The sequence below is a fragment of the Dermacentor silvarum genome, chromosome 1 (genome assembly GCF_013339745.2).
Source record: "Dermacentor silvarum isolate Dsil-2018 chromosome 1, BIME_Dsil_1.4, whole genome shotgun sequence".
In the NCBI taxonomy this organism is placed as follows: Eukaryota; Metazoa; Arthropoda; class Arachnida; order Ixodida; family Ixodidae; genus Dermacentor; species Dermacentor silvarum.
Window position 1 is genome coordinate 146,495,944 of NC_051154.1, and position 144,179 is coordinate 146,640,122.

A 144,179-nucleotide genomic window follows, 5' to 3' on the forward strand; every position below is an offset into this window, starting at 1 on the left:
GCAGCGAGCGAATTGACCTTCGTGCTGCCTCTCGCTTCAACGCGAACTAAGCGGCGAGAAAACAGCGCCCACAAAGCTATCAGCCCGCGGCGCTCCTATAGACATGCATATGGACTGTCCCCTTCGCAGATCGCTTTCAAGGTAGGGCTTGCGCGGCCGCGCTGAGCCGCGCCATGCGCAGCCGTCTTGGACTCTATATGCGGAACATCACGGCGACAATGACGGGGGACACGCGCCACTATATTGTCAGCGTATAAAGAATAACTGAATGGGCGCACACTTGAACCAATGCGCCGAAGCATGAGTGATGGCGACTACCGCGACAACACACGAATGTTCGAAGCTGAACGTTTCGTGGCGGTTCACAGAGTAAGCGAGTGACTGGCGATACAAGCTATTACAAAGAACAGAACATCTACCTTACAAACCTTGTGCGCAGCAAGAACAAATCTATCGCAACTGAGCACACCCGCGAGCGGTTTGGCAGAGTATTAAATATCCGATAGTGGCCGCACCTAAGAACATTAATGAGTCAGAAGCATGGCCAGCCGCTGTTTCAAAGTGTTAGCCAAATATAGAACGAAGAGCAAAGCACACAGATCCTCATTTAATTCACAAACGGAAAGTTTCGACAACTTGTAATACATTTCTAGCTCCGCTTTTAGTAGAAGCACCATTTACCTGCTTGCGCCGTTGGACACGGTGTAATGTGCTCCAAAAGCGCATGTCATCTGAAGCTGTGGCCAATGCTTCGTGTAGTCCACCCAGTCACCGTCTACGATATCCGCCGAAACAGGTTTGCTGAGCCGCACCGAAGCGTCATGCACATCCATTGTAAACATGGAGGCAGCTGAGGCAAACAATGGACGCGTCACCACGTATCAAACATGGCTGCGTCCACGGGATCGCAGTGAAAAGAGTCTATATAGCAAAGAATAGGACGTAAGAAGATTTTTTTTTTTAAAGCAAAGCTTTCTTTGTTAAGTTGGACGGGTTTCAATGCTATGGTCGTTGATTGGACTGGGGATACTAGGAAAGTGCGGAGAAGTTGCGGCACTGAGGAGGGGGGTCATGTTTAGCGGAGGGTGCATGCCGTCATCCCGCTGAAGCGAAATGGACATTTGTGCTTGGTCGGTGGCAGAAAGGATGCACGTGACGTTGGTTGTAGTGCAAGCCACGACAAAAGCGGGATAGAGATGAGATTACTCCCAAGCGCTTTCAGAGGACCGTGGCATTATCGGATATCTTTCGGCGATATTGTCACTCTCGCGTGACGTAGTACGCGGTGCGTTTAATGATTCGAGTGGTTTCGCTCAACCAGCCAATCAGAGCGCACTGAAAGTTATATATGCGAAAGTGATCATCAGAGAATACGTCCCCATAATGCAGACAGTGGAGTGCTCCGTAGACCTGCTACTTTTGCCAAAAAATAACGAGAAGGCAAAGCTTCAGCTACTTTGACAATTACCTTCGATTGTTCCTGCAAATTTTTCAATGCAAAATCATTATACAGCAAGGAAGCCGGACCTCGGCGATGATAGTCCCTTCAAAACCCTTCCCCCCTCCTCGATGGGAAAGGAAAGGAGGTGGAGCGTGCACTGGATTGGCGGGGAGGCGAGGGAAGGTGAGATGATGCGCGCGCCGGTGAAGGAAGGATGAGAGAGGCACTGGCCGGTACAGAAAGGATCGCCGGATCCGGTGACCACTTCGCTGCCAGCGCCTGATCGTGATCGCCACGTGCGCCGTGCGAGACGGTTTGCCCGGGACTGCGTGATCGTGTGCGTTGGGTCTTGCTTGGTTGCAGCGGATCACATGGAATCAGGTGAGACGTGTCGGTTGTGACTGGTCACGTCGATTCGCGTTTGCCTGCGCTTTTTCTGCGTGGGTCAGTGGGTATTATATTTGCATTCAGTTGTGGTGTTTTACGTGCCAAAAGCATGACCTGATTATGAGGAACGCTGCAGCAGGTGACTCCGGATTAATTCTGGCCCACTGGGGTTCTTTAACGTGCACCCGATACGCGACAGACGAGCCTTGCATTCCGCCCCATCGCGGAATGCGGCCGCCACAGCCGGGATCACACCCGCGGCCTCGTGCTCAGCAGCGCAATGCTATAGCACTGAGCTATCGTGGCGGGTGATGAGTATGCAACGGGGTTAGGTTGTGTAGGCCTTAACATTGTGCTAACTAGTTGAGGAAATGGGACAGAAGAAATAGCGAGAATAGTCAAGGCGCCTAAGACTATGAAGGTCGTGTCTGAGGAATAAGCTGTAGGCGCCGTTTCAAGGCCGAAGCGGCGAGAAATCGCCACAGTCGGTGATCGCTCTTATGAGGCTTAAGAATAAACCACAATGAGTACACATAACAATAACAATGACCAGGACAAACAACACACAAAAACACACACACACACACAAAAGATTCAGACATAGGGACACAAGGAGGAGCTCGACCTATGCTTCTGCGTACCTCTCTCTCAGGTGACATGAGGAGCCCCCAGTTTTACTTTTTGGAGTAATGAGCTTTCCAGCTCTGTTACTGAGACGACCATGCCACAAGGATTCCTCACTATATCGATTAATGTCTCAGACGTTCGCTTCGACTCAATCTGCCATCAATACGCTACAGAAATTAAGCGCGTACGTGTGCTTTGTAAATACTTCCAGCAATTCCCTTTAGCCAGAGCGGACGAGATCACCGAATTCCGACATATTGCTGTGTTACTCTATTACGCACCCCGCAAAAACGTTGTAAACAAATTGTTGAATGACAACTTCCAAAATACGACCATATAAAGCCAGCAGGCAATGAAGCAAAAGAGGGGGGCAAATAGCTGGGGTTGAAATTTAAATGTAGAAAATAATCAAGAAAAGGGGAAATGAAAGTGGACGAAAAGATAACTTGTCGCCGGTGGGGGCCGAACCCATTATTCGTACAATGCACTACCAACTGTGCTACAGCGATGACCACCAATACATCCACTAACTCGGGTATTTATGTGTACTAGATCTAGCCCTAGAAGGTGTTAGCCAGCGCCACTCAGGGCCGTGGCGGGAGGATGTGGAACACCTGTTTTTTGCCCCATGACGTCACGTAACACGTGAGCTTAGGAGAGTAGGCATGTGGCTAGAAAACCCTCGTATGGCATCTAATGGCATCAAGGGTGCCAGATTCGAGACCGAGATCGCGAATCTGGCAGCAAAGAAGGGCCTAAGTTTCAATAAGGTTTCGTCAGCATGAAATGCCACCCAAGAATTACGTAGGGGTTTTTCAATCTATGTGCTTGCAATAATGAAAGACGCGTACCATACGTGATTCACGCTGTACTGCTGCGGACGAAGCCCACGCCGCTTCCAGTTTTAACTGTGGAATTGAGGCAGTACACTGCGCAAGTTGTTCTCGTCGCACCCGATGTGCTATGGGTCGAGTTGCAAAGCGCTACCTGGCGCGGTCGTTAGCAGCAGTAAGCATCTGCGCACATCCCGAATAGCTCGAACCCTTCCATGGTCTCCAAGTTCGGGCAGAGCACGCTGATCCTTCAAAAACTATTTCGCGACTTTTCCGAGAGTATGCACCTCCGCGCCCATGAAAAAGGCCGATCTTTCGCCCAGTGTTGCGCACGTTCCTCTAAAACAGGAACGAAAGCTCGTTCCTCGTTACTTCCCAATATTGAAACGAGTTCCCGTTACAAGTTCCTTTAATGCGAAAGGAACGCGTTCCAGTTACACTTCGAATATTGGAACGTGTCGTTACATCAACGTTACATTTTATGATTCTTTAATTAAAATATAGTGTCGAAAAATCCTGAGGCGAAATAAAATGAGCAATTTAAAACTCACATCTAACTACGTATATTATAGGAATTTGAACATCGCCGGCAGCAGATTATCTGGAAATAAAAAGAATCTAAAGAAACGCCCCGGTATAAGAATATTTCAGAGAGCACCGGACATACTCTAGACATGTCTAACTGCAACTTTGGTGCTCGTCTATTACAAGTGCAACACATATTGCACTTTCCACTTCGGTCTTCAAATGCGCAGTCAGGATACTGCGCTTCAGATGTGCAAATAGAAAGTTACTCAAGTGCACCAATATAATTAAATTTCTTGCACAAGAAACCACATCGAAACAAACAATACATAGGCGTTTAATGAATGCTGATTCAATATTGCAGTATGAGTGGAAAAAAGAAATGTCCAGAATACATATTCGCAACTTTGTTAAGTCCCTTTGAACTCAGCAAGAGTTGCATCTCGATGTTGGTGCCGGACAGACGAACCCGTTTTTCAAGCGAAGCTTGTATATTGCGAAGCTTGTATTGTATTGTTGGCGGTGGTGGTGGTGGTGTCACGCTAAAACCCTGTCGAAAACCTGTCGAAACCTCGCGTCTCGTTTCCTTGGTATATACCAAAATTGGCATGGAAGGGTACGAATATATAAATAACATGACTGATAGGTCATGACATCAATAACACCACATGCTCATTAGTTACGTCACGATTAACGATAATAAAATCACATGTGGCGAATATCCGCATTGGATATGCGCGTATGAGCCAGGGACAAGAAAGAAAGAAAGAAAGAAAGAAAGAAGAAAGAAAGAAAGAAATCACGTGGGGCTCATACCAGGGCCGCACATTTCAGCTCCGCGCCCAGAGTAGAGCTGGTGCGGGGAAAGCTGCGCGGGCGCCAGATCACGTGACGCGCTCGACCAATCAGGGTCGTTTGGTGTATCACGGGGAGGGAAAGAAAAGGAAAGGGGCTTGGCGCACGCTCCGCCGGCTTCCCTCGCCTCAGATCAGTTTCGGCGTCTGGATGGGAGGGCCGCGCGTGGTGCGTTCCGCCGAGGAGCAGGTTGCGTTTGAGCGACGGCGCCGCGAACTGGCTTGGTAAAGGGATCATCGTCGACGCGCCGATTTTAGCGAGAGGGCTTCCGAAGCCTAGGCGAAACGTCAGCGAAGTGTCGCCGATCCCGAGTTGCGGAAGCGCGATATTGAGGCCTAACGTCAGCGAAGAGTCGCCGACCCTGAGTTTAGGGCAAACGAAGCAGAACGCCTGCTACAGCGTGGTCTTGCCACAAGCTTCGCTTACCCCCATTTTCTCGACAGGGGAAGGGCTGGTGATTTTTTCGTCAGCACTTCGTTGGCAATGTTGAAGAGCCGTTCCACCGAAGAGCTTGAGGGTACTGCCGTGTTGTATTTGAGGGAACGTTGGTTCAATCCCTCGAAGTTCTTCATCTGCGGCAGCGGGTAGTCAACTGGCACTAGCAAGTACCGCGACAGCTCATCCTGTGCCTCGGCTGGAAGGGTTCGGTGCCATGAGGACGTGAGGACTGGAAACTTTCCATCCGCCGCGAAGTCCCTCGAGTGGCGCTGCGATCCTGACGTCATGGTTCAAGCTTTGCGGCAGGGTGGCATAGAGGAAAGAAACTACAGGAGGGAGCGTCACGTGACAATCTTGAAGTCTAGCAATAAAAAATATACAATGGAGAACTCACGAAAAAAATGCCCCACAGTCACGTGACAATCTTGAAGTCTAGTAATAAAAAATATACAATGGAGAACTCACGAAAAAAAAAATACCCCACAGTCACGTGACAGGCAAGCGGTAGTTCTTTGCGCCTCACGTGGTTGGCCATCCACCCTACGTGACGTGTTGCGTACGTGCGTGCGTCAATTCAATGTCGCGGAACGTTTACCGAAGGAATGCCGTTCCCTCTGTCGTTCCTTCATAAACGTAACGAGTTACCGTTACAGTTCCACCGCCCCTTAATGGAACGGTGGCGTTCCTCCGTTCCTCCCAAAATGAACTAGTTCCAGGAACGCCGTTCCGTACAACACTGCTTTCGCCTTACACAAACACATTGGTCTATTCGAGAACGCTTTGCAGAACCATGCGTGGTATCTGCGTAATTTCCGGTCTTTTAATACATGAGCATTAAGAGTGTCAAAGTGTAAAAAAGTATATGCGTGTGAAGTGTGGGAAGCCGGTCACGTGGTGTAGGTAGCGAGGGTATGGGAGAGCTCAGAAGGGCGTGTGTGTATATTTATTTATTTATATATATAGTGCAACTGACGGTGGTCTGCTCCGGACCACCATCAGTTGTACTTCGCTGCAGGACGTGTGTCGAGTGAGCTCCTGAACAACACTTTGCAATGTAGTGAACATGCACCCAGGACAGCAAAAATGTGCGACGTAAAGCTAATGTATTTCTCTCGCATTTACCACTAAATTGGCACTGAATTTTCTTAATATCCGAGATGAATCACATTTTCCAGCTATCATTTTAGACGAGAATTACTGACGATATTCACTACTGCTTCGTTCCGACTATGCTAAATGGCACAGAACTCGGGGACGTGCGCTTTCCTTGTGATTTTTTCCTGCACTTTCCCTAGCCCCAAGGAAGGCGACCCAGACGCACCGCGTGAATGTTATCGAGTAGACCATCGTTTGGCGCACACAACAAATGTGAGATGATTTTATTTGAAAACGAGTGTTTATTTGTTGTACACGTTATTTTATCTGGCACGTGTGCTTTTCCTTTGTGTGTGCGTGTGTGAGTGTGTGTTATCGGAATGGCATAACGCCGCTATACAGGGTGTCCCAACTATCATGCTCCAAGATTTGAAAGTATACAAATGCCACGTAGGTGGACAGAACGAAGGTAATGTTTGCCGTCGCTTGGAGATGCTCAGATAAATTTCTCATTGACACTTTTCATCTAAATATAATATTTAAGAAGTTGATTAATTAATTAAGACTAATTATGTAATTAGGCGGATCAGCAACCCAGCGCCGAGGTCGGCTCCCTGGCTTTTCCTGCTGATAGGAAGGGCTGGCCGGGATAACTGGTAGTCGAGTCAGCAACGCTGGCCGGGGTAACAGTACTCAGCCAGGATCCACAGCTGGATCAGCCTAGACCGGCTATGGTTGGCGGCAGCCGAAGCAGCAAGACGCGTGGCTGGCAGACGATGAGTGACCTGCAGTCGTCGAGGCTGGATCCAGTCGCACTAGTTAGAATCAGGGACACCATGCGAGAAACAGGCAGACGGCACGGTGAAACCAGGCACAGGTATAGGAGAGGTGGCGTTGCAGAGCTGAAGACAGGAAAGGCCCCCGGCGTAGCTGGCTTGCCGAGAAAAGGTGCCCGCCCGGCGCAACTGCCCAGGAAGGGGAACATGCCAGGCTAAGGCTTGGCAGGCTTGACATACGCATAATAGGGTATGCATTAGGCCAAAAGCACCTGTCCCCGCTTCGGTGTGCGTTCTGATACCGTAGCTACGTCTCTCTGTTCACTGACAGGGTCGGGAATGGATCGGTGTATGCCTACGGGCGGAAGAAAACTGACTGCGCGCGTTTCCGCAGGTTGTACCGGTGACGTGGTCTGTGGCCCGCCGTCTTCCGGTTTGCTTGCGTTTTTGTCAGCCTCATTTTACCTTTAGCCGTTGCTTCTGTCTACCAACATTTTGAGGTCAAAGACATGAACTGGACTCCCTTTGGGGTCAACCAGCTTGTATGCAAGAAGGTACATTTTGGTCTCCACTCGGTACGGCCCCAACACTGGGCCAACAGAGAGGCAGATATGAGTTAGGTGGACTCCACAAGGCGTAGTTACGATTGAAGACGAGAGCGCCGACGTCGTAGGGAGCATTCCTGTGTTGCCGGTCGTGTTGAGCCTTCTCTCAAGCTCGCGCTTTCCCAGGTTGGAAGGGGCAAGGTAAAGGGCCGCGACCATCCGTGAGTGCAGTTCTGATGCGTAGTCTCGAAGGCCCAGCTGCCGGATAGCCGAAGGCTGTCCACAGGGTTTGGTAGCTGTCTCCGGAAGTTGAGGAAAGCGGGCGTGTACCCTGTCGAACTGTTCAGCGAGGACCGCAAGAACGGACAAGCATTCCAGTTTTTATATTGCTGGGAAAATGCCGCGAAAAAGACTTGAGGTTCCGGTTAATCGGCACTGTCGGAGCTGACTTGTGGGTTATTCCAAAGGGGAAAAAAATTGTCGCAGTTTCACCCGAAAGGCGAAGCATCAATTGCGATAGCAAATTAGTAGAGAGCTATACGGAGTAAGGATAGTAGTTTTATCAGCTGTATAAACTTGGACATGCAGCAGCACCAGCAACGCGCAGAACTGTTGTCGACGCCGTCGGCGTTTTGCCCGCGTTCGCACTGAACGCGGTGGCGCGGCGTTTTTATATAAATACGCATTTGGTGCCGCAGCTAAACGTCGCCTCCCCTCTCTCTCTCCCTCCCGTCCCCCCACAGACTTTTGCGGGACGGAAAAAGTCGCGTTTGCTCTCTATATATGGAAAGCAGGAAAGAGACGCTTAATTCTGCAGCCCTTCAGGGAGCACGGCGCAGAACGCGCGTTTGCTCTTCGACGTGCGTTCGCTCCCCGTGAAAGCGCGCGTCCCTCGCGCCCTTTCACTCGCACATACAGCGTCCGGAGCGCGGCGACGATTTCATCGCCGTTGACGTCATACGGAACCTCACGGCGACGGCGACGCCGACAGCAGAAATCCGCTTTGGAGTGTCCATATAATTGCTATCGCAATAAAAATATCGGCGCATCATGCACACATATGTGTGAATCGGCTATAAGCGAAGCTTTCTTTGGTGTTTGGAGAGGCAGAGAAAACTTCGCTTTAAAATAAAAGTTCTGCTCTCTTCGTGATCTGTGGCGCCCAGGGGAAAAGTGTGCCCTCGCCAGCTTCTGGAGAAAGACCCCGTGGTGTCAAAAGCCGCGACCTATTGTAGCTGGCTATCAATCAGTTGCATGTGCCCGGGGGGTGTGCCTGTACGGGGTTTCACGCTTTGGGACACGCAGCACGAGTGGGCGTAGTGTCTCGCTCTTCATGCCTGGCCAGGTAGCGGAGCCTTAAAACTTTGTTGCGTTGTGAGTTATAGTAAGAGTATATATTTCTCAGTTGTTTTCACTTTAGTTTATTGAAGTGACGTCACTTCCGAGCGGCGCAGGAGCCGATCCTGTGGAGGGTCGTCTGGGAAGCCGCGCGGCACACGAGACGTTGCCTAAAGTATTTAAGGCACTCGAGGCTTGCTAGTATTTTTTATAGGGCTTAGAAGACCAAGACCATCATTTAACGCGAAAAATAAAATAAAGAGAAGATATGGAAATATTATGGCAGTACTATAATGATGATAACAATGTCACAGCGGAGAGTTTATGCAAGCGCAGGTTTGGAGTCTGCGGTCTCTTCGTCTTTATGTCGTCTCAGCTGTATACCATCACAACAGAAGACGAGGAGACAAAAGTAGTAACTGAGATTGCGCTGCGGTATACCAATGCTAAATTTTTATTCCCACAGGTCTGGTTGGCTCATTCCCCTAAATGTTATTATTGCATTGAACCGAAAACTATGAAGTATTTTTTTATAGAATGTCGTCGGTTCGACGTGCGAAGAAAACAACTTCGGCAAGATTCCCTTGGCCAACTTAGATTGGTCATTACGCCTCCTGTGATACTGTCTCTTGGGGCGTCGGCACTTAATAATTATGTGGTTTTACGTGTCAAAACCACTGTTTGATTATGAGGCACGTCGTAGTGGGAGACTCCGGGTTCATTTTGACCACGTGCACCCAATGCACGGTACACGGGCATTCCTGCATTTCACCCCCATTGAAAGGCGGCCGCCGTGGCCGGGATTCGATCCTGCGTTCTCGGGCTTATAGTAGCACAGCGCAATAGCCACTACGCCACCACGGCGGGTGCGTCGGCACAAATACAATGCAACAGGAAAGTCATCATCACCATCATCAGCCTATATTTATGTCCACTGCAGGATGAAGGCCTCTCCCTGCGATCTCCAATTACCCCTGTCTTGCGCTAGCTGATTCCACTTTGCGCCTGCAAATTTCCTAACTTCATCACCCCACCTAGTTTTATGCCGTCCTCGACTGCGCTTCCCTTATTTTGGTACTCATTCTGTAACTCTAATGGTCCACCGGTTATACATCCTACGCATTACATGGCCTGCCCAGCTCCATTTTTTTTTCTCTTAATGTCAACTAGAATATCGGCTATCCCCGTTTGCTCTCTGATCCACACCGCTCTCTTCCTGTAACAGCGGCGCTAGAAATTCGCATTAGTGAGTATCGTAACTGTCGGTGAATTCTTTCCCTCATCATGAAAACAAAACTAAAAGCTTCAAATTTTAATATATTATTGCCTGAAAATTGATATTAACGATTAATATTCATTGAATATCTCATTCTTAATTTACACAATTCCATTTAAGTTTTCTTCCATTTCTCAGGCCTGCCGCCCGATTCATGGTGGATCCCCAGCAGTGGGTTGAGCCCTACACATGGGCACCAAACTAAACCAAAACAAGCTCACTCATTGGAAGGCATGCCCTGATAACTGCAAATGTTATTGAAGCCGAACTACGGTCATGGCGGGAAAAGTGGAAGCGCGAAAGTGCAGAAGGACCGGACATTCATTCGACTGCTGTTGAAGCGCTCTACATGTGCGACGGTGACATCTTCCTTTCGATCAAGACACTTCTGCAAGTACTGGCTACTCTCTCTGTCAGCGTTGCCAGCGCCGAAAGGTCTTTCTCCACACTCCGTCGCTTAAAAACATGGCTGCGATCACAGATGAGTGAAAACCGCCTGACCGGCCGGGCCTTGCTACACACGCGACACATTCCTGTTGACCGAAAGAGTTATCAATCGCTTCGCCAACTGAAATCGTGGACGACGGAGGTCGAAATTTGTGGTGTATCGCTAGCTTGCAATCCGCCCGTCTCCTGTGCGCGCGTTGTCTTTATAGTAACACGCACAGCTGAAAAACTACACTGATGCACTCCAAACTCTCGTTTGCCGACCTGAGTCCGCGAAGAAAAGTCTTTAGGGATTCACAGATTCCCAACTGCTTGTTCCAACCTGTATTCCCAACCTGTATTACTGTTCATTGTGAATATCACAATATTAATGCGTCGATGTACGTGACCCTTTCAGCGAACAAGGCACCGTCGTTCTGCAATGCAAGCGTAGGTGCTAGATCCGCGGCATCACTTCTCTGTCGGAGGCGCGGCATCATGAGCAGTCATCATCATTGCCTACAGATAGCTAGAGCGCGTCTCGTGCTATGTATAATGGAGCCGCAGCGTAAGCCCAGTCTGCTCAGCTGGCCCACCGGGTGGGCCGCACTCTTCGGGCCCGAGGAGGTCGCGGGATGCGACGAACTGCTGGAGATCCTCTCCTCAGTCACAGGTCGGTGCTCTGCGGGATCGCAGCCAACTTGTTCTCGCCCTAGGCACATCTTCGAACGAGGCTTGTCCCGTAGCGAAGCGCCCACCCACCCACAGTATCGCTATAACTCGCTAGGCTGGATTAGTCTTACTTGTATTACCGGTACCCTTCTGAGCAACCACCCTGTAGCAAGGACAGCCCCTCCTCCCCACGCTTACGTCAATTCTGGGGACAAGCAGCTCAAGCCTCGCAGTCCACCACTCGACGAGCACCTTCGTCGTAACGGTTAATTTGTTGGTTGTTCCTCAGTCTAATGGCGCAACCCATCTGCTGACGCCATTTTGTTTTCTTCTTTTCTTCTATCGGCGAAAACTATTTCGCCATCTGCGACTGAAAAAAAAAAAAAAAAAAAAACAAGACTGCTTAAGTTAGTGGCTGCGAAGGAAGGACTGTGCTGCTTTTGTTGGTTTTTTTTTTTTTTTTTCGTCTTTCTGACCTATATATGTTTGCGAAGAAGAAAGATCAATGTGAACGTTGGCATCTACCAGAAAGTATAGTGCCTCCGGCGGCTGGACTTCTAGTAAGGAAATAGCGGGGTAGAAGAATTAAAATATAAGACGATAATTAATCTGTGGCACGTCTTTAGTCACTGACACCACCTACGAAGTGACGGCGGAAACGGACCGCTCTTCGGGGAGATTTGAAGACGATGGCGAGAGCGCGACTGGAACGTGGTCACGCGCGCTGAAATTGTCAAGCTGAGATTAAATACGAAGACGTTTCACACCCGCTAAACGGTAACAATAGTACAGTCATGGTTGGGACTTTTTTTAATGCGAAACATTCTTTGCGAACTTCAAGCGTTTTGAGTGTGTCTATCCATCTAGGGCCGGTATTTTGTAGCGATGCGTTATGCTTTATTCTATACTAGTCTTATCATCCACCGCTCATGGCCGGCTGATCCCGTTGATAACGTGAGCGGACCGTCGCTCTGACCACTGACCAAGCGCGAAAAGCGCGAAAAGGCATTAGCATCAGAAAGGCATCTCTACAAAATACCGGCCTAGCTTCCTATACGCCGCGGTGCTGGCGGTGCCTACCAACTTGAGCCGCTGGGTATAGGCTCGTGTTCGCTATGCTGTCGCGGTCGCTGCATCGTCGTCATTCGAGCTTCGTCATCCGACTGTCGCCTCTGATTCTCGCCTACTACCTGCGCTAGAGCCAGGTTACACGCGTAAGAAGATTCGGGCATCTCGGCTGCGGAACACCGGATGGTGGTTACCTCCGTATGCACAGCGATTCAAAAGCAAGTTTCCCAAGCGCATTGATTTCCGATTTCCGGACAGCAACGCGCCGTCTCCCTGTTCTTCCCCACGTTCGCACCATATTTTTACGGTCCTTCTAGTATTTTCCAGGCCGTTTAATCAAGCATCACGGCCTGCTCTTTCGTGCTACACATGGAGTCTGAGTACGACAACGCAGCGCCGAACTTCAGCATGGCAGCGTCATTGCAGCGACTCGGATCGACGACCTCGGTTTTTGACGCTAACAAGAAAAGCTCTTAGGGGGCCGCAACTTCGTCACATAGTGCGTCAAATCAGACTTTGCTTTCCTGAGGGGTTTGCTTGAGCAGCTCGACAGTGGCGTACTACTATGGTACTACTGGGCGCAAAGCAAGAGGAACGTGCTCGACCAATGATCGAGCAGCTAGGCGAGCTCTCTCTCTCACCCTCAGTGTGCCCGAGGCACGGAGTAAGATAAGACAGGAGCGCCGACTCCGCTCGTCTGGAAGGGGCACATTCTGAAACGCCGGTTCCGGCTTCACAGCGTGTTCGCCATATGGCGCTACGAATGAGGAAAACTCTGGAGAGGAGAGGCGGGCCCACGGAGTAAGATAAGACAGGAGCGCCGACTCCGCTCCTCTGGAAGGGGCACATTCTGAAACGCCGGTTCCGGCTTCACAGCGTGTTCGCCAGATGACGCTACGAATGAGGAAAAACTCTGGAGCGGAGAGGCGGGCCCAACAAACTGAAGGAGCAAAGGCGCGGGTGAGCTAAGCCTAAAAAACATAACAAGCTCGGGTCTCTCTCGCGGCGCCTGCTTGCCTATCCGTTTTGTCGCCTGCTCCGCGCACGCCCTGACGCCTGTAGCGCGTATAGCTCTTGCGGTTCACGCAGTGACGTTAGCAGGAGAAACAAGTGATGTATCATTTTATTTAATTTATTTTATACAGGTCAAATGCAGGGCATTTGTCAGGTGGCCTACATGGAACTTTACACGGCACAGGAAGAGAAAATAAACAAATTTCGGAAACTAAGACGGAAAGAAAAACTAGGCAGATGGTAAGGCGATATAACGGCAGTTCGGGTGGTCTCAAGCAATGACAGGCGACAGCGAAAAGAAGCTTTTATGCAGAAGCTGACGTTTATCACTCTTTTTTATCTGAGCACGCATCAAATGCTAAGATGCTTCGCTTGCTTCTTTGTTTCACGCGGTGCTTTTTGTGTCGCCCGGTTCTCTTGCGAGCAGAATCGCCACATTCTCATTAAACATAATAATTGGGAATTCCTGCCAGTGTTTCCTGCTTATTATTTTACAAGGGAAGCTCTGATTATGTGTCTGCATAACTGGGGGAATCATCTCGAAGGGAAGGCTGACAATTTACAGGGTAGCCAGCCGGTATTTACACTAGCTAACTTCCTTGTCTTTCTTTCCCTTTCTTTCTCTCTCTCTTCATTAAACGGCATGTCTCTGGACAAGTAAAGGCACCTGCGCCGTGTGCAGTTGTAGACAAATTTAAATTGAGCTCCTCCCGTCCTTCCACATTGGCGTCTTCTAGTTCCTCCTGGCATTCAGCATCATTGAGCTACGCCAGGCTTCCCTAAACAAATTGAAGGAACGGCTCCGCTTCGAAGTCGAGGCACTTTCTCTACATATAGTAGGACATCGCCTTTGTCTTTGCTGAAGTAACTATCAAGAATAAGCTGCTTCTCGAAGTGCAGCGCACATATTTTGTCCATTGCTTTAAGCGCTCGCTTACTTTCAGGATTTTTTTGAAGCCACTGGTGCAGTAGTTGAAGATCAGATGGCGCCGTGAAGAGCGAAAACTTCTCGCATCCTTTGCCATACCCAGATTTACAGCCGGGAACAAAACACTGTCCTGTTGCTCAGTCTCTTCACGCACAAGTATCAAGATACCTTGTTCCGTCAGGCATGAATAAACATACTGCCGACATGGTAAACAAAGCGAGGAAGACGAAAATTTCGCACCTTCGCTTCCGCGCAGACGTTGAGGAGTGAAAAACAAGTACTTCTGCTGTGTCTTTTTGTACGGCATCATTGATCGTCTGTTTCCTCTAAAGACATGTAAAAATGTTTCGCATACGTGCATAAAAGCGCTACCGCGTGTTTATTTGCGCTTTTATTATTTGTGCGCATATATTTTTTTGTGTTTTATTGCTGTCACATTGAGGCGGACGAAGGCCCACGTTTCTAGCAGACGACAAGCTCTACGCGTGCCGCCCTGCCCGTTCCGTGCTGCCGTCGCCACCGGCCTCCGCCACTAAGCGCATGCGCACATGGAAGCAAGCTGTTGAGTATTTTCCACGCGCCTCGACAGACGGCGCTACGCGATGACTAATTTAGCGTTACACGGTTTGTCCAGAGCGAATGCGTTGCGCGGCGGCGGAGTCGGCGCTCCTGTTTATCTTACTCCGTGGTCCGAGGTCCACAGTGAGCTCGAACTCATCGAGAGAGCCCAAGAGGTGGTCGAGGCAAACCACCGCAGGGTCGACGGCATCGCCAGCTACCTGCAAAATGTTTCGCGTAACTTCGGTTCCCACAATACGTCTGCATTTTTTTGTGTACATGAGACAACCTCATATACTTGCAGTTGAACGGGACGTCGGGCATCCTAAAGAGAGCGAGCTTATCAAATGTACTTGCATTATGCGAACTTGCGTCAGTTGAAATGCTAATACGCAGCTGTTTCTTGCGGGTACATCGTCATTAAGGCGAAAGCCTTAGGTGTCTATGTTGTCGGTGCCCTTGGCGGTGACTTTGGCGAAACTGCGCCGTGATGAAAAATGGCCGACGCTGCAAACAATGCTCGGATTGACGTCACATTTCTCAGGGAGGTTTCTCTACACAAAGTAAATTAGTGGCTTTGAAAAGAAAATTTGGTACATGGTCTGGGTGAGAAGCGAACCCGGGCTTCCGGGGTGCGAGACGAGCACGCTTCCCTGAAGCCACGGCTGGCTGCTCCATGGTTATGGCTTACTAAAGGTGTGCCCAGTGCATGCGTGACTGCACACGTCACGTCGCAGATATCTCGCTGACTAAAGGTGTGGCCTAGTGTGTGCACTAACATGCTGCACTTTATGTACTACGTTAAAGGGACACTAAAGAGAAACAGGAAGTTCAGTTGGAATAAAAGAGGGACCTTCAGGAATGCATGCAGTTTTTGTTGGGCGCAAAAATATGAATTATTAGCGGAGAAATTCGTAAACAAAGACCAAATATCTCTTCCTCAATTTCTCTCACCCCAGATTTGGCGCTGAAGCAGTGTCGTCACAGATTTCATTGCTCTCAGCGAATCAGAATGCGCCATTATACGTCACCGCTTGCGTAAACGGCCGAGGCGCTGGCTGCATCATGGCTGCATGGCCGCTGCATTTGCGTTCGCCGCGATGGATACCGTTGCTGCCGCTGAACCTTGCAACGAAGATCTCGCCAGGGAAGCAGGACTGCATTTCAGCGATATTCAGTGAAACGGAGCGCGAAACTATCCTCCGTGCTCGAGCGGTAGGTGTTTCCGCGTGTGATGGCGGTGAGCCGCCGGCCGCGCCGGCGGAGAGCTTCGTTTTCGTCGACGGAAGGCGAAGCGTCCGGTCCGCCAGGCGACGATGTTCCCGACAGAACAAGCGTAGAAAGTTGCGCACGTACTCGGTATGGTTATTTCGTGGCTTTATTTAATGACATTCAGCACTCACCGAGCCGCCAGTTTGCTGCTGCAGGGGCACCGGTAGGGGGTTTGATGAAGGCCGCATTGAGGGAACAGCTGCTCGAGAAAGGACTGGCCTCTGGGGCACGCCAAGATACTTTCCGAGGGCAGGATTATATACATAATCCGAGGGCGAGAAATGCAGATAGCACACCATCGGTTTCTCTGGCTCTTTTGCCGTTTTATCATCGGCAGAGCACTGAGCCATTGCGAACGCCGGGGGGCCGGGGCTCATCGCGCGGCACCACACGAAAGGACACAGTCGGGTCAACACTGCCCCTGCCCCTGCCCCTGAGCAAGCGCCTTGGGCAGTTTATACAGCCCTCAACACTACACACGCGAGGCATTTTCTGGCTGTTTCTGTTTCCCGCGAAGTCAACGTTTTTCGAGCCACGCAACACGCCACCAAACACTGTAGAGCGGAACAGGCGCGCGCGATGATGCATGTAGCAAAAACGAAACTACGAAACTATCACGACCGCATGTAGCGCGATGACATTTTTTCTTAATTATTTAATTTTGCGCTAAACTTGTACTTCCTCGCTTGAAACGGTTAAAAAAGTTGGCAAATGCTGTTTATGTACGTTTAAGGTGTATTTCATTTTGCGTTTTATTAACAGCGATAAATCGCTCTCGACCAATCGCGACCGGCTTGCGTTTGTAATCTCCGACGTCACGAACGTGTAGTGCGGGAAATTCTAAGGGGCGTCAGCACCTATCCTTCAGTTTTTCGCTATTTTCTCGCTTATTAAACATCTGTTCGCCGTAAGAATGGTATGACTGATTGTGATAGGATAATCTACCATTAAAGCTCAACTTCCGGTTTCTCTTTAGTGTCCCTTTAAGTGTTCATATCTGGCGTTTAGGAGGTCGCCTTAATACCACACGTGTACTTCCCATTGCGGCTCGTTATGTCTTGCAAGAAGTCTAGCCCCGATTGTGTAAACTTATATATTACCATATGTGCAGCAGGCGTTCGCCTTCTTGTGTTACAAGGGTGTAACACCTGCCTAACTTTTTTTGCAACGAGCAGAGCATACTAGTTTTTCGTGATGCAGTATATGAGGGGCATTTTGAACAATAAGAAACATTGATGCTTGCTACCAGACGGTAACCGTGTACGTGTTGCGATGAATATACACATGAGAGAACCTGGGCGGTGGTTGGCATTCATTCACTAAACTACATTGCGCTGGTCGCCACACTAAGTCGGTTTTGTTTGTGTGGAATTCTCATCTATAGGCGAGAGGATCTCTTCGTTGATGGGCCCAGTTTCTCCACTGCAACTCAGCAATAAACTAAGGCACCGGAAACGACGAAGCGCTAGCGTTGATGAATTAAAGGAGACGTATTTATAAGTCAAAAGTTTCCAGTTCCAAGTGGCAGAAAGAAGTCGCAAGCTACACTGGCGATCGAAAGGCGGGTTCCTGATTGAATTCGGCGCAGCCTCACTTTTTGGCTATAAGTCACATAACTTGTAACACAAGAACACACAATGAAAACGTCCACTGATGGCCTGCCCAACTTGGCTTATCGCAGTGAGACACAATAGTTGTCGTTTAACGTCTTCGCGCTTATATGAACCACGACTGTCCCCACTTCCCAGACGTGGCCGCGGCACGCGGCCTTCACGACGCTCCAGCAATTGGACTCCTGTGAGCCGGCTTGACATTCCAGTAGCTGAATGTTGCCATCTTTTGCGCAAATATGATTACGAGGATTACCGCCGGCAGTACCTGGCAGTCTCTGCATACGGCAGTGGCCACTTTCGGGGAGAGGGAGCAGATGTGCACGCCTACATTCAGGGGTCTTGGCGCGCTGATAAGTTCCAAGCCTACGCGACCAATTAAGGCAAGAAAGGATTATAGGGAGTGCCAAAAGACGGCTTTAAGTTGTCCTTGCAGGGGAGAGCTGCAGGTCTTCCAACTTCTGCCTGGCGTCTTGGGGGAAAACGAGGGTCACTCTTGACACTGCGCGGCGCATCGGGTGCCTTCAGCCGCGGTTCAAGCGCCTAAGTGTGACGATCGCAATACATACTACCACGGGCCACGTTCAAGTGTTGAGGTCCCTTATCGCCTCTACACCTCCATGTGCAACGCAGGACGCAATTGACACGTCGCACCTTATATGGGGAGTGTCGACACTCGCGTAACCCTGTGCGTGGGGGTACTTTGGGATTTGAAGCAATAAGGCCCGAACATTCACGGCGCTTGCGTTCGCTTCGCACCGACCTTTCACGATAACTGGGTGCGACGACTGAGGATTAGAGACATAGTGATACTTTTTGCTGGCCGATTTGAAACAAGGTTGAACAAAAGAAATCTCCTTGAGTGATAATTTGTTTGCCTAATCTGATAATTAACTTTTTAATGATCAATGTCAACTGCGCGCCACGAAACAAATGCGAGAAAGCCCTGCTGGAAGCAGACCCTCGCTATGCACATCCATTTGAATGCGCTGTCGATCAGCACCAATGACTCCTTTTTATGGCGCTAGCACCTAGCGGCATCAAGGAGCACACCGGAAGTCACCCTCAGGCAACCGGAAGACGTGTCTCCGAAACCGTGAGAATAATAAAAACCCATCTGAAAGGTGGAAGTGGTTCAAGAGTTGTACAGGATAGATATGATAAGGGGCATTAGTTAAGGAAAGTGCCAAGTAACCGTCAGGTGTTTCTCACCATTATGATGATCAACTATTATCATCAGCAATGGCTCGAGCGTCGTCGTCGTCTTCCACAGCTGACTCGTTGGCGCCCCTCGATGCAACCGCGCGAACGCGATCGTGCCACTGCTGACGCGTTCGCAGTCATCGTCGTCTTTCACAGCTGGCTCCGTTGCCGCTCATCATTCCCGCGTAGAATTTCACTTCTTTTCTGTCGTCGTAATGGGGAGGCCGCGTTTACGGGGGTATGAGCCATTGCTTAAAGGGGCCCTGAACTACCCCTCGGGCTTTGTGAAATAACATAGTCCGCGGGTAGCATACGTTGCTGTGAATATCTCAGCCAAGCTTTGCTGTCGTATGCGGTCCATGGAGCTCGCAAGCGGAGCGCGAAGTCACCTTTCTCTCAAATGCTCGTTTCGTAATAAAGCACATTCCTATACGCGGCTGCTATTTGTCGCTGCGGTCGGCTACACCGCGGCCGCCGCGAGGTGCCGACGAGTCCACTGGCTATAAGCGCGCTGCATGCGGCTCGCTGAGTAAAACCGCGTTTGGCTTACGTTTAGCGCATCGTAGGGCACTAAAATCAGAAGTCGTGGCATCTACGTTACAATCCAAAATGAAATTTGAACTGCGCGCCACGGTGACATTTCGAATGCGGAGCGTTGTGGCCCCGCCCCACTCCGCCGTAGCCTTCGCAGTGCAAGGCATTGAAGAAGGGACGGGAGCACAGCGGAGGCCGTGTTTGATTGCCAATGTAACTGCGCTTCTGCTGAACACATACTTTTTGCGGCAAAATATTTCTGAAATAGCCCATTTTCACTTCAAATGTCTTTCTCCACTTCGATAAAAAGTGGTTCAGGGCCCCTTTAAGAGGGTATGAGCCATTCATTGTTCGTGTCCTAACGTGCGCTCCGCCATCAGTTGCTCCTCTGAGTGTGGTAGCAGAAGGACGTGCGTTCTCCTATAGGTCCAGGGGCTAGCGGCATTGAAAACACAAGGGAACATTAAGGTGGTCTACATTTTTTTATTATTATTAAGGCGACAGCCTTATATGTCTCGTTTTGAGGTGACCTTGAAAAAGTGGAGCCATCAATCGGACAAAAAATCAGCAAAAAATATGTCCCAAAAATTGTTAACTCAATAAGATCATTACAAACCCCATAACATTATATATCAATCGATAGGTAATTACATGAGAAATATAAATAATGATAAATTGTAATGATAAATTGTAATGATAGTAACTAAATTAACTGTGATAATGAGCATGACAATGCGGGAAAGGGGTAAAAAACCAAAGTGCGAAGAATCGACCATTAATTATGGTTAACGGTTCAAGTATGGTTATGATAGTAACGATAATAATGACTCAATGTTGACCATGACTCAGCAAAAATGATAGTGACTGCGAAAAAAGGTTAACATTCGAAAAACGACTGAAACGGGTTCGGACGTGGGTACTAAGTGAAGCGGCGGAAATGTATACCGGAGATTTCGACAACCTGGGGTCTTTAACGTGCACCTAAATCTAAGTAAACGGGCCTCGAGCGTTTTCTCCATCATCTAAAATGCGCCGGCCGAATTTAGTGCTTCATTTGTTGTGCATTTGTTGCTTCAGAATGCGGCCGCCACATTCTCGCCCAAAACTTCACAGAGTGTCAAAGCCTTGACAAACACCGTGACAGTTGTTTCCATATATGCAGACATGATTCGCTGTAAATTACCAACCCAAACGGAAGCACCCAGGAATGAAATTGTGATAGTAGCACCGGTTTCATGAATTATGTCAGCGCGAAGCGACGAGAACAAAGGGTGGGTAAGGGGGGGGGGGGAATTTCGGGGAGGGGTTTGAACCCCCCAACCCCCCCCCCCCCTGGCTACGCCCCTGTAAGTGAAAGAAACACTAAAGGATGATGATAGAATTGATAGTCATGAGCATGACTCAGCAAAAATGATAGTGACTGCGAAAAAAGATTAACATTCTAACAACCGCTGAAACGTGTTCGGACGTGGGTACTAAGTAAAGGAAACACTAAACGATGATGGTAGAAGTCATGACCATGACCATGGCTCAGCAAAAATGGCATTGACTCAGCGAAAAAAAGATTAACACTCAAACATCGGTAGAATGGGTACGGAAGCGGGTACTAAGGGAAGGAAACGCTTAAGGATAGTGGTAGAAGTCATAGTCATGACCATGACTACGACTCAACTGAATTAAGAGTGAATGAAGGGGTTATGGGGTGGGGCCGTGTCTTGCAAAAAATTATATGTGAGATTTGAGGGTCCAAGTGAGAGTGACTCAGCAAAATAAGTGCCGAGTCATGGTTCAACTTTGGTGAATCATAGGAAATGTGACTTGCAAAAAAAACATGACTTGCCAAATTGGCTGTAAATTGTGGTTTCAGAGTGGTGATGACTTAGCAAAAAAAGTGCTGAGTCACGGTCCGAGTTTGGTGAAATAAGGATGACTTGCAAAAATGACTTTGCAAAATGTGTAAAAAAATGTGAATAAGGAAAATAGAGAAATGAAGAGAATAAAAAGAGAATAAACAAATGTCAAAAACAATTTCACAAAGCGTAAAAAGTGCTCGTCGTGTCATTGAGTTAGCGGCGCTCGGGCTTTTGCCTTCAAGACGTCTTAGTTGTAGCATAAGGGACCGCTACTAACTTTATATTATTAATTTTTTTTTCGGATGACAAGCACAAAGCAAGCGCTGACCGCCGGCCGGGATCGCTTCGCGTGGATAAACCTCGCGTTCCGGCCGGCGCGCCAGCGGATGTGACATCCTGTTTTGACGTTGCAGATCACAACGTGACGTACCTTTGGCGTGATCACGCGCGCTCCTGCCGCATGCATTCAGTTTCGGTTTCGCGCGTAAAATGGGGAAAAACTTTTTGTGCGTTTAAAAAACTGATTGCATGACAGCAACATTTAAAAAATTGATCTGAAGATGATCCGTCGCTAATCTCTTTTTTTTTTTTTCTTGTCCGGCACTGCTGTGAACCTTGGCCAACAAAAACTACTACTATTTATTGAATTCCTTACTTTTATTTGTGAGAGACAGTCGGCGATTAAACCACCAGTATTTGTAGCGGCATGTTTTCTGACAGGCCTACATGCAGTATGCACACCTGCTGTGTGCATCCGTTATTGCCCGATAAGAAGACGAGGCGTTTAAGATGTACCAATTCAAAACTGAATGCATGCTGTCGAATGCTGCCACTGCAAAAGCGCCTATCCTGTTACTGACTAAAATCCATGCATTCCGTGAATGTACGGGCATTTCACAATAAGACGAACGGTACGAACAGGGCGTGAGACCTACTCACACGAAGCGCTCGGCGAACTATATACAGGTGTATAGATGCATATGCGAATCACTTGAATTGTGTGAAAATATTTTTTAAAAAACGGATGATACTGCGTTTGAGGTGAAAATGTAATATTTTACAGCAACAAATTGTTGGCAGTAGCGGACGCTGGGAATTGCGCGATAGCCATAATTTGTATAATTAAACTAAAGTAATTATTAAATTTACTTTTTCCGCACATGCGCATAAAGCACAAAAATATCTAGGAAGAGGTGTCATCGCAGTGCAGTGACAGCAGTGAAGGAGCTAGATGAGCGCTGTAATGGCGTCGCCGTCATCCCGCTTTGCATAAACGTGTGGGTCATTGCGGCAATTCATGGATGATGTCGTGTCGCGCGTAGATCCATAAACTATTTGTGTCCGCTGAGTGTAACATGCTTGCAGGCAAGTGGTCGCACGCGTCGCAGTTCTGTTTCATCCCATACTTCTGCTCATCCGCAGGCCCGACCTGTGATTGGTGCACGACGTTTCAAGTACATGACGAAGGTGACTCATCCGGTACGTGGGCTGCCTGCGCCGCTGTTCTTGTTCCCACGCTACCGTCGTCCGTCAGGAACCAGACGGAGCTTATTCACATTAAAACAAGTATGAAAGAGCATACGTAATAAGTTAATATATTTTTTACATTAATGATTCTTCAATACAAAATAAAGGGTGTTCAAAATTAAGCTTCATGTTTTTTTTTTGATTAGGCACTGGGAGGCACGCGAAGACCACCTGTGCAAATAAGTTATGTGGCCAGGGGGGCGCAAAGTGAGATGATAGCTGTCAGCAGCCCAATTAACTAAAATTGAATCATTAACTTTTTGTTGACTGCAGCAAGTGGAAGATTGTTTGTATTGAAAAGCTAGAGGCAGTCGGTGTTCCTACACAGTATCAGTTAGACGAATTCATCTAACGTGTCTCTGCTCCGAGATATCCGACTCCAAGTTTTAATTGTCGTTCGCATGATTACGCATGCAAGAGAGTCAGGATCGGCGCAAAGCACCTCCCTGATGTGACGAGGCTGTTGCGTGCGGCGTTTAATCTGACAATGGGGCGAGGACATTGGAAAAAATGATAACTGTCCCCCTTCCCCTCTCGGCTGGCGAAATAAAAAAAAAATCGAAGAACCCGGAACCGCTGTCCTAACATGGGACCGCGCAGCCTGTAACGATGGTGGTAGCTGCCATGCCGAGATAAATGGCGCGAGCGGAGAAGCCGGAGGGTAGTGCGCGTGCGTAATTGTGTCTAGACGAGCGGGTATGGTCCTTGCCTGGGCTACGCAAATAAAGTGACTGCTGATTTCTAAGTATTGTAAGTTTTATTGAAATCAAGAGCAACAACTGCACCATCAACAGCAGAAACAGTTTTAGCTATGCTAACGAACATTTCATACTGCCGCTTTAAGAAATTTGGTGTGGTCATGTACAAATCTCATGAAAACACTTCACCCATCAAGATGTCAATGCCCTAAAAAATGTTCAAAATGCCTCCCTTCCACAGCAACGCAAAGCATAAACCTCTCTCGCGTCGACTCGATAACTCTGCGCAGTACTTCTGGACGGATGCTCGCACAGGCAGATATTATCCTGTGATTCATATCATTGACATCACTGGGCTCTGTTGCATAAATTCGATGTTTAACGTAGCCCCAAAGAAAAAAGTCGAGTGGAGAAAGGTCAGGGGATCTCGGCGGCCAAAACATCGCTCCTGCACGCCCGATCCACTGTCGTGAAAAACGTATGTGTCCAACCAGCTCTTTGCCGTGGTGGAGAAATGTGGCGGTGCTCCGTCGTGCTGGAACCACACTTGGCGCAGGTCTTTCCGGGAAAGATTGGAGACAATGTCGTCGACGACAACACCTAACATTTCTTCCGTGTACATCTTTCCGTTCAAGTTGTTCTCAAAAAAGTAAGGTCCAATGATCCTGTCCCCGAGTATGCCACACTACACATTCACACTCCAGCGAACTTGATGCTTGTGCTGCCGCAGCCAGTGTGGATTTTCTTGTGACCAATAATGCGCGTTGTGAATATTCACAGTGCCATTGCGGCAAAACCGAGTTTCATCTGTCCAAATTATTCTGTGTAAGTCATTTTCTTCATCAATTTTGATCAGGCCCCAATTGCAGAAGTCAACCCGCCTTTCAAAGTCTGCCTCACTTAGGTCCTGGTGTAGGTAAACGTGATAGGGATGGAACTTAAGCTTTCTTAGCACATTTGCGACTGTTCCAACGCTGCGACCGCACTGATCGGCAATCTGTCGGATGCTGAGTTGTGGTATCGGCGTTACGCACGCGACAACGTCGATTTCAAGGTCTTCGTCGACGATTGTCTTTCTGGCCTGTCTCGGACGATGAACTGACCATGTTGTGCGAAAGCACCTAAACATGTTTATGAAAGTAGGCCTATAGTTGGAAGGGGACGGTGTGTGTGGCGAGGCGCGTACAGCCGCATTGCGAATGAAGCGTTGCCATTCATCTCAGCCATTGCAAGTACCGCGTCTATTTTTTCTTCGGTAATATACCTCGTCCCGCCAGAAGCAGCCATATTAGCACGAAAGGACTCCACGTGGATATTATTGGTTATCCTTCCGTACAGAGGCGCCGCTATTCCAGAAGCACTCTAGTAGATGACAGTGAAGCAACGCGTTCACAAGATGATGTCCCGGTGCAATCTCAAGTAATACAAAAATGTGCCGAAAAATTATCTCCTGTTATCGCGTTTAACAGGATCATACGTACTGCGTACGGCACACCGCGCTGTCAAATCTTCATTTCGCCAGCCGGGAGGGGAAGGGGGACAGTTATCATCTTTGCCTATGCCTCCGCCCTGTTTTCAGACTAAACGCCGCACGCAACAGCCGAGTCACATCAGGGAGGAGCTTTGCACCGATCCTCACTCTCTTGCATGCGTAATCATGCGAACGACAATTGAAATTTGGAGTCGGACATCTCGGAGCACAGATACGCTAGAATAATTCTTCCAAGTGAAACTGTGTAGAAACACGACTGCCTCGAACTTTTAATATAAACATTATCATCTCACCTTTGTGCCCCCCCTGGCCACATAACTTATTTGCACAGGTGGTCTTCGTGTGCCTCCCAGTGCCTAATTTTAAGAAAACCATAAAGCTTAATTTTTAACACCCCGTAGGTCACCATTGTTGCGACTGCTTAGCGGAAAGATGAAGCTAGGAGTGGGCGGGGAGAAGCCGAGGGGAAAGACTGTCACTTTGCCATTGTACTCTCCAAGTAGTGCGCGTACAGCTTTAGTGCAGTACTACTACAGCTGCAATCATGCCGCGTGCCAAAGCTTGGGGGGGGGGGGGGGGGGGGAGTATCAGGTCAGCAACCGCCAATCTCCTTCAGACGCCATTGGGACATTTACCGGAAACTCGCAACGCCAATTTTTGTTGGTATTTCTGCGCAATAAACAAGAAAAAAACGAGAGCGGGGAGGGTGAGGGAAGCAAGTACGCGAAATGCATATTACGCAATGACGTCACCTGTACCCAACTTTGGGACCGAAATTCAAGAAAGTTTGACCTGTGTTTTTCTCAAAAAGAGCTCCGAAAGAGTAATACCTGCCAGTTCGAGGCCTGATTTAGTGTTCCTTTTTAGTGATCATTGAGTGTACTTAGTCTTTTTCCCCCTATTGGGCCAACTGAGGTAGACGTTCTTATACAAGCGGTGATACAAAAATAAACTTACTTTAGCTCGGATAGCAGCGATGACATCGCTGTTAAATCCCCAGCCATCAATCACTTGTGGGAATTTCAGAGCTCCCAACGGCAGTCGACAACTGCAGATACTGTAGGATTCGGGGGTTGTGGTCTCGCAGTCTGGCGTCTCACTGAGGGTCGCGTTGTAGCCTATGCCACCGGTACGTCTCGTAACGGATTGCTGGCCTACGCTACAGGGGCGTCACGCGGGCCCACGCCATCGTCCGAGCCTTCTTGATGAGGGTTGCTTCTTTAGTGATGAGTACGAGGTCGAGAGAATGGAGGAAAGGAACAGGGGTGTTTATTTACAGAGGAGAGGCAAACTTATTTACAGAACAAGGGATACTCGTACTGGCCGAGCACGGAGCGCAGTACATCATTCTCGTAGGATGAGCTACATGTCAGAGCAGACAAGCTTTCACGGAGAACACACCAGATGAGCCGAAGAAGTCCGCTTAAATCCCTTTTGGCCTCCCTAGATCCCTAGGCCAGGGAAATCTGCTGTCATTCTTTCCTCCAACCGGAGCGTCCAAAGTCGCCGAAGGCTCCACCTTGAGGTCGAAGGTGCGCATAACCACTCCGGCGCCTTCGTTCACTGAACACAATCGGAGAAGTGCCCTCGGGCGCACACGGCGCAATGCTCGAGAGAAAGGAGGGGACACTCGTTGATATGAGGGTTCACACCACCAACCCAGGCTCTGCGGGCTTTCCTGGAGTTTGCTGACCCGGCTGGACTCGCCTCGCTGTAGCGGGATTCCACAGCCGCCAGCGTAATCACGCGTCACGGGCATGTTGATGCATCCCTCCTTCCCCCCCCTCTCACCTCTTAAAGGGCCCCTAAACCACCCAGAAGTCGAAATTTAGCTGTGGTGTTGTAGTTGTGCATGAGTCTACAACGAACACGTAGTCGCGAGAATTTTTCGCAATGGTGGCGTAATAGCAGAGTTACACGCGTTTGATGGTGGAAACACGGCCCTCGCTTGTTTCGCTCTTTCCTTCGCTACTCTCCTCGTCGGCTGGTCTCTCCTCCTCGCTGAGCGCTCCTCCAAATGTCATGTGACATACGTCATAGCCAACGCGCTTCTCAAAACACTGTCCACTTCTGGTTAAGGCGCGTCCAGGCTGGCGGCAGATACACCGACGGCGAGCCGGCCCCCAGTGCCGTAGAACGTCTGCCGCGCGAGAGCCTAGAGGTGTCCAAAGTAGACGGCACTTCGGCCGGCACACCGCCCACCGCACAACCGACGGGCCAATCGACACACACACCGGCGCTTCGCGGGAAATCCGAAATGATTGAGTGACGCGCGAAAGTAGGTCACCCGGGGAGAGGGGAGAACGTGGGGGAGAGGGCATGCGCGCGTTCCTTGTCCGCGCAAGCTCTCGCCTGCGTTCTAAGTTGCGTCGTTCTGCTGATAGGTATCCGCTGCCGTCACTGGGCCGATAGACGCGCGCCGTTGCTACTTCATCGGGTCGATCGCGTATCGCAAGCAAGCCGAGGAGTGTCCGCACCTAAAGAGTATATATCTTACACCGTGCTTTGGCCACAGCTTCAGAGTAAATGTAAAAGCGCTTTCGGAACTCATTAAGCTTTGTCCAATTGGCGCGCGCAGCGTATATGGTGGTTGTTCTAAAAGCGAGGCTAAAAATGTGTTCCAAGCTATCCAAACTTTCCGCTCATGAATTGAATCAGGATGACTGTCTCTTGCTCTTCGTTTTTTATTTGGCAAATACTTTGAAGCAGCGGTTTGTCCCGTTTCTGACTCAGTGAAGGTCGTCGGGGCGGTCACTATCTGATTATTTTCTGCCTTATCGCTCGCGGGTGTGCTCAGTTGCAATAGATTTGTTGTTGCTGCACACAAGGCTTGGGACTTAGCTGTTCCGTACTTTGTAACACCTTATATCAAATATGCATTATCGCTAGTATAACTCGATTACACCTGTGGACAATCACGAAACAATCAACTTCGACCATTCGTGTGCTGTCGGTGTAGTCGCTGTCTACCACACTTTGACGCATTGATTCAAGCGTTCGCCCATTCACATATTCTTAATACTTTGGCGATAGAGTGTGCATAAGTGTGAATTGCGTGTGAATTGGTGTAGATTTGTGCAGATAACGCGCCCGAAACTTAATATGCCAGGAAGCGGCGCTACTTCCTTTGTCATTGTTTAATGAGCGATATACTCTCTTGCTGACGTTCCGGGGTTGAAGTCTTTTCTTTGTAGATTAGCGATACAACGCTGGCAGATGAGTGAAATTTTTTATCCACGAGGAAAGTCGTACATCGAGAAGGGCCGGCAGCACAGGCTGTCCGTATGTGTTGCAACGGTCCGTGAACTTGGTCACACGTATTCATTCCATACCTTAAAATGCCAGTCACAATTTTTGCAGCCAACTACTGCACATACGTCTACAATCCACCGATGCACATTTTGCAGCATGAATGGGGCACAGTGCGTGAGCGAAAACCCAGTTGCATTTCCGACAGCTGATCACACAGAAACAGGGCGGAAGCGGTAATGGTTCCGTATTCGTGCGCTTTCGCTGAGGCCACGTGTGGCGCGCCGCTGGAAGCGCCATCTCGTTACTCGAGAACAAACTGCTTTGCGAAAAGGGTCAATAGTGCGAACATGGTGCGTACATTTTTCCTTCGCTGAACGCGACCGCGCTCAGCTGTCGCTTTCGTTCTAGGCAAAGAGCGCCTGCAATTACATCTCTGTTTGGCCGTAACAACACGCGTTAGCGGAGCCTCCATTCAGTGTTTGCGTGGTGTTTGATGAGCGATGGGCGTGATGTGCCACGATGATCGCTTGCAAAGTCGAAGTTCCACTGCACCCCTTCCTCCTACTCCCGTGAAAGGGAAAATGCTACACAAATAATTAACATAAATTCTGGGGTCTATACTTGCTGAAACCACGGTCTGATTATGAGGCGCGCGGTAGTGCACGGGAGACTCGGGATTTTTCTGATCACCTGGGGTACTTCAACGTGCATCCAACGCACGCTGCACGAGCGTTATTGCATTCCACCCCAGTTGGGAATGCTGCGCTCAAAACACGTGCCCTTTTCACTGTTAGTGCTTCTTCTTGCGCCACACTAGTCTAGAAAAATGCGCGTCTTTTCATATGTTCAGCGTCGGCGGGATGTTCGAATATTATGTCGTAGAGGCGCAAGGGCACTCATCGCTCGCCTGTCAAGAAACTGCAAACTTCCGAGCCATTGGTTGTAAGCAAGAAAAATGTCGGCCTAGCCGGACGCGCTCACCAGTGACTTGGCCATGGGTCTCCGTTGGCGGCGTCCGATGCACGTGCGCCTGCCACTGCCGGGTTCCCCCTTCTTATATGAGGCGACGCCGTGAAAGCCGACGAAACGTCGTCGGCCCAAATGTTCTTTTTCCCGTAACAAGAGGAAGTGTCGGAAGGCGTTCGCGACGTCTCCGCCTTGGTCGGCGCTTCAAATCAGCGCGCTGTCCGCTAAAAACACCGAACGCTTTGCTTCTTGAGGCACTACGCCCGCTCATGTGTGGAGTACCGCTGCTCTCCCCCTGACTGCACGCCCGGACGACGTCTGCTCCCCGAAATAAGCCGACCGCCGTGGCGCTCCTTTCTTCGCGTGTCTTCGGAGTCTTCGGCGCGATTCCGGTTCGCCGCCTGCGACGTCACGTGCACCCGCAGACTCGGCCGCTTGCGCTGCAGCGGCGACATGCTCACTCATTGATTCAGCTCTTACGAGATACTCCGCCAAAGCCTTCGACTAGGTATCTCACCCCAAATTGCTCTTTAAAATTGATGTTACTTTTAAAAATCCCGTCTATCACACACTGGAAAGGCTTAGGAGTGAGGATCGACAGCGAATATCTTAGCAACCTTCGTTTTGCAGATGACATTGCCCTGTTCAGCAACACTGGGGACGAATTACAACAAATGATTGAGGACCTTAGAGCCTGTAGAGGGAGACTAAAGCAAAACAAGAAAAAATGTAGACTGGTGAAATATTCTTTGAGAATGCTATTGCGGTTAATTCCGCGATAATATGTTGATTATGAGAAAAGAAAACGAAGGTCAAAGTTTATTTCCTGGGGGGGGGGGGGGGGGGGGGGGGTTGGGTTGCGGGATCGAATCCCGGCCGCGGCGGCCGCATTTCGATGGGGGTGAAATGCAAAAACACCTGTGTGCCGCGCATTGAGTGCACGTTAACGAACCCTAGGTGTTCAAAATTAATCCGGACTGCCTCATAATCAAATCGTGGTTTTGGCACGTAACACCCAAGAATTTCATTTTTTAATTAATTTTAGTTAAAGTTTATTTTTCGAATTTCGCGCCGAAACCGCAAAGCCAGTACGTCAATGTAACGTCGCGGATTTCAAGGTATTTAAAAAAAAGTATTTGGACAGCATTGCGCTCAGTGAAAGTTCCCGAAAGTTTCCACTTCATTCCTCAGCTCCTTTAGAACACATTGTGGTTCATTTTTACTGATAAATAATTAACTATAGGACCCAGCACACGGCGTCAAAATTCCTGACGTCACGGCGGGCTGGAGCGGGAACTCCGAGGCGCCGTCACCACTCGGCTTTCGTTTTTGCGCCTTTTGTGGCTTCGTACCGCGAAAAGACGCTTGGTACCAAGCGTCTTCTCGCGGTAAGAATGGTATTTTTGGTATTGTAGGAGGGTAATTTACAAATACAGGTGAAATCATTTTTCTCTTTAGTGTCCCTTTAACCAAGAAAGTGTAAGATTGAGGTCGGAGGTTAATATGCAGAAGACATAGGTAATGTTCAGTAGTCTGGCAAGGGAACAAGAATTCATGATCGCCAGTGAGCCTCTAGGGTCTGTGCAGAAGTAAGATTATCTAGGCCAATTACCCACAGGAGACCCTGATCATGAGAAGGAAATTTACAGAAGAATAAAAAAAATGTCACAGTTTCGCCCTAAGGGCGAAACAATGAATGCGATAGCAACACAGCAATGTCATACGAAGTAAGGTGAGCGGCTTTGGTAGCAATATGAATTGTAGTAAACATGAGCTGATCAAGTAAGCAGGTGTGCTGCGGCGTGAGTAGACCGACATGAAGAGAGACTCGATGACCACGAGAAGGCGCGTGTGAAACGGTGGTGTTGATGAGAAGCGCTTCCCGTGGGCAGCGCGTGCGAAGGGACACACCTGTAGCGCTGCACTGCCGATCCGGGCAGCATTACATGTGTAGCGTGCGTCGGAAAAAGTGGCCCGACTATTACTAACTGAATGAACAAGCGTGGTGTGAGCGCGCACAAACAAACATGAATAGATCACACTGAATGACTGCAGACAACGACTGTCGAAACGCTGGCAGCAAGCACATACGCTGCAGCGGGCGAAGGTACGTACGTGCGGTCTATCGCTTCAACAGAAACCGAGCGGCGAATGCACAGTGCATAAAGGTCAGAGCCGTGTGGAGATAAGAGACGGTGCGGGCGAGCGACGAGCGCGGTTGTTGGCAGAGTAGAAGTGCGCCCCCCCCCCCTCCCTCCGGCGCTGGCTTCCCGCTTCCTTGCTTGCGCGTGGGAGAGATAAGAGACGGTGCGGGCGAGCGACGAGCGCGCTTATTGGCAGAGTAGAAGTGCCCCCCCCCCCCCCCCCCCGCTCCCTCCGGCGCTGGGCGCTGGCTTCCCGCTTCCTTGCTTGCGCATGGGAGATTGAGTGCGTTCGCTCTCCGTGATAGCGCGCGTCCCCCCACGCTTCCGCTCGGGCATACGGCGCGCGGCGAAGATTTTATCTATACGGAACCTCACGGCGACGGCGACGACGACGGCGACGCCGACGGCATAAATCCGGTTGAAGTGTCCATATAATTGCTATCGCAATAAAAATGGGTTGGACTGCATACGGCAGGCATTGCCAAATCCTGACTGGGAGTTTACCACTGTCGTTGAAAAGTGTACAATTATTGCATTCTACCGGTGCTAACATAAGGGGCAGAATCTTGGAGCTCAACGAAGAAGCTCTAGAACAAGTTAAGGACCACGCAAGAGTGACGGAACGAAAAATGTTAGGCGTTACGTTAAGAGACAGGAAGAGAGCGGTGTGGATCAGAGAGCAAACTGGCATAGCGGATTAGAAGTTGACATAAAGAGAAAAATATGGAGCTGGGCATGCCATGTAATACTAAGGGTAGATAGTCGGTGAACCATTAGAGTTACAGAATGGATACCAAGAGAAGGGAAGTGCAGTCAAGGAGGGCAGAAAATTTGGCGGGGGATGAAATTAGAAAATTTGCAGGCGCAAGATCTATAGTTGCTTCGTAGCTGGTCCATCTCCGTGCACTGGGATGCAAAGCAATATCGATGCAGGGTATTTGTATGCTTATAAAGTTGTCGACAAGGGAGCAAGAACAAATGACTGCTATCCGACCATTGCTGGTAAGTATAAGTGCGTTTGTTCAACGTCACTAAATTAGTTGCCCTACTTGGTGGTTGAAATTTCCCGCGCTTGAAACCAAAGTATGTTGAAGTAAGTTTAAAACATTTTTTTCGTTTCTAAAGTGTTTGTTTTTGGTAATAATAATAATATTAAAATGTATTTTTTGCAATTAAAATTTGAAAATATATTGAGGGAATGACTGCCGACAGCGGTCTGCGAAGTTCTTCAACTGTGCAGGTGGCGCAACGGCTCGTTTCGTGTTCTTTGGCCTCGATTTGATCTCGGCGGGCTGTCCGCCATATTGCAATGCTGTGCGGCGCCCGATCGTCTTGAACAGTCAAATTTCTAAAGAAGTACTAATTCTCCGTGCGCTGTTATGTCGTCCTATGCGAAACCTTTCACGCACTAGCCGGTACGTTTTAGGTTTTATGTTCCGACGAGCTCTAGTCAACTGTTGTGAAGCGCGGCCGTCTGTGCAGATTACGGAATAAATCCGGATTTTGCAGTCCGGCGCCCGATGCCACACCAAAGCCGGTGTGCAGTGTGACGTCTTTAAAGTGCAAGGGCGACTTTTTTTACAAGCTTTCAGAAAAATTCCGCGAATGGTCCGTGTAACTCCGGTTCTCGCGCTTTCGCTCAGTGTGTATTTATGCGCTGAATTGGCGTTTTACGCCTTGCAAGTGTCGTCGAGGTGCCGAGGGACTCTCTCTAAAGCCAGCCTGCTAGCCCTAACGTCCGTAAGTTAACATGTGCTTTTCAGTCGTTTTCTAAGCCTCTCTAAGCGTCGATTCATTCAGCGTTTATAACCTTCAAAGCCGGGTGCTGAAGTGCATCGCTTTTGGCTCTGTTCCTTCGTAATCCAGCATTTTGCAGCTGTGTTGACGTGAACATACTTGTTTAAACTGTAACAAAAGTCCGTATCGGATGCCTTCATAGTTCTTTGTATGCTAATCCTTGGTGTAAATCGTGTTTTGTTGTATAGTGGCTAAAACCCGGCCTTAGTTTGGGCTCTAGCGAGCACATTCATGCTGGGATTAGATGATCCCCGCACAGTGTGCTTGTGGGTGTGTGTCCGTCAGGCTGTGCCGTAATGAATGTTGTAATCCGCGTGCCACGCCGGTCACGTTTCTCCGATTTATCTCCCCGTTCAAGCATGTCGCTAAAATCGCTATGAAATGCAACTTTATTTTGTACTCGGATGGCTTCGCTAACTGTAGTACGCCGTAAATGCTCCCAAATAAGCCTTCGTAGTGCGACCTGTTACAGCGTTTGCCGGCTCGAGCCTTCGATACAAACCCGTGTACGACTTAACAGTTTTGCCCATTACTGCTCCTCTGATTTCTTTTTTTTTTCTCATTCAAAGCCTTGTGTACCCACTGCACGTTTGCATGTGGTTATTTGCAGAGAAAGCCGTTATTGAACCGGCCGCTGTTGTGAAACACGCTTACCCAACGCCCTTGCTTACCCTGCTGATTGTCTCCCCCGCAGGAACGCTTGCCTCAAGATCTCCACTAACCTGCTGTTTCTCCAAATTGGTATGTTTTTAAGACCTGGTTAGGTTTGATGGAAGGTGGTGGTATTGACTATAGATTGGTGCCATCTCCCAGTTAGTTGGGCTCATTGAAATTCCGTAGGTTGTTTAATGTTTACCATTTGAGAGAAATATGCACATTTATGTTCACATCTCTTATAGCCGAGCTTTCATCTATGCCTTCGTGGGAATCACTCCAGCTCGGTCTCGCTTGTTTTTCAATTCTGAGCAGCTTTGTGAGTGATGTCATTATTATAAAGACACATGCACTTATCCAAATATTGGCCCTATATTGGGCCGGGCCTTGTAAAATGTTTTAGTGTGATCAGTTTGCCATACTGCTTGACATTTTGTAGCAGTTTTAATACGTCTCTAACAGCATACTGTGTGAATGTGTTTTTGGTGGTACCTCAAACACTCAAGGGCACAAGCCACACAGTATCATTGCGTGCTTAACGAGCATGCATCTTTAGTCTTGAGCATGTGAATGGTTGTGTTCTCTATTAAAGGCAGTGTTAATCCTTTTATGTAAGGAGTAAAAAGCGTTAGCCTATGTATGTATGGCACCCCAGATAGCACATTGCTTTTAAGTCATTGTGTGTAGTAATGGGATCTTGCACTGTTTGCTGTAACAGATTGTCAGAAACAATGCTCATGTATATTGATAAAGCTTATTGGGCAAGAAAAACTTGATAGATAATATGTACAGTATGCTTTGTAATATACATTGTGATGGTTGCAGGCTTTTTAGAAATGGCATAAATTGCATGCCAATTAGCTGCGGTGATTTGTTGTATACATTGTCAGTTTCTGCCATTTAAGGATGCTAATTTGGGAGCATTTTCTTTTTAAATCTGAACACTATGAACAGCCAACTGGAAGAGTGTATTGCAGGATTTTATTAATTACTTCAAAGTAGAGTTAACCTGGGCGCCCGTGAACTCCTTGCACCTCGTTCTTTATCTCGAGGGAGATGCACTTTGTCACACGGTCACACCTAAGGAAGTTTAATGGAGCTTTTGGTAAAGGCAGTTCAGCAATGTTGATGGCTGAATGGAGTATTCTAGTCTCCAGAGTGCTCAAGATAAAACAAAAATATATATTTTGTTTCTGTTAAACTTACCTTTGCTTGTAATTGTAACTATTTAGGTTGCATAATAAAACAGTTAAATGACTTTTTGACAGCCTTTATATAAGCTTGCTGCTTCCCTATACTCTAGGCTCAAAGTGCCTCTTGATTGTAAACACAAGGGCCATCCTTCTCTTGTTTACTGCGAGGTATACTGCATGTGTGTCGTGTTGTGGTCATGCCACATTGTACTTTGCAACAGTGCATGAAATGGCTGGTCTACAAGCTGTGCAGGGACAATGGAAAGGAAGGTTCCCAAAATTGTTGGGCACGAAATGTTGCGGCCAGAGCAAATGTTTACAGCAAGAAGAGCAAAAAATCAGTAGTCGCACCTCTCTGTACATAAAAACACGGGCAAGCTCAATGTTGCCAGCATCACTGTCAGCAACGCTGTGTGTGGCGAGTTGCTTCTCGAGAGGCAGGGAATGTGCTGAAAAGGACAAAAACTAGTGTACTCGTTTTGTCTTTCAGTCAAAGGGTTAACACGGTTTGTGTGTTTGAAAGGGTTGAAATAGTGTTTTCTTGTGGAGTAACTTAAAGAAAACTATTCAATTAGCAAGATCTACCTTTAGTTCCTGTTAATTCTGATTATCTTGTTATCTTAATTATCTAAAAATTTAAAATGAGAAGCTTCATTTCTTTCACTTAGATGCATAAATTTGCTCTTGGTATCAAAGTGCTTACTGATGTTCACCCCAAAATTATGATAGATAATATGAGCTATGTATGCTTTCAATCTTGTTCTCATTGGTTTGCATGAATGGATCCCAAAGGGGGGGGAGGACTGCATAGTCATGTATTGGTAGTACCGTGGATTTGTAGGCAAGCAAACAAACACTAGGAGTAGAACACATTGGTTGTTGTCGTAAGCAGTCTGCTTATTCCAACAAAGATTGTTAGTAATCCAGAGCTCCGGATACTTAGGTGCTGTACTTCGCAGAAAAAATTATTTCAGTGGTACTGGGACTTTAATGGCTCTTTTTTATGTGTAAATTGTCTGGGTCATTAATCGGTTCATTTATCAAAGTTGTGATACTGGCATCTCCTATGACATTCTCAGCACTCTGCTATTCTCAAGAATAACCTTAACCCTTCATCTGGCAAGATACGAAAGACTTGGCCAAGGATTTTTTATTGCTTTATTTCCTCTTACATTGCACAAATACATACCAAATGAAATATGAAAATGCTTCTCCACAAACTAAGTGAGATATGGTAGGTCAAAAATATTAAGCTGCTGATTAAAGGTAAAAGTATGGTCCAAGACTGCTTTTTGGTACTTCCTTTGACAAAATCAATGTGTGTTCTTGAGATGCACCTCTTTGAGATTAAAAATAACAGCTTGCTTAAACAAACGAAGCAATTTTTGCAATGATAAGGACCTTGGTGTGCTAAAAAAGGACGGCAATGCCTGCAGGTTTTGTAAGCGAAACATCTGCTGCTCACGATCGACGTATATATGAATACCACTGTTGGGCAGGTAACTAAATAAAGGTAAATTTAAAGGCACAGACTAATATTTGTAGTTGTCTAGTTTTTGCAGATGTTTGTTAGATGACCAATATTGCGTAGCTGCCAGTTAAAGGGTTAACGATATAGTGGGGACTTTTATTCAGTGAAACATATTGCAGCCATACAGGATCGCTGATCTGTACCTATATGCACTGCAGTTCACTAGAGATCAACGGTGAATATCTCTGCAACCTGCAGTTTGCAGATGACACTGTCCGGTGATTGAGGATGATAGAGGTCCTTAGCTGTCAAAAAGTAAGGTTGAAGATTAATATTAAGAAGACAAAGGTAATGCTCAGTAGTCTGGCAAGAGGACGAGAATTTGATTGGCTTTCAGCCTCTAGAATCTGCTAGAGTGAATTTATCTTGCTCAGTTACTGTCGCACACCCCGTGAATGAGGCGCCAACGCTGGGCCAAATTCCAAAGCCGACTTATCAGCTTCCGAAAATAACCCCACGAAAGCAAGTACAATTAATAAGGGGCCCTCTGGTGTGCCAGCGAACACTGGTTGCGGTCCAAAGACCGAGTCAGAGCCCAGAGTTGTCAAAACACAACAAAATATATTCTTCAGGTAAGGCAGTTACATACACACGTGCACACTTCGGCTAGACGCATCACAATTCAGATGGGTTATAACAAAACACTGGAAAATAATTAACGGCAAGCACTAAGAATCCAACAGTACAGAATGAATAGGAACACAAAGTGTCCACTCGTATTCACCCGTGATGGTTGTTAGCCGGACGATCTCGGCAAAGCTCGAGGCAAATCTCGAAGAAGGAACTTCTTCCGGATATGCAGACGGTCGAGGAGCTCGTTGGTTAGCATCCCCTTCTTCCGCAGATGGTCAGTCATGTCGCATCTCGTCACCGGCATGGTCCGATTCCCCTTCTGATTCCCGCACAACGCTTTTATTGCCTCCGCTGGCGCTTTTCGAACCTTCTAACAGAGTCGTGATCCCATAGCATGAACAAAGCCTGGGAATCTTCTAGACATTTCTCATGTTGTCAGTCACGGCCGCCGAAACCTTCGAGGACGGTGGTGACTCATCTGTTGGTGCACGCTCAGGCCTCAGGCTGTCGCTCTCCTCTCTCTCTCTCGGCTAGCCGTGAGTCTGGATATGAGAGGGTGTTTCGGCGTGCGCTCTCTCTCGATGCCGGAACCTTCACTTATTTTGTCGGAAGTTTCTAGACTCCATTGATCGCGTCCGCTGTCTGCGGCGTATATCTCTCCCTGTCAAAGCTGCCGCTGGGCCGACTTGCTCCTTGGGTGATGCGCGGCGCGCGCTTTAATTATGCGCACTTTTGTGATGGTTACTCATAGGAGATCCTGATCATAAGAAGGAAATTTGCAGAAAAAATTAATATGGGTTGGAGCGCGTAGGGCAGGCATTACCAAATCATGGTCGACAGCTTACTGCTATTCTTGAAAAGTGTACAGCCATTGTATTCTGCTGGTACTAACATACAGGGCAGAAACTTAGAGGTTAAATCTTTCGTTTTTTTATGTTTTCACATTTTATTTGAAGATCTAATAGTCCCAACATATACTGCAATACATAAAATTATAGCCTTATCACTGGTGTTATGAATGGCTGTATAGCAGTAATAATAGCTGGGACAATTTTTGAGAATTCTTATGGGAAACTAAAAGCAGCATCCTCAAGGAACATGAATGAAAGTAATAGCTTGCCATTTATAGTATAAGTACTGAGTAAAAAAAAAATCTAAAATATACAAAATCTGCACCTGGTTCCTAGTTCCCAACTTTTGTAAGTCAGATCACACAAAAAAATTATGACGATTTGTTGGCATCAACACTATCTATAGTGATACCCATGCTGTGTGGGAAAGCAGTAGCTTTGCAAATGGGAGAACGGGTGAATTGCAATGTGCAGGGAGCTTTTGTTTTTACTCAATGTATCAGGCACCTGGTTTGTTTTTTTACTACATTCTTTAGGCTCGTGAGGCAGTACTTGTCAGGTCGAGGAGCATGCAGAAGCCTCCCCATACTCGATTGTTGCATTCGATCAGCTTTTCTGTGCGAGCAAGGTGTTCTACTGTCTGTTCAGCTGGAGCCTCCAAATGCTTTGTTCAGTTCCTGTACAGTGCTGTGCAGTAAAGTGGAATGTTGCACAGGCGGTGTTCAAAATGTAAGAGAAGCTTGAGATAGTCAAGCTTTGGTTGAAGTTGGGTCTAAAATCAACTGTGGTGCTGTTGTGTTTGTAAAAACCTGTTAAGGATTGCTTGTAATAAATTGTACATAGGTTGTCAAAACGCTGATGAATTAAAGCAACCCACGGTGAGGAAAATGAAGTTGCACTTAATATTAGTCTCACACAATTATCAAAATAACACGCACTCATGAGCATCTACCGTTGTTTGAGACGTTAACCCATTAAGGCCCAGTGTACTTTTTAAAGTACAGTACCATTTTAATTTTTAAATAATTAAAGAAGAAACATACTGTGTTCTGTAGGTATGCCATTTTGCTAAGAAGGGTCCTGCCAAGGCGACCACATTGTAGTTTTTTGTCAGCTGCGTGATGTATTTGATCTATTCATCGCCAAACTTGGAGAAGTGCTGAACATAACCAGGTGCTGCTGTACCTTTATCTTTTATCAAGTATATCCTATGATTCACGAAGCTGAGCTTTCTGTGGAATTTTTAGAAAAGAATTGCATAAACAATGAATGCATGACATTCCATATACAATACATATTTATGGCGACGCACGGAAATAAATATAGGTGCACCTTGTAAAGTACACTGGGCCTATGTGTATGCTAGAGGGGTATGCTTGTTCTCGAAGCACACACGATGGTTTTTTTTTTACCTGTATTACGACAAAATATTTTTTGCTGACTACAAGAACTTCACAGACCACTGCAAGTAAAAAATATCTTAAGGATTACATCAACATTACTATTTTTCCTCGTTCCTTTCTTCTGACGAAGATGAGGACACTCTTATGTTCTAAGTCAATAAAATAGCGAGCAGTTACAGTAAATTTAGATAAAGAACCATTTAGATATCCTGTCAACATTATTTAAAAAGACGATACTTTATGCAGGATTTTATTACAAATTACAATATAGGTAGGAGGAAACAGAAAACCACACAGACGATCTATATTCCTCTGCCAATCGAGATGAGTAATGCGATGGAAGTAGAGCAACCCACATTGGGGAACCAGCCGTAGACCCCATCTCTTGAAAGGTCAGGAATTTCTATCGAAAATATCGCCGAGCAAATCATACAACAGGATTCTAATGCAAGAACCGACTGTCATTGGAGGAGATGCCACCAGTTTGTTGAATATTTCGAATATCACTTACCGAATGCTGAATATTTTAGTCTTGAATGCCGGCATTCTTTCTTAAATTATAACGTCTAGATCTGCATCAATAATAAATTTTCATCACGCCGGCCTCTGAAAGCAACAGTAAAGTCCGTCCCCGTTACTTGATGAAGTCATGCTACACACTTCAATAGTAAAAATGCCTCCCAGAAAACTATATTTCCCACTAAATTGCTAATTTTGCTAGCAGAAGGTTGAGCGGGCTTGTGCAAAGTTTTATTTTACTCTACACTGCAATACATCGCATTGTGATGTATTGCAGCTCCAAAACATAGCATATACATTTGGTAACCTATATCAGGTTTTTCTCCCACGAAGATCCAGCATACTTTAAAAAGTACACTATCGTAGCGTTTCAAAGAATAAAGCGCCACTCATGAAATTTTCACAATGTATTTACAGTGTTAAAATATCATTTGACAAAAATTCTACAAAATGTAATTGGTAGATTTTTCTTGGGCCTTAATGGGTTAAAACAGTGTATATATCAGATTGGAAAAGTGACAACCCATGCTCGGAGCAATGCAGGCTAGTTTTTACGATACCTCCCGTTTTTTATTTTTACAGTTCCCCAATCTGCCAAAAACTCAAGTCTGACAAATAGTTCAGTCGTCAGTTCGGGCGGTGCATGATGTTGCTAGTGCAGGGGTGGAACAGCTGTGCCAATTCCGCCATTTTGATACAATTTCGTAATTTTGCGCTGAGCTGCGCCAAAACTGTGATATATGTTGAAATTGTGCCACGCTGCGCCAAAATGCCCGACCAACCGTGAAATTTGTTACGCTAGTTTTAACGGGCAACAGACCGTGTTGGCAACCTGCAGCTTGGACATCACCATCCAATCCAGTCCGATCCAATAGCGCAGACGTTAGCCACCGTATCCAAACACATGCCCAAACGAGATGACGTTGGTGTGTTTGGTGGTGGGCACCAAAGAATATTTTTGCTGCTGGGTTGCAGCGTGGTGTGTTGTATAGGCAGTAAAATCTCATGGAGACAAGGAGTCCGCGTTGCTTGCAGTAACGAAAGCAGTTCGCCATTGCCGCGTTGACTCAACACGGTCCTCGCTGTATCCGTGCACGCTGTCACGAGCGAAGCGGGTACGAATACTCCACAGGAAACTAGCTTGCACAGTAGAGCAAGTGACCCGACATTGACGGCGTGAGCTTTGAGGCGACGCATTGCACAAAACTAGCAAGAGTTCGGTTCCACGCGGCAACAGGTACCACGTTGCAATTAAACGGCGCTGATTTTCGCTGTACACTGTCGAAACGCCAAAACATTGTCAAACAGTCGCTGTATGTTTTGACTACCGCCGGAACGTCTCGACACATCGTCAAAAAAAAAAAAAAAAAGAAAAAAAAAAACTAAAGGGAACCACTCGTGAAGAAATTCATGTGTACTTTCTTTCCACATGCTTGGCGGAAAAAGCTGCGTGCAGTGCACTGCTGGGGCGCGATCGACGTCTTGTTCGGAGTGCGCATTCAATTTCGCCGTGCGCGGCCTAGGTCAACCGTGCATGGCGAAACTGAACGCGCACTCCGAACAGCGATCTACGATGGCTCCCCTGCACTCACCTACGCTGCTAATGTGTATTACCGTATATACTCGCGTAATGAATGCACTTTTTTTCCCCCAGTAATCCAATGCAAAGTTGGGGGTGCGTTTATTTGGCGGAGTAAATTTTGTGAGTAAAGTTTCTTTATGAAACTGCTCCAAATTTGGCATTGAGTGCTCCAAAACGTAGTTTTTCTTTTCTATAACCTGCTCCAAAACCAAGATTTTCGTGCTATAAAAATTGCTCCAGATCCTACTTTGGCTGTTGCACCACTGCTAGTAGAATTACAATGGAAATGTTTAACAATGCATAGAAAAACTGTATCAAATTGATTTCAATAAGCGTGGCAAATAAGAGTTAATAAGCTTGAAAAGAACTTGAGGACGTTGCAACGAGCGATGCAACGAAAAATGTTAGGCGTAACATTAAGAGACAGGAAGACAATGGCATGGACAAGAGAGCAAATGGGGTTGTCTATATTGTAGTTGACATTAAGAGGAAGTAGAATTGGGCAGGCTCTGTAATATGTAGTGTAGATGGGTGTCAAGTGAAGAGTACCGTAGTCGAAGACGGCAGTGCTGCTTTTGCATTTCACAGAAACCACTCTAAAAGTGTACTCCCATTATTCATACAATACATTGTTCCTGAATTTGGAGTGCATTGTGCAACCTTTGGGCACAGGAAACAGTACTCGGGTTATGTGTAGGAGAATTCTTGTCGTATAGATGAGCTGAGCTTGTCAGCTAGTTTTTATATTTGGCAGATGATTCTACGTAATTAGCACATATATTATTATTTTGCTTGTCCAGAAAGTGTTTGTTGCTCATGTAAGGCCTAACAAACATCCACAATGTGTTAAGAATGCTGTGTATACTTGGGGGGCCTTCATGTGCACCTTGTTTTAGGGCGATAACTCCAAAAGTGCATAGCTAGCACCCACGAAATCTGATGGACCATTTTAATTCCCAGTTTGGCTCAAGATTGTTTGTCACTGCTACATTTATGATCTTTGCCCATCACAGCAATTGAACTAATCAATCCTTTCCAATGAGCCTTGCTACAAAATTGAGAGTTGAATAGTTTTGCCTGAACTTTCATGCACAATGGTTCAATGGACAGCACCTTTTTGTTGTAGAAGCAGCGTGAGAAACATGAGACCATGGTGCATACTTGGCTGTAGCCGCTTGTGCAAACCAGCCTTTACAGATGCAAATGTAGTTCCAGAACTCCTTCTGAAAGCGGGTGCAGCTTGTTTGAACCCTCGACCTTTGGTTGGAGTCAAACCCGCGACATTTGGCGTTAAGGCACTCGAACCCACAACCTTTGGTGGTAGTCGAACCCAGGACCTTTGGTGTTAAGATAGTTAATTTAGGCTATCGAACCCATGACCTTTGGTGAGAGTCGAACCCACAATCTTGCTTTGTGCATATCCTGTGAACAATACCATTGGTCAAGTGATATCACGGCGCTTCTGCTGATGTGGCCGCAATGCTTTCTTATTCATCCATATAGGGATAACTAAGTGCCCCTTGAATTTTTTCCCTGTTGGCTCTGCAAACATGGGGTTGGCTGGCTATGTGGCTTTTAAAGTCAATAAGGCAATGCTTTGTGAATTCTGTAAAGGAGAAGCACTTGGTAGCCAGAATTCCCTGCCCCTTGCGGATATTCTTGTTATTGAGCGCAAATATGTCAGTGGCAGCCTTGCACATGTACCTATCAGAACTGTTTGCCCGTGTAAGCACAGTAGAGCATACTATCAAGCAGTCTATCAAGGGCGATTTGTTTAGTGACCTGTTTTGGAATGTGCTGGACGGGGCTCTTGTAAAAAAGGCACGTACATTGTTGACTGCTCAGTTTGCTGAGGAATTTACGGCTCAATTATGGGGGGGGACGTGGGTTCTACAAATTTTTAAATTTTTGGTTCAATCTGAAGTGAACTTCACTGTATATATTATTTTTTCACACTGATTTCAATTATGTGATAGCTACTCTGGTTCAGAAGGTATTAAAGTCTGAAAATAAATTTCATGAGTACTTCTTAAGGGGTTTTTTGGCAATTTCTCCTTGCTAAACATAAAAAGTAATTGCAGTGCCTTAATGCCAAAGACTTGTTCTGGGGGGGGGGGGGGGGGGTGATGCTATTTTTATTTGCTTGAAAGCATTCTGAAGGTAAGAAAGGTAAGCACAAGGTAAGCCCTGTACTTGCAATGTATTTTTTAGGCATATTTAGTACAACTTTCTGCTACAGGTAGCACTATAATGTAGATGTAATTTTATTTGTTATTTTTTTAATAGACTGTGCGAGTAACTGTACCAGAATCATTACTCTACAGCTAAAATATTCTTAATAATTTTTCTCTGAAACCCCACACGATTTGTCTTTCCTTTGGACGTAAATGCCCTTCTCGAACCAAAACGTTCCCGCAGGGGCGTCTGCGCAAGCAGGCGTTTGAGTTGCGCCATCACGTACCCAAGCACACGGGGGTTGGACCCTCCTATGTTTAACCATGTATGGCTTAGCCGTGCCTGGGGTAAGGGGGATCCTGGGGGTTGAGCCGATGCCGGGTGTTTAGACCTTTAAGGCCCCCCGGCGGAGGCAACACACCTCTTTGGCCTCTGCTTCACATAAACGGCACCCCCGAACTGACCCACCCGGGGGAAATCGGTGGTCTCCTTTTCCTGACCCCCTCTCCGATGTTTCTCTTCTCATTTTTTTCTGTCTTCACTGTCCTGTCACCTCTCTCTCCTGTTACTTCCTCATTTTTCATAGGTGGCTTGGGTTAACCTTGTGTAGGTGCCCTCTCTCTTGGGTTTATATATAAGATCTTATATAATAATATAAGATAAAGATATATACATTATATAAAGATAAAACAAGGATAATCCTTGGAACTGTTTATAGACCCCCTAAATCCCCATTTCCTATCTTGAAAGTATGCAGCTTTACTTAGAAAGCTTTAAAAAAGCACAGCTGTCACAATTATTGCTGGGGATTTCAATTTGTCAGGGATTGATTGGTCCAAGCTTAGCGCTCAGCCTCGCCAAGATGCCCATTGTGAACTACTTCTAGAAATAGCTTTCAGTAAGGATTTACAACAGGTAGTTCACGAGTACACACGCGTAGTTGGGAAATCAAGATCTATATTAGATTTGGTGTTCCTAGACGAGCGATTTGAAGACTATGACGTATTGGTTGAAACCGACCTCTCGGATCATAAGCTAGTTTTTGTGGAGATAAAGCGTACCGCTGTATACCCGAAGGCTGGTAGCACTACGCATGTTCTGTGTTTTGATAGAGCCGATGACACGAGCATTATTGATCATCTTTCGCTGTGTTTGGTGGATTCAATTCGACGGATGACGTCAATGCGATGTGGACTACATTTAAAGATATTGTTTTTCACTGCATAAACAGATTTGTGCCAACTCGGAAAAAGAAAATAAACATAACCCATGGATAACCCGCGAAATTATACATTTCAAGCGGAAAATTAACCGTGAGAGACAGAAGTCAAAAAAAGATCCTAATAAAATTTCGCTGCTAAGCTCTATATTGCACACAAATATGGCTGCTGCTAAAGCAAATTACTGTGATGTGACACTAATTTTATGAAGCACGATCCGCACTGTTTTTGGCGCCATTTATCGCATAGTAACGGAGGTCCAAGTGACATTAATGTTAATGTCACTTGGACACACCAGAAACACCAACTTTCTATGTCAGAATATTGTTTTCCGAAAAGATCGCGAGGATTCTGCTGCATCATCTGGTGGTGTGGCCATCATACTCGACAGAAGTGTAGCCTGTCAGCAACTTCCACTGAATATGGCACTTGAGGCAGTAGCCACTCGTGCTGTACTTGATAAACTCATAACCATTTGCTGGCTCTACATACCCCCACATTATCCTTTACATAAGCATGAATTTCAGTCATTTATAGATGAATTACCAGAACCTTACCTCATTCTTGGCGATTTCAATGCATCGACCAGTTTGTGGGGCGAATCGTATCGATGCGCGAGGACGCCTAATCGAACAATTTCTTTTCTCGCTGATTTGCAAACCACGCATTTTCTTCCATTGATCTCAGTGTAGCTTCCCCGTCTATATTTCCTGAACTTAAATGGGAAGTTATAAAAAATCCTTACGGGAATGACCACTTCCCTATACTGCTTAGATCACCACTACAAAACGAACCTCCACCACAGGCTCCCCCGGTAAAAGTTCGATACGGCAGATTGGGAGAAATTCCAAAGTCTTACAAGTAGTATCTCATGGTCTGACATATCTTCACTGGGAATTGATGCTGCTGTCGAGTATCTTGCATCTTTCATAATTGGCGCTGCTTCTGAATGTATATCTGAAATAAGTGGTGCGACCTGCAAACGCAGTGTCCCATGGTGGAACGACGAATGTTGGAACACTCGTGGGAAACAGAACTAAGCGTGAGGGTTGCTATGCCACTCAACTGCGGAAAATCTTGTCAATTTTAAGAAGATAAAATCGCAGGGCAGAAGAACCAGGAACCAGGCCAGGAGAGAGAGTTGGGAGTTTTTATCAGGCATCAACTCGTATACAGACGAGGGCAGAGTCTGGAAGAAAGTTAATAAGATAAAAGGGCTACAAACTTATTCACTCGCGTTGGTAAACACAAGGCGACAGTCTGGAAGACCAAGCTAACTGCCTGGGAGCACATTTTGAACATGTGGCCAGCTCATCTCATTATTCCCAAACATTTAAAAGAGACAAGGCTACAATAGAAAAACAAACTAGAAAGAAAATGTACCGGAGACGAGGCATACAACCAGCCATTCTGCATTGCTGAGCTGTATGCATCGCTTAGTTGTTGCAAGAAGTCTGCCCCACGCTCTGACGGCATAGTTTATCAAATGCTGAAACACCTTCCCCATGAAACAAAAACTCTCCTCTCCCTATACAATGCTATATGGGCCTCTGGCGAGGTCCCCTCTGCCTGGAAAGAGGTCATTGTCGTTCCTATACTGAAGCAGGGCAAGGACCCATCGTCTGCTCAAGTTACCGGCCTATAGCACTAACAAGCTGCCTCTGCAAACTGTTCGAAAAAATGATAAACCGCTGACTAATACATTTCCTCGAATCAAACAAACTGCTTGACCCGTACCAATGCGGGTTTCGAGAGGGTCGATCCACCGCCGACCATTTGATACGTATTGAGACGCAAATTCGCGAAGCTTTTGTCCCCAAACAGTTCTTTCTGTCTGTATTCCTTGATATGGAAGAAGTCTACGATACCACGTGGCGGTTTGGAATACTTACAAGACCTCTCACACGCTAGTATACATGGTAACATGTTAAATGTCATAGAAAGTTATTTATCTCATCGCATATTCCGTGTTTGTGTGGGAAATGTTCTATCAAGACCATTTGTGCTGGAAACTGGAGTGCCACAGGGCAGGGTGCTCAGTTACACACTCTTTATCGTAAAAATGAGTTCTTTGTGTCTGTATATCCCAAGAAACACGTTTTATTCTACATACGTCGATGATGTACAGATAGGTTTCACCTCGTGCAATCTTGCAGTTTGTGAGCGGCAGATTCAGCTTGGTCTGAACAAGGTGTCTAAGTGGACAGACGAGAATGGGTTTAGCCTTAACCCACAAAAGACCACCTGCGTCCTGTTCTCCAGAAAGAGGGGTCTGCACCCCAATCCTGACATTGAGTTGCAGGGACGTGTGACCGCAAAAACAGAACATAAATTTTTAGCTGTGATTCTAGATACGAAGCTTACATTTGTGGCACATATACGGTATATAAGAAACAAGTGTATGAAAACAATGAATATTCTAAAAGTGTTGTCACACACCACTTGGGGTAGTGACACAAAGTGTCTTTTGAACTTGTATAAGAGCCTCATACTCACAAGATTAGATTACGGCGCCATAGTGTACCATTCCACTACGCCAAGTGCCCTAAGAATGCTGGATCCTGTACACCATCTAGGCATCCGCCTAGCCACTGGTGCCTTCTGGACAAGTCCTGTGGCAAGCCTGTATGTAGAGGCAGACGTGTGGTTGCTTGACATGCAACGGTCATCCTTAAGCCTCACCTATGTTAATTCGAACTCGGAACATCCGTCCTTTTCAACTGTAAATGATATGACCAGGGCCACACTCTTCAATAACCGGCCGACAGCAGGCGAACCCTTCTCACCAAGTGTAAGGAAAATTAGTGAAGAAATGGATATCCCACTACTTGAAAATACTTTGATGGTCACAGGAAAGCCAGTGCCACCGTGGCAGTGGCAACTCATAGAGTGCGATACTTCGTTTGTAGGGGTCACAAAAGACGCTCCAGAGGCACATATCCTGATGCATTTTCTAGAAATCCAGTTCAAGTACTCGTCCTGCACTATGTTTTGCACTGATGCTTCCAAGTCGCATGCAGGGGTATCTTATGCAGTAGTCGGCCCATCGTTCTCTGAGTCCGATGTACTGTACCCGGAAACAAGCATTTTTACAGCTGAGGCCTATGCACTTTTATCGGCTGTGAAGAGTATAGGCAAATCAAAACTCAAGAGATCAATAATATTTGCAGACTCCCTAAGCGTCGTAAAAGCCGTCATGACTACATAGACACAAAAACCCTGTACTTATTGAACTGTATTCTGCTCTGTGCATCGAGGGCAATGCTCTGGCTGATCAAATGGCCACATCAACTACATCGCGAGCTCTTAACCCTACCACTGATATCCCTGCCAGAGATCAAGTCCTACTTGAGAAAGAAACTTTGAAGCCACTGGATGGAAGCACTTGTTGGATGCCGAAACGAACAATAACCTCCACTTAGTTAGGCCACAGATAGGTCCCTGGCATCCCGTTACGAAAATACGAACTAATGTCCTATTCTCTCGTCTGAGAATAGGACATACATATGGCACACATAAATCTATCTTAACTGGAAATGACCCGCTAACCTGTGGTAGATGTGGAGAGAGGCTTACCGTGCTCCGCGTCGTCGTGGAGTGCAGGGAAGCCGAAAGAGAGAAAAAGGCACTTTCCTCTAGCGTACTGGTACCATCTCCCTCTCCATCTCGCTATGTTTCTTGGCGACGAACCTTTCTTTAACACCAAAGCTGTCCTGGATTTTCTGAGCGATGTTGTATTGCATGATATTTGCCCAGTAGTTTCGTAGCGCATCCTCTCTCCAGAGGATGTCGCCGCAATAGTTTTCCATAGCACTCGCCTCCAGGCCCTTGTGTTTCTGAGGGTCTGTCAAGGCAGTAGTGCTTAGTAAAACTTTCTGCTGGGCGAGTTGGTTCATACTTGCAAAGGAGATGGTTATGCGCAAAAAACAAAAAACACGGACACAGAAGTAGACGGGGACGAGCGCAATCCCCGTCTACTTCTGTGTCCGTGTTTTTTTGTTTTTTGCGCATAACCATCTCCTTTGCAGTAGTGCTTTTTGAAAAGATTTCTGTGATATATTTTCGCTTATTGTCATTACCTTGCAATTTGTTCTTTCGTGTTCATAGTGCACCTCATTAGCCATTGCCATAATTTTATTACATATATATTTTACACATTTTATTAAGATAACCAATGATAAATTATCTCATCTCATTGGTTATCTCATTAAGATAACTAATGATAAACCTAACCCATGGTTCACCAGATCCCTACCCTTACTGCGAAACGGGAAGCGCCACTGTGATAGTGCTAAGCGCTTGTGCACGCAAGCAGCTTGGGACAAATACAAGGAAAGCTTAAAAACTTACTGTTCTGCCCTGTCTTCAACTAAGGATAAACACTTCACTCATGACTTACCTTCTCTTCTAAAAACAAATCCCAGGAAGTTCTGGCGCATTGTAAGCCCAGATCAGGACCACAATAACATTTCTTTGCACAATAACACTCCCCTTCCAGATATTCACTGCACATCTACTTTCAATACTTATTTTTCTTCTATATTCACCACACAAGATCAGTCTGATCTGCTGGATGTACCGTAATTAAACTACCGATATGTGTCACCTATAGAAATAACAGTTGAAGGTATTGCATCCCTGATAAATAACCTAAAGCTAACCACATCTTGTGGCATCGACGACATTAATTCTAAAATTCGCAAAAACACCGTAACAGTGTCTAGTAAAATTCCTTCTCACATCATCAGACAATCATTAAAGACTGGCCTGCTGCCGTCGGACTGAAAGATAGCAAAGGTCATACCCATATTTAAGTCTGGTAATAAATATGCGCCTGAAAACTACCGTCCAATATTATTAACATCTATATGCTGCAAAATGCTAGAACATGTATTGCTTTAAATGTCTACAGCCACCTGGAAGCCAATAAATTTTGTCTTTACTAATCAACACGGATTTCGCAGTAATTTCTCATGTGAGATGAAATTAGTTGAATTAACAACTGATTTACATTCTAACATGGAAGAGGATATACAAACTGACTGCTTTTCTAGATTTTTTGAAAGCGTTTGACCTTGTAGCACATTGCCGCTTGATTTTGAAATTATCTGCTTTAAATTAGATTCTCTTACAGTAACATGGATTCGCAGTTTCCTATCTAATCGTCAGCGATTCGCAGCAGTTAACAATTTTTACTCTCCTCTTTCACACGTTACTTCAGGTGTACCACAAGGCAGCGTACTTGGATCATTACTATTTCTAATATACATTAATGACTTACCTAATATTTCCTCACACGTGCGCATTGTTGTGGGCGACTGCATTCTTTATCGTTCCATTAAGAGTGCCGATGATCATGCAACCCCCCAAAAAGATCTTGAACTTATTTCTTTGTGGTGTAACACTTGGCTAATGAAGCTTAACATGTCTAAATGTAAAATTATTTCTTTTAGCCGCAAGCATACTAACTCTGTTTTCTTATCACATAGATAACATCACTATTTTGCATGACACTCAATATAAATATCTTGGTGTCGACCTAACTTCGACTCTTTCGTGGTGAACGCACATTGCATGCATATGTGCCAATTCTTTGAGATCATTAGGGTACATACGCCTTAAGTTACATAATTCTACTAAAGATATTTGTAAACTAGCTTACCTAACATTTGTTCGACCTCAGCTTGAATACGCTGCATCCGTCTGGTCTCCCCATCAAAAGTATTTGATTGAAAAACTCGAAGCGATTCAGAATAGGGCCGCGCGTTTTATCTCACGTTGTTATGACTATACTAAAGGCATCACACAAATTAAACTTTACTCACTACAGCCCTTGCATGATCGTTGTGATATAGCCCTGCTATCATTATTTCATAAATACATCTTTAACACAGCACCATCAGTTCTGCCTCTTGAAACTCCTCATTACAGGTTACAGCGATTGTACAATATGTCCAGTTTCGTGCGCATCTACGGAAAGACTAATTCATTTAATTACTCTGCTCTTCCAAGAGCCATTCGTCTTTGGAACGACCTTCCCAACGCCATAGTTTTTGAGAGGGACCAGGAAAACTTGCGGCTTCTTTTTACAACGCATTTTTCTAACAACTCCACATAACCTGACTTATTATTTTTGTCTATGACTTTCCCGTTATTAATGTGCAACTACGTGGTAAATATTGCTTTCTTATAGTCTGTCTTGCTCGCTCGCTCTGTAATTCTATTAATTATGTTTGTCTGTGAAATTTTGTTGCTGAATGAGCTGTCACTTCCAAAAGCGTTCGCTTTGTTCCTTGTACGTACTGTAACACTATATTACTGTATATTAACGCATTTCTTACCCGGTATTTTTTGTATATGTATTCTCATGTGTATTTTAACTATTGTATAACTTATCTTTTATTGTAGTCTCCCCCCTTACACAATGCCTCTAGAGGTCTGTAAGGTATTTTTAAATAAATAAGTAAATTTTACAGCGATTGTTTTTTAGGCCCTTTTTTAGGCCCATTACCTTTCGCAATTCATTGCTCCATTGTCAACTCATGAACACTGGCCTGGCGCTCTTTGGCCATACCTGGCCCTTGCGCCATTAAACACCATACATCATCGAACCAAAATATAAGCATTGATCTCTGTGATTCTGATACAGTAGCTATCAGTGTATAAGATAGATATAGCAAGAAAGAAAATTAGCCTTACTTATCTTTTCATACTTACATAAGGGTACCGATGCAAGACAAAACTTTGTTTTGAGATATTTAGCTATAAAGTTCAAAAACATTACTACTTGAATTTCACTCTCAAAATGTCATCTAATGAAGCATTTATTCAGTAGCTGCCAGCCAAATAGTCTTTTGCAGAATCATTTCTCATTTTAGCCTGCCGTCTCGCCTGCCTGGCTTCCTTTGTCATCTGCCTGTGGTACATTCAGCAAAGTACATCTGACGGGAGTCAGCTTCACTTAGTCATTGTACAGTATAGTGCCAAGGTGATATTCCACACACCTTCAAAACATGGATTGGAGCAATGTTGCCATGTTTCGAATTAAACCCGCATCTAATGTGGCTATTCTCGACGTCAACAAACCAACAAAGGGATTTTCGGGCATTCACACCCAGAAACCATGGCTGACATACTCCTTGAGGTTCCGAGTCAGCTCCTGAAGGCACTGTTTAGATCTGGTTGAGCCAGCTGCTGGTAAGCAGGCGTCATGGCTTCAAGAATAGCAGCAGCCGAATACTACTTGTGCTGGTATGGCTCGTTAAGCAAATAGGATTTATTGAAGGCACTACAAGTATCAGAGTTTTCTTCCTCTTCTTTGCTCTGCGTGGATCTGTAATGAAACCCACGCTTGGGAAGCAGTGTTTATTGCCTTATCATTTCATAAATGATGACATTCACGTTACAAAGTTGGCGTGGAGATTTTGGGAAAACCCGAGAAGGTGCTACGAACCATTGGAGACAACGAAAAACATGCATATGGTAAAACAAGCTCTGAAACTATTTACTGAAACCAACCGAAAAATTTGTCTTCCGCTCTCTTTGTGCACCAATGGCGCTGCTGTTCTCCAAGCTTATTGCTGATGCAAGAAAGTGCATGCGAATTGCTAAATAAGCGAATTTAGGGCACAGGGTAGGGTAAAAATTTTTAAAACAGACATTTTTGGTATGCTGCTTTTCGGTGCGCGTGTTCATTTGCCAATGCTATCCTTACCCTGTGCCCTAAATTCACTGCGTGGAGAGCAGCAGCAGCGTTGGTGCACAAAAAGAGCAGAAGGCAAATTTTGTGTGAAAAATTGTGTTGCAGCAGGCCTGTTAACAATGGGGTCAAGCGTGTACATGTGTAAATATAGTTCTCTATTTATTTTCACACGCATTTACCTTAATATTTTAGTATTCAAATTTATAAACATAGAACAAATTAAGGTAAATAATGAATTGTTTCATTAATTGAGAATTCTAATTCAATTTTAAAAATACAAGTACTCAATACAGTGTACAGCGAATGCCTTCAAATATATTGCCATCATGTTTGGCAGATTGTGCACGGGGCTATGCTGTGCTATCGGCTAGAATACATTCTGCAAGTTTATCTACGCTCTGGAATTTCTGCAATGAAATTTAAAAGTTGTCGTGAATTGCACGACATGCTGCCAGCCATGCGTGAAAGATCGGTTCAGCAGATAATTCCAGTCTGTCGAAATGAATGGCTCAGCTCATCTCACGAAATTTAGTTCCTGCAAATTTTTCCACGTTTTAGAAATGTGGTGGAATTCTGAATTTTGTCTGTTTCAACAGTCTGTTTTAAGCATGCTCAATAGGGTTTCTACCATGCGGGTTGAATGCTCCTTGGATTGAATTTTCATACCTTCATTTTTTGCTTTCATCGTACCCACGACCAATCTGCAGTATTAAGAAGTGTGCAGCAAACAGAAGCTGAGATAAGCACATTGGAAACCAAACAACCACTGCCTTATGTTCCACGCCATGCGGGGAAAAAAAGAAAAGTAATGTTCCATTCTTTTGTATAAATAGAATTTTATTTTAATAGCTTATGAAGAATAAGTTACAAACTTCTTGATGTGTTTGTTATTATGTTCCAGCACTCTTCACTGATCCCAGCAACTGCCAGGAGTGAATTAGTCGAAATAGACCTGCTTTCCTCCCTGTGCTTCGCATCGCGCATGCCTTCTGCATTTTTGCCATATGGTTCACCCACTGTCAAAGCTCTGTTGCTAAAGCTTTTGACTGCTGAACCTCTGCTGATGATGGTTACGTGTTTGATTTTTGGCTGCAGCAGCCACATGTTGAAAGGGGCAGTATGCAAAAAAAGAAAACTTTTGTATTGTACTTTACATGCACTGTGAAGAACACAGAAGTAGTGAAGGACACCAGTGCCCTTCACTACTGGCGTGTCTCAGTACCGCTGTGTTGCTTTAGGCCATCAGACCCAATCTTCTATACATGGTTCAAATGCAAATGGATGCAATGAACTAGTTATGCCCCTTTTATATCTTCGTATATCGCTTTGGGTCATTGCTTTGCTTTGAGTGGTCATTTGGGATTGATGGCAGTGGAAATTGGGAATGGTAAATTCAACAATGAAATTACGATTTTTCAAGTAAGATTGCTGTTGAGAGATTTGAATGCTGCTGCTATATTTGATGTTAGCAACTAGTCGCTGTTTAGCTCTGTAATCCTTTTTTTTTTTTCTGGTTGTTCGGTACAGACTTAAACAAAACACGATTAAGCTAGAGTTGCTGCTTAGCTAGAGCCTTTGTTTAGCTAGGCCATTCAGCTAGTTTCGGGGCCTGACTAGGGAATGTGAATGATTAAAGAAACCAGAGGTTTGTACTAGGTGTCTACATGTGGCTCTTCCGCTGTAGTGTCTGTCAGTTCCTGTAGATTTCTGTGCACTTTAGGACTGTCTCGCTGAACTTAATAATTTTCCAAGAATGGGGAAGCTGAAAGTAACTTCAGTTAAAAAGCTAGGGGGGGGGGGGGACCCTGCACTTCAAAAGTAATTTTTTATGTCCGGGTAGATTTTGATGAAACACGCTGAATTTATGTATTTCAATGTGCTAATTTAAGATATAAATTCAGTTTTCTGGCAAAGTAACATGAGCTAAAAATTAAAAAAAATTAAAAATCAGTTTCTTAGACAACTTGTTTGGAAGTATGGTATTTTATTTACTAAACTGTGTATGGTGTAATAAAGAATGACATATAAAATGATCTAGAACCAACAGATCGCAAAACAGGAAGAATAGTATTCTAGGCCAATTTCATATGTATTTACTGAACTGTGTATGGTGTAATAAAGATTGACATACAAAAATGATCTGGAACTAACAGATCGCAAAACAGCAAGAATTGTGTTCTAGGCCTATTTCATATCAAGCTAGAGCATGGAAAACTTCTAAAGAAACCTATAAGTAGCACCCAGCACAAATTATTACTTATGGAAATTTCTGAAATATTATTCGTTTATATTGTAGGCATATTGCACTCTAATTGTCTACTTGTCTGACGAAAAAAAAATATTGTGATAGGATAAGTAGAACCAGAGATATCGCTCCAGAACTTTTTTTGTGAACTAATTCGAGCTCATTCTAAAATTTTACAAATTTGCACCAAATTGTATGAAAAATTTGGATCACAAAGCAAATTCATTCATTCGTCAGCGAAGATATTGTCGGATATCTACTAATAAACAAAACACCACAGGGGTATTTGCTTCAAGCAGGTTTATTTAGACAAGTTCCTATAGAAGGTGAAATCGACAACAACAAATGTCGCTGCATAAGTTATTGTTATCTCAAAGACAATATGCACTTGTCAGTTTGTTACGGCTTGTGTGCTGCATCTAAAGGTTCATCAGTGTTAGTAGAATGCATGTGTGTGCTACAAAAGCTAGTTTCGAGGGTTGACTAGGGGCAAACTAAAAAAAGAAATACTGAGGTTGTGTATTAAAGATATTTACAAATAATAAAGTTCACAGGTAGGCAGGTATGTGATTGGTTTTTCTCAGTTTTAATGTACTCTTATGTATGTTTATCTCAAGTTAGGCATGAATGTGCTTTTTTTAATGTTTTGGTGTAAAATTTTTTACAGCTCAAAGTTACTGATCGTGAGAAATGAAGTCAAACAATCAAGCAGTTGAGCCCTAATGGCTTTTGTTGATGCCTTTTGCGCAGGTTTGGAGCGGCAAAGGCGGTCTGTGCGAGAGGTCAGGGCAACAAGGGAAGCAGTTCGGAAGCAGCAGGGGCCACCAGATGCCTTTGCCCAGCAGGTCACGTGTCTATACAGATGTCAATTCCCACAGACCGAGGGACTACTGGGACTACGAGTCGCACGTTGTCGAATGGGGGTAATTGAATTTTCTCGTCGTCTTTGTACAGTGTGGCAAACCCCCTGCTTGCTCTCGTGAAAGTTCTCGACCACAGATCAGCAGTGATCGTCGCTCAGATTACCCTTGGCGGGGCCGAAAATAATTTGGAGCTTGTTTTAAAAATGTTCAGAGAAAAATGCCCATGATATTGGGTTTTGTATCCAGAGTGGAAAGCTGGGGAACTTTTCCCTTGTTTCTCTTTATAAAAAAATGTCAATGTTATTTTCTCTGCAAAGGAGCTGAAAAATTGGCACACATGCAGTGACTAAGTAACTTCACATTTATTTTGTGATGTGTTAGTAACGGCTGTCTAAGTAAAATGTTTCCACGGATAAAAAATAGCGGACAGCTTTACGTGAACGGCACTCTGTGGTGGCCATTATTCATGATAGTCGCAGGTATTTTATTTAATTGTGCACAAATTGTGAGAAACAGATGAAAATAGAAATGATTTGATTAAATCTTTAAATGTAATTAGCTCATTTTTATGAACCTATTTTATCGATATGGTGTCACTGCAATAGTTTTGAAATATGTCGAGAAAGGACCAATAAGTCTGTTAAAAGCAAGCTATAGGTCTTGTGCAAGCGTTCTTTCTGGTGATAAAGAAATCCTTTGAAAATACAAAGAAAAAAAATAATAAATATACCATCATAATGTGTTTGTACACTCTGAATTGTAGCAGTCTCAAACGTAAACCTTGTCATCTACCGGCCTAGTACATCGCATTGGAAAGGAGCGGCGGTAAATTTTGGCATAAATTTAAGTGCTTATCTTTGAGCCTTATTAAATGCGATGCTATGGTTTGAATGTGCGTAAAGTTTGCAGCGTTCTATATGACAGGTTTGAGTTTGAGACCACTGATACAGCTGGCGCAGGGATGCATCATCACGTGGCATTCAAAAAAATTTTGGCTTGCCTCATTTTTCTTTTCCTTTGTTTTCTTTTTGTCACAATAAGATTATGCAAGACCTAGGTTGCTTTAAATGCTGTTATCAGTCATTTCTTGGCATCCATCAGAGTCTGTCCAATAATACATTTAATTATTTAATAAAATTTGGCTATTACACCTAATTATTATTTACTTATTTGTTGATAAAGATTGCCTTCACGAGCATGAACAACACCCACCAACATAAGACTGAGCATAGTTCCCGTAAAGCCGTCTGTTATTTTTATTTCTTGGCCACACTCAGTTGGCACAACAAGTATGTACCTTAATGCTTTTCTGCTAACTCGAAGAACATCTTTTTTAGGCCGCCTGTATTTCACTGATCCTGAGCTTTATCAAAACAGCTCCAAAATGGGTAATTCCTGCTCCAAAACACCTTTGGCCGTCTCCACTCCTGCTAACATCAAAACCAGCTCATTGCCTAAAATATGCTCAGTATATTCAAACGAGCTTGTGGTAAACTTCTTACCGAAAGTTCCATAAACTTCTTAAACTTAAAGGGTACAGCCAAAAAAAAGAAAGGCATGGAGGGTTCGGCGGAACGCTGTTCTTGTCAATTTTAGTCGACTGACGCACATTTGTGATGTCGTCCTCAGAGTTCTCCTTCGTCTTCATCCAAGGAGCTGCTGATCTCAGTCATCATCACTCATGTCTTTGCTTCCTGAAGTGTTGTACACCTTGGTGTCTGAACCATCGGCGTAGCGTAGTTACAGTGGAATCTCATTAATACGATCTTCACAGGAAGCGGTAAATAAAGCACATCATCCGACGTATTATTCAACCAAATCGTACTGGGGGGGAAAAAACGCATTATGCAGAATCATATCAACAAGATTCCACTGTATAATATTATGGCAGCCTCCAGGCAAAATTTTATGTTTGGAATACTAGGGCATGTGTCGTAAAAAATCTCTTAAAAAAACGGTCATTTTTGACACAAATACTTTAAAAATGCTGCCATTACCGCTTGCCAGAACTGACATAGGACCCAGAACATTGAGATGATATCAGCACTGTGCCAGGGCATGGGACTTCCGAGATTGGGTGGTGCCCGTGGTGCACTAAAGATCCCCGAGGCCTTGTTCTTCGATCTGCATTATGTCCGTTAACCGTAGTTGATAAAATGCTGTTTAAAGGCAGTCAGTGAAAAATTGGTTACCAACTCTGCAGCTTTGTTAACATTGCTTCGATAGTATATACAGGGTGTTTCAGCGAACACTTTCAAAATTTTTTAAAGGTTGCCAATTCTTGTTCATGAGCTGGTCTACACGAAGAGGCGGAAATTACTTGCACAAGAATTTGAAATGTGCAATTGACTGATTGACAAATTCACTAAGTAGGCTTTTAACGAATTACCTTAGTGCAATTGCGATATACAAATTTAGCCGTGGAGTAGTCCGCAAGGTGATCCAGATCCACTTTGAACGAATTCCCAAGATGACACCAGTTTTAAGATATTAATTCCCGAAGTTTTCAGAGAAGTTCATTGGCGTTCCAGTTGCTTTCTTTAAAAGGTATGTCACCACCTTTTTCAAAAAAAGTTTTAGTTTTGGCCATTAAATGTTTATTTCACATTGACCTTATAAAGCACCATTTTAAATGATATTCAAAAGCAAGAAAGAGTGAAAAAAATTATACTGGCATTTGTTATTGACAAAACATTGCCCAAACTTGGCTGTTGCGTGAACATTCATAACTAGCGAATGGAGTGCAGGAATCGTAAACTTTTTGGCACAGAGGTAGCCAACTAACCAGACTGTGCAACGAACTAGGATCTTAGCCATCCGATGATTGGGAATCAAGATACAGTAAATATACCAAAGAAAACAAAAAAATGTGTCATTTTTGTCTGCATTGCTTGGAATAAAACTTGAGAACATCAAAACTTATCATTCATTTTCATTAATCCTAGTTCGTTGCACAGTCTAGTAATAAAGGAACGAGCGTGCAAAGTTTCGTTGAAAACGATTCATTGATTTTGAAGTTACAACTGTTTGCGCAACAGGAAAGTGCAAGAAATCAAGTTTTGAGAAAAACAAGATTAAAGTTTTCCAATCCTTGCACAAAGAAGATCATCACGCCCTAATAAGTTAAAATCCACTAGGTGCATAGCTAGGGCCCTTATTAGCTGCCACGAGCTCTGTTTTGGCTTTTGTTGCAGCCCACATTTTCTTGCGGAGATATTTTGCCTCACCCGTTGATTGACGCTGGACCTTCTTTACACGGTACTGGTCACTGGTGCAACATGCTACGAGCGTGTGATGGCCAGGTTCAATGCCTGCTTGCCTCAAAATATCTGTTGTACTTCTGTTGCTATCTTTGAAGTGGCACACAGCATCATATAAACCAAAAAGGAAGATGGGCAGGCCACATAATAAAGGGCAGGCTCACGCGGACGTCTTTGGCACCCGTTGCCATATCATACCGTTGAAACTCTCGTTACATTTTGGGATTTTCCGTGCAGGCACTTCTTTAAATCCGTACAAAGGTTAGCATAAACCGGCTTCACTTTCATTTGAATCTTTGTTCGAATGTTTTCTATTTTTCGAAAGTTTTGATTGAAGCTTTTGTTTCAATCGCCTTTTTACCTTGAATTTGGCCATGCCCTCCTATAAAAACGTTCAGCCTATGTTATTACTGTTGCTACTAAAAATAATAGACAGTTTTAGCAGAGCGTTCACGGTCCGCTCCGCTCAGACCATCGTGTCCGAACGATTCGCGCAGAGCCGCTCAGCGGAACGCTAGCGGGAATGCTAATGCGCGTGCGCACAACGCTCATATCGGCAGCGGAACGAAGAACGCGGCCCACGGTCCGCTACGAAGCCATTTGAGCGGAGCGTTTGGGTGCGTCTACTGGTTGCTTTGCCGTTTTACAGTCGTGCTGAGCGCGCGTGGCCGGCGTCTCTGGCAGACGCGCTTGTCAAACAAGCCAAATCAACGCAGTTCACGCAGCCAGCGGTGTGCGTGAAACGTTAGCGGAGCGGAGCGTAAGCAACGCTCTGCTAAAACTGCCTAATAGCTATAAAAACGACGATCCCAGTAGCATTCACAGCGGCAGCATAAAGCGCGCGCAACGTGAACAACAGAGACGCACTTTTAACGCTTGTAGCGTCAGGCATCCCCCTTACGGAAATTTGGGCAATGTTTTAAAAAAAGGAAGCCTTACAAATTGTCTTTGAATAATATTTTACGTATCAATCTAAAACATAACAGAAAAATCTCAATTTACGCCGCTGATTTTCGCTGAGTTATCAGTTTCTGTTACCACACCACATTCGTTTCAGTTTCAGAACCGTTCGCCAGCTGTTAGTAAGTTGGCTATAACTTTTGAACTACATAAGATAAGAACATAATTCTTTCTGCAGTACATTTTTGAATGTTTGGGAATTCTCGAAATCTAATAAAGAGAAAATGTATATTTTTCTTAAAAAGTGCCTTTTCAAAGGTGGTGACATACCTTAAAAAACATTGTTTTATGCATTGAAGCGTGAAAATAACTAGAACACCAATGAATTTCTCCGCAAAGTTCGGGAATTAGTATCTCGAAACTGGTGCTATCCTGAGAATTCGTTCCAAGTGGGATCTGCCTTGAGAACTCCACAGCTGGTATTTGTAAATAGCAATATGGGCCTTCAGGTAATTAATTAAACAATTACAGTAATAGCTCGTTAATTCAAATTCAAACTAACAAAAGTCATTGAAAAACAGCCAGAATTGAGACATGGTTGCTAGAAAGCACTTGTAACTCACAATATTTATTGCCCAAAATAATCTGATCACTTTTTTCTTCTGTTCTTTCAAAGCGATGGCCATCAGTTTGTCTTCCAAAGCGCGAACGTGACGCATAGCTTCTTCACCCCTCCTTGAAGTTAAAAGAAATAGGCACCCAACACTGAGCGCCTCCATTATAGTCGCCGACAGATTTTTCGGACTTCACAAATGCACCGTCAAGGTTCCCATAGAGTTAATGCAATCTTGCGACCGATTTTTCGGACGAAAAGTTAGATTTTCTGGTCAAATTGAGCCCCGCCTGCCATGCTACCCGATTGTGAACGTCGCCATGTTGGATTTTCCGCTGGTTTGGCCAGGCTTAGCTTTCAGTGGCCCGCTCTATGGCCTCCAAAATCTGAAGTGAGCGTGCTATGTTCTGGTCTTGGAGGCCATGCCCGCTCTGCCTTGGCTGACAAAATGCTCCTATTTTCGGTCAACACTATCGTTATAACCACATATTGGGGGTTCCTTTTTTATCACCACGTGGCGGCGCTCTGTTCAGCGGTGCACAGTTCGAATTATTTATGGAGGAGGTGATGCGCGTGCGACATAACGAGTTGGTTTACCCATAAACGCCTGTGTTGCGTGGCTGGACCGTGACAGTCAGTTCGAATTAAGGAGCTTTTACTGTAGTGAATTTTTATTAATTAGTCAATTGTGCATTTCAAATTCTTGTGCAAGTAACGTCTGCCTCTTCCAGTAGGCCAGCTCATGAACTATAATTGTGCTATCTGCGACAGGCAACCTTTAACAATGTAAGTGTTTGCTGAAACACCCTGTATAGTATTGTAAATGTATTATTTAGCCAAAGTTAACTTTCATTGTAGTTGGCCTTAAATGTCCCGTGACTGTTTAATTCTCCTGCTGTCAATATGCTACTTTCTGATAGTGATTTAGGTATGCAACCTAGGCTCACTTTATGCACAGAAAGGTTTCATTTTCATGTTTGTGTAAACGAGTATGTCGGTCCTATATACTGCCACGGGACAATAGCAAATTTTACACAACGCCCATTTCACGCTCAGTATGACAATGCACATGCATGATTGAACAATCCTCCTTGGATAGAGTGAAAGCTCTTTGGGTAGATAAATGTAGGCCGCGGTTTTGGGTGACGACAGTGACAAAACGTAGTTAGTAGCTTTTAGGCCTTCAAGTGGCATCTTGCGTGCAATCTTTAAAAATAGTTTCTAAACTCTGTGATTTCAGCAAAACAACTTCTCTAATGTCATTGCACTGATAGGACTAAAAAAGTTGGCAACAGTGGGCCCCATGGCAGTTCTTTAGTATCGGCATGACACTTGTGTGAGCTGTATATTAAGCTAACTTGATGCATTTGGTTTCAGAGTTCAAGATGACTACCAGCTTGTCCGCAAGCTTGGTCGTGGGAAGTACAGCGAGGTGTTTGAGGCTATTAACATCACTAACAACGAGAAGTGTGTAGTTAAAATATTAAAGGTAAGTTATTTTCTTTGTGTTGCCTGGCTAATTACTGAGGCTGCAGATTCAATTTTTCTGTCACATGTAATTTAATTGCATGTTTTGCCAGTGGCAGGCAGTGCTTAAAGGAGGGTTAAGTGAAGATTTGGTGTAGTAAGTGCTGAATACAATAGCTAAGCAGGGTGCGTACAGGTCCTTGAAATCCTTGAAAACCCTTGAAATTGAAAAGTGCATTTTCAAGGCCCTTGAAAGTCCTGGAATTTTTTTCCTTCCTTGAAAATCCTGGAACTTAATGAGCAACGCACTCTGATATCGACATTGTGACCTTCTTTCTGTGGTAGATTGGCGTCGATCTGACAAACTCCCCATTTCAGAAACAATACGCCAGCGCGAGCACACATAATTCCGTTTTGCAGAACTGCACGGAAAAAAATAAAAGGCTTCACCGCGTCAAACTGCGAACGAAGCAAGAGGCCCATGCCGCACTTTGGTGCTGGCTCGGCTGGCAGTGTTTACGCTGCTTTCCTCACCCTATCGTACGTTTCACTCGTCGCCCATCGGTCTGCCTTGTCCCACTTTCACTCTTGCGTGCGAGGTGAAGCTAAAGAGAGCTCTAGTGGAGCAACTTTACCGCTGATGCTCAGTGCCTTTGGGTAGAAGTTAGTTATATTATTATTTCTGATAATATAAGTGCAATAACATTACCTATGCTGAATGTCTTAGAAATGTTTGAGCCAGCCCAGCTAATATTGTAGAAGCCTGAGCAGCTTGTTGTGAGTGTTCGTTGTGTTAACTTTTAATATTGTGGACTTAAAAAATGAAGCACATGTTTTACAAAATTGCAATGTACATTTATTTCTTATAATATAATGGATGTGTAGCAAGACTACACTGAATGTTTTGGAAATGTACGGTAAACTTGCCTAGTTAATACTGCATTGCAGTTGAGTAGCTGTTGGGAGCATTCATTGTGTTTCGTGAACTTTTTTTTTGGTATTGTTGTGAACTTGCAAAGGGATCAAGGCTAGACATTATTAACATCATTGGGATGTACATTTATTTCTTTTTTAGTTTAGTGTAATAACCCTATTCTGAATGTTTTGAATATTTTTGGTGAACTTTACCCAGCCTATACTGGAGAAATCTCAGCTGCTGTTGTAAGCATTCATTTTGTGTTGTGATCTTGAGAAGTTATCAAGGCTAGACATTTTTATTGTAATTGTGATGTACATTTATTTATTGTAAGTGCAATAAACCTAGTCATTTTTGGTAGTGTTAGAGTAAAGAAATCCTACTTTGGATAGCGCTTTTGAGTCCTTCAAAAACCTGTGACAGATCCTGGAAAGTCCTGGAATATCCTTGAATTTTTGCCTTGGAAACCTGTATGAACCCTGCTAAGGGATGTTACAGTTCTTAGTAGCAGTTACTTTTGTATTGCTGTGTAGGCCTCTAGATTCACAAATTTAAGCTAGATAGCATGGTTGACCTAATTCATTTTCCAAGCATTTATTAGTTAAAATACTGACTTGTGATTGCTATCTTTTACATCAGTTGTGTGCTTAGAAGATACTATTTCCCCATCTCGATCTGTTTGTCTATGTATATATTTTTTTTCACGTGCAGCCTGTAAAGAAGAAAAAGATAAAGCGAGAGATCAAGATTTTGGAAAACCTTCGTGGAGGGCCAAACATTGTCACATTGCAAGCAGTCGTCAAAGACCTTGTTGTGAGTTCACATGCAGCATTTATTTGTTCTGCTAAAATGTGCCAGTATGGGCTTCTCAGAAATGGGCCGTCGCACAGTTATATTGGGGGCACGTGAGAGGCATTTCGGAAAATGGGGGCCTGCTTGTACATAGATAATTCAAAAATATATTTTCTTACATTTTTATCACAAACGTTCCATGCAAGATTATAAAGGCCTGACTCAGTTGTCATGTTGTCAGGCCCTGTTCATGACACCTCTCACTTTCACCCTCACCATATAAAGTAAAAGGTTGCTCACTGCCTCCGCTGGGGTTGGATCTATTGCATTGCTGCAGTGTGCACAGAACCAGAAGAGCTAGCCACTGAGCTGTCGCACAATATCTGAACTCAGCAGGTCCTTCAGGGTTTGTAACGTGCACAATGCACATTCAAAGAAGCATCTGCGTATTTGTTTCGAAGGCAGTAGCAGGCAGTATGTGCGATGCAGTAGTTTGCAGTGTGGCTTTCAGCGCCACAGTCATCCTGTGTGTTCCTCTTGCCAGGGCGGCTAATTGCTGCCCTAGATGGCAGTCAATGAAGTGTCATTGTTTTGCTACCATAGTTGTAATATCTGTCAGGCCATTGTTGTCATTGGGTTGCTGTTGTATGGAGTTGGGAGCGATAGCACAGGATGGCTGGAGTTCTGCACAAAGCTGAGGGAGTCAAGGGGATAATTTGCATTGCAGTTAATGGTTCTGAGCTGGAGGAATTCGCCTTTTGCATGATCGGAGTGTGGATGTGTCATACCCTAGCGGCGAACACTGAAACTCTGTATGGCATCAGCGGTTCATGGAGCAGATGATGCACAACGAACAGCTGTAGTGTAGTTAGTTGGCAGCATAGTGTTGGTGCATAGGTGTGAGTGGACTCATAGGAAGGCAAAGGCCGCCTCAAAAAAATGTCACTAGTACTCAACCACTCCGATTAAAAAGATAATTTCGTTGGATTATAAGACGGAAGAAAATGCTACTTGTCTGCTTCTATTAGATTCTTAGAAAAAATAAGTTTTTGGCATTACCCTTGATAACGACATGGTTGGTGTAAAGGTTTCGTTTTCGCTCGACTCTGCGCCACGTGTAGAATTCCATTATCACGTAGTGCTGCGCAGGTGTTAATGGCTCGCTAAACTCGTACTTGAAATTGCGAGCAGCAGAGAATGGCCACATCCATGTGATGTCGCGGGATGTCCAAACGGTCGCGTGACGGCATGTCCAGACGGTGACCAGCATCGTCGCCCGACGTCGCATTATGGTGCATCCAGACGAAGGACCGAATCCGGATTTTTACCGGACGCGGACGACTATGCCACGGACCGTCCGGCTGCAAGCGCATCCACACGGCGGACGAGGCCCTAGCAGATGACAGCGCCACCGAGCCGGATTGCTCTCGACCGCAGCTTCTGCGCTGGCTAGCAGCAGACTGGTTTGAGAGTTTCTTCCTAGAAAATGGAGGCCAGCAAAAAGCGACGTTTTGCCGCGATGGCTGTTGTTCTGTCAGAGATTGACGAGGACTTCGATTTGTTTCCACGAAAATGGCATCGTTAGCGGAAAGACTGGATGGGAAGGAAAGAATTGGGGGTCCAAAACGTGCTCTACAAAGAGCTCCTGAAGAATGACCTCGACGAATACTGGAGGCTGCTTCGTGTAGGCAGAGAACAGTTTCTGCAACTGCTGTCGCGCGTGGGGCCCCGCATACGAAGGCAGGATACCGTTCTGCACCGTTCCATATCGGCGGAAACCACGGTGTAAGAAATTTACTCTTACACCGTGCTGCTGGTCACACTGCGGTACTTTGCTTCAGGTAAGTGTCCCACGTTTCCAAGTTAATACGGAGAGCGCCGTGGTAAATGTATATCAGTTGAAAACTGAGCTTGGTGCTGATCGAAGGCCTCTAAACAAGTGTCTTCAAGCGCGCTCGTGTGGTAGCGTACAAGCTCAATCGCGCCCGAAATATCCAATGCAGAACCAGAGGGTTCACGTGGAAGGTCTATCACGAGTGTACACAAGTTTTGTATGACCGTGCTGTCGCCACCGACTTTCTGCATTACCATGGATGAGATAATATTGATCTGTTTACACTTAACGGCACCACTGAGTGTGATTGGTTTTCGCTGATACTGTATTCATTTACTGCTCTGAAACAACCAGATATCAGATGTATTTGTACACGTCCTACATTTTTGTCGTATGCTATCGAGCAGTTGACTGAGATTTCTTTTTTTTTTTTGCATTGCAGGAGAGAATCATTATTCCCTGATTGTGACGGTGTCCGCATAACCTGCACGGCTGAGGTCCCACAAAGTGGGAAACTCTTCCACGATGTGGATGAAATAAAAGGCGGCGTCATCGCACAAATTCATTGTTCATAGAAGTAAACGAAACCAGGAGCTATGAAGCACTGAAACCAGGCGCCAGCAAACAAAGTACTGATGTTGACTGCAATGCGGCTGTCCTCGAGCAGGAGAGAAGTGTAGTTTGCCAGACACTGCGTTTTTATAAGTTCAAGCTCCGGCTTTCCCCCGCCAGAATCCGGATGTGAAAAACGGCTTGGCATTATCCGTCCGCGCGGCTCACGGAAGAGGCGCGGACGAGGCAAATCACTGATGTGAGGTCACGTGACGCGCCGTCCGGCCCTGCAAATCCGGATTCGATCCTTCGTCTGGATGCACCATTACTGGAGTCCGCGCTGCTTTCCTGCTCGGAAAAGCCGGTGTCGAGGCCACCGTCGTAGTACACGACGACGCCAGCAGCGCGAGCCCTCAGCAGCATGTCACGCTCATTGGAGCTTAAGTCGCTGAAATCAAGCCCAGCATCGCGAGCCAATGTGTCAAGTGTCGTCAACAAGGTCCGTTGCGACGAGCATCGACGATCATCGTGTTAATTCAGCGCACGCTTTTCCTTCCGCTTTCGCACTGCCATCGGCTCTGTCTTGGCTTTTTCTGGCCACGCGTCTCCATTTCCCACAAAAAATTCGTTGCGCCGTCTGCGGGCGGCGTTTTACTCGCCTGCCATGGAGTATGACCTACTCTACAGGAAAAGCTGCCCATAGCGCCCATGTATTGAAATCAGGAACCGCAAGGGTGCCGCAATGTTGCTACTCTGTGCAGGCGCACAGGCGCAGACTACGAGAAGCGATTCAAACAAGGCGCACAATTAACGCGATCCCGAGCCTCCATCGGTATGGTAGCGCCATCTAGTTAAGGCACCTGCAAACGCAGCCTTTCAGAAACCGTGCATTTTACATCAAGATTTTCTAAATAGCCATCCAATCTTTCTGAAAAATATACGGAATTAACTTCAAACGTTGTCCGTGCCTACGTGATACGTGTAAGTGTTTGCTTTTGCATAATAGTATTTTGAATATTCTTAGCGTTACAAAAATGGGTCGTAGCAACATGGCGGTGCCCATGGTGTTCCCACTTTTTTCGCCCAGCTTTTCCTCTAGAGTCTGTATACTAACTTAGTCACTGGCAGCACAACGTCACTATGAGACCGTGACGTCACCACTCCTCGCTCGGGAGGGTGGAGTGGTGGCGCTAGAGGTACGCGGACGCTTCAGACACAATTTTTTCATAAAATAAGTCTTGGCACGAAACAACCGTTTCGAGGTTTCTATGATCATATTTTAACATTTAATGTTGGCTTAATATTTGCCTTTAGTTTCCCTTTAAAGTAGAGCTCGACCGAAGTGATGCTCAGAAAATTTCTCACAAATTTTGGCAAGAAAATACGATGCTGCATATGCTTGGGAGTCTCGTAACATTGCATAACAAGAATGTTGCAAGTTATTGGTAACATCGGCACTTAAACATCAAAATATACAGCATGGTGTGCCCTTATTAAAGGAAATACTAAATTAGTATGTGAGTACTGGTTACAGTTAAGTTCTAGTATATGGAGGTCTGGAAATTATATTAAGAGAATTTTAGTTGAATAGAATGAAATGCTTTTTTATTTCCTCTGAAACTGATCAATTAGTGACGTTCTGTTATACTGAATACCAACGAGGTTCTCAGTATAACAGTGGACAGGTGCTTGCAATCTTTTATTTATTGCATAGAAAGGTTGCTTTCCAGTTTTTTTTTCTATTTTCGAAAGACTGAAGGGCTATCCTAAATTCACGGCAGCTGGTTTATCGTAAGGCTAATATGTGCGACAGACGAAAGGACCGCGCTTCACGGGACTCTATCACTGCTTGCGCGTAGGCAGCGACGGTAAAGAGCAGGCAGCGTTTCATTAGGTTCGGCGTAATTTGCTACCTCAAAGATTCTGAAATCTGGAGGGCCACGGCAAGTTTGAGCAACGGCGCTACCCCCCCCTCCCTCCTTGTTTATCCGCCGTCTCGATTTGGTTTGCGTGGTTGTTAGTCCGCTTTTCGAGTGTCGCGCGACTGCTACGCATATATCTGCGTCAATTAGGCACCAAACCGTAGCTTTATCGCCAACGCCCAATAAAGCAGCGCCGATTAGGCAGTGTGGCCAATGTTTTAACGGGTCACAAGCCGTCGCAGAATGCGTGTCACTGATCGTTCCCGAGATAACGCGTGAGGGTTCGATCGACGGCTGTTGAAAAAATCGAGCAGTTTCGCCTAAAAGGAGGAGCATCGATTGCAATAGCACATTAATAGAGAGCGATACAAAGTAAGGATGTTGGTTTTATTGGCCGTATAAAGTTGTAAAAATGCGCTAACTAAATAAGCACAGTGTCACGCGGGCACAGGTTACATGAACACATCTCGCTCGATGACCGTCGGCAAATTGACCTTCGCGTTGTCTATTCTCTTGCTTTAACGCGAACGTCGAAAAAAAAAAAAGAAGAAAAAAACCGCATTCCTGCCTACTGGCACTCGACGTACGCCCTTTGTACCCGTCGCAGATCGCGGGTGCACATTTCGGCCACATAGCAGATCGCTTTCAAGATACGGTGCCTGCGCGGCAGCTCCGTCAGCAGCAGCAGCAGCTCCGTCGGCAGCAGCAGCAAGAGCTGAACGCAACTCCCCACCGTTTCCGCCGCCTTCTCCCTGTGCCCCGCGAGCAAACGAAGTTCGCGCGAGCCTCCGGCCGCCTTCTTCTCACGTGTGTGAGATTAAATTGTGGTTGCCGGCTGACCCTCGCAAGCTTTCACCCGCACACAGCGTACGGCACAACCGAAACTTACAAAAAAAAAAACGGTGTCCGCTTAAGTGATATGACGATAGTGCCGAGCTGACTGAAAACCAAAAAAAGCAAGTGCTGCTTTTTGGAACGTTTTGTCGGCCAAGGAAGAGCGGGCATGGCCTTGGAGACGAGAGGTTAGCGTGCGTCTACTAATCTTGAAGGCTATACAGGGGGGCACTGGAAGCCAAGCCAGTGGAAAATCCAAAACACTGCAGCTTCCAAGATTGGGTAGCATGGCTCGGAGCGAGCGATTTAGTCCGGAAAATCGAACATTGGCACCTAGATTCTTGCGAAAAATCGGTCGCGAAAATGCATTAGCTCTATGGGAATCCTGCCGGTACATCTGTGAAGTCCAGAATATCCAACAAGTTCGAATTTTTGGAGTCCGAAAAATCCGTCGGCTACTGTAGTTATGTTAGTTCTGCCAAAAGGCCGTCTGTGAGTATGACTGGCAGCCTTCTGTGACGTACAGTTGTCGGCACTGCACCATTTTAGCACTTCCCCATTTTTATGTTTGTACTGTGTGAACAGTGGTTTTACTTCAGGTAATCATTTTCAAAGCTGGATTGCAGTTTTCTCCACTTTAATTGCTTAACAACTTTGAGCTCGAGTAAGTTAGCACATGACAAGCTCAGCGGCTGGCGAGGGCTGAAGTTCATGCATTTCAACATTGAAAGCATGTTTCAGTTAATATTAAACATGACTAAATATAAATACTTACAAGTGCAGGCATTGCAGCAAGCTCGTTTCTGTGCACTGTTTTGGCTTATTGGGGGATTGGCACAAAGCCCCTGTATGACACTGCAGTGGCGTTGACATTGGTGTCCTGCCTAGAAAGCATTCCTTTGTTTGAAACGAAAATTAAGAAAACTGTTGACAACCACATGACAGCTCAATCAGCCATTTTGTTTCTTGCGACACCTGCTAGGTGGTGCAACAGTGCAATGTAAAGGGCGGATTGATCTGCTGGCTTTTAAAGCAAATAGCTTTAGCTGGCTCATTCGCCTGTTTTCATTTTCGCAGCCAGACTTTCTGTGCTGAGCACATGTGCTTTCGTTCAACTGAGTTACGGCGTGCGTTCGTCACTGAACGCCAACTAGGTCTTCGAGACTTGCACAATGTCGTGCAAGGCCTTTGTGGTGTCTGTAGATTTGATTTGATGGTCAGTGGTGGCGATGTATTTCGCCGCTGCCTGGGCTGACAGTTGCTGGGCACATTCGCTGTTTTTACCGAGGTGCACCATTTTGTTTCGCTGGATCAGCACAGCTTTGCTTACTGATTCCCACAGTGCATGGGATCTGCATGATATTAAAGCTAATTATCGGAGGAGTATCTGGCCTCCGTGGACTAAACGAGTGGAGGACGTGCAGGTGCGTTTTTTTACATATAAAGGCACAGTGCCCTAAGAGCAGTGCCCCCACCAAAAGCAAGGACTGCAGGTGGAAGCACTGAAGGCAGCTTGTATTGCTAGCAAGATTTGGATACGGGAAGAGCACATGAACACTCGGACACGGATAGTAGCACAATGTCTCTGTGTTCGTGTGTTCTTGTCGTGTCCTTGTCTCGTTTCGCTACACTAGTATTTAAAAATGCCTTACCAACAAGTCCGCACGCAACCGTAGAAGCAAGCTTTCACCTATTGCACTCAATACAGTCCAACTGACTGCTCCAAAGAGAAGTGAGATTTAGCAGATGTAGCCTAAAGATCTGAGTGAAAATTTGCAAGTGAGCAACCTGAGTCAACATTTTGCAGGAGCTTGTATGTAAAGCAGATTTTTTCTCTTTTTCAGTCAAGGACACCTGCCCTGATATTTGAACATGTCAACAACACTGACTTCAAGGTAAGTTCATTTCAGGTCGAGTCTCGTACAGCTTAGACTTACACTTATAACGTAAAGGTTTATAGTGCAGAACTGGCTACAATGCGGCCTTTTCTGACTCCCGTTTGCCCTCCCATAGAACTCCCATGTACAGTAAAACGTCGATAATTCAAACTCGGTTAATTCAAAGAATTTGAGCGGCCCCGTAATTTTCGTTGCAAATTCTACCGGATAATTTGAATAGGCCGCGCGGCTCTATTCGAATAATTCGAAGTTTCCGGCTGGCAGCAACGTGCGGCTGTTAGATTAGAGTGCTCTGTACAGTCGTCATCTGATTTTCCGAGCTCGTGGGGACTGAAAAATAGTCCGAAAAACTCGTTTGGCCGGAAAAAAAAAAAGTATTAGGCCCTTTAGTGCGGCTTAAAAACATCTCTAATAATGATCTGCCTCGTACTATGCTTGGAGGGGGTAGACTAGCTTGGATTTGCGTAGCAGTGACGTCTCTGTGTAGTCGACACGGAACGTCACCGCGTTGGCGACCTGTGCCAACGGAGTTCGCCATGCAGATCGAAGAAACAAGCTTCGCACCGCTTTTTAGCTCTCGCAAAGACACAGGAGGTAGCGCCGATGACAGAGACATGGGTCTCTGAGACACCTGCTCAGTGTGCACGCCACGTTCAAAATAGCACCCGAAACTTTAGAGAGAGAAAAAAAAAACTTGCTAACTGAATTAACAAGCGTGGCATCAGCGCGCACAAGCAAACATGAATAGATCACACTCGATGACTGCATACAACCACTGTCAAAATGCTGACGCGAATGAGCGCAGGTTCGTGCAGTCTATTGCTTCAACGGAAACTGAGCGGCAAAAGCACAGCGCATACAAAGGTCAGAGCCGTCTGGAGATCGCTTTCAAGATACGGTGTGCGCAACAACCCGCACTAGCACTAAGTACGCAGTTGTTCGAGTTTAAGTCCCCCCCCTTCTCTCTCTCCCATACCCCCACGGCCTTTGGCGCGACGAAGGAAGTCGCGTTTGCTCTCTACCGTGCGTTCGCCCTCCATGAAAGCGCGCACCTGTGCGCTTTTCACTCGCACATACGGTGTGCAGTGACGATTTTATCGCCCTTGGACTTTACATGGAACCTCGCGACGCCGACGGCAGAATTCAGCTTGAAGTGTCCGCATAATTGCTATTGCAATAAAAAAAACATCCCACAATAAATGGTTATGACGATAGAGCTGACTGCATGTACTAGAAAGAATAAAAAGTGCAGTACTCTGGAGCGCTTTGTCAACCAAGGAAAAGCGGGCATGGCCTCCTAGACTGGACGATGGCGCAAGCTCTTCATTGATAGCACGCGCCTCCCAATTTTGGAGGCTATAGAGCGAGCCACTGGAATCCAAGCCAGTGCAAAATCCAACATGGCGTCCTCCAAAATTTGGTAGCATGGCTCGGAACGAGCGATTTAGTCCGGAAAATCGAACTTTAGGATCTCAATTCGTCCGAAAAATTGAGTGCGAAAATGCATGGAACTCAATGGGAACCCTGACGGTGCATTTTTGAAGTCCGGAATATCCAGCAAGTCCAAATTTTTGGAGTCAAGCACCCGCACGCCCGCTTTAGTGGCAGTTATCGATTCCATGAACATCGTCTGCAACTTTGTTGAGTGCAGTGCGGGTGATATTTATATGCTACGTGTTGTGAGGCGGCTGGAGAGCATGGCACTTGGGGCGGCGAACTACCGCGCCAAGTAATCTTGCATCAGTGATTACTTTGAGTAATCTTTCTCGGACATGGAGAATAAAGGTGATTTCTTTTTGCGGCAAGTTCTTGCTTTCTTTTTTTTTTCATTTCGGTTAATTCGAAGGATTTTCATTGTTTGGCGACCTTCGAATTATCGAGGTTTTACTGTTTATGCATACCGCTTAAAATGCAGCCGCGCAAGATGAAATACTGGTTATGATGTGGCTTCTGCGGTAAAATCCCGCTGACAAGCGTGGTAGTGAGCACGCCTCTCAACGAGGTGCGCTTGCTGATGAAAGAGGAGAGCAACAAGGGTGCTGCGGAGGAGCATGAGACGCGGAGCGAACGACCGAGAAAAAAAAAAGAAAAGCTGTGGCAGCACGATGCAGGCACGCGGTGGTTGCCTAGGTGACGGAGAAGCCTTTTGCTCGGCTGCTTATGAGCAGTGTGCCTTGTTGCCATGCCCGTCATGAAGTGCAGATATTGCGCGTGCAACGCCGTCAGTTTAAGCAGTGTTGTGCAAATTTAGTTTGGAGCTATTAGGCTTTATGTGCACATGTGAGCTTCTGCCGTTAGTACCAGTGTCCGCAAATACAAACTTGATACGCATTCGTAGTAGTTGCAACGGCTGATTGCCCAAGGAACCGAACTCCACTTCGTATGCGTTGCTGTCAGTTCGGCCCGTGCGAGTGATCGCATGTGCAGTCTCTATGTAATCGTTTATGGGTACGAACATGTGAAGGACAAGCTTCCTGCAACTGCATGTTGCCCTACAACCCGCCGGCTAGGCCTACCTAGTGTGCCTCGTCGGCGACCAAATTTGTGGTTTGTTGCCGAGTCAATGAAATGCATTGCAATGGCTGTATGGCACCTGGAAAGCGGAGAAGCACCTTGGGGGTAACGAAAGCACAGGCAACACTCGAATGGCGGCAACGCGGTTCGCGGTCACCATGTTTTCCACACCATGCATGCGCTGATCAGTCTCAGAAATCCGATGAAACTGTACTGCGCCTAAAATTTTGGTCGCCGTTTTTTTTTTTTTTTTTAAATTGTTTCTTTGTCTGCTCATGAAAAGACCGTGGGTACTTGGACATTAACCTTTCACCGTGCATAAATTTAAATGAATGCAAAACTCCCGCTCATATGCTTTGGTTCTTGGATACGCACGGCTGCTTGGTCTACATTTTTTGCATATTAGCAGGCCTTTGTTGTTCATATTGTTGCATATATGCAGGCCAAATCATTGTTTTGGTTATAGTGCAGTACTGCTTATAGTGCGGATATTCACGACTCCGGAGATTTAAGTTATAGCAGTCTACACTGTACATGTTAATCTTTACCTTCCCATATTACTTTTCTATCCTCACAAGATCTTGTTAAGTGTGTGATAAATTGTCCCGCCTTCATGTTTTGTAACTTCTACTTTGCATTGTTAAGTAGAAGTGTCATAGCCCAATACTTTAGATGTTTACCTATTTCAGTTTGGTGGCTACACTTCCCCAAAGAGAAATGCAGTGCTGGTTGTATTTGCTTTTGCATCACCAACAGGGGTTGTATTAGTTCGCATTAGTACAGTCGCCGACCGATTTTTCGGACTCCGAAAATTCGGACTTGTCGGATATTGCGGACTTCATAAATGCACCGTCAGGGTTCCCATAGAGCTAATGCATTCTCGCGACCGATTTTTTGGACGAATTTAGTCTCCTAAGTTCGATTTTCCGGACTAAATCACTCGTTCCGAGCCACGCTACCCGTTGTTGGAGGCCGCCACGTTAGATTTTCCGCTGGCTTGGCTTCCAGCTGGCCTCTGGAAAGATTGGGAAACGCACGAGAGCGTGCCCCATTTTCCAGTCTCGGAGGCCATACCCGCTCTTCCTTAGCTGACAAAACACTCTAGGCAACGGCAATTTTTTCTTCTATTTGGTCAGCACTATCATCATGATCACTTTTTGCAAAATCTGTTTTTTTTTTTTTTTAATGTTCGGTTGCTATTTTGCTTGTGGCAAAATAGCACCTCCTGTGCGTTCGCTCGAGTTAAGTGATGCGAAGCGTAGCTTCCGCGATCAGCTCCAGCAGCACGCCGTTACTGAGCCGTTACGGAGTTAGCAAGATTACACTTCTACGCGCAGAATTGGAATGAATGAAATCAACTTTATTCAAGGTCCTGCCGAATTGGAAGGCTGGAGCGAATGACGCGCTGCCGGAGCTGATCGCGGAGGCGTGCGCAGTAACAGGGCTCGTTTCTTTGATCTCAGTGGCGATCTCCGTTAGCGGAGATTGCCAACGCGGTGATGCTCTTGTCGACTGTATGCGGAGATGTCAGTCTTACGCAAATCCGAGCAAATTTGATCACCTCCAAGCGTAGTACGAGGCAGGGCATTTTTTTTATGCCACTCGAAGCCTAATAAGTTTTCTTTTTTTAGGGTGAACGAGTTTTTCGGACTATTTTTCGGTCCCCGCGAAGTCTGAAAAATCGGTCGGCGACTGTAATGCCTTTTTTTACTCTACTGAAAAAAAAAATGTTCCACATAAATAGCTTTTCAAAGGTTAACTGAATGATTTACAATTATTGTATTCTGCCATCATCCCGTACCTGATAGTGATCGAATTTATGTGCATTCTTTTGGCCCTGCAGCAGCTGTACCAGACGCTGACAGACTACGACATTCGCTACTACTTGTATGAGCTGCTCAAGGCACTGGACTACTCCCATTCAATGGGCATCATGCATCGTGACGTCAAGCCTCATAATGTGATGATTGACCATGAATGCCGACGTCTACGCCTGATAGACTGGGGTCTCGCTGAATTCTACCACCCTGGCCAAGAGTACAATGTTCGAGTTGCATCCCGGTACTTCAAGGTAAATCGTAAATTTATACCACAAATTTTTTTTTCCCCACCTTTTTTTTTTTTTCTGATAACCATTGACATGGTATGAAGCCTCAATTTCTAGAATGTGCGAGAAATAATGTTATTTTTTAGCAACATGTTCAGAGTGTATGGTAAATGTAGTGGGGGTTTTTAGGGTAAACCAACATTTCGGTAGGGGGTAGTGATGGCGTATCACAACCAAGTAGCGCATGTGCCAATCAGCCCAGTGGGTGGAATCGAGCTGTACTATACTGCGGAAAGGTGTCAGGTGCTTGAATTGTTACTGCATCGCAAAATTTGTCCCTATCGAAGAAAATGCAAACAAGAAAAGAAAACATACTAACTGGGAAAGTGAAGTCACCAAAAATTTGGCAGGCTCCGCTGTAGCTGATGTACATGTTAAGTGAAGCATTGTGCAAATTCTTACAGCACACAACATGCTGACGTGTGCCGAGCTCGTAGGGCCTGAACAGCCCGAGACGCAGGTTGTTCTTGCGGTTTCCTGAGGCTTATGTTTCTACTCCTCGAATTTGGCCTGGGTCAGCAGCTTCTTCGGTCGGGGCATTTTCGTAGTAGTTTTGATGTGCCCACTTGGCAAGAATCATTGTTGTACGAGGCACTGACGATCTGACACGATATGTTGTTTTCGTATTGTTTAGTCCTTTGAGACTGCAACAGGAAACTAAAATGAAATAGAGCTGGTGGGACCCGGGAGAATACGATGCCTCCAGAAAACTTGACACTCACTTTGAGCCGCCTGTAGCAGGAAGTGGCTGCTCGTTCGAGTTATCGCCTATGAGGGGGTTCATTACGCTTCCAACGGGAATATGAAACAGAAAGGTGAAGATGCTTATCGAAAGAGAAACTGAATGCATGCCGGGTATTGGGCCAAAAAAAAATTATGGGGTTTTACGTGCCAAAACCAGTTCTGATTATGAGGCACGCCGTAGTGGGGGACTCCGGAAATTTGGACCACCAGGGGTTCTTTAACGTGCACCTAAATCTAAGTACACGGGTGTTTTCGCATTTCGCCCCCATCGAAATGCGGCCGCCGTGGCCGGGATTCGATCCCGCGACCTCGTGCTCAGCAGCCCAACACCAGTACTCTGGAGAAGCTTCTGTGGCATGCGCCTACTGCTTTCAGTTGCGCGTGCCTCGTTTCTTTTCTTGTTCACGTGGGATCCTAGTGGTGAAAACACCGTGTAATACGATTGCACTTTAGTGATGTTCTTAATGTTGGTGTGAGAAGATTGCATTTTCTGGGAACAAATAACTGAAAAAAAGGAAGTGTAACTTTATTATCGTGAACGTTGGGGCCGGGAAATAAAGATAAAAGGAATTACGAGGACGAAAGACAATGTGACAGCAATGCTTTACATATTTAGAGAAGTGACAGTAGAGAGCCCTCCAATTCGCATACCGATTGGTACGACACTGGCCGCGTTGCGTGAAGCCCAAACCGTATTCACGCGATTTTGTGCGCGACGGTGACGAGCGACGGCTTCGAGCGACAAATCGCTCGGTCTTTTCGCCCAATCGCTCGGTTCTAGAAATCTAGAATTTGTCGCTCGTCGCCCAGAAGTGCTATGAGCGACTAGCCAATAGCGCGAAGCCGGAACTGGATATACATCAGTCACGTATTACGGTTTGTCGCACGGAACGAGCAAACGACTAGATTTTGATACGTGCAAGGATAATAACGTAGTGCAAGACCTTTAGAAATATTTATGCTGCTCTTACACTAAAACACATCAACTTAAATTAATAAAGCAAGCGTCACGCCAGTTTCGGCGAGTATTTGCTGCCCTCATACCGGCAACACCGGGGAGACGTCGCTCGCATGCGGTGCGACTTGTAGGCGACGAGCGACCGCGACAGCCGTCTCCATCGCGTTGCTTGTCGCTGTCGCGCGCAAGATTGCGTGAATGCGGTTTATACTTGAGCGTGTCTGGGTTGTCTCTTCTAAATAGTGAAGAATGTACTCTAGGGACCTAATAAAGCTGTCCTTAATAACTGAGCGTCTCTTGTAACCATGTCTCTTGTAGTATGTGAACATGGCAAACATGGGAAAACTGACCAAACCACTTTCAAATGTCTCTTATAACCAGTGTCTCTTGTAACAGTGTCTGTTGTAACGAGATCGTAGTGTAGTTTTTTAGAAAATGTTTTTTTTTCCCCTGGAGATAAATTTGTATATAACTACCATAGCACAAAAGTTCACTTACGTTCATTATAGCCAAGTTTGGCATAATTGTGTGATATATTGGAACTATTTTTCATGCGTAAGCCTGTTATACTGGTTTCCACTGTAAAGTCAATCGGGTAGAATGTGTTAGTCAACTGGCAGAGGCTTGTGTTCTGCTAGATTTCTGCTCGCATAGCCCTAAAATGCCACTCATGGATCGCTGTTTGAGGATCCCTGGTCTAAAGGATGCATGTGTGCTATTACCTTGCAGGGTCCGGAGCTGTTGGTGGACTACCAGATGTACGACTACTCCCTGGACATGTGGAGTCTGGGCTGTATGTTAGCCTCGATGATCTTCCGCAGAGAACCTTTCTTTCATGGCCATGACAACTACGACCAGTTGGTGCGCATTGCTAAGGTGCTAGGCACTGAGGAACTTTTTGAATACCTTGAAAAGTATCAGGCTGAGTTGGATCCTCGTTTCAATGATATCCTTGGAAGGTTGGTCTCTTGCTATCCATTATTGCATGCTCATGGAGCGCAAGTACTTGGTATCTTATCTGGTGTCTTTTTTTGACTACAGGCATTCACGTAAACGGTGGGAGCGCTTTGTGCATAGTGAAAACCAGCATTTGGTAACCCCAGAGGCCCTGGACTTCCTAGACAAACTTCTTCGCTATGACCATCAAGAGCGCCTAACTGCCAGAGAAGCCATGGAGCATCCTTATTTCTGTGAGGCTCATTACTTTTTCCCTTGCAGTGGCAATTTTTCAGGTGTGTTGCTACAGAGAAGGACCCAGTGTCTTTCCATTGCAAATTCTGATTTACTAATTTTGGTAAGAGGGCGGTTCAGTTGGGGAGTCGTAAACAATAGGTCTTAGTTCTGTCTTTTTGAGGTTAATAATTAAGTTTGTAATCATAGGTTATTACATTAGCTCTTTCCCTACCGTGAGGAAAATGGCTGTTTTTTGTTGGTTACACTAGATTTTTTTTTCCAAGGAAACTATTGCACTCAGTTTTATGTATTACATGAAAGGAAAGCAGATCAGAACTGGTTTTGGTACGTAAAACCCCACAAAGAACAAATCCACCTTTCAGGCATTCAACTTTTATTAAGATTTATCTAATAAAAAATATAAATTTCCAAAAACAAGGTTGTAGAATTATGAGTAAAGATAAAAATGCTACAAAAGTACTGAAATATACAAAATGTTTATCTGATAGCCACTATCTGCAAAGAAATAAAATTTTTCTTTGAAAACTACTTGCACTACAAATATTTCACTGGAAGCCTTATACAGTGCAGACCGCTTATAACGTAAGTTGCCGGAGTCTTCAATATCTGCACTATAAGCGGTACCGCACTATAGCCAAAACAACGATTTCCAAGCCCTGCACGTATGCAAAACATGTAGACCAAGCAGCCGCGCGTATCCGAGAATCGGAAGCGTGCGACTGGGAGTTTTGCATCCGTTTAAATTTACGAACGTTTAAAGGTTAATGTCCAAGTACCCACGATCTTCGCATGAAGCAGACAAAGTAATAATTTAAAAAAAAGTCTCCGTTTAGCTCAAAAGGTGAAGCATCAATTGCGCAAATTAGTAGAGAGCTATAAGGAGTAGGGATAGTACGTTTTATCGGCTGCATAAACTTGACACATTTGCTTACTAACTGAATTTACAAGCGTGGTGTCAACGCGCACAAGCAAACATGAATAGACTCAATGACCGCAGGCAACCACTGTCAAAACGCGGGCGTGGGGAAACGCGGCCGTCTATCGCTTCAACGGGAACTGAGTGCAGGGTGCGTACAGGTCCTTGAAATCCTTGAAAACCCTTGAAATTGAAAAGTGCGTTTTCAAGGCCCTTGAAAGTCCTGGAATTTTTTTTCTTCCTTGAAAATCCTTGAATTTCGTGAGCAATGCACTGATATCGACATTGCGACCTCCTTTCTGTGGTAGATCGGCGTCGATCTGACAAACTCCCCATTTCAGAAAAAATACGCCGTCGCGAGCACACATATGGTTCGGTAACCGCACGGAAAAAATAAAAGGCTTCACCGCGTCAAACTCCAAACGGAGCGAAAGACCCCGTGCCGCGCTTCGCGGTGCTGGCTCGGCTGGCTGTGTTTACGCTGCATTCCTCACCCTATCGTTCGTTTCACTCCTTGCCCGCCGGTCTGCCTTGTCCCGCTTTCACTCTTGCGCGAAGTGAAGTTAGTGAAGCTAAAGAGAGCTACAGTCGAGCAACTTTACCACTGATGCTCAGTGCCTTTGGGTGGAGGTTTGTTGTAATATTATTTATGATAATATAAGTGCAATAACATTACCGTATTTTCCAGTCTATAAATCGCACCGGTATATAAGACGCACCTGTTCTTTCGGTAAGCGATTTAAAAAAGTTACAGTGACGTTTCGCTGCGTGAACGCGGGTCACGCGCAAGCGTATGGGTGCCATATATTTCCACTCCAGGGCACGGTGTAAGATATATACTCTTTAGGTGGGGACACTTCTCGGCTTGCTTGCTAGACGCGATCGACCAGATAAAGTAGCAAGGGCGCGCGCGGCGCGTCTATCGGGGCGGTGACGGCAGGGGATTCCTATCAGCGGAACGACGCAACTTCAGTTGAACCCAGACAAGAGCGTGCGCCGACAAGGAACGCGCGCATGCCCTCTCCCCGGTGACCTACTTTCGTGTGTCACTCAATCATTTCGAATTTCCCGCAAACCGTCGGTTGCTATACCAACAGGAGATTAAACCAATAAAAAGCTTTCTGTGTTGAAGTTGCGTCGTACTGCCGATAGGTATCCACTGCCGATAGGTATCCGCTGCCGTCACCGGGCCGATCGGCGCGCGCCTTTGCTACTTTATCTGGTCGATCGAGTCTGGCGAGTGTCCTCACCTAAAGAGTATATATCTTACACCGTGCTCCAGGGGCATCTCTGCCGTTGTGGTTGCCGCGATGTTCCGTATAATGTCTAATGGCGATAACATTGTCCCCGCGCGCCGTGTGCTGTATGTGCGAGTGAAAGCGTGCGACGGTGAGCCGAATTGCGCACAAGGGAGGAGAGCTGGAAGGCTGCCCGGGAAGGAGGAGGGGCTGCCTGTACTCTTGTAGCAACTGCGTCGCTGCGCACGGGTCGATCGACTCGCGGTCGGCCTACCGCCGCTTGCGTTGCTGCTCCATCCTTCTCGCACGGCGCTCGGGAACTCGATCACAAGAAGAACCCGGCACCTCGACAGCGTGCACAGACCCCGTAGCAATTAATTCAACCAGCGCGCTTGGCGTGGCCGTAACATCGGATCCGATTTGGACGACAGTTTTTCCGGAAAAAAAAAATACATACATAGGTCGCGCCGTTCTATAAGACGCACCGACGAAAAAAAAAATGCGTCTTATGCACCGGAAAATACGGTATGTTAGATGAACCAACCCAGCTAATACTGCAGAAGCCTGAGCAGCTGTTGTGAGTGTTCGACATGTGTTAACTTTTAATATTGCGGACTTGAGAAATAATCAAGACAAAGGATGTTTTGCAAAATTGCAATATACATTCATTTGTTATAATTTAATGGATGTGTAGCAAAACTACACCGAATGGTTTGGAAATGTTCGGTAAGCTCGCCCAGATAATACTGGAGAAGTCAGAGTAGCTGTTGAGGGGATTCATTGGGTTTTGTGAACTTTTTTTTTTGGTATTGTGAACTTGCAAAGTGATCAAGGCTAGACATTATTAACATCATTGGGATATACATTTATTTCTTTTTATTTTAGTGCAATAACCCTATGCTGAATGTTTTGAATATTTTTGGCGCACTTTACCCAGCCTATACTAGAGAAATCTCAGCTGCTGTTGTAAATGTTCATTTTGTGTTGTGATCTTATCAAGGCTAGACATTTTTATTTTAATTGTGATATACATTTATTTATTGTAAGAGTAATAAAACTAGTCATTTTTGGGAATGTTCGAGTAAAGAAATCCTACTTTGGATGCCGCTTTGAGTGCTTGAAAAACCTGTGACAGGTCCTGGAAAGTCCTTGAATATCCTTGAATTTTTGCCTTGGAAACATGTACGAACCCTGTGAGTGGCGTAAGCGCATACAAAGGTCAGAGCCGTGTGGAGATGGCTTTCAAGATATGGTGCTGGCGACAACACCGACAGCCAGCACAGGCGCGAACACATTTGTGGGCAAAGTAGAAGCCCCCCTCCTTCCCTCCCACGCTGTCTTCTCGCTTTGCTCCTTTCGCGTGGGAGATTGCGTCGCCTGTTCCCCTTGCACCCGGTTGCAAGATACGCATTTGGTACCGCAGCACAGCGTCCCTCCCCCTCCCTCCCTCCCTCCCTCCCGTACCACCGCGGCCTTTCGCGCGATAGAAGTTGCATTTGCTCTCCGCTGTGCGTTCGCTCTTCGTGAAGGCGCACTTTCACTCGCACATACAGCGCGCGGCAACGATTTTATCGCCCTTGGACTCATGCTTCAGGTCTCATGCTCCTCCTCTGCATTGCCCTCGTTGATCTCCTCTCTCATCCGTGGGCGCATCTCGTTGGGAAGCGTGATCGCTACCGCCCTTGTCGGCGAGATTTTCCCGCGGAAGCCGCATTATAACCGGTATTTCGTCTCACGCGGCTGCACTGTAAGCGGTATGCGTATACGTGGAGTGCTATGGGAAAATTAACGGGAGTCTGAAAAGACCGTACTATATCCGGTCCTGCACTACAAGTGGTTACGTTATAAGTGGCCTATACTGTAGTTGGGCATGCCATGCAGCACAGCAGCTCGTCGATGGAAAACATATAGGGGAACATTGCAAGTCTTGTTGTAAACTGTTGTTTTTTGATGTGTTTTGCAGTTTCGGTTCGTCTCCCTGTTAGCTGGCTAATACTGAACGGCTTCAGTTGGTGGAGGAGCATGAATTAGTGGTGCATCTTCAAGGTCCTGCTGGATTTTCATTGTCGTTGCTCTTGGAATCAGTCAGATGAAAAGGCAGCATCCTCTGACTCGCTGCTGCTCAAGCCATAGTTAAAATCAGCTTCAGTGCAATCGCGAGAACTGTAATGTTCCGGAGTGTGTGTGCCGCTTCCAGAGGTAGTCATTCTAGCTTTTCACTCTAAAGAAAGCACGCGCGTCTACGGAGCCTGTTTAGATATCGCCGTGCAGCAGGGGCAAAAAAAGAAAAAAAAACATAATAAACGAAAGTATAGTTCTACTATATGTCTGATGGCGCATGTGTCTGAGTACACTCGAACCTGGATATATCGAATGAGAAGGGGATCACAAAAAAAGTTCATTATACAGTAGAACCCCGCTGTTACGTTCCTGGGTGCTGCGTTTTCTCGGCTGTTACGTCGTTTTCGGCCGGTCCCGGCACAGCTCCCATAGAACCCAATGCACTGGTAACCCCGCTGTTACGTCGCAACTGTGGGACCGTTCCCGCATCATACGTTGCGAACTGCCACACCGCGCCGGCCCGAGCGGCCATTTTGACTTTTCATGTTGCTTGGCTTGGTTGCTTGACGATGGCATTGGCCGCCCAAAGTGTGGGGGGCGACAGTTATTACGTATTTTCGGTTTCCGCCAGCAAAAGTATGGCCTTTGAGATCCGCATTTGCTATCTAAAGATGGTGTCTATTACGCGTTGCGGCCCTAAAGTTGGTTTTGGCTCATAGATGTTCCGTATAAAGTCCAAGGGCGATAACGCCGCCGACGCGCGCCGCATGCTTTCTTTCGTGCGCGAGACGCGGTCGTCAGCTCCCCTCGCACGCTTTCACTCGCCCATGCAGCATACGGCGCGCGCCGTATGCTGTATGTGCGAGTGAAAGCGTGCGAGGGGAGCCGACGACCGCGTCTCGCGCACGAAAGAAAGAAAAGCAGGGAGGAAGCGCGCCTTTATCCTACTTTATCCGTTGCGCTCGAGGCACCGGCGAGGGAGCGAGGGGGGCGGGATAGCGGGCAGCGTTGTGCTCTGGCATCGTACTGCGCGGCGGCGCGCGGTCTTTATTCTATGGCACGGTCGCGCGGGCCGTATCTTAAAAGCGATCTGCGTGGGGGCAGAGTCTACGCAGTGCAGGTGCGTCGCGGCTCGTAGCTTTGTGTGTGCTGCGTGTTCTCGGCGCTCAGTTTGCGTTGAAGCGATAAACAGCACGAAGGTCACTTCGCTCGCTTCTGCAGCGGCGCTTAACTGCATGTGTCCGCGCTCATCGAGTGAGATGTGTTCATGTTTGCCTGTGGGCGCTGACACCATGTTTGCTAATTAGTTAACAAGCGAATGTTTACAAGTTTATACGGACGATAAAACTACTATTCTTACTTTGTATAGCTCATCGCAATCGATACTTCGGCTGTCGGGCGAAACTACTTTTTCTCACACGTAAGAATTAAAATAATATTCTGTGTAGTTCAACACTACTCCCATTTCTCAATTTTTCCTGTTTCCCGGCGCTTGCGTTTCCCGGCTCTTACGTTCTTTTTTTACGGTCCCGTGAAAAACGTAACAGCGGGGTTCTACTGTATAGGTAATTCAATATATAAAATAAAAATGTCATACAAAAATTTTCAAGGGGATTTTACTGCTGTTGTTTATACACAATAATTCGTTATACAGTCGAATCTCGATAATTCGAACTCGAAGGGGCCCGAAAATTTGTTCAAATTAAAAGGACTTCTTTTTGTAGTATTCATGCACCATAGCACGATGTACAAACGGTGCGAGTCGTGAAATGCAGCACGCAAGCACATAGTGAGCAAGGGCCATGAATCTGCCCACGCAGGCCAACGCTCGCTTCCGATAACGACAGAAAACGATACTTAAGGGAGCGGGTGGCAGAGAAGCGGATTTGGCCTTGGGAACGCCGTCGCTTTGGTGGCTCCCCTCGCCCTCCCTCTCAACTCCCTCGCAGCTCCCCCACCTTCGACTGTCTCCGTGCACGCCCGCCGCCGCTCCTGCCGGCCTGGCGCCAGCTTAGCCTGCTCCCTGAAGTTTCGTTTTCTGCCGTTATCGGGAAGTTGGCTGGACTTGGCCTCCGCCGCTACTTCCCTCTGCGCCGCAGCGTTGGCTGAGACGTCGTCACGTACACGCGTGTTCTGGCGCGTGTTCTGGCGCAACGGTGAAACGCGACCTTGCCATTTGAGAGTGAAAGTTCCGGTGCGTTTTCTTTTTTTTTCATTTTCTTTATCTCCGCACGGCTTTGAGGGGTCTCTCCTAAGCTTTTGCTCTATGGCGGTGTCGGAGCAATGCCGGTCGGAGGCGCTGCCACATGATTTGTCGGCAGGGCATTGTCGGGCATTTTCGCCGATAGGAATTCACATAACTTTTACAGGACCGAAGCGTCAGTTTGAATAAACCGGAAGTTCGAATTAAGCATGTTCGAATTAACGAGATTCGACTGTATGTGGGTTCGATATGTCTGGGTTTGATTTTAGAACTGAAATTCAGTATTTATTCCAAGATTTGCCTGTGGGGAGAGAGAGAGAGAAGGGGAAATGGGCTAAATGCTTGTGGGAAGAGATTCAAGCTACATTAAAATCTGTAATATGATCACGCCTGAAATGAATTTTTCAGAAGTCTAAGCTGTACGTTGTCCATTTGCTTATAATGTAAATTTGTAATGTTAACTGCTTTTCACGCCACTGTGGATGATACGAACAATCGAGCCACCACATGCAGATGCGTTGGTTGCATTCCTGTTGCCAGGGCAACCTTCGTCACTCCGCCTTGACTGCTTTGTGCAGTATCGTGCAACTTTTCAGCCGTTTTCCAGCACCTTGCAACTTTATCAGGAGCTGGTAATCACAAGCGACCCAACCCAGTCTTGCCACGCCAGCAAGATCGGTGACATTTGTTTCCGTGGCTCTCTTGTCATCTTCGGTGCCGGATGACAATTTTAAACTTTTTTATTTTGCACCCGTCAGATCGCACAATACGAAGTAGCTTTGCCGCTATAAAGAAAAGTTAAGATTCTTTGTCTTGCCCAAATCATGTCCTTATCGCCACCAGGCAGCAGTTTGGGTGCAGCAGTGAAAGCGACACCAGACAGCTAGGCAGATCTTGAAATGGCCGCCTCAGAACACGTGAAGTGTGCAGTTCACTGCTGCCATAATGTGCGGGAAAGAAGCGCACCAGTGATTCAAATTCACTTCAGCATATAGGAGTGCTCCCTGCGTGCCATGTGACTGCAACCACGAATTGCAGTGCTAGCTTACCTTTGTTGCTTTTATTTCAGCATGGATAAATACAACACTGCGGCTATCTGAATCTCTGATTTGTCCTGTTTACGACACGGACAGTATCGCTGTGTCAACGGAGAGGCGCAAGCAGCGATGTGATACTAGCGCCGCGCGAAGCTCAATTTTCTTTCAGATTTCGAATACAACACACTAAAAAAGTGTAATTTTCTGCAATTCTCCTGTGTATTTCTTTTAAGTATTTCCCCCATAATACAAAGGAAGGTCTGAGGATTGTGGAAAAAGAATGGAAATTTTGAGCAAGTCCGCCCATTTTACTGCCGTTTTCCACTTTAAATTTCCTATTTCTTTACGTGTTTGGGTAATACAAATTTTTTGCACTGTCCTGAGAGATTCTTATCATTGAGATCGTACTGTATATAAATATGCACTTGCATTCCAGCATTATTTAGCATACTGCGAAAACCACATGCTTTTGGCAGGCAAGACGGCATTAAGATGGCATGGTCAGATAGCTTTGGCTTGGCTACTGCTCATTAGCTGAAGCATTGAGGAGTCCATGGTAGATGGATCGTGAAAACTACGTGCCGTAAGCACCAAGTTGTCAGGCGTTCTAGGAGCTGCCGCCTCACTATCGATAGTGTCTTCACTTTGTCATCGGCTTTGTGTTCTTGAAGGTGGCACCACCACACCTGAGAAAGTAAACAGCCTATATGGCACCACAGGGCAGGCATTTTAGGACAAGTCGGGGTACACAGAGAGGTAAAAGTGGGACGAAACGCCGTACCACACATGCGCTGCGGGACCATGGCAGTAAAAGCAATACGTGTCCCCTCTAAATCTGTACGTCTGGTCACATTACATCTATGCTATGTTTAGGTATCTTGTAACACAAGTTGCCTCATTCCGTTATATAGAGAACATAAAGTGAATTTCACAAAACAGGTGTTCAGTGTGCCGTTTTCCTCAGAATATCATAAATTTATCTTCTGATGCACAGTGGAAGTTCTCATTTATTGAGTACATGGCCTTAAGGGGCAGTATTTATTGCCTATATATGCCTTAAATGACAGCTTTAGTGGCTTTTATAGCAGGGTTTGTACATCACCTTAAAATCCTGGAAAACCCTTGAATTCGGAAAAAGATTAAGGGCCCCTAAAACTCCTTGAAAATAAATGTGCTCCTTGAATTCCTTGACAAGCAGGGGTGGTAGGCGACTTCACCTTCAAAGCATCAAACTCTGCAATGGGGCATGTCCTCATCCAGCGACAGGCTTGTTTAAATTGTCATTGCCATTGTGGAGCTAGACGAAGCCAGAAGCGACCGAGGAGAGCCGACTATTTTTGCTGTTTTGCTAGTTGGTTCGCACCACAGCCATCATCGCTCCATTTTCGAGCCCTTGGGTCTAGAAATGCCTGGCGGAAAGTAAATTTCAGCCATTTGGCTTTAATGCAATGAGTATCTGGGGCTCAAGTAGGACACTACTAACCATCATGCTAGAAGGCAATTGACATCATTACAATGAAAAACTCGACTTTGAAAAGCCCCTTAAAGAGCTCTAGGCATATACCCAACTCAGCTGCTGCTCACCTGCAAGAAATTGCTGCCTAGGAGGTCTTGCTTTTTTTCTTCGTGTGTGTGTGTACGAATATTTTTTTTCCCCCTTCCTTGAATTTGGCATCGAATGTTCCGTGTGAACCCTGTTATAGGCGCCTGAAACAGAATTTTTTAGTGCCTAAACATCTGGCCTATAGTTACATTATAAACAAAATGAGCTCATAGAAAAAGGCATTTTTAGTCTCTTAAAGTCCATTATAGGCACCAACATAGAAATAAGCATTTATAGGCATGGTGTGCCACAAAAATGTTTATAGACCCATAGTTCGTGCTTATATGTTAAATGGCACAATAAGGACGTAAGGGGAAAATAGGCACTTTACCTGAAGTTCTGGTCTCTAGTCATCACTTTGACCGACTAACTGAACTGCTTATAAGTTCTGAAATGGGAGAAAGTGACAAGGAACCAGCTTCTATGTAGCATAAAACGTCTGCTGAACAAACTTGCAAAACGTAGCAAGCCTGCGCGGCACATACAGCATAGTGTCAGTTTAAGCTACTGGGAGCAGCTCCATAGACGACCGTTGTAAACTGCTTAAACACTAACTGCAAGTTAGTATAGGTAAAAAAAGTGTTCAAATTTTCGCACATTTATCGAAACATGCGTAGCTCTACGATTCGCTTCTTCAGCAGAGGTTCTTACCTTGCGAGGAGGTGCCACAATGTGTACCGAAGAGTAAACACCGGTAGTAATGAGACTACGCAGAGCACATGTTGCATCTCCTGGCACGTGGAACAATAAGATGCGACTGCTACATGTCGCGAAACCTGGTTTAATACAACGCAACTGCAACGCAAAGTGTGCATGTATTGACGCTATGCAGCGCGCATCTCGCATCGTGCGACTCCTCGCGTGCTTAGGATGCCTGTATAGGGATGTTTCCGCATCAGCGAGCAAGTGCTGGCGTGGCAGTGGTAGAGTAGCTGACTCTCGTGCAGAGGGCCAGGGTTCAATCCTGGTGGGAACTGGTTTTGTTCTTTTTCTCATTCCTGGCAGTAGCTACGCCGGCGGCGGACATCGCCAACCGAAATGGCTTTTGGATTGAGCCCATAACAGCTTACTTTGTAAAAATGCTGATTGAAAGGTTAATAAGTCGGCATTCACATGCATTGGTCCAATGTAGTGCTTAACTGTTGTGGCATATTTTTACGCAGATCCAGTTTCTAAGGAGCAGCAACAAAAGTTCATGGACCGTCGGACGGCTCACAGTGGATCACCTCCTCCTGTATCTGCAGGTGAGGCTTTCTTGCATCACTGAGTCGCTGAAAAATTGTATATCTTCAAGCATTCTTGCCTGTCATTCATTGCTTTGGAGCACATTTGTTTGCAGCAAGATGGAAGTAGTAAATTGGGCAAGATAGAGCTCAATGTAAAAGACATATGAGAGGATAACCTTTGCATGTATGCTTTTACTTCATACACTATTCTCCAAGGGCTATTACCGAAGGACATCTTGCATATATCAGTGAACCATTGCACCCCAGGCTGATCATTTATAATTGAATTGTTTTACGTAACCTTCATTACGTGTTGAAATGTAGGCACTGAACAGAGTCTAAATATGGATGCTAGCAAATCGTGTACAATAATGTACCAGAAAATATTTTTTAAAAAGTGACATTTGTATGTTGAAGCAGCAAGAAGTGCATTCATGCATACCTATTTTTAGCTTTTAAAAGCTAGTCACTTCATCCATTCCTTTGTTGCCTTGTGTTCGTTACATTGCTCAAGTGTAAAGAGTGTTGCTCATTTTCCTGCACCTTGAGTGTTCATGTGTATTTGTGTCTGCATCACTTCCACGGTCCTCACACCACTTTGAGCTGTGGTGACGCTTCGTACAAGCCAAGACATGTTTTTGCACTTGTTACACCAGCTCTTTGCACTCTATACCAGTGTGTGTGTACAGCGTGGTCCTTTATGAAAGGGAACACACAAGTGCGTGGCCTGTGCTATGCGGAGGCTGCTTAGAGCGCCAGCAATTGGCGTCATCTATTGGCGGCCAGAATAACCAGACATGGCTGATAGACAAGCGCCTGCTGGGCTCGCTCCCATGCCAGATGGATGCGTGTGGAGCTGGGCCGGCGGTGCAGCGTCTACTGCTAGCGAAGCGCACTCTGTACACTAGCGCACTGGAAACGTGGGAGTGCCAACATATGCCTGCTAGTTGATAGGTACTCCCAGCGCATTTTAATGCATAAGCATTTTTTGGCGAGTACCCCAGCGAGATCCGTCCGTCACGTGAAAAGTGTAATGCCTTGTATCTGTACAAAAAGTGCGTAATTTGTGAAGTTCCAAAATTTAAATGTTATACGAATGCAAATATAGATTGGTAGCCTTATATGCGATAAGGAACTGGAAAAAAAGAAAAATCAGAGTACCCATAGGGATACATTTGGCTCCATAGAAAATGCATGGGGAAGTCTATAGTAGGGGTGGGCCATCTAAAATTCGGGGGTATGCATAGACAACTCCAGTGGAGTTTCTGCACATTTTGTAGTACACAGCTCTGGCTCCGCACTTCCCTGCATAGCGTGAATAAGTGGGCCGGTATTTTGTAGCAATGCCTTATGCCTTATTCTAAACTAGTCTTATCCACTGCTCACGGCCGGCTGATCCCGTTGATAACGGGAGCGGACCGTCACTCTGACTACTGACCAAGTGTGAAAAGGCATTAGCAGGGCTGCAACAGCTGCTCCAATTGCGCCATTTTGATACAATATCGCATTTTTGCGCTGAGCTGCGCCAAAGCCGTGATATAGTATGTTGAAATTGCGCCACGCTGCGCCAAAACTCCCAACCAGCTGTGAAATTTCTCGGTTACACTAGATTTAGCTGGAAGCAAAGGCCGCGTTGGCAACCTGCAGCTTGGACATCGCCATCCAATCCAGTCCGATCTAGTAGCGCAGACGAGATCCAACCACATGCCTAGTCTAGACGTTGGTGTGTTTGGTGGTGGGCGCCAAAGAATATTTTTGCTGCTGGTTGCAGTACGGCGTGTTCTATAGACCAGAATACTTTAGCCTCGCACGCAGGCTGCGGGCGCGCTCCGATACTCTCGACACCAGGTGCCACCTCTCGGCGTGGACTGCGGGAATAGGCGGACTAGCGTGTTTATTTGGGCCTGGCGCTTGTTTGTGTCGTTACTCAGCGGTTTGAGTGAGTAGCAACAATGTACAAAAGCTACTCGTCAGGGCGGCGTGCCGTCGTCGGCATTCTTGATAGGAATGTGGTGAGCGCCAATATTTAAAATTCCGCACGGCGTTACTCTTTGTAATACTTGAAGTCGGAAGCCTGGTGCAAAATTAGTGATGCATTGAGTTGCACATTAAATTGCACATTAGGTCATACATGTACATTACCAAATCACAGGCTTTCGCTACATGTACAACCCCGTGTGGCGCAAACCTGCATATCACGTACTTGGGCATAGAGCGAGGTATGCGCCACACGTGATCGGGTATATGCATTTCCATAGAACCATGTGACATTTTTTTGCCATCTGCAGCGACGCCGGGTTTTCGACAAGGCCATTGCCAACTCATTAAAGGACACCTCCGCAAGAGATACAATAAAGTTTCGTCTTATTAACTACTGTGGTTTTACGTGCCAAAACCGTGATGTGATTATGATACACGCCGTAGTGAATGGTTCCGGAAATTTCAACCACCTGTGGTTCCTTAGCGTGCACTGGCATCGCACAGTACACGGGCTTCTAGCATTTCACCTCCATTGAAATGCGGCTGCGGCGGCCGGGATCGAATCAGTGTCTTTCGCGTCAGCAGCCGAACATCGTAACCACTGCACCAACGCAGCGGCACCGAGCGATGAGTTTTCAAGAAATTAAATGCTAGGAAACCAGATTATGATTATTGTTGCGTGGCAGAAGGGAATTCTTTTTTTTTTTTTTTAACAGCGGATTTGTTTAAGCCGAGCGTTAGTGCGTAACGTCTGAATAGAAAATGTGCGCCGATCCTAGTGGTAGTGCAGGTCTAAGCGCAATAGCAAATACCCCTGTGAACTAGCGAAGCTGAGCCTGCTAAGTCTAGCTTAGCATGGTTGGGACTACTTAAGCTTAGACAGTCATCGATAGCACGCGACAGCCCTCAGCCATGCACCCTCCCTCCCGCGCTGCCTTCCCGCTTTCCTCCTTTTGCGTGGGAGATTGAGTCGCCAGTTCGCCTTGCGCCTGGTCGCAAGATATGCATTTAGTGCCCCAGCTAAACGTCGCCACCCCTCCCTCCCATCCCCACACGGGCTTTCGCATGACCGGAGATGTCGTGTTTGCTCTCAGTGAAAGCGTGCGTCCATCGCGCACTTTCACTCGCACATACAGCATACGGCACGCAGCGACGAGTGTTTCGCCATTGGACTTTATACGGAGCCTCACAACGACCGCGACAGCAGGAATGCGCTTGGAGTGTCCATATAATTGCTATCGCGATAAAATAAAAAATATATTTTTAATAATTTTGCTTCCGAGGCCCAGAGGCTCTATTCTCGACAGACATGGCGGCTGCACGGCCGCCATTATCTGCCACCTTGGCTGTCTCATTGGCTGTCCAGAGGTCACGTGTTTTGAAATTTGTGCCGGGAAACAGAAGTTTTGCAAAATGCAATTTTGCGTTTTCATCAGAATGACGAAACGTGATGTGGATCTGCAAATTTTATCGACTAATACTTTTTTGTGGTCCTTGGCACCTATATTGCGACTTTAGCGCTTTAAGGGGGGACGTGGGTTCTAAAAACTTTTTCTTTAGTTTTGGTTCTATCTTAACTAAACTTCACTGCTTAGATCAATTTTTCACACTGATTTCAAATCTATAATTAGTTTTTTGATAGCTACTCTAGTTCAGAAAGTATTAAAATCTGGAAATTTCATGAGTACTTCTTACGGGGCTTTTTGGCAATTTATCCTTGTCAAAGACAAAAAGTAAGAGCATGACTTTAATGCCAAAGACTTGCTCTAGGGGGTGATGCTATTTTTATTTGTTTGAAAGCATTATAAAGGTAAGAAAGGAGACCAACATTGACTGTGAATATATTTTTCTTATTTTCACTCCATTGTTACTTTTGATTGTAATTTATAAAATGATGCTAGAGTACCATAAATAGCATCACCCCCTAGATCATTTCATTACGAATACACTGATACCAAACTTGTTATTGTCACTCCACAACATCATAGAAAAAAGCCCCGTAAGGCTGAGTGCGGTGTGTAAAAACATCGAACTGAGAAAAACGCATTTGAAGTTTAGACAGCTGAAACTTTTTCTAGAATCCAGCTACAGCAATATTAATGACATCATTTTGTAGCTCTATTCTTCACGAGAATGACTATACTAAATATATGACTGTACCCTGCCAGAAAACTGGGAAAATCTTGTCATAAAGCCATGTACTCCCCCTAAACCAGCATGAGAAACTACATTTACCACTTCATGTGCCCGTTCCAGTGGCCTGCAAGCTAAATGAATATAAAAATTGTATAATAAAGTAGCCTTTCCATAGACAAATAAACTTACACAATGTTCAAGTCAAAATCACGCATTTATGGAATATTTATTGAATGACCAAAATTGATTATTGTCATTCGACAACACTTCGCTCTACAGCATGCCAGGGCTGTATATGCAGGGTTCTTTGCTGGCTTGTGCCGTTTTGAAAGCCTAACCTTGGTAACACTACTGTCTATAGATGCTCATTTTGCGACTTCCGAAGCTTTTGCGACTAGCAACTTGAATTTCCGGTCCGTTGCGCACTATGATGCCAGAGACTCCTTCAAGATCGCCGCACTTCTCGCGCGCTCAGCTGACTCGCCCACTCAACGCGGTCTTGGATGCCGCTGGACGCTCTGGCTGACGATCCAATGACATCAGATGGGCCGCAGCTATGCCCAGTAGAATCAACGGCGACGTTAATGGGTCGCTTCGGACGCAACAGGTGGTTCCGGCCGTTCCGCTCGTGCCGACCGTTCGCGCAACGCGCTGAATAGTACGCCGTATCAACGCGGTCTTGCGCTGAATAGTATGCCATATCAACACAGTCTTGTGTGCCGCTGGATGCGCTGGCAGACGATCCGATGACATCAGATGGGCCGCAGCTATGCCCAGAAGAATCGACGGCGATGTGTATGTGCCGCTTCGGACGCAACAGGTGGTTCCGGCCGTTCCGCTCGTGCCGACCGTTCGCGCACCGCGCTGAATAGTACGCCGTATCAACGCGGTCTTGCGCTGAATGGTATGCCATATCAACACAGTCTTGGGTGCCGCTGGATGCGCTGGCTGACGATCCGATGACATCAGATGGGCCGTAGAATACGCCTAGTAGAATGAACGGCCACGTTAGATGCACCGCTTAGGACGCGGTGGTTTCGGCCGTTCGGGTAGCGCGCCTTCGTCCGCGATCTTCAGCCGAGCGTTCGATGGATGCTTTCGTTTCTTTCCGTAAGATTAACGCGTTATCTTCTGACGAGCGCAAGACGAAAAGACGGTGCGCGAGCCGCGTGAACACAAGCGTAGCAGACGACCGCGAGAAACCGGGAGCAACGGAGATACGGTGGCGCACGCAAAACAAACAAAAAAAAAGCAAAATGGCCGCCTCAGTGGGCGCGCCAGCCAATGGGAGGCGCGAGACGGGGGGCTCGCCTTGTGCGCGCGCGCTCCGCCCAATCAGAGGCCCGGAACCACCCTTCGGAAAAGCGGCGAGAGCGGTCGTACGGTGGCTAGATGGGTAGGTGTGCCGACCGAGCGCAGTTCACCACTTCTCCGCATCATGACGCAAAATTGGCGCTGCGGACAGTAGAACGGTTCAGCGGCGCGCAACGGCGGCTGCGCTGTGTAGATGAGCTGCGTGTCTGATAGTATCGCTTGCCTCTGATTGTATCTTTGAAGTGCGCGTCATAATACCGTTCTGAGCAGTGTAGGCCAAGCCAGAATGAGGAACTTGTTGTCGTCTAGTCAGAAAAAACGAAATGCTGAAGTAAATTTTCTAGCTTGGCAATCGGTCACATTTATTGATATAAACGCGGCGCTCCAGCCCATTGCATTAAAGACGTAAATGCATTTTTACCATGCATAAAACAATACTGCGATGGTTTTATCGGTATGTGGAACCGTGTTTACATGATATTTAGCGAGTTCTAATGTTTCAATTTCGAGAAATCCAGCTATTGTTTTATTGCTGCGTCAGTTACGGTATCTAAATTGGTGCGAGAAGAATTGTGTTGGTAAGTGCATATGGTTCACTGTTTCATTGTAATAAAATAAAGCAATATGTCTTGGACTAGATTCGTGAATATATTTAAAATAAAGAAAAGCTCTCGTAACTTGAGTCAGCAGACACACCAACATAAATTAGCTAACGCCAGCAAGGCCGCAACGTTGGTCCACCACATCATATTATTGTTCACAGCACACGCCTCATCTTCAGGTGCTTCCTCTTCTCCCTGTTGCTTTCGCGCGCCATGTTCTTGCCCTTTACAAGAAACCAAAGCCGTGTAATCGTATAGAACTTCGCAACATCGTTTGTGAACTCTTTCTTGTGCTGTTCACAGCCGATCAAATTTGGAGGATTCATCTGCAGAAAGGATGCAAAGTCGGCGATACTATATTACTTCGTAGCGCATTTAAACTGAAGCAGAGCGTGAAGGCGTCTTCTAGCGATGCTACCAGTTTGTTTAGGGCTTCAGAAGGGAGTATCAGCCCTGTACTACTCATTCTGTTGAATTTGGTAATGTCCCTGAGCAATCGGAGCACTTGGTTCTTTGCAGGAACTTCCTTGCTACATAGCCTGCTATATAGAATATCAGCCTAGAATCACTTTTCTTTTCCCTGTAGCAGTGCAGCGGTGCTCCATGTCGCAGGCGCTGAGCACCTCATGTGCGGCTTGAAAATTTCCAACGTCGAGGAGTTCATGGACGTACGCTTTTCGGTGTACCGCTTGCTCATTAACGTCGCCGATACAATCTAGCCACCGTACCGATACGGAGCAAGCTACTGAGCAGCTCGGGGTGAACATTTCCGCTGTCAGACAGTGGAACAATTCCGCTGTCTTCGTCACAAATTTAGAGCCCGACTTGCAGTTCGGAGCGAAGCAGTAGGTCTCCTTGGTGGTCTTGATTGGTGGAGCAACGCCGCCGCTAATCTCGCCGGTCATTTTTCCGACCTGGAACATTCCACATCGCTTATGAACTTACAAGCAGTACGAGAGATGCGGAGCTCTTCACCTTTGAAACTGACATGAACAGACGACATACAACTATTCCAATACGGGCTTTATTTTTTTCGCTCGCCGCCAGTCCGCCAGCCCCCTGTAGCAGACGACGCGCGCTGCGGAACCGTTCTACTGACCGCAGCGCCAATTTTGCGTCATGACGCGGAGAAGCGGTGAACTAGGCTCCAGAGGCGCCGGTCGGCACACCTACCCATTTAGCCACCGTAGCGGTCGTTCAGCTTGAGCGGCGCCATTTTGAGCTGGCGCAAAATGCTCACAAAGAAAACAGCTACAAAACAAGCCCAAGATGGCGGCGGTCGGTTGGCGGCTGCGCCCGCGGCGCGCGCGGGAAGTTTGTACAACGTTTGCCTGCCGCAGGTCGTTTCGCGTCTCCCGTGGCGTTTTGAAAGCCGACTTTTCCCTATTTACCGATCGAATTCAGGGTTAATAATTTGAGGGCAGCTGCTTGAAGGCCCAAACATTCCTAAAATGCGTTTTTCCAAAAATAAATTTTTCGGCAGTTTTTTACCATTCTAGAACCCGCGTCCCCCCTTAAAGAGAAAGTGGACGGTAGCTTGCAGAAGTCCGTGGAATGCATCTGCAATTTCGCGAATATGTGGTGGCATTCCAAGATAGTCGGCATGTCAGCGTGTTGATTGACTGAAGGAATGTCCCGTAAAGAGCGTCACAGGAAGGGCCTTTTGACGTAAACGTCGTTTGACGTTGCGCTGGGCCACCATTGCAGAGATTTTCTGCCTTAATTGGCTGAAAAAGCCAACTTCAAACAACGCTGTGAAGCCAACTTTCTTTAGCATTAAAAAAAGTTGTTCTCTATCTTCTCTAGATATATTTTTCTGGATCTATTGTTGGTATTTAATGTGCCAATTCCATCATGCATTTAATAAAACCGTATTTTGGGAACATTTGTCCAAAAATAATTTGGGAGGTAAAGGGTTAAGAAGGTACTGTTTCTCACGAGCCGCAAGAAATTGAAGTACAGGGAGGAGTCTAAATAGAGAAATAACAATGTGCTGTGGGTGAGGTGACCTGCAAATGCAGATCATTTCTTCTGACTCTACAAGCAACGTGTACCTTTTGAGTAAAGTTACTAGAAAAAAGTAATTAAGTCTGCGAATTACTGACCGATCCGTCGTGGTAGCGTAGAGCCTTTGGTGTTTCTCTGCTTAGTCCGGGGGTGCAGGATCGAATCCCAGTCGCAGTGGCCACATTTCGATGGGCGTGAAATGCAAAAATTCCAGTGCACCGTCCATTGGGTGCACGTTAAAGCCCCGGGTGGTCCAAATTAATTGAGTCCCCCACTACTGCACGCCTCATAATTGTATTGTGGATTTAGCACGTAGAACCCCAGAATTGAATTACTGACTCGCAAAGGTATTCGGAAGTTAGTTACTAACGAAAATAAGTTAACTTGGGTATTGCTACATAAAGCCTGAATTCTTAGCCGAAGTGCAGTCGTGAAGTACAATTTCCAAAAACAGTGCAGCTGATTACAAAGACAGCTCAGCAGTTTGTGCATGCACTGCTGGGCACCACCATCATCATTTATTGTTCCTTAATTCCCCCTTGGGGAGTATTGTAAGCCCCTGAGCTTGCTAGAAGGTCCATGGCCTAATGGGCTAGGCGTGTGATGTCCAGTGGACTGGGCTGTTGCAATGTTCACCACATTCCATACGTAAACCTGTTTCACTTTTCAATGAATCTAGCTGAAACCAGTATGTATACATGCCAATTTCTGTACATGAGCCCTACTGCATTTAAAGTTACATTACAATTATGGTGCTGTGGTGTCAAGTAATTCATCATTTAATGAGTTGATATAAAAAAGGGTGCCCAAGGTCATGTACACTCTTATCAGTTTTTGCTGTATTGCTGTTTTGTGTAGCTATTTGTTAAATCTGACATTAACACTGTAGTGTGGTTGCTTTTGTTACTGTGTGATTGTGAGGTGGAAGATGAGTCATGGTCAGAGGTGATGGGGGAGGTGTGTTATAGATTATATGAAGGTGTGACAGCAAATTCTGGTTTCTGCATAAAATATTGCTCACTTTGTTAGTTACTTGAACAGGTGAGTTACTTTGAAAACAGGTGTGTCCACCTATGCCTTGCACATGCAATCAGCACTTTCAGTGCACTGCAGGGTATGCTATTGCACTGTGTTCAAAGTGCATTGGTAGCAAGTGGTTGAGCACAAGAGGGGCCAGCAACAAATCCATCTCCATGTGTGTGTATGTGTGTGCGTGCATGCAGGCGGCGCTCCTGTGGGCTCCAATGCGCTCGGCATGCTGCCCACGTCACCGGTCACGTCACCCAGCGTTGCTGCACTGGGCAGCACCACCTCGACATAGGGGGTCAAGGGTCACCAGAGCAGATGTGCCCCGGAAAGTGGGCGCCTGCCGCTGGGAAGGCGGAAGGGAGCACCCGGCATGCCCTGCTGGCCGGCCAGCACTTGTTCACCAGATGGCTTCTTCCTTCCCCTCTTCCCACCACCCGTGTCAACAGACCAGTCCCCACATGGACTGCAACCAGGAGCGGCCCCTAACTGATGAAAAAACAGTAGTCTGTCAGGACCAGGGTGTGGGCTAGGCACCAACGCTTTCCTCCTTTTTCTCTTTCAACTGCTTCCTCGCCACCCTTTGGTTTCACCCTGTTTTGCCGCTGCCCTGTAAAGCTGAACCTGAACCTGCCATCTGTCATGCCCCTTTCATGTCTCGTGTCTGCACATGTGATCAATCTTCGTAGAGAGTGTGCGGCGTGGAGTGTGTGCAACTAAGGTGTAGATGCAGGACTCCACTTTCTTTTTTTTTTTCCCTCCCCATTGCGAGCCCATGTACATGCCTGTTTTAGTTTTCAGGCTCTCTCTGCTTGCTTTTTGTGCACATCACTGTTCTGTGACAGTTGCAGCCATGCTTGTGAGATGCTTGCCTTTCCATCTTAATTTTAATTTTTAATGCATTCACAGCTTGGCTGCACAGGTATAGTAGTTTAGACTGCCTTTTTTTCCTGGTAGCTTTTCTTTCCCCGTTTCTTTTTCATGAGACTTTTTAAAAATCCAGGTCTTCATTGCTGCCATCTTGAAATGCTTAGCTATTCCGTGCTGCACAGTGGTTCACACTCGCGCGTGACTGATTCTCCCATGTACGCATTTCGTTCTCCCCACCCCCTGAATGTTCGGTCCATTTCATTTTGGTGTATGCTTTGATTGCGACGTGCATCTGCCAGCTGGTGTGTGTGATATCGGCTTCATACGGTGGGAGGATGAAGCAAGCAACATCAAATAAACTCTTCCTTCATTTTTTTTTCCCCTGGTCACGGGTTGTAGGTTTTAACATTTACCATGTCTGATTTATTTTATTTGAGTGTGTGTGCGTGTTACACAGGGATTGCAAGTGTTGTGAAATGCTTTGTGTGTAGGCAAGATGTCTTCAAGAGCTAGGCCAGTTCCAAAGAGTTTCTCTAAAGTGCCGACGAGCTCGAGCTTCTGCCTATGCTTCTCTCTCCCCCCCCACAGCTATGCAGATGCCGTTGCAAAGTCAATGGGCAGCTGACAATTGTTCAGACTTTTCTAAAGGACCTTTGCGATTGTGATGTGGTTATAATTTGCAACGTGCAGATGTTTGCGCTTGGCTCATGAAATTGTGAAAAAGGACTTCGGCACTGACATGCTAAACAGGACGATGTTGTCCCTCTTGTGGTATGATGAATAGAGTTTAGAACTCTTGTGAAATTGAGGACATTCGTACCCCTGCAAGAGTCCTGTCTGGTTTGTACCTGCCTTTATTAAATTGCAGTTGAGTAATCTAGCTTTTGCTGTTCAGAAAGCCTTTCTTGGGTTACACTATTTTGAGCACATTAGTGGTCAATCATGATTGGTGACACACTGTAACCAGTGTGGCCACATCAGTGACAAAGTACTGTTATAAGATTTTGTTAAGCGGTTGCAGCTGGCAGCTACGCGAGTGCGAAAGCAGTTGACATTGATTGCAATGCCATTGGGTAAGTCTGCATTTATACATACACTGTAGCAGAAGCTGCATTTTCTTGGACTTTTTCCACTCTGCATACAAGGTGTCATAGCCAGACTGTGCTGCCTTCCTTGCAAGTTACAGGAGTGGATCACATTCGAAGGAAGCAATTCAATCTGGTTGCCACAACACTGCCGCCAAAGTCGTGCGAAGAAGGAAAAACGCGCCGAAAACCTGTGGGTGCTCATATCTAGTTTTAGGCTACGTTCACACTTGGCCTCGAAGCAGGCGGAAGCGGCAAAAACTTCTAAAAATCCGCCCGCCTAGGCGGCGAAGCGGGCGGAAAACCAGGCGGAAAGCAAAATCGGTCTCGGACCGATTTTTTCGCCATGGCGAGGCGGAATCGCGGCGGAAAGTCGTTCCGCTCGACCGGAAGCTCCACTAGCATGTAAACATCCGGTCGTAAAATTGTACATGGCACCAAAAGTGTAGGCTGCGATGCATGGTGCTCGACGCGATCTAGATCCACCACTTTCTCTACAACAAGAGTGGTACTAAAACGTACTGCCAGCAATACTCGCGATAGTATTCAACGTCGCGCGACCGGAGGTACAGCAACGCAGCCTTGGCGTGACCCAACTTCTCGCGCTTTTGCAAAGCTGGGCGAACCCACCACAGCCGCTTCGGAGGTGTCCGCTCCTTCCGTTTATTCATTGTCCATTTCTAGGAAACAAGTAGGTAGAAGTATAAAAAACAATTTCTTCGCCCACTTCTGCGGCAGAAAAAAGTTGGGCAGATTCCTCGTTGGCGCTCCGCAATTCTCCTCGCACGGGCGCGGTATGTTGCAAAAGTCGCAGGGCGCTTTTTTCGTTGCGCGGTGGTTTTCTCGTCGCGACAATAGATCGGGAGCATAGGTCTCACGTAGGACGCGCAGGCTTCGCCGAGCCCCAACACAAGGGCCAGCCCGGGTTTTAGCTTTGGTGTACTGGAGGCGCCGCCAGTAATACGAAATGATGAAATGTTATTACAACCTGTAAGCAAAAGCTATTAAAGAAATATAATCACGCCTAGGCACCAACCTTTGACTCAGCGCTACCGTGCCCGTACGAGGAGAATTACGGAACGGCTACGAGGAATTTACCGAAGGTCGCAGATGACAAGCAAAGTTGCGCGAAATGAACACTTTTGATGACGGGTGGGACAATGAATGAACATACCGCTCGAAATGGTGCGATAATGAGCGCCACCACGCCGACAAACGTACGCAGACTAGATGGATGTGGGCGAAAGCGGCAGCGGTGGCAGCGCCGATAGCAAAACAAATGTGAACAACTTGGACATGCGCGGAAAAGATTTTCCGGCCGCTTCGGCCTTTCCGCCCGCTTGCCGCTTCCCAAGTGTGAACGTAGCCTTAGATGAGCATAGGGGAATGGAGAACTTTCGAAACGACGTGAGACCAGGCGGCGCATAACTGGCAATCGTGTAGTCTGCGCCGTCTGCTCAGTTGGAACCCCGCGCCTACCCTCCCGTTTACATGCCATTTAGGTGACTCCGAAAAATTCGGAGCATGACAAAGCATACAGAATGCGTTTTCAGATTAAAGAAGTCGGGCATTGGACGTGGTCTGGTACAAACAACCCGGGCGGCCTTAGCGCGACCTAGCTATTATGGCTCTTTCCCGAACGGGTTGGGGTGGTAGATGCAGAATACGTGAGCCGTATTCCAGCACTCGCCACCGCCATCCTGCAGGTTTAGTGAAGTATGATAAAGGAAAATGAATGGCGATATTAAACACATTTGGAACGCGAATTAGTGGAATAGAGTACAACTGGCCTACGGCGGACGCCTTGCATGCAGGAAAATATGCGAATGTCGGTTTTGCCTTCCGGTTTCCTGGATGGATTAGAAGAGTGGTCAAAGGAAGGAAATGGCCACTCACTCTCCTATTCCTCCGCAAAACCAGACGTCCGAAAAGCGCGGCAAGTTTGGCTGAGAAAAAAAAAAAACGCTCCGCTCAATGGGCTTCTTCGATTTTCGGAGTTCTGGCAACCAGACGGCAGCCAGCTAGTTCAGGCAGTCACGTGAGCTGGGATCCCAAAACAACCCGGAGCTGCCCGAAGTTTGCAAAATCGAACGCCGGGACAGCGCTGGCAAGTTGGTCTTTATTCTATGAGCTGGCCGCGGGATAAATGTAAAGCTACCAACATGGCAGCGACCGGCGTGGGCGGCGCGCGCGCGGCGTAGTCGGCCTGTTTCTGCGTTGCCACCGTGAAAATATACAGCTGTATTCGGAAAAACTTTTGCGAGAGTTCGCGCGACTGGGCATCTCACTTTGCACAGCGTAACAAACGGCCTGCGACGAGTCCGATGCCAAGACGCAAAATCGCACGTAAATAATCGCGCAATAGCGATCGCTCGAGGTCGGCCACCGGCGACATATGAAGTCATTTGACAAGAGACGAAAAAGCGGGTAGGTCATTAAGCGTAAAATTTCCTGCTGATCGACATGCTTGAATTCGATTTCAGAAAGTTTGTTTCGCTTGATAGTGCTCCTTTCAATTCTGCACCTGTGCTGAAGGAGCTGGGGGCTGCGGCTAGCCAACGAGGCGTTGGGCTGGCGCATGAAAATGCACGCGACCTGTGACCATCAAAAAGCTTTATCATGAGAGTAATAACCTAATATACGTGTGACCACTACTCATCTCAGTACCTTTAACATCAACGGCAGTTTCGAGCTGCCACCCAAGCATACGGCGGATAGACGGAGCGAACGTGGGCTAGCTGCGACGCCTTCGCTATATAACTGCTACAACTTCGCGAACTTGTGCGGAGCACGATGAAAATGTCATGCAAGCATAATCGACAGCGCCGTGCGTGCTGTTTACGGCGGTGAAGAAGGATTCACGGCATACACACACACACACACACACACAAAAAAAGCTTCGCTGCCGCTCGTATGGCACCGCCTCGCAAGGCGGAACGGTGCGTTAGAACCCTAGTAAGATAACGCCAGAAGAAACGCAATCAGCGATCCACGCACCACGCCGACGAGTACGCGAGACGAAGTCCGAAACCACAACAACCGGGGCGGCGCGCGCTAGCTGTTTCGCGTCTGGCAGCGTTCCTGTGCAGTTCTGCGTACACTGGTCTGAGCGGAATGAATAGTAAACGTCAAGCTATATCTCGTCTTTCATTGGGCGCTGACAAACGCCGACTGTGTTCCGTAGGTGTCATCGAGGTGCGACGCCTGTAACGTCGCTGCCGGCATTCAACATCGCGTCAGCGTTGTGAAAAACCTGCTGCCAGGGAGCTGTTGGTACAAGGCCTCCGAGATTTGCGCGTGCCGGTAGTTTTAACGCGAAAGCGTTAAGGACCCCGTGCCGCAGAAAATCCGGTGTCGGCGTCGTCAATGAGAAATCCCGAACCACGCATCCCCCATGCAGGCCCTCCGCGCATAGAGTATATTAACTCTATGCCTCCGCGTGGCGCATATTGTCACGTAGTAATCGCTGAAGAAAACAGTCGTAAAACTGTGTGCGACGAAACTGGTTGTTTATTGGGCGAACCTGTGCCCACAAAAGCAAGGTACACTCAAAGCACAACGATAGCGGCGAACACAGTCGGCGATCGTCGAAAATCTGATAAGCGGCGAAGCGCGTCGGCTTTTATACCTGAGTCATCGAACGTTCCAGATTAATCCCTGATGCCGGCGTGTCTTCCAGAAAGTTCTAGACAATTCGCGTCGGTCATACAATCAGATAACATAAGCGTCGGTGAAAACAGGCAACGGAAAGAAGCATCGATAACGTTCTAGAAACTTCCGATACAGGCGCGTCCTGCGCCGAGCGATAACGTTTAACATTTGTTAGCCGGTGGAAAGCGGCCACCGGTGAAAGATAAACATGTATACGTCACACGTGTCAATATATAGGCGTTGCTGATCTACTTGAATTTCTCAAAGTAAAATAAGTTAGAAAATTCGTAAAGTAGGCTTGCACGCAAGCTAGATATGATAGCGTCGGATTGTAATTTGAATATATGAGAATAATTCTGTCACGCGGAAACGCAAACCCCTTTTCCACCTGCCTGCCGTTTGAGGTCTGTTTTTGGCGCGGCTGTGCACGACCTCCGGGATTGGCCCATGCAAGGGGGCTCGTTTCCTTGCAGCACAATCCAGATGGCGCTCGCAGCAGCGGCGGCGCCCGCCGTGCGGGAAACGTTCAACGCCAGCGTTTCCTGGTAAACGTTACGCTTACATAAGCTGCAGTTGTCGGGAAGCGTGAGAAGCAGTCGGGCATCCTTGAATGCTATCGCGTTCCACAGGCGAAGCTAGAGTGACCTAGAATATGGGAGAGTGTCCAAAGCGCCGCGCGAATGCATGGGAGGAGCGAGCACCTTTTCGTGTGAACTCCCGCGCCGCGGCGCTGCTGTACCCACCCCTTTTGCACAGGATGGCATTCACTACAGTAGTGCCATGGGCGAGAGGGTAGGTAGTAAGATAGGGCGCCAAGCTACGTCTTTTTTGGGGGGACCCAGAGCCCTAAGGCCACCAGTGTAGACGAAGACGGACCCAGAGAGGCCCCAAGATTCAAGAAACGTAGAATCGGTAGGAGAAGAAATAGACGTAAGCACCAGGGGCAAGGTTATTCTGACATAGGGTACATTAACATGCAAGGTGGCAGGAATAGGCTGAAGTGGGAGGAGATAGACGAGCAACTAAGGCAGAAAAAGCTGATGGTATACGGGTTTGTGGAGAGACATCTTAGGGACATGGAGCAACCACCCTGTAACCCTGACTATGCATGGGAATATTGCAATAGAACAGAGGGCAGCAGAAAAGGGGGTGGAATTGGAGCATTCATTCACAAAAGTATGAATTGGCAAAGGGTCAAACAGGAATGCAAGGAGCGCATTTATGGCTAAAAGGGAAAGTTGCAGGAGAGCAGACACTCCTTGGCTTTGTATACCTGTGGACAGGAGCAAATGCCAAAGAGGAAAACAAAAAAATGCTGGAATGCATATCAAGTGACATTAATGAGCTAGGAGGAGGGTGCGAGATTATTATACTAGGAGATATGAACGCACACATAGAAGACATGGACGGGTACGCAGACTCAACAGGCAACATGATGCTGGATATGTGTGAAATGCATGACTTAGTTGTATGCAACAGTACTGAGAAGTGTGAAGGGCACATAACATGGGAGGTACGGAGCCTGCAGTCGACGATAGATTATGCACTAATGTCACATAGGATGCACGATAGGCTAAATGTAATGAACATATATGAATATGGCTCTAGAAGTCTAGGTAGTGATCACAAACGTATTAAGGTGAGTTTTAGAAGAGAAATGAAAGTAAGTAGGAGGTAAGACGAACAACCAGGTGGGATATTTTACTCGCAAAAGCAGCATGAAATAGCAACCCAACAAATTGAGGAATTTCAGAGGATACAAAAACAGAATGGACATATGCAAATTTAACAGGGCTATTTGAGCTAGAGTTTGCTAAGGTAAGAGTTAGGCCAAAAGGGAACAGAAGACGTAAACCCAAGAGCTGGTGGGATGAGGAGGTTAAGAAGGCCATAGAGAAACGTCGGGAAGCATCCAGGGAAAAAAGATATTCAAAGCAGAGGGGTGAACCAGAAGCTGATGTAGGCAGAAAATGGAATAACTTCTTAAACTGTAAAAGGGAAGCAACCCAGTTGATCAATGAGAAGATTAGAAGAAAGGGGACCCAATGGTTGTCAGAAGTAAACAAAAAGTATAGAAAAGCAGCGAAGAAATTTTGGAAACATCTCAACTCCTTTAGTAATAAGACTAGCCTAGAGCAGACGTTTATAGTTACAGCTCAAGGTGTTCGGCTAGAAGGAGATGAGGCAATGTAACATATAAGAACAATGATGACAGAAAAATTTAAAGAACGAAGCATAGCATGTGCTCAATCAGGTGAGGATAGACTAGTTAGTGCAGTGGCTCCACTTGCACAAAGCGAGTGGGAAAGGGCAAAGAAGGTTTCTAGTAGCACGTCGACAGGTCCTGATGGTTGGCGCTGAGCTATCTTCTGCAGCCCTCAAGGGCTGCAGAAGATAGCGCCAACCTTTCCCTTTCCCAACGAACCACTTAGTAGTAGTCCTGATGGCATCCCAATTATGTTAATAATGACATTGGGCCCAAATTCTAAGAAAGCTTTAAGAGAGGCAGTGAGCAAAACGATAATGGAAGGTAAAGCCCCCGACGGGTGGAGACTGAGCAGGATGAGCATGATGTACAAGGGAAAGGGAGACAAAGCTGACATATACTTATCGAAGAAGGACATGTATGCAAACAGCAACACAACACACATGGAGATGAGATGCAGTGCAACGAGCCTACAATGTGTGGTTACTCAATATTTAGAAGCAGCGGCACTACTACTGGGGCAACTAGAAGTGTTGTGAATGGGTGACGAGTTGACCGTAGTAGCAGCAGAAGGCACAGGCTGTATACTTGCGAGGCGATCAGCTGTTGCGACAATGAGCGACTGCGTAGGTCGAAGGGAACACAGTACGTTGGCCTGTTGACTCTTCACTAATGCTGTGTAAGGGCCCATAATTTGTGCAGAAAGCGTGTGGCCATCCATGGCTCAATCACAGCTGTACGGTTGTGGGTGCCGATATTGCTCTTAAATTTTCCAAAAATGCGGGAATGACCAGTTTAGTCGTCTGCAGTTTCACTTTTCTGTCACCACCAAAGAAGACTGTCAATGGTGCACTTTTTTTGGTAGGCTTAACATCTTTTAAAAGCACCTTAAAAGAACATTGCCAATAATTTGTCATAAAATTGACAAAAAACAAAGAACAAACCAGCTTAGTTAGCCTCCCCATTTTGCAAACAGAATAGCAGCTCACTTTGAAGAAAATGGGCCCACATTGTCATCATGTTTACTGAGGGCATGCAAAACCTGGAATGCTAGATTGGGAGCAGTACTGGGACACTCCTGACAATCTTCTCTTGGTAGACACATGCTAGGCATGTAGATATGGTACATATTTTTAATGTGAGAAAAACTGCAAGGCTGGCCAGCAGCATATCGCAGCACCTTCGCCATCGGTGTCTGTCAAGAAAGGACGCCTGGTTACGTAAATATTAATGCGTCGACGCTACCGAATAGGGCGGGCACAGAGGCGCCGCTCCAAGGCGCCGGTTCGTGAACTGGCCGTTGCCAAGACGCCGACATGAATTGGATATTTCGAGCGTCTGCACAGCACGGATTTCATGGCGTTCTGCCACCACAGCTGCACCACTCGTTTCAAGCACAGAGCACAAAGTGAGGCCTCATGGCGTTCTGCCACCCACAGCTGCACCACTCGTTTCAAGCACAGTACTCAAACCATACCGTATGCCGGTCTGAGCGGAGCGGACAGCAAGCGCTCAGCTAGGGATGCGGTCTTCGTTCCGCTGCCGGTACGAGCGTTGTGCGCAAGCGCAATATATCGTTCCCGCTAAGCGGTTGTGTGGCATTTGCTAGCATATGCCACACAACCGCTTAGCGGGAACGATATATTGCGCTTGCGCACAACGCTCGTACCGGCAGCGGAATGAAGACCGCATCCCTCGCTCCGCTACAAAGCCGACTGAGCGGAGCGTGACAGCGTGTCTACTTGGCCTCTTCGTTGTTTTGCAGCCGAGTTGAAAGCGCGTCGCTCGCGTCTCGGCAAGACGCGCTTATCAAATGCGAAATCTACGCAGTTCCCTGCAGTATCGTGAAATCTCAGCAGAGCGGAGCGTAAGCGGCGCTCTGCCAAAACTGTCTATTAATTGCGCGTAATCCGTCAGCAGTGGTAACCAAATAAATAATAATTTAATGACTTTTGGATTGATATCAATGACGGCGTATATGAATAAAGGTTACCCCTTTCACATTAAGTAAAGTTATCCGTGATCACTATTTAGTAACTCAGTCCTGCCACTTCTAGGTATCACAATTGAGTCACTGTTTGAATGACTTTTCATTTGATATCCATGACGCAATGCTTTATGAAATGTAGACTTGGCGTAATCAGTTATTAATGTTAAGCAAGATGCTCATTATTTTAAAGTGGGAATGGCCCCAATGACGACGCGCACGAATCAAAACAACTGCTGTACCATTAAAATAACTGATTCAGTATCACTACTGACTTCATCATACATGTTCCCAGCAGGCCTCATTGTTCAATTACTTGTTTTATGATATTTCATTTGATATCCATTACATTGCAGGTGTGTAAAACTGTGAGAACTAAACACAGTATGTCAGAAACTAGTGCTTACTATAGCTACTATAGTTCTATTATTTAGCATATTGTGTAATTATTTAATTGATCAATAATTCACTGTAACTACTGATGGCTATTCATAGGTTAAGCTAGAACGTAATGCTTATCTTTCTAAACACGAAATAAAAAATTTTAACATGCGCTGAAAATTGACGATATATAATGCGCGTAGACGGGCTTAATGCTTGGATTTCATTCCATAAAGCAAATCGGTCCGCTACTTGTTTCAGAATTGGGCGGTGTCATCTTTGGTTGTACATCTGGGCAGAAATGTTCATCATAGCTGCACATTCTAGTCTATGAGTTTTAACGTGATCGACGAGCTCCTTTCCCTTCAATACAACGACAGACGAATATTCTGCCCCTGTAGTGCTGCTTCGCCGCATAGTGGCTGAACAAAAGCGCCCCAGGAAGAAAAATTCAGCTAGCGGAATAAAAACAATCTTGGCCTACATATGGAGGGAGACCTAGAGTATATGCCACCAGAGTGCAATTGGCGGATGAGTTCTCGCTGCGCTGTAATCAGCATTTAAAAATCACCCCATGCGTTTTAAACGGTTCTACAAAAGCGTCCCAGGAAAAAAAATGCAGCCATTGAAATTAAATGAGACGCCACATATAGCGTGAGACTGTTGCCAGGATTAAATGCCTAAAGAGCAATTTGCGAAAAATGACGCATTGCTCAGCAATCGATTTTTAAAAAATGCTTCCCGTAGAGTTACGCCGACCGCATCACCTCAGGGTCGGCTTCGCTGCAGTAGTTGATGTCTCGGATTCCTGGACTTGTAATGCCACCATCCTCTCTCAAGTTTCTGCTAAAGAACACTAATAGGAACAAAATTTCAGTATGCATCCAATGTGTGAAATTCCATTATATTTATTACCTCATTAGAAGGCAAAATTACTCCACTCGTTTTAAATGTTCAACTTATGATCGAATAGCTACTCTAACCTCAAATAAATCTAAACTTGAATGCGTAATCCTTAAGCTGATACAATCGAACCCGGATATATCGAATCTAAAGGGGATCACGAAAAAGTTCGATGTATAGGTAATTTGATATATAAAATAATAGCCCCTGAGGCAAACGGTGGCTTACCGATTGGTGCGTCCGAGAGCCACTAACTTACTGCACGCAACTCGGGGAAAAAAACCAAGCACACTTTATTTCCCCGCAAGAAATTGCTGGATCACATTAAACTTCATTGAAAAGTCCAAGCTGATTGTTTTCTTTACACTTGTAGCAAGCCATCGCTTGCGGAAAATAAATTCGTGAATTGGCACTCAACCCACACGCCGACGCCTCGAAAATCGGATAGAAGGAATGTTGACGTTCGAGGTAGCATGCGGGCTAGGCGATCAGCTCGATGGGGCTCAACTAACTGCACATTCTCTTCTCCACCTCAATGGGCCAGAATACCTCAAAGTGCACAAAGAAGTGCACTATGAGGTCTTCTGCGTGGCGCCGCTTTCGATATATCGAATGTGCTGGTGAACGGGCCTTCTATATAAGCGCGAACCAGCACGATAAATGTGCATGGAATTTTCAAGGGGATTTTACAGCGGTTCGATATACAGAATCATTCGTTACAAGTTGGTTTGATATATCCGGGTGCGACGTACTGTATCCCCGTTACAACATATATCGCATCGTATTGATCAGCTGTGCAAAATACTTATCAGATTTAGTCACATTAACTTGCTTAAGCTCTTTCTGAACTCTCAGAGCCCTTGAGTGGTATCGCCTCCCCAAAGATATGCTAAAGAGTACTAATAAATGCAAGTTTCATGCAACATCAACTAGCATGCGTTGTGTAATCTGAATTTGTTAATTACTTACTCTGTTCCTTTTTAATTCTTTGTAAAATCAGCTAATATGGTATAATTGTAAAGCTGCCTTCCTGGTGGGCACTGCAGTTTTTTCCACGTACCACCAGCTAAAATTATATGATTAAAAAGTTACTTTTTAATCATTGCATTATTTGTTTAGCCTGCTCAACCCACTCCCTGCCGTGATGCCTTCGAGCGCTGACGGCGCAAATAAATAAATTATTAAGCTGTAAGAAGTATTTCTTGGATGAGAGACTGTCACCTCCGGCAATGTTTCATTATCATCATCATCGTCATTATCAGCAGCAGCAGCAGCAGCCTATTTTTATGTCCATGGCAGGACGAAGGCCTCTCCCAGCGATCTCTAATGACCCCTGTCCGGCGATGTATAAAATATGTGCATTATTTAAAGCGTTGACGGTTACGTAAATTTGGCATCAGGAGATTGGAACGAAAACAGATTGGAATAGTTTTGCGTTATAAGGTCCCAGCCGTCGGCCCGCCTGGACTTTGTACCCAGCGCAGATCGCCTTCAAGATCGGGGCCGCGCGGCCGCGCTCAGCCGCGCCATACATAGCCGCCATGGGAGTAAAACGTCCTCCACTTTCCCTGCGGCCTTGTGCGCGATGGAAGACGGAGCGCTTCTTCCCCGCCTTCCTCCCTTGCGCACGCGAGACTGAGCAACCATTCTTTGCTCACCCTCTCACGCTTTCACTTTCACCCACACCATACGGCGCGCGGCCACGATGTTATCGCACTTGGACTTTATACGGAACATCACGTTGTCGACGACGGCGGAAATGTGCCTGGAGTGTCCAAAATTATGTGAATCCGACTCAGTGTGGGAATAAATGTAAGCGAAGCTTTCTGTGCTGTTTGCTTTGACTGACGATAGTTCGCAGTAATGTTAACGGTGAATGTTTATTTCTTCAGCACTTAGGTGGAATGCGAGAGTGGTGAGTTGATGTTAAACGTTACCCTGCGTGTACCACTGCTGTTTGTCCGTGCAATTAACACAATACACAGCGAGACGTGCTTGCTTGAGGCATTGTTGTGTGCCATTTTTCATAACCTTCGAGATTGAGCCACCAGGCTTCTCAGCTAAATCTTGCACGCCTTCACTCGCACCAGCAACATACGGCATCGGGCCGCGATGTTATCGCACTTGGACTTTACACGGAACATCGCGGCGACAGCGAAGGCGACGCAGATGACGTCGGCGTAAAGGCGCCTGGAGTGTACATATAATTGCTATCACAATAATAATAATAATAATAAAAAAGTGTACAGGAAACGACGCTGCCATAACCTAGAAGCTTGTTTCGCCACAGTACGACTGAGTTTGTGGAGAAACAAACCCATTGTATGTTGTCTTCGTATTTCCAAGCGTTTTGGTGCGACAGCATTTTAAAGCCTGGAATAAGGTTAGTCGTGTCCGAACGACTGTCCGACCAGTGTTTTGTTGCGCTACGAGGGCACTGTAATAGTCACCTTACGAGAGGAAATATTCTCGACAAGGCGGGGGTCCGAGAAGTATTGTCAAGCGATTACCTATTTGCGCAGCTAAGCAATCGTGTGACTCACAGCAGGCCATACAACAATTGACCCGGTGTAGTTCAGCGGTTGCGGCTCCACTTTCTCAAACCTTCACAACCTTACCTTCGCGTATAAATTGCGAGATTTGCGTACACTTAACAGGCACGCATAATTTTAGTTATACTTCCGAACTGGAAAAAGAAATCATGCAGAAACTCTTCTGGGAGTTGCCTAAGTATGCACAATCATTGTGCCGCTTGTTAATCACCACGCAGCCCGGTGTCATTATCAATGTTATGAAACTTTATTCGACCAGCATATACCCTTATCAACCATCATAGGTAGTTATCAACCTTATCGAACACGGTCCTACCCTTATCAACTATTATCGGTCCTTATCAACCTGGATGTCCAGATAAGCTGTTTCAAAACCACCACTACAATTGCTGAGGGGGGCATGCAATGTTTTGTTCATGGTTCGGATGCTTGTTTTGAACTTGTTCTTTATTGAAACGTGTGCTGTTCTGTGTATTGTATGGGTGATCTCAATGAATCTGTTCTGTGTATTGTATGGATGATCTCTCTGTTCGCTTCACTTCGCTGAGCGCTTGTAGCCTCTGTCTTACGTGGTTATGAGCCATTGTATTCGTCTTACGTGACGGATGGACAAATTTCTCATTTGGTAGGCATAGAAATGCTTATGCATTTAAAACTAAAACAGCATCGTTTATTAAACGAGGCGAAGCTGCTGATTTTCGCTGTAACACGGGGACTCTCTTTTCCTCTTTATTTTGTTCCGTTACGCGTTCTATAGATCATGAGTTTTCCCTTTCAATTTTTTTTACACTGATAGTATTCAAACCTTCGCATTGTCGGCACATTGCACTATCAAGTAAACACACGTAACAAGTGCTTTGTTTAGCGATGTCCTTTTGTGTCAAAAAAATTGCCTAATAGTAAATCATTCTAAATACCAAATGAAACACTTTACCATGTGCCGAAACTTGAGAAAAAGGGGCGCGCGCAGCCGGGCTTAGTGCTTCGATGCCACTCCATAAAGCCATTTGGCCCGCTCTTTCTTCCAGAATCTGACGCTATCATCTTTCCTTATACGCCAGGGCGCAAATATGCATCACAGCTGCACATTAGTGTCCATTTTTAACATGGTCCACAAGCTCTTTTCCATCAATTCAACGGCGGACGAATCTTTTGCCCTGTAGAGATGCTTTGCCGCATAGTAGCCAAACAAAAGCGCCCCAGGGAAAAAAAATTCAGCCAGCGGAATAAGACCAAACTGGACCTACATGTATGGATAGACCTACAGTATGTGCCACTAGAGTGAAATTAGCGGATTAGTCTTTACTGTGCTGCAAATGACGTTTAGAAATCACCCCATGCATTTTAAATGGGTCTACAAAAGTGCCCCAGGAAAAAAATCCAGCCAGCGAAATTAAACTACACTCAACATATAGCGTGAGAACGTTGTCGGGATTGAGTGCTTAAAGTGCAAATCGCGAAAAACAAGCCATTGCTCAGCAATCGATTTTTAAAAAATGTTGCCCATAGAGTTACGCCGACCGCATCGCCCCAGGGTCGGCTTCGCCGCAGTAGTAGATGTCCCAGAGTGCTGGACTTGCAAAATGAGTAATGCATTTTTTTTTTCGAAGCTTTCGTCGCCCTGTTCCCTCAAACGAGAGTGTTGCATTTCCTGCTGCAAGTGCATTGGTCGCTGTGTCTTCCGCTGTGTGCGAGCGTGCAGCCATCAATTGCCTTTATGTCAACAGATTCAGATTCATTCAGATTCATTTGTTGCGCATTCTCGCCCAAAACCTCACAGAGTGCCAAAGCCTTGACAAACACCGCGAAACGTTTTTCTGTATGCCGACATGATTCACTGTAATATACCAACCCAAACGGAAGCGCCCAGGAATGAAATTGTGATAGTAGCCCCCGTTGCCAGCGCGAAGCGACGAGAAAAAAAGGTGGTTAAGTGGGTGGTGGTGGTGGGGGGGGGGGGGGGGGGGGGTGTAGGGACTTGCGTAAAAAAATTGGGGGGGGGGGGGCTGAACCCCCCTAACACCCCACCCCCTGTCTAGGCCCCTGCTCAGTTGCACAAAGAGCCACCAACCAGCCAATAACACATGGGGGTTCACACCATTGCAACCAATATAGCACCAACACTTTCATGACGGACACACCATTGGTCAAAAGCATGTCACAATCTACCACACGCAAGGGGATAGGTTCACTGGAAGATACGTGTCATCTCAAGCTCCCCTACGCTAGACCTCGAGGCATTGATGTCCGCCGGCACCGGAAGCCGGGATCGAGCTCGCACTTGTAATCTTTGTCTATGCACCAGCCTGCGGGCTAAACATCTCCTGCAAGAAGCCGCCACACCAGCTGCGAGAATGTTCCCACGAAGCCACGGCTATTGACGATATGTGTGCCTGACAGTGGGCTGCCTAGCTGCCAGCGCTAAGAAGTCTCGCTCACTCCGTGCAGCTGTGGGTCGGGTCGCTTGAACACCCCGAACGCCGTTATTGTGAACCGAAGGCGATCGCACACAAAAGCGCCCATCGGTCGCAACCGGCTAAGTGGTCGTAAATTATTTCCGTTTTCTCAAGGCATTCTCAAAAGGCGCGCGCGGATGCCAAACAGTGACACTGAAACCGGGTGGCCATGTGTCGCGTCGCCCAACTTCCGTGACAACGCTTCCCCGTCCGGCGGCGAGGCCCACAAACAAACCACAGTAGCGACCGAGAATGTCAACGGAACATCTGGGAAGCCCGGGGGCGTCTAGCGCTAGCGGTGGCTTCAAAAACACCCCTTCCTATTCTCTTCACGCCCGTCACCCCGAACGCTTCCGGGCCCATTCAGCTCGAACCTCTTCCCTTTTGTTCCGAGCGGGGGTGCGCATTTGGCGGCTCTTCTACGGCGCAACCACTAAGCCGCATTTCTTTCCATGCGTGGGTGTCCCCCGGGTCCCGTCTTCGCGGGGCCAATCCGCGTCCTTCGTTTGCGGTAATTGTCCGACACAGCAGCGTGAGATATCGTCCTGCGCTTTACAGTATACTCACATAAACTGGGCCGCACAACAACGGCAACACCAACTCCGTATACCTCATACTGACTGCAGCATTCGCCCACCATTGTCGCTTGCGATTCTTCGAAATTAAATTGCATCACGTAAGACAATGAATGGTTCATACCCCCTTAAGCAATGGTTCAAACCTCCGTAAACGCGGCCTCCCCATTACGACGACATTCTACGCAGGAATGATGAGCGTCAACGATATCGCAATTTTTGTAAACTGGACCTAATATTACATCTAAAGCGGACAACAATGATATATCATACGCCACCCTGAAATATACCACTACATTGTGAAAGTTGCATTTGCAAAACACCAGCCCTTCCCCTGTCGAGAAAATGGGGGTAAGCCAAGCTTGTGTGTGTATCTCACCTACTACTTTTGCTTCCCTTTCGTACTACTTGTGCTTCCCTTTCCTTATATACTTTTCCTTCCATTTCGTGCAACTTTTTCTTTCGTTGCGTTGTACGATTCTCTGGTCTTCGCTGTTGTCGCTTGCTTTCCATGTCTCGAGTTTGCTCGGCAGCGTGGTTAGCATGCAGCATTCGGCCCGCCATTGCCGCTTGCGATTCTTCGAAATTGAACTACTTCAAAATTAAATCTGTCCGTCACGTAAGACAATGAATGGCTCATACCCCCTTAAGCAATAGCTCATACCCCCGTAAACGCGGCCTCCCCATTACGACGACAGAAGTGAAATTCTACGCAGGAATGATTTGCGGCAACGGTGCCAGCTGTGGAAGACGACGAACGCGGGAGCAGTGGCACGAGCGCGTGCCGGGCACGAGCGCAACCCGAGGGGCGCCAACCAGCCAGCTGCGGAAGAAGACGACGACGCTCGAGTCAATGCTGACGATGATAGTTTTCAGCGTAAACCGACCCAAGGAGGATTAAATTTTTTTTAAATCCTCCTTGAACCGACCACGACACAAGTGAGCCAATAAAGCTTCGCTTAAAAGGATGGAACGTCAGGTGATTGTGTCGTCCGGCTGAGAACGTCGTGCCGGAACGCGCTGTTCGACGTTACATTTTGGTGGCAACGGGGAGCCATGTTCACCCGAAGAAAGGCTACCGCGACAACAGCAACGGTGGACGGCCTACAGCCAAAGACTGCAGAGGGTGACGCATCGCTGACAGTCCTGGAGCCTCCCGTCTTTGCATCAGTGGAAACCATAGCAGAACCCGCCGTAATTCCGGCATCGGCAAGCACACCACACGTGCCTCCTGACCTACATCAACCGCAGCCTTCTGTCGAGCGTGCGCCCACTCCACCTCGTCAATCAAGCACGGGTGAGTCACCGCCGCTGACCGACTCCCTCCAGGCACTTGCTTCGCTAGCTGCAGCTGACCGAAGAGTGTGTAGACGTAGCGTGCATGTGTTGCACGTGAAGAAGTTGCTTAAGCACGAGTAAGCACACATCAACAAACAGAAACTTATTTATATAGAAACGTTGCGAGGCGAGAAGGTGGCAAAGACTTGCGAGGCTGCTCGACGAGTGTCCAGTTCTGATCGGCTCGAAAACATCCGAGCCGCCGCCAGAAGCACCGGCAACAGTCACAGACGGCGCGCGTTCGGTGCGAACGCGGGGAAAACGCGGACGACGTCGACAACAGTTCTGTGCATTGCTGGTGCTGCTACATGGGCCGCCGGCTAGTGAAGAGGCCCAGTGAAAGTCGGGAGTCTGAACGATACGGAACAATGCTTGTTGGTTTTAGCCGTGGAAGGGGTCAGTGGATGCAACGAAGTAGCGGCGACGGGGATGAGAGGGGAGGTAAGGTCTGGAATTGTATGGGGCAGTGGGTCTTCAACGATGGCTGCTTTTAGGCGGTCAATATAGACGGTGTCGTGGCTCCCGTGCAAATTAAGCGTATAGAACTTGTCATTGCACTTGATGATGCGATATGGGCCATCGTAAGGGCGCTAGCTGCAAAGGATTGCGGACTGCGTCGCGAAGGACAAGCACATGTGGTGCCGTCTTCAAGTCAGGAGGGATGTAGGGCGAATCACGGATTGTGGGCGAGGATGCGAGACAAAAAGATTGCGCAGAGTGGAGCGAAACTGCACCCCATACTCGGACGGGTCGGGACAAGGCGAGGGTGATGTAGAGTCGAAGAGTTCTCCGGGACGGCGGAGTGACGAACCATAGACTAGATCAGCAGGTGTACACTTGATGACCTGCTTTAACATTGCCCTAAGGCTAAGTAAAACAAGAGGCAGGGAAACTGTCCAGCTGACCGTTTCGGGTTGTGCCCTCAAAGATGCCTTCTGTGTCCGGTGGAAACGTTTTTTTTTTAAAGAAAAGACTCGAAGTGTCTACATCGATCGGTGGTGATGGTAGATGGAACGCCGATACTTGACACCCATCCTGAAAGGAAAGCTGTAGCGATGGTTTCACTTTTGATGTCGGGAATGGGAAATGCCTCTGGCCACCGAGTAAAACGGTCAATGCACGTCAGCAGGTAGGTGGAGGCCATGGTCCTAGGATGTCAACATGAACCGTCGAAACGGTCCGAAGGTGGTGGGAAGGAACCATAAGGAGACAAGGTATGACGATGGACCTTGGACTTGCTGGCAATTCTGACAACTGCGAGCCCACCCATGTCCCACGCATGTCCTTGTTGATGACCGGCCAGACAAAACGCCGGGTGATAAGGTGTTGCGTGGCGCGGATACCAGGATGCGCGAGGCCGTGCAGGGAATCGAAGACAGCGCGACGGAAATCACTGGGAACAAGAGGTCTAGGGTTGTCAGTCGACATGTAGCAGAGAATGGGAACAGTGGACGACGGAAGTGTAACTTCACGAACCTTGATCGTTCCAGAGTCCAGGAGCGATTTCTGCGTCTTGTGCTCGCGCTGCAGCGATGGCGCTGAAATCGACAGTTGTTGACGATGCTACGCAAGATACGGACAGTGTTAGTCGAGAGAGCGCATCGGCGGCATCGTTCGCAAACCCTTGCACGTGCCGGATATCAGTCGTAAATTCCGAGATATAAGCGAGGTGACGAATTTCACGGGGTGATAACTTGCTACTGGCAGATTTGATGGCAAACGTGAACGGCTTGTGGTCCGTGACGATGAAGAAACTTCTAACTTCGAGGAAATTCCTGAAGTGACGCACGGCGCCATGTAAGCAGCGAGGAGTTCACGACCGAAAGTGCTGTAATTGCTTTCGGTGGAGGAGAGCTTGCGTGAAAAGAACGCTAGCGGTTGCCACGATCCGTCAACGCACTTGGTAATGCGGCTCCAACGGCCACATCTAACGCGTCTGTCATGAGACAGAGCGGAACATCAGGTATTGGGTGAACAAGAAGGGTGACGTGTGCGAGCTGGGTGTTAGCACTGAAAGAGCTGGAGGCATTTTCAGACCATGTAATGGGAGTATAGTTCATCTTGTGTCCCTGGAGTAGATCTGTAAGTGGACGAATCAGATGAGCACAACGGAGGATGAAACGCCGATAGAAATTAATCAGTACTACGAACTCGCGTAGTTTACGTACGGAAGGGGGCTGAGGAAAATCGCGAATGACTTGCACTTTGTTAGGGAGCGGCAGGATGCCGTGACGATCAACATGGTGTCCAAGAAAGTCAAGATAAGGGACGCCAAACGTACACTTGGCTTTGTTGACGATTAGGCCGTACTCGTCAAGGCGTTGGAAAACTTGTCGATGGTGTGAAAGGTGGCCTTCTGCATCGCGGCTAAAGATGAGAAGGTCATCGATGTAGGCAAAACATAACGGAAGACCTCGGGTGACTGTCTCCACGAAACGCTGGAAAGTTTGAGCGGCGTTGCGGGGACCAAAGGGCATCCGCAGGTTATATCCGAGGGTTCAACATATCCGAGGGTTCAACAGGTATCTGATGACACGCCTTGACGAGGCCTATCTTTGAAAATATAGTTGCTCCATGCAGTGGTGCTGTGAAATCCGCGATGTTAGGCAAGAGGTAGCGATCGGGAATAGTGGCGTTGTTCAAGGCCCGGTAGTCACCGCACGGCCGCCAATCACCTGGGCACTTCTTGGACACCATCTGCAGAGGAGATGCCCAAGGACTTCTTGATGGTCGCACAATACCAAGCTCGAGCAATATGTTCAAATTTGGCTCTGGCGATGTTGCATCGATCGGGTGCGATGCGTCGTGAACGACTGTGGACAGGTGGTCCTGTGGTGATAATATGGTGGGTGACATCGTGCTTGACAGGACGCGTGAAATTGGACGGGCGAAGCAAGTATGGAAATTCGTCGAATAATTGTTCATAGACCGATGAAGGATGATTGTTGGTTACAGTGCTGACGCCGGCTGTGGCCACTATACCTTGCACCGTTAGGTGTGTCGTAGCATCTACAAGACGCTTGTGGGCCATGTCCACAAGCAGGTCAAACCAACGAAGAAAGTCTGCACCAAAAATCGGGTAAGCCACGTCCGCTACGAAACGAGTAAACCACGTCCGCAACCCATCGGAACAAACGCCGCAGTCCAATGTTCAATGTGAGGACGCGTTCACCGTAAGTCACGATGTTGGTCTTGTTGGAAGCTTGCAGTGTAACTGCTGATCGGCGATAGCTAGTGGGGCTATACTAATCAAGGTGCAACCAAATTAGGAAGGCCCACTAAGCTTCAATAAAGTCACTTCCTCACCATAACAGGAATTGGCCTCCTTGGTGCAGTGTTCGGCCACTACCTCCCTCATGACTCCTACAATTTACCCGTGGCCCTCAGTCCCCAGCGGCTGCAGAGCACCTGACCAAGGTGGCGGTCAGACCTGCGACGCGGCAGAGGTTGCTAAGAATCTCTGGGTCCGGACAGGCCGCCACTGGAAACTGAACCTGGCAACGTTCAACACTCGCACCCTATCGAGTGAGGCTAGTTTAGCAGGGCGATTTGAAGAATTATCAGGTATTGCCTGGGATATTATTGGCCTTAGTGAGGTTAGAAGAACTGATGAGGCTTATACAGTACTGAATAACGGCCACGTCCTCTGCTACAGAGGTCTTCCAGATAAGAGAGAATTCGGGGTAGGATTTCTAGTCCCTAAGGACATAGCGGGCAACACTGATGAATTCTGCAGCATTAATGAGAGGGTAGCAGTCGTCGTAATAAAGCTTAATAGGATGTATAGAATGAAGGTTGTACAAGCCTACGCCCCAACTTCCAGTCACGATGATGAAGAAATAGAACAGTTTTATGAAGACGTTGAATTAGCAATGAGAAAGGTGCAAACTCAGTATACTGTAGTCATGGGCGACTTCAATGCAAAAGTGGGGAAAAAGCAGGCTGGAGAGCAAGCAATTGGCCGCTATATACGTCATCGATACTAGGAACACTAGAGGAGAGATGTTGGTAGAATTCGCGGAAAGGAATAGACTCCGAATAATGAATACCTTCTTCAGGAAGCGCAGCAACAGGAAGTGGACCTGGAAAAGCCCTAATGTAGAGACAAGGAATTAAATAGATTTCATACTCTCTGCCGATCCCAGCTAGCATACTGCAGGATGTAGAAGTGTTAGGTAGGATAAAGTGCAGTGACCATAGGTTAGTGAGGTCTAGGATTTCTCTCAATTTGAAGAGAGAAAGAATAAAATTAGTCAAGAAGAAACAGGCCAACCTAGACGCAGTAAGGGTAAAAGCAGACCAATTCAGGTTGGGGCTCGCAAACAAATATGCAGGTTTAGAACAGGAAGATGAAGACAAAATAGAGGTAATGAATGAAACCGTAACTAGGTTGATCTCAGAAGCAGCAATTCAAGTGGGAGGTAAGGCACCAAGGCAACCAGTAGGCAAGCTCTCCCAAGGAACAAAGGACCTAATAAAGAAATGGCAAAACATGAAAGTGTCAAAATCGAGAGATCAGATAGAATTTGCTGAACTGGCGAAACTGATCAACAAGAAGAAAGTAAGGGATAACCAAAATTATAACGTGGAAAAGATTGAGGAAGCAGTAAAAATATGGACGCAGCATGAAATCAGTGAGAATAAAACTTGGCATAGGACAAGGCAAAATGTATGCACTGAAAGATAAGCAGGGTAATATCATCAGCAATTTCGATGACATAGTAAAAGCAGCGGAAGAATTCTATACTGACCTGTACAGTGCCCAGAGCAGCCAAGCTACTTTCATTCGAAGTAGTGATGAACAGGATAGAGGCTCCTTCTATAACTAGCGATGAAGTTAGAAGGGCCTTGAAAGACATGACCAGAGGAAAAGCTGCCGGAAAAGATGCAATAACAGTCGATTTACTCAAAAAAGGAGGAGATATGCTTGAAAAGCTTGCGGCCCTTTATACGCAATGCCTCACGACTGCAAGTGTACCAGAAAGCTGGAAGAACGCCAACATATACTCATCCATAAGAAGGGAAACGTTAAAGAATTGAAGAATTATAGACCCATTAGCTTGTTTTCAGTGTTGTACAAAATATTCACCAAGATAATTTCGAATAGAATCAGGGCAACACTTGACTTCAGCCAACCAAGAGAACAGGCTGGCTTCAGGAAGGGATATTCTACGATGGATCATATCCATTTCATCAATCAGGTAATAGAGAAATCTACAGAGTACATTCATAGATTATGAAAAAAGCATTTGATTCAGTAGAGATACCAGCAGTCATAGAGGCACTGCGAAATCAAGGAGCACAGGAGGGATACGTGAATATCTTGGCAAATATCTACAAGGATTGCACAGCAACCTTGGTTCTCCACAAGACAAATAGAAAGATACCTATCAAGAAAGGGGTCAGGCAAGGAGACACAATCTCTCCAATGCTATTGACTGCATGCTTAGAAGAAGTATTCAAGCTCTTAGACTGGGAAGGCTTAGGACTGAGGATCAACGGCAAATATCTCAGCAACCTTCGGTTTGCAGATGACATTGTCCTATTCAGCAACAATGGGGACGAATTACAGCTAATGATTGAGGACCTTAACCGAGAAAGTGTAAGGGTGGGGTTGAAGATTAACATGCAGAAGACAAAGATAATGTTCAATAGCCTGGCAAGGCAACAAGAATTCAGGATCGCCAGTCAGCCTCTAGAGTGTGTAAAGGAGTACGTTTATCTAGGTTAATTACTCACAGGGGACCCTTATCTTGAGAAAGAAATTTACAGAAGAATAAAACTGGGTTGGACTGCATACGGCAGGCATTGCCAAATCCTGACTGGGAGCTTACCACTGTCGTTGAAAAGAAAAGTGTACAATCACTGCATTCTACCGCTACTAACATATTAGGCCGAAACTTGGAGGTGAACAAAGGAGGTCGAGAACAAGTTAAGGACCGCACAAAGAGTGACGGAACGAAAAATGTTAGGCCTAACGTTAAGAGACAGGAAGAGAGCGGTGTGGATAGAGAACAAACGAGGATAACCGATATTCTAGTTGACATTAAACGGGAAAAAATGGAGCTGGGCAGGCCATGTAATGCGTAGGATGGATAACCGGTGGACCAATAGAGTTACAGAATGGATACCAAGAGAAGGGAAGCGCAGTCGAGGACGGCAGAAAACTAGATGAGCTGACGAAGTTAGGAAATCTGCAGGCGCAAGTTGGAATCGGCTATAGCGCAAGACAGGGGTAATTGGAGATCACAGGGAGGGGCCTTCATCCTGCAGTGGACATAAATATAGGCTGATGATGATGATTGCCCTGATTCTATTGGAAATTATCTTGGTGAATATTTGATACAATACTGAAAGCAAGCTATAGACCTGTAATTATTCAATTCTTTAACGTCTACCTTCTTATGGATTAATAGAATGTTGGCATTCTTCCAGCTCTCTGGCACACTTGAAATCATGAGGCATTGCATATAAAGGGCCGCAAGCTTGTCAAGCATAATATATCCTCAATCTTTGATTAAATCGACTGTTATTCCATCTTCTTCTGTAGCATTTGCTCGGGACTTATCGAGACACGAGAACTCATCCTGCCGCTAAAACGTGCCATAATATAAAAATAATACTTTCCGATCAGCGTCCTCAACCTGAAGTATACGATTAAGCCCTGCGATTTGGCTCAAATTTAAAAAAAGAAGAACCTTGTTCGGCAAAAAGAATGAAAATAGAGTTTGGAAGGAGATTTTGCAGGTCTAAACTTGTTTAGCGATGAGAATAGTGTTCAATGGCCCTCGATGGATGCACTTTGGAACAAAAGGATTCCACTGGAAATCTTCCATTATTCTTCAGTACCCCTTTAAGGCGCCTCATATATCGTTAGTTATCGGCGTTACTGATTCGCACTTTGGGCAAAAATGCGATACCCTTCGTATTCCTTGCTTACTCTTTTTGTATTCCGCCCGCGCGCCGACATATGCGCGAAGCGTGTGGTGAAAGTTTCAAGAGCCAACGCTTTAATTCGGGTGAGAGAGAGAGAGAATAAACATCTTTATTGGGTAAATGAAGCTTTGTAGAGGCGTCCTCATTCCAGAATGCCTTGCTCGGGCCGCGTCCTGGGCTCTCGCAATCAGCCGTTGCTGATCCTCGAGGTCGGAGCTGGCCAAGGCTCTCTCCCAAAGCTCGTTGGTGTGATAAGGGTTTGGAGGATTTAGTGGTGCCTGTCTGCAACCCTCTACTATGTGTCTGAGGGACCCGGTCTCTGCGCAGAAGCGGCATTGCGGAGATAATTGTGTAGGGGCTATGAGGTGATTTCTGGTTGGGTGGGGGAATGTGTTAACCTGTATAGTGCTCGGAGGAATGATGCATTGCGGTCTGGCGTTACGTGGAACGCTTATGCCGTATTCAGAAAACGGGTGTAGTAGTCCTGGGGAGGAGGAATTCATGGTTGTAAACCAAAGCGGGAGGTTAGAATGGACATGCCACTTTTTCTCCTTTTACGGCGGATAACTGTACCACAGTCGAAGTGGGATGAAGAGAGAGAGAGGGCGCACTATACGTAATGCAGTATATTACTAACGTGGGCTAAGTGTGATATTACCTCATCCACCAGTTGACTCTCTTTCTTTTTTTTTTCAGGTTAATCAGCATTTTTAGTAACGTATTTGTCCCTCATAGCGCCTTAGACCATGTATAAGTGAGACTGAGTATAGCAGGAAGCGCGTACGTGCTTCTAACCTCTCCCCCTGGTCACCTAGCTAAATCTATCTATCTATCTATCTATCTATCTATCTATCTATCTATCTATCTATCTATCTATCTATCTATCTATCTATCTATCTATCTATCTAATCTAATCTACCAGCTGCGCACATGCACCGAAATGTTTCCCTTAGTGAATCGCACGGCGCACAATGTGTTGTCTGGCAGGCTGCTGTCGTCAACCTGTCCTGCGGAAGGACTTCCTGGTTGATGCGTCACGGCAGTGCAGGAAGTGGCCGTCTTGGCAGCAGCGGGCTGTGACAGCCGCGCACCGATTCGCCGACTGTCGCGCTTCACCGGAGCAAGCGAAGCGCCGCCGGAGCAGCGCCGGCCACAGATCAGCATCGCACAACCGAACCGATCGGAAAGGCGCCGGACGCACGACCGGCGCTCCTGCCGCCTGATTTGCCGCCGCTCGTTTTACGACGCGCCCAAGGTGAGTGGGAACAATTAAGCTAGCCCTTCTTGATCGATGCCTAACTTATGCACGCCACGAGTCCCAGACGAAAGCGCAATCCTCGGCTATAGTCTCACGTAAGCGTAATAACTAGTGTTTTATATACAGGGTGTTTCAGCGAACACTTTCAAAAATTCTTAAAGGTTGCCTGTGGCAGATAGCACAATTCTAGTTCATGAGCTGGTCTACTCTGAGAGGCGGACATTACTTGCACAAGAAATTGAAACGCATAATGGAATAATTAACAAAAAATTACTAATAAAGTTTTTAAGTAATTACTTGGTGCACCAAGTAATTACTTAAAAACTTTATTAGTAATTTGCAATTTACATATTGTAGCCGTGGAGATCGCAAGGCGGATCCACTTGGAACGAATTCTCGGGATGACACCAGTTTGGAGATTTTAATTCACGAACTTTGCGGAGAAATGCTTAGGCGTTCCAGTTAGGCTCTTAACAAAACGTTGCTTTATGCATTGAAGCACAAAATTAACTGGAACGCATTGCATTTCTCCGCAAAGTTCGGGAATTATAATCTCCAAACTGGTGTCATCCCGAGAATTAATTCCAAGTGGATCCGCCTTGCGAACTCCACGGCTACAATTTGTAAATTGCAATGTGGGCCATTAGGTAATTGGGTAAAAGCTTAATTTGTGAATTTTTGTTCATTAGTCGAATATGCATTGCAATTTTTTGTGCAAGTAATGTCCACCTCTTCGAGTAGACCAGTTCATTAAAGAGAATTGGGCTATCTGCCACAGGGAACCTTAAATAAATTTTGAAAGTGTTCGCTGAAACACCCTGTATAACTATACTGGGAATTAATATAAAACATTCAAGCTTGCGGGAGTTCTTTAAAATAATAAGATAATATCTTATAGAACAACAACGGTAATCATTGATGTAACGAGATTGCACCGTAATTTAGGAACCGCGAAAGGCGTCGAAATTACCGAGGCCTTTCACGGTCCCGTGGAAGTGCAACGAAAGTGAATGAACCTCTAAGAATGTAAATAATTGAATTTATTTATCAGCGGTGACCATGTGTCCACGAAAACGAAAAGCAATGCTAAATCAGTTTAGACTGGTGAAATAGTCTGTCGATACATCATTTTCATTCATTTAGCGGGAAAAGGTTGATAACTGGAAAAAACCAAGCCCGAACTTTCGTTCTTTCGAATTTCGCGTCGGAACCGCGGCGCCGGTAAGTCACGATTACTTCACAGATTTCGATCTACTTTCCCGTATTTTGGGCCGTTTTGGCGCACAAAATGTGCTCGAAACTTGCCAGATCGAGTGTGTCGTTCTTGTTGGGCGCAATGCAGTACTTTACCGACAAACAGACCCGAATAGACGCCGTCAAAGTACATGACGTCACGGTAACTCCAGGGCGGCGTCGCCACTCCTTCTATGTTGTCGCATGATTGCCAAGCCACGAGAGTTTTGCCATTTCAGAAGCGGAACCATAAGCATTATCGAGTCGGCTTTAACGAAATTCGCCAGCGAGGCTCTGAACTGCATGAGGCCCTCTAAAAAGCCAACCACTTTAATGAATAATTTTCTCTCTCGCGAGTGTTTCCCAATTCTATGCTGATTTATTCAGTCGAATGTTTACCCTCGAGTATCGGAGAAACTCAGTCTCCAAAATTTCATTGTTGATTGTGACACCAACGCCGCAATCAGGGGTCAATGTTTTGTAGCCACTATACGATATACCACGCATGACGCTTCCTAGTTTCACGCAGCCGCAGTATTGCTGCCCGCCTCCAGCGTCGTGCGTTTTTTTTTTTTTTTTTTTAAACGCGGAAGAGAAAAAGAAAACTGCTGACGGAATAAAGTTGCCAGTGAGGTATCCATACCCACTATGTGGTTCATCAGACGCCCGTACGCCTGTATATAATATTAGAAGTGAACTTTCCGTGTATAGTGGTCGGTTAAGAATTTCAATATTTATGTTACTTTATAGTGGTTGACTAATTACGAGAGAGGCATTCGTGCTTGCGACGAAGCAAACTGAAAAAAAAAGTTTCTATAAATAAAACATACTTGAAATACATTCCAGCGCATGAAATTATATAACCTAATGAATTGGTATACCCGGGCCCGTTGGTAAACGTAGACTTCTGCCTTTCATTCAGAACTCGGTTCTCTCCCCGTCTAGCGAAGCTCTGGTCGCGGTTTGTTTCTAGGATACCTTAGAAACAGGACTGTACACAATAATCAACAAAGAGTATGACGTAAAGAAATGACGCTGCACTAGAGATGGGAACGCTTACAACAACAACAACAACAACAACAACAACAACAACAACAACAACAACAACAACAACAACAACAACAACAACAACAACAACAACAACAACAACAACAATGAATCGTTTTAAATTGCTAGGGAAAAAGCGAGTTAGAATTTGTTCGATATAATGAGCCGCATTAATTTACATCATATGGCGTTGCTATCCCAAACGTTAATTCCACACCTCACTTGATATAGCTTCTGTCTTTAACTGCTATACGTGGGAAGCAGTATCTTCAAAGTTCAGAGCAGTAGGTTCGACATGCTATAGCTTTTAGCGAGGGATGTGGTCCGATAAGTTACTTCCAAAACACGACCGGAAGGACGAAGTCGCGGCAAGTTTCGCGCTCACCAAGATTCAGCAAAAGCTGGCTTCTGAAGCCGAGGTCACACGCTTTGCCTCGTCGCTACATGATCGTCCACGCCGCCATTTCAAGGAGGAGGAAAAAAGAAGAGGAGCAATTCCTTATATACAGGGCGTAAGAAATGCGGCTACACGTTTCGTCGCACATGTTTAATTTCATGACAACATTATGGATACAGATATATCATGGAAAGGCAATGCCTAACATCAGATACCAATGCAACAATATCGAGTCACTTAGTTACCCGATGAGCAACACGAGAGCCACATAGCTACCCGAGTCACTTAATTTCTGGAGCTACGTGCGCTCTCATAATCGACGATGTTTTGGAAAGTCACACACATATTGCTTTATGATATACTATGTACGCTGGATTATCGCGAATTTCTTTATCAATTTATATCAGCATTTCGATGTCTCGCCGTTTCCGAGCGTAAACCTCCTTCAAGATATCATCACAGCTATTTTTCCCCACATAATTTTGAATATTCAAACAGATAATTATGAATGTTGTGATGGGCACAACTTCATTTCTATATGATGTACTCAGTATTGCATGTTGTGGAATACGAAATACTTCAGCAGTCTCAGACTCACCAGATTTAAGTAGACTCGTCTCGGTCGAGCTCAAGTATATATATATATATATATATATATATATATATAGTATACACTTCACCTACACATAAGGCTTATTATTTTTTTTCTTTACGGCGGTCGAATTTTTTGAAGACAACGTCTTCTTTGGCGAGTTCAGATCGATTTGGGGTTCACGGTATCTGGGTATCTAACCACTTTCGTCTCGCAAGTTAGACAGTTTTGGGCTTTTTAGTGCACGTAGGACAGCGACCAAGGCGTCAAAATGGAGCTTGGAACGAAAAAGTCGCAGCAGGTTAGCGTAGAGCCATGCATGGAGCAGCAATTATTAGAGAGTTTTATCGTGACCGGAATTCCGGTACACGCAATGACGTTTCCGTAATACAGGGGCTTTAGCGGACGCTGGTATAGCGACATCTTGTGACTTTTCGTATAACCACAATGCCTTGAATTCGGTTTTACGTGCCAAGAGCACCATCTGATTTATGAGGCATGCCGTAGTGGGGGACTCCGAATTAATTTTGACCACCAGGGGATCTTTAACGTGCCCCCAATGCACGCGACATGGGCGTTTCTGCATTTCGCCCCCATCGAAACGCGGCCGTCGAGGCCGGGATTTGATCCCGCGACCTCGTGCTTAGCAGCGCTACACCATACATAGCCGCTAAGCCACCGAGGCGAGTCCATGTTTTCGTGTTCCTTGAGTGTTCTTGTCGAAAAAAAAAAAACATGTAAAAAGGCGACGCGTTCACAATTACGCCGCTGCCGAACATTTACACCGGCAGCGAAGTGGAATATATACACATGAAATAATAACTGTGTTTGCCTGCATGGTTGAGCTCTGTGCCACCAATACGGTCGCTCATGTTTATGCCTCCAGTAATCCGCAAACGATGCCGGATTACCGGACACGCTAAAACTCTCTAATGCGTAATTAGCGAAAAAAAAAAAAAAGACAGGCCGAAATGAAACACAGATGCGCTCGTTCAAGCTGCGCGCGCCTCAAACCGGAACCAGAAGAGCGGCTTTACGCAACGAAAAATGTTCGCCAATCCCGGATATAGTGCAGTATAAAAAGAAAGAAAGCAACGAAAAGTAGAGGTTAAGTAAAGTGCTCCATGTAAGATGGTACTAAATCAGAGTAAGGCGGTGTAGGTGAAGTCAAGGTGACTCAACAGCGGTTGACATCGAAGAAAGACAAGGTCTTCGGTGGGAGCTTCTCTTATCTCCCGAATAAAAAAAAAAAAAAAAAAAAAATGGAACTCACCACATGGTACACTAATGCGCTCCGGAAGACCTTATTTGTCTTTCTTCGATGTCAACCGCTTCTGACTCGCCTTTTTTATCTGCAAATAATTGATTCGGACAATGTTGGTGCATCGTGCTTATTAACTTCTTCTTTATCATTATCTTATTATTATTATTATTATTATTATTATTATTATTATTATTATTATTATTATTATTATTATTATTATTATTATTATTATTATTATTATTATTATTATTTGCAGACTATCGAGATAATTCAATTAAGAAAGAACACTCTCTCCCAGCTCTCTCTCCCCCAGCTCGGCGAAGCTGCGCACGTCGGAATTCCACTCTCCCTCGCCCCACGTTGCATAGCTGTTGCTTCGCTTTTCGTCTCGCCTAGCATTCCTCCTCTCCACTTCGCTGGACATTTTCTGATCCACGCCGGGCACGGCTGGAGCTCAAGTTTAAACAGCTCCGCTGTTAAAACATGTAATAAGTATTATGCTTGTATCGACACATTTCAGAGTTCATTTCCTGTGTTTCGTATCAATGTAAATAATCATGTTGTATGATTGATTCCATTTTACGCCCGCCTCCTCGTTTTCTGTTCACCGATTTATTTCTACATTTCGCATTGTTTTTTCTGCCACATATGTCTTCCTTGCACATTTGGTCTTGCGTACCACTTTTTAAGTGCACCAGTACGAAGGCTCCGTAGCTGTACCTAGGCGCTATAATAGACATTTGATTGATTGATTGATTGATTGATATTTTGTTTCATTCCTGCGGCGCCGTCCAATGCTTTCGACTTAGTTTTCCGCCCCAATCGCCTGGTTCTTGGCGCATTCTCCAATCTGGATATGTGCCATGTGCTTGAGGCTCGCGCTCGTAATCATCACTGGGGGTCATGAGCGTACATGCCTCGTTTGTGTCGTCGACGCTATTTTCACGACTATGAATACGAACAATTGCACACGAATAGACCATCATTATCTCAAGAACAACTTTTATGCAAATCGCACAATGACATCCTCGATCGTCCGCTACAGTATTGGTTGTTGTGACCTCCGAAATATAATCACAGACGCCACCGCTCTGAAAGTCTGCGCGCAGCGCCGAACTTTGCATAATTTACGCGGAACACGCACTCCAACAGCGCGGTAACTCTTAGAATACAACAACAACTCGATACAGAGTCGACACTGCAGTGGCGAAATTCTGCCGACGTCCGTGAAGCTTGTCTGCCGGTTTTCATCACGTGACATGGCAGAAGACAACACGAGGATGACGGGACAAGAAAGACAAAACAGGACGAGCGCTCGTCTCAGCTTTTCTTTCTTATCCCGTTTATCTCGCGCTGCCTTTTTTTTTTTCTTTCAGCCATGAATCGGTACCAACGAGCTCGCTTTCACACACTATTAAAGTACATCACGTGAAAGTTATTCTCAAGAAGCCGCCGCCCCTTGGCAGAGTGGCCTTCCTAGCGCTCTTTGCCTCTCGAGGTTGATGCAAAGGAATGCAAAGGGTCATCGCGTATGCTGCACCGAGCGCTTCCGTGCGGATTTCCCGCTTAGTACGAAACCGTGTCCGGCGCCAGTGCATTCCGGTCTGAAATACATTCACCGTAGTAGTGACCACAGAAAACTTCTAATAAACCGCTATTCGAATAAAGTGGTTTCGTTATAACAATCGTTTATGGGTCTTTAAAGGTACCAGGTAGGTGCGCTGGACCGTCGCCAATTTATATACGAGAAAAATCATGCGGGTTCTCTGAATAGTGTTCCACCAGAATTTATGTTGAAAAATATGTTTTCCTTTTTTTTTGCGGAACATTTCTTTTTAAAGAAGTTGTCATATGATTCATATCTAGGCCCCTGCCGTTTTTGCCGATAGGCAATACATGGCTAGGCAGACATTAGCAGCCAGAAAATTTTCATTTATAATTTCGCTAAATAACTAAAACATGCTAATTGACTTTTTAATTACGTTAGGGTACATCTTGTCATTGCGAAATTGAAGACAAGGAGTAGTAAAGTCATGTCTGCTTAGTAGAAATCTTCTAATAACCAGCACCACTTTCGATATATCTGTCCCAAAAACTGCTATAACATGCCTCGGCGTTCCAGTTAAGGTCGCTTCGAACTGTTAGAAGCACGCTTTTGGTATAATGTTATTCCGTGTATTCTGTGGCGCATTTTAAGGTCGCATATCTCGTAACAGGTCCTATGTAGTCGTATAATTTTTGCCGCGCCGACGCGTGACTTTACTCCTCGGATTCAATTTCGCAATCAAGACATGCGGCCTAACGTTAGCAATTGAAATGTCAATTGCCATATGTTACTTGATTAGCAAGATTATCGCCGAAATTTTTTTGTTTTTAACGTACGCCTAGCCACGTAGCCTATCCGCAAAAAAAAAAAAAAAAAAAAAAAAAAGAAGGCACTGAGACAGGACAGTCGATCATCTTAGAAAGAAGTGCTCCGTATAAAAAGAAACACCTAGTATACACTATACACAATCAGCCTAGATAAATACGCCACCTGACGGTGGGCTTTTCGTCAGTTTCGATTCGCAGAGGGTTCTGGGATAGAAGCCGCCAAGATTAGATCATGCGGTCCGTGCGTGGTGCCAACCGGCTGCAATGTCGCTGTTTCCGGAATCCCTGCGAATGTATGCCATCGTGCTTTGCTTTGCAAAGGCATTGCAACTAATTTCGGCGCCGTAATGAGCGATGTCAATTATCCGTCGACGGGATGGACGAACGATTTGGCGCGACTGCCGCGGCAAATCGCCTCCGCCCCATAATTTGGCATCCCGGTGTAAAACTGAATACTGCTGTCATCAGCTTGAAATTTTTCAAAGCAAAATTTTCATTTCTGTTCATTAGCATGTGACAACTTTTCCTTCAGCTCTTCAACTGTAGCCATGTACTCGATAATTTGTTGCTTGCTCATACGTGTGAGAGAGACGGTTTCTTCCTTTGCTCGTGCAAGGTCCATCCTTGCTTTGGCTAGCACGTCGGTGCAATTTTTCAGCTCTTGGCACTGCTTTGCAAGTTCTGTGCTCTTCTGCTGGACTTCACTCTTTACTTTCATTAGCACAGCGCTACAGTTCTCTTGTTCTTCGGGTTGTTTTCTCAGTCGAAGAAGCTCTGCTGTTGGTTCTTTCAGTTGCTGTTGCACTCGAACAAGTTCTTGTCGACAGGAGCAAAAGATTTTTTCCTTACAACATGCAAGCGTTTTCAAGTGCTGCGTTGTCCATTGTTGAGCTGGGACGCTGGTGGCCTGTATTTTCTGCGTCATCAGCAGAAGGTGCAAGATCCGTAATAACAAGCTCACTATTGTCTCGAAGGTTTCTTTCTTGCAAATGTTTTGTAGGACGGGGCCGGGAAACAACCTTTGAGAAAGGGAAAACTGAAGGCACAGCACTGCCCTTCAAATACCGTCGCCCACTTGCCACATTCGGCACAACGTCATGAGGCGTGAAGTGCTTAGAGCACACTTTTGACGTTTGTCCTAAGGTGAAATTTATTCCTGAGTCCCTCCTAATGACATGGATTCACTTGCGACGCAGCGTCTTGTATGTGGGGAACTTGTGGAATGTGACCTGGGGCAGCATTTTTTTTAATCAGCGGTAAATTAACTGCAAAATACACATATAACATCATTGCCGCGTTTTTCATGCGTCATACCTATCGGTACATGCGTGTGGAGTTAACCAATTCTGTAAAATGTGAAATCTCGGTTATTGTTAATTTAACGAACGTTGCTTATGCTCACATTTGTATGTGACATACGAACGAACGGCTCCTGCTGCTTGAAGCCTACTTCCCACATCGTTTACACATCTCACAAGTAACGTTTTCGGGTAGTGCTGACAAAAAGCGGCAGATTTCTGTGGCTAGGCAAATTGAAGGGGTATCGTAAGCAAGGCGTTATTGTTGTTACCTTTCTCTCCGGGCTGCGTGCTTTCAATCCCCGATCGGCTTCTTTACCCTTGTTAGCTTCGCGACAAAGCATGCTGCTGCGCTTTCACGCGATGAAGCGCTGCCCTCTTCAGCGCACGCGCTTGTTACGTAGCTTTAGCGTCGCAACAAAAGTAAATGAAAGAAACGGGGGCAGGAGAGACCAAGAACAGCGTGTTAAAATCCACAACACGCCTGCAAGGCCTATAGCGCTTCCACGACTATATATGGCATTGGCACATGGGTTGCGCGCACGTGTGCTTATTTACATCGGATGTTGCGTTCCTCAGTGCTCCAACCACTCGCGAAATGGTTGAAGGGGGAGAGAGAGAGAGACTTTTTAATAGCAGAAAGGTGGAGAGGTCGGCCTGAGTGAAGTGCCTCTAGCGCGCTAGTCACCGCTGGGGAAGGGGGGGGGGGGGGGGGATAACAGAGATATGATGTGAAGAGGAAAGAGGGTGGTAGTATGGTGAACACACGATGATGAGGGCTTCACAGCATACTGCTTCTGTGCAACGCGCACGCGGGCAGAGGTAGAAGTTAATGCAGTGTATAGCTAGAAGACTGTCTATAGCTTGCATAATGTTCGCAGCTGTTAGAGCCACGAGCGTATTTAAACTAGACAGTATAGCAGCTGTATGGCGTCGATTTCAACGGTGATTTTTCGGTGCGTTGTCCTTGCTCGCGTTGACAGGCCCGTGTGCGCGGCGGCAAGCGTGGCCATACATTCAATTCCGCGCTTGCGCGGCTCGAAAAGGTCTATCGATGCCGATTGAACTACCTCCTGCTGGACCTGCGGAATCGGAGCCATGGAGAGAGCACTCGTTTGCACCTACAGCTTGCCCACGTCGACGACGCGATCGTCTCCTCCGGTGTTGCACTGACGCTGCTGCCTCTTTGTGAGACATACCTGTCTTGCTCATTTGGCTCAGTATTTTTATCTCCTTTTTCTGTTGAGGACAATCGTTGGAATTGGCCTCGTGGGGTCCACCGCAATTCAAGCACTTCATTTCTTTTACTGTGCATGAAGATATGTCATGGCTGCCTCCACAGCGGAGGCATGCTGCATCTGGTCGTTGCAGACAGCGCTGACACGTCCTAACTTAAGGCACCTGTGACATTGCATTGTGTGCGGAATTACGTACACAGACACTGATTCTCAACGCCTGCATTCGTAATGTGGGTGCGACAGGAATTAACGAAGTGCGTTTAACACCAAGAAAAACGTAGTCACAGTGGAAGTAGCGATGCAAGCCGCCCTAGAAAAATTGAAAACCGTGCGCATACTAGAACACGTAGAAGTCTGGTCGTTCATTCTGCACAGTGGTCAGACTAGGGCAGGCGTTATTTCTGATGTGACTGACATCAGCGACGAAGAGTTCCAAAGGCTTCTGTCTTCAACAATGAAGGTCCTCGACTTTCATTGCTTCGGTCGCTCGACGAGCGTCAAGCTTCTTTTCGAGGGATACACGCTGCCGGATCATGTCAAGGTGGGCTACGTGAGACACCCGGTGCGTCCTTATGGTTGGAAGATGTTTCAATTTCCAAGAGACCCAAAAAGGAAGCTTTTGTGGCTGGTGCCAGCCAAGCGTGACAAGTGGCGACCGACCAACTCCTCGTTGTGTCTGCAGCGTAAGTGCCGCATGTCGGTTGCGTTTACTGCGATTTATCGATTTTGCGTGTGGGTAGGTAAATAGCGTTCAGGGGTAGCATCTATCACATGTGTTATCTCCACTATTAGTCTTGCTCGGCGTAAAAAAAAAAAAAGAAAGCTGCGCGAAAGACTGAAAAAGTCATTAAGTTGTACTACCGTGCGGGACTGGCCATTGCCTGCAGCATGTTTGATTGCGTCTGAGATTGTACAACACAATTTTTCCACTTGGGAATGCGTGCCAGACGTGCTTTCGTCGCGTTAAAATTTTTTTTAATTAGATGTTCATTGCCTTTACAAGGCGCTAGCTTCCCTGACCGCACTAAATATATGCTTCCCTGACTGCACTCAACGAGTACGTCAGGGGCGGGCAAAATCTCGTCTATCCAAGCAATGATGTCATGAATACTTTGAAAAACTACGTGGAACAATTTATCGCTGTTTATTCATGGTGCACCGACAGGTCTTTCACCATGAAGTCGCCGCTTCGTTCTCTTATTGACCCTTTTCGCGGCGATCCCGTGGGCGCTGCCATGTTTGATCACGTGGTGACGCGTCCATTGCTTGCCTCAACTTCCTCCGTTGCCTCCTTGTTTACAATGAAAGTGTATGACGCCGGCGCGGCTTAGAAAACCTCTGTTTTCGGAGATATCGTAGATGGTGACTGGGTGGACGACACGAAGCTTTGATCACAGCTTAAGAGTACATGCAAAAGCGCTGTCGGTGCTGATTAAGCTATGTCCAAACGGTGCAAGCAGCGTATATGGTGCTTGTTCTAAAAGCGGGGCTAAATATGTATTCCAAGCTATCTCAGCTTTCCGATTATGAATTCAGTCAGGATTAATGCGTTTTGCTATTTGTTCTTTATTCGCCAAATATTTTGAAACAGTGGCTTCTCCGTTTCTGACTCAGTGAAGTTCCTCGGTGCGGCCACTATCTGATTATTTTCTGCCTAATCGCTCGCGGGTGTGCTCAGTTATGATAGATTTGTTCTTGCTGCGCACAATGCTTGAAACGTAGCTGTGTTGTACATTGTAATACCTTGTAGCAAATATATATATTACAGCTAGTAACTCGCTTACTCTTGTGGACCGTCACGAAACATTCAGCTTCGACCATTCGTGCGCCATAGGTGTAGTCCGTCATTCATTGTGCGTATATAGTGCGCATATATATATACATATTCAAGTGTGCGCCCATTCACTTATTCTTGATACGTCGGCGATAGAGTGGCCGTAAGTTTTCCTGCCATTTTGGACAGATGTGTATAGATAACGTGCGCGAAACTTACTATGACAGGAAGCGGCGCTACTCCCTTTGTCATTGTTTAACGAGTGATACTAACTATTGCCGACGTTCTGGGGATGAAGCCCTTTCTTTGAAGGTTAGCGATACAAGGCTGGCGGATGAGCAAATTTCTGTATCCTCGAGGAAAACCGTACATCACGAAGTGCCGGTAACACGTTCGAACAGTTGCAGCAGCGGTCCGCGAACTTGGCCACACAGATTCATTCTATTCCTTAACATCCCAGTCACTATTTTTGCAGCCAACTATTGCACACGTCTTCAATCCACATGATTCAATCTAGCATGATTGGAGCACTGTGTGTCAGCGAAAACTCAGTTGCATTTCCGACAGCTGATCGCACAGAAGCAAGGTAGAAGCAGTAATGGTTTCGTATTCGTGCGCGGTCGCTGAGGAGAGGTATGGCGCGCCGCCGTGAGCGCCATCTCGTTTCTCTAAAACAAACTGCTCCGCGAAAAGGGTCAATAGCATATCTCGAAGAAATAAACACTCTGTGAAGACATGCATGGCTCACAAAGAACGAATATGCAAAATGCTGGTTGCTGCGTATGCCAGAGTGAGGCTACGAATTCATCTTCGGCAAATTCCAAATACTCATCTCAGTGGTCATGGAAGCGAGATTTGTGCAGGGGTCAGCCTTGCGTAAGCAAGCTGGAATGTGAAGTTAAGCGGATTTTCGATCAGTCTGAAGTTTGCATCTATGTACAGTCGCGATCAAAAGTTTGGGGACCAAAGGTGCGGCGATTTTTAATTTTTGTTTCGCAGTCTGGGCATTCCGGCTGAAATCAAGAGCGCACGCGTACGCGCGCGTGTTTGACCAATACAATGTATTAAACTAATTCGACGCCGCGGAGCTGCGCTTGAATATATTTTAATTTTTTGCTGGTGCCGTGGTCCCCAAACTTTTGATCGCGACTGTACATATGCCATCACAATTGTTTTATCATTTATGGTCTTTTATGTAACATTCATGTTAAATTTTACAAGTGCAATAATGTTTAGATTCACGTTCTCATTGAAAATTTTTGGTAACTTTATTGTCAGTGTGTTCATGAACAATCAATAAGTATTTTTTTGTTTGCTTGGGCAACAAATTGTGCTCATTCAGAAACACATATATAAGCTGGTTATACCTCGACGAACAGGTGAGAGCTAGATTATATTTTGTTACGGTTTGGTGGGTTTCATTCAGGTGTATTCCTTCAAAAACCAAACTCATGTTCTTTTACCCATCAAATATAGTGCAAGCTAGTGGGCTTGCATTGGGACATCCATAATACAAATTTTTAAAAGGCTAATAACGATTGGGCAGATATTGACCGCTGCGTTTCATCAATTTGATTCGTATACTCTATAGATGGAAATAAGCTAGAAAGGAAAAGGACATATTTAACTGTCTAGAATAGAAGGGGTGGTCGCAAATACAATCTAAATTAAAACATTCCTCCCGCGCAGTGGGTTATGGCATTTCTATTTTTTTTCTTTTTTTTGCGGAGAGAATTAACATACGTGGGAAGAAGGGCGGCGACGGGCCTGCCCATACCCACGGCGGTTCGTGGAATATGCGCTGACCTCCAGCAGCTGTCACCTAGATTTAACCCATCTCATAGTGTTTTGAAACTGTCTATCACAGGCTCCGCAGCTTAGTTAACTTAGTTAACTTTATCGTAACTTAGTTATTGTAGGACTTCGGGCACATAAACTCTTTCAGGCATTGTTTTTCGCTGCTTTTTGGGGAATATGGGCGCTTGGCGCGAGTAAGTTAACGACGCAAATTTATGTTGAGGCGGGCTGCCATTTCGACGCACCAGTTGGGTCAGTGAATCAGCGATAATTTCTAACAGTCAGGATCCATTTGATTCCCTGGTATTCTGCAAACAGCCTCACTGACGTCATTGACGCATATCGTGCATATGGGCTTACCTTGTTGCCGGTCGACGTCGTTTACTTTGGCTATTGTTGCCCCTTCTTTATCAGCAAAAAGGCTTTTCCGACAAACATTTTGAGTGTAATTCATGTGAAACCGAAATGCACGAATACATTTTTCTTATTTTTCTCAATTTATGCGCCTGTTTGACGCGATAAGCGAGCGGCGCTCCACCTGCGAGAATGAAACATATATGTAGTGGGGGCGAGAATGGCGGCCGCCGTAGCAGACGACGCAGTTGTCCTCACCCTATAAGCGGGGGCGCGCGCACCGAGGCACCCTAAAAAGGGCCCAAAACAACTCGCATGATCTTTCTCTTGAAGTAAGCGACGGTTGAGCGCATCACCTGGTACGTTTGGGATGCAATGACCATTTGTGGGATATTTTCGAACTTGTTTTAGAATGCTGTACATTCAGAAATGGGTGTAAAAAATTTACAAAACTGCTTTCGTCTTGACCATATCCTGAACGTACATGCGCGACAACTCTTCATTTGGTGGGAAAATTTTCACAGCACTCGGAACTGCTCGGAACTGGGTTTACTGTGTAAGTCTGTTTGTCCTTTCCATTACGCCGCTGACACCATTGGCCCTAGCCGTCATCGTCTCGCCGTCAGATCACCTCGCTTCACCCTGGCGATAGGGCGAATATTATACGTTGGACGCCCCTGCAATATTAGGCAACCCACGCCCCAGCAAACCGGCTTATGCCGTGTGTGTTTTTTACAGAGAAGCTGTATACCTCTGCCCCCCCCCCCCCCCCCCAAAAAAAATGCATTTGTTGTGTCCGTGGGCAAAAACCACGGAGGAAGAATATTTAGGAGTAGAAACTAGAGCACTGCACGGGCTCGGGCTTACGCGAAAGCCTGGGCCGGATAGCGCAGTTTTTTCACGGGCTCGGGCCGGGCTCGGGCACGGCATGTGCTTTTTGACCCGGGCCCGGGCCGGGCTCGGGTTTTCTGACGCGGGCCCGGGCGCGTATTTCTATTTGCGCCCAAGCCTAGTGCTCGACCGCTGGCGCCGCCATGCGCCGCTCGCGCGTACCATGTTTCTAGCCGCCGCCTTTGGAACGGAGAACACGCTAAAAAAAATTAAATTATGGGGTTTTACGTGCCAAAACCAGTTCTGATTATGAGGCACGCCGTAGTGGGGGACTCCGGAAATTTAGACCGCCTGGGGTTCTTTAACGTGCACCTAAATCTAAGTACACGGGTGTTTTCGCATTTCGCCCCCATCGAAATGCGGCCGCCGTGGCCGGGATTCGATCCCGCGACCTCGTGCTCAGCAGCCCAACACCATAGCCACTGAGCAACCTCGGCGGGTGGAGAACACGCTGGGCTGGTGGTGACTAAGCACGACTGTGGCTGCTGCTAAGGGATCGATGCCATTCCTAAATCAACGCATCACTGTTTTGATGATCCAAATATAATCACACTATCAGGGAGGGAGCAGTCTACCTGACTGGAGCAGTATTTATTTATTTGGGGTGTTGCTACGCTGCGCTCCGCATCACCCCAATGACCGCCGCTTCGCGTCGGCGCCCGGCACCGCGGCTTCCGCCGCGGCCCCGGGGTTCAACCGACCGCGCTGCCAAACAGAGAGGGCTAAAAAAGAAAAGCGTGATAACAAGAAAAAAAAGTTTCTAGCAAAAAACGGGATTCCAACCCGCGTACGCCTAATCCCGAAGCGAGCGTCGTAACCACTAGGCCATACAGCCACGCTTCCAAAGTATGCATTCATGCGAACTATATGATTGCGTTCAAGCGCCCTCGGCGAAAGAAACCACCTAGAAACAAGGTACGCGCTAGCGGCGCATGGCGGCGCCAGCGGTCGAGCACTTGGGCTTTGGCGCAAATAGAAACACACGGCCCGGGCCGGGCTCGGGCTTTTTGGCGGTGTGCATGTAACGTGCAGCGAGTTATCCTCGCGCGTCTCGACTCTTAAAAACATGTCTTTTTCGGTCTCGGGCCGGGTTCGGGCCGGTTTCGAGCCGGGCTCGGGCCTAAGGTAAACGGGTGGCGGGCCGGGCCGGGCGGGTAACGTAGATTATTTCCGGGGCCGGGCCCGGGCTTAAAAAATCGGCCCGTGCAGTGCTCTAGTAGAAACTCCCGTTTGCGCGGGCGACCAGATAACGTCACATTAGTCAATGCCTCCTTTACTAGATGCCCGCTGCGTCGCTCGCTTTCCCCAAGGAGGTTTAAATTTAAACCTCCTTGGCTTTCCCATTGGGGCGGCGATTCCCTTAGTTCTGCATATATTCCGTGAGGCGGCGCTCGTTGCCTTTTCAACTTCCGACGGCGCGCGGCAGCAGCGGCGGCCTACTTCCGCCGGCGCGGCGCGTCGATAGCACCTGCCGCCTCCGAGACGATAACAGATGCCACTGTAATCTCAGAGGCCGCAGCAGGTGATCTAGGTTGCAGACGTGCGCCACAAGCGGCGCTCGTTGCCTATTAGCGGAGACGAGAAAAGGGAGAGGGCACGGAACCGGGCTTATCGGACACACTGCGCGCTCGCGAGCGTCCAGATTACAGTGCACTAGAATATATTGGGTAGTGGAAGGAGCGGCGGTCTCGGCGCGAGGCATATTGTGTAGAAGCTCACCAGATGGCGCGCGCGCTCACTTCCCGAGCGCGCGGGGCCGGTTGGCTTTGGGAGCACACGGTAATACGACAAATGAGGCAGTGCATGGAGACATGGGTTGGGCCTCTTTTGAAGTCAGAGAAGCACAAAGCAAAATTAGTTTTGAAGAAAGGCTCAGGAACATGGATGAAAATAAATGGGCGGCTAAAGTGCACAAGTATCTCTACATGAAAAGCGTGGACACAAAATGGAGGAAGAGGTCAAGGAAGTTGGCAACCAAGTACAGGATAATCGAAACTGTAAATAGACAACCAGGGGTCATCAGAAAGAAAGTGAGAGAAATAGAGACCGTGAATTGGATGCAAAGAATGGAAACGAAAAGGACAATGGAGATTTACAAGAATGAGAAGAAAGAAATTAGAAGGGAAAATCTGTGCGATAACACAAAGGGCAGTGCCTTGCTATTTGAGGCTCGAGCCGGTTGCCTAAGGACGAAAACATATCGGAACAAATATTCGGAACTAGATGAGACATGTGTATGCTGCAGTAAAGATCCAGAGACCAGTCAGCACATCCTAATGGAATGCGACGGGATCCACCCAGCGAGAACCGTAGGTAACGTGCAACTCCCAGAAGCGCTTGGGTTTAAAGTGGAAGGAAACATAAACAGATCAGCCGTAGAGATCAGCAAGAGACGATTAGAGTACTGGTGGAAAAAAAGCAGGGAAAAGATCGATACGACCTGATCTCTTAAAATCATAGGCAGCGGTACAAGCTAAATTTTTAAAAAAGGTATACAAAAATGCGAGATAAAGAACATGTGTAGTATACCTGATTAAATCAAGCAGGCTAGGTGACTATTTGTCGCCACCCCGTTTCAAAGGGGATGCCAATAAATCATCATCATCATCATCGAGCACCGGCTGAGGGAGTCAGCGGCAGAACGCAGCAGGCGAGTGCGGCGGCACAGAGGTTCAGAATGCTGTGTTCATTTTTCCTCATGCCAAATATCACAATATGATTTTATGTAAGCAACGCTAAGATCTGTTGCAAGGGATGGCGGGGCACGGTACGGACCTACAATGCATGTTATCGCGATGCACGCACTTCGTGCTGCAGCGGCAGGGTGCACTTTTAGCATCAAAATTTCGCTTTTTTTTTTTACCCAGTTGCACTAGTCACAAGTCCCGTTCGAAACAGAAAATTGTATTGTATTGAATAGGACTTAAACAGTGACTCCAACCAAGTAAGGGTATTTATTAACCCGATGTTTCGGAGCCAATTCGGCTCCTTTTTCAGGGGGTATTCTTCGGAGGTGACGGTGTGCAGCTTTTAAAAAGTCCATCGTAAGAAAGGGGAGAAAAAGGGAGGTGGGGAGACACTCGACAGGGCACCTATTATAGACACACGAAAATGGCGAAAGGGTGGGGAGGCTGCGGCGTTGCTGGTCGACTGGGATGGCCGATGCTGGGGGACACTTTACCCGCGGGAAAGCCGTTGAAGGGAGGGGGGGCGATATGTTTTGGTGTTGGTGACCTAGAGCGGGGGTTCTTCTTTTCGCCGTGTCTCCGAGGCCATAGACATACACAGAGGGTAGGATGCGCTTCACGTGGTTTATATTACGTCGGGCTAATAAATACCCTTACTTGGTTGGAGTCACTGTCTAAGTTCTAATCAATTTTCCCAGCCAGACAGGCAATTCTGTCGAAATGTTTAGCTTAAAATTTGTACTGAATGCATGCATTATACTGCTTCATTCTTCTATCATTATGATTTAAGCAAGCGATGAACATGCGCATTTCAGAATCATGAGCCTCCTGCAGACAGTTTATTTCAGTGACTGTATCAGTAGGTAGGGGGGAGGCATTTTCAAGAAACATACTGCAACAGATGAGTTGCACGATAGAGAGTACACAATACCATTTCACATACTTATGTACAGCGGCTCAACTTCAGATATCTTGAAGTCACCCGACTCTTTGGAACGGTTTAAGGACTTCACAAAGAAGTGGAACCGTGTGTGGTAACATAAGAAGCTACAACTTTCACCGTCAAAGATATTCTGCATGGCTGGCGCACCCTATCCGGTCTTCTCGGTTTCTCTTAATAAGAGTAATAACATGCTTAACACGCTCATGATGCAGCTCTTGTGTACTGAATGTGGCTGTGAAAAGGTTTTTCTAATCTTCGAATAAACCTGAAAAGCCACCCGTCTGAATACAGTAGGCCACCATTGTCTCCTTGTGTACTGGGGCGGTATTCTGTAAGAGTCTACCTAGTTCACTGCCCATTTCGGCGGCCGCTGATTCACTGCTGCTTGACGTGCAGGAAGGAGACTGGCTGGCACCTTCCTGCACATCAAGCAGCAGCGAATCAGCGGCCGCCGAAATGAACAGTCCACTATGTAGATTCTTACAGAATACCGCCCCTGGTGTACAGCCTGGTGTACTGAGTTGCAGCAAGACTATCAACATCCTCCTTCTTTGGGAGAAGCATTTTGTGGCATTCCCCCATCACACTCCAATTTCAACAAAAACTTCCTGGCACCATAAGCACAAATATAAAAAATGAGCCGGTCGTCACATTTTGCTTGAACACATGAGACATGGTCTGGTACAGGGCCCTGCTTTTGATACCCTGCAGTGGGAATGTCATCATCATCAAGAAGGCTTTGAATTATGTCAGTTTTGCCAGGCTTTGGGCCTTCCATCATGTCTGGCTCAATGAGTGCTGTAAGGACACCAGGCTCAGCATTCCCATTAGCAACGGATCTGGCAAGCCAATAAATACTTAGGCAAGACACAGTAATGAGAAACTGTGTACTGGATGGGTATTGCAACCGCTTGACTGCCGTGCTGTACCGAAGCGATTTTCAACTGGGTCCTGACCCAGCTTTGAGGCCATTATAAGTACTTGTAGCTAACATTCTTTCTCATGTAGGTCAGCAACGACAGAACGCTTGCAATTGTGACTCTCAGGCCAACAGCAGTAGATGCGGACAGGAAGCCACCTCGACCACCTGCATGCAGCTCCCATTCGGTCAGGCATGTGAAAAACGAAAGAAGCCTTTCCACAGAAGCAGATTCTGGCCGCAGAGCGTGGCTTGGAAATATGGATGTCATTAATTCAATGATGTCTCGGATCATCCTGCCACAAAAATGCACCAAGAATTTATTTTCTAATATCCACACTGTTTACGATCGTTTGAAGATTGTGCCGGGGCGCTGTCACATCCAGGCTCTCGTTGCCATCCGCACCATCATCTTGAGATGATGAATCATGAACGTCGCGACGAGACAAATGCACCTTTTTCGTGCGTGCAGCTGGGCACACTGCAACCGCGTTTTCTCTCTTGTCTTCTCTGACGCATTTCCTTTGAGAGGTAGGATGGCAAATCAGGCAGGAGCGTGGGCACCGCGGGGTCGGTCAGCGCAGGTTTACCTCGAGGAATCCTTACTTCCTCACCGTTGATGAAGTGAATATGGTGGCGCAAAATAAAATGCGCTTCAAAGTGCCCCTCCCACACAGTTGAAGTCTCGGATAGTGGCTTATCTTAGCAATGAAGATTCCTCTCCCACTGTTTCCACCTGTCATTGTGTTTAGGCACTCCAAAAAGAGACAACGTGCGCCCATTTACTTCTCTAAAACCAGGATACCCGCTCTTGCATCCGGGCGCATAGCAATGCGCATCGCTTTTTTTTTTTTTTTCTTCTCTTACGTTATCCAAATAGCGACCACAGGGCAGCATCGAACAGACAAATGGTCACGATCGGCACTTTCAGTAGCTTCACTTGCAAAAACACGAGAAGCACGCTGGCTCGTAACACCAATAACGACGCGGCAAAGCGGTTGCAGCTACGCCGGCAACGCGGGCTCCAACCGGCACGGTCTCCTCGGGAAGAGCACACCAGCGCCTCTAGCGGGAGTCTTCGCTCTTGGCTTCACGCTGCCTGTGCGCCCAGCCCTCCGCTCTTTCCACTACCCAATACTTCTAGTTCACTGTAGTCCAGATTATGTTCGGTAGCGCGCGGGTGCACCGAGTAGCTCTGCTGCGAACCGATGGCGCCGCGGTCAGCGGTCCCAACTTAGCAGCGCCGGCGGCTTGACATTGCTCTGCTTCCGCTAAATTTTCGTTCATAGTGGAGTGAGTAAAACTCAAATCTCGAAGGAAATTTGTTATTTCAGATTAAAGGATAAGTCTACCAGACTTAATGCTTCGCTAACATGAAGGTTCCTTGTGCAGGGCGTGAATGACGTGAACACGGATCGATTGGGCAGCACTCAAAGCCCACTCAAGTTACGCTCGCGCGCACAATTTGTTTCGTCCGGCCTAGCCGTTCATCCAAGCATAAAAAAAAAAAAATAAATAAAAGCGTTAGCCCACGTGCCCTCGATCAGAAGAAAATAGTGACTGCACCGGAAAATGTTGTATTTCATGCTTATCGCTGCTTCCATTCACACTCGGAAAACCTTTCAGGCATCGTTGCGCGAATTCAGTGCGGCCGCGATA

General features: G+C 46.4%; 2 protein-coding genes across 3 annotated transcripts in view; both read left to right on the forward strand.

Annotated features, from left to right (window-relative positions):
- Positions 1 to 32,613: 32,613 nt before the first annotated feature.
- On the forward strand, positions 32,614 to 99,265 carry LOC119436214 (casein kinase II subunit alpha). 2 transcript variants are annotated; one of them, XM_037702998.2, is made up of 11 exons: positions 32,614 to 32,768; positions 33,845 to 33,891; positions 55,549 to 55,721; positions 61,812 to 61,923; positions 63,529 to 63,630; positions 70,596 to 70,646; positions 75,007 to 75,234; positions 77,702 to 77,931; positions 78,014 to 78,162; positions 88,388 to 88,468; positions 97,713 to 99,265. In XM_037702998.2, exons 3-11 carry the CDS (start codon positions 55,627 to 55,629, stop codon positions 97,808 to 97,810), a joined length of 1,146 nt encoding a protein of 381 aa, XP_037558926.1. In that variant the 5' UTR covers positions 32,614 to 32,768; positions 33,845 to 33,891; positions 55,549 to 55,626; the 3' UTR covers positions 97,811 to 99,265. The 2 variants fall into 2 exon arrangements, with proteins under 2 accessions (XP_037558926.1, XP_037558925.1); XM_037702997.2 differs by having other exon boundaries at positions 32,630 to 33,093.
- Positions 99,266 to 115,237: 15,972 nt separating this feature from the next.
- The window catches only part of LOC119464353 (mucin-5AC-like), a 59,020-nt gene continuing 30,078 nt past the window's right edge, over positions 115,238 to 144,179 (forward strand). The window contains exons 1-2 of the mRNA XM_037725325.2: positions 115,238 to 115,543; positions 123,539 to 123,710. Of these exons, the coding sequence (XP_037581253.1) occupies positions 115,238 to 115,543; positions 123,539 to 123,710 (478 nt within the window). The remainder of the gene's footprint in view (positions 115,544 to 123,538; positions 123,711 to 144,179) is intronic.

Excerpts from the sequence above, each read along its gene's own strand:
- LOC119436214 (XM_037702998.2), top strand. The coding sequence starts at position 55,627 with ATGCCTTTGCCCAGCAGGTCACGTGTCTATACAGATGTCAATTCCCAC. Across the intron at positions 55,722-61,811 it reads TCGCACGTTGTCGAATGGGG|AGTTCAAGATGACTACCAGC; the intron begins GTAATTGAATTT and ends ATTTGGTTTCAG. Across the intron at positions 61,924-63,528 it reads GTGTAGTTAAAATATTAAAG|CCTGTAAAGAAGAAAAAGAT; the intron begins GTAAGTTATTTT and ends TTTCACGTGCAG.